Source organism: Topomyia yanbarensis, chromosome 2, assembly GCF_030247195.1.
Source record: "Topomyia yanbarensis strain Yona2022 chromosome 2, ASM3024719v1, whole genome shotgun sequence".
Lineage (NCBI taxonomy): Eukaryota > Metazoa > Arthropoda > Insecta > Diptera > Culicidae > Topomyia > Topomyia yanbarensis.
The window spans coordinates 443,888,662-444,032,840 of NC_080671.1; the positions used below are offsets into that span (position 1 = coordinate 443,888,662).

Consider the following 144,179-nt stretch of genomic DNA (forward strand, 5'->3'; position numbering starts at 1 on the left):
CCTTCCTGCAGTACGACCGCTTCATATTGCTCGACGAATCTGGAAGTAATCACCAAGGTTACAGGTTACTATGCATCGATTATTTCAAGCTTTTGCATCTAACGGATGTAGTTTTTTCGAACAAACCCTGCTGATCATTATTTCTATTTATAACAATTTTAAAATAATCTATAGGAAATAAATGTTTGGCAATGAAATAACCATGCTTCTAACAAAATAAAAGAAAAAGCTGACAGTTTTCGGATCGGTATTCTTGCGAGCCTGATCTTGCTTCTGGTTATCCTCCTTGTCACAACTTTTTTATCATAGTCATCCTGTTTACTATTCCTCTTATTGTTTCGTCACGTAAGACTCAGCTGCAAGGCCAAGGGAGTGGTATCTTGGGGGCGCTTGAGCACAATGTCTTTTATGTTGAAATCCTGTATGTAGCTGACCATCACCAAAGTCGCTAGATTCATCATACTCCTTAAGCAATTTATCAGTTCCTTGCTGAACCTTCCCCAACCCTAGAATGGTAAAGGGTAATGCGCTGGTTTCATATACAGCTCAGCGTATATTCAAGCTCTATCCAAGAAGGATTTTTAGTGACAAGAGGCGTGACACTCCCAATATATTATATCTTAAAAAATTATGTTTTGGTAGAAATATAATTTTATAGACTATTATGATTTCAATAAGTTTCGAAGTTCTATTCGAACTTATCCTAATTAAATAAGAAATCTGGATACCGCAGAAGCTAAACTATTTATGAAACAGTGGGTATGAGTAAATATGTAATTATACTGATCGTCAGACAACTTACTATTTTTCTACTCTTCCAAAAGGTTGAACGAACATCGACGGAATTATACATGGAAGGTGAGCACCACGTTTCGGTCATAAGTCGATAAGTAAATGTTGTTCACGAGGACAAAAATGTAGCTTTGAAGGCATGACACTCGGTTGCGATTCGACAATATTAACAGCTGCAGTACAGGTTAAGCTCAATTCGCGTGAGCATCGAACACACCCTTTGCAGCACTATGGCGTCGAATTTTATGTTCAATCGCAGAAGGGGCGACAAATCTAGAGGTTTCGTAGAAACCGTTTTACCGTGACGGGAACGAACAGATCTTTCCTACTCGTTATATCGCAATCGAGGTCCATTCTTTACAGATGGTACATAGACGAGGGTCAAGTGCAATTCATCTTCATCTGAAAAGAATAGAGACTTTTGCGCATCGTTTGTTTTTATGCGCTCGTAACCACTTCGGTGTGCATGATGAGGTTCTCCAAACTCTTCGTCATCAGAAAAGGTAACAGCTTTGGTGCGAATCTTTTTCACTAGTATTACATTTGGCGTGCTTGCAGTTATTTTTCATTCCAGCATCTAAAAGTATCAAAATTTAACCTAGTTATTGAAACGAACAAATCTTAAAAAATACCAGCATGATCGGTGCATTTTTAAGAATTCCTACAGATCCGGCTAGAATACTCCATTTGCCGGGAAAATATCAAACAAGACGAATCTTCTCCCTCTGATTCCCGGAAATTTTAGATGTAGGCTCGCAGATTTCATCATTTTCATTGTCATTTCTCAGTCCGAACTCTGGCAGACGTTCATCCGCCCATCTAGACTCTGTCAAGATGAGACCCTACAAAGCCTAACTGTTCGCATGTGCTAGTCCGTATAGTACACCAGATTCTTCTACAAGTAGGCGCCGGCTGTTAACTAGTTCCACAAGTTTCAGATACATTACATAGAGGATAATCGGAGGCAAAAAATTATTAGATAGTAGAGAGATTCTGGTTTGCTGAAACGAGACAAGAAAAGCATAACTTTTGTGAGTAGTATCGTAATTATGAGTATAATCAGTAAATAAGGTAATAAATAAATAAACGATTTTTCTTCATTTACCTATTTTCTTGTGCGTAGTTTTCCTTCTTGTTGCTGATGTATTTGGGCTATTGTTTTTTAGTCGTCGCTTCCTGTTGCATCGAGTTGCATATATTGTAACAAAAGAAACAAATAAAAATAACGGGTGTGATCAGGGATACCATTATGCCAGATTTATCTGGCACAGCCAGAGTTTTTGGCAGCTTCCAGACAAAAAGACAAACCTCTTATTCTGCCAGATTTTTAAGTTTTGGAAGCTGCTCACACACACACATTTTGGAAATTTGGGTAATAATGTCCCAAATTTTACAAAAATCCATTGATGCAGGTTCTATGAAACCTAAAACGTATACCAAATTTCGATGATTTTGAGGTCGCTGTCAAATGCCAGATTTTGCCAGACATTTTTAGTTGAACTACCAGATTTTCTTTGAAAAATAGTGGCAACCCTGGGTGTGATTAGTGTTCGTAATTGGATTTATATGTTGATGGATCATAAAAGTGTATGAGGAATGAGGATGAAATGTTTTTATTGCCATTTGTTAGTTTTCAGTTTTGTGACGTCGAACAGCTATTCTAAATAGATTTTCGGGGGTCATAATTTTCTTTTAGTTTTTTCTGCGTTAAACACCAATTTATTGAGTTACCGTTGATAACAGTTCGTTATGAGGTATGGCTCACAATCAGGGATCCCAAGTGTTTTTCCTAGAAGTCTGCAATAATTTTCGATAAAATCTGGAATTGTCTGGATGGCCAAAATTTTGTTTGAATGAGCTTCATTTTACATCTGTGAGCTGTATTTGTTACTAATACTAATTACTATAATACTAATTACTAATGAAATAAATTAATATCTTTGCAATATATCTCGCCTTTCTGAAAATTCAGTAGGGGCCATTCATAAATTACCTAACGCAAAAATTGCCCAAAATTGACTCCTCCCTCCCCCCATGTAACAAATTGTCACAAATTTCTCCACCCCTGCGTGCGTTCTTGGATGATCGCGCGCGGACCGTCAATCTAATACTTAATTTTTGGTATACGGCTTAGATGCTAGAAGAAAGTGAGATCTTCCATATCACCAAATTCCCGATCATGCCGCCATGGAAGGTGTTGTCTAGTGAATATGAGCTTTATTTTTTAATTGGTCCTACTGAATGCATGGACCTGAGTTCCCAGGGTAATGGTTTCCGGACATAACCGATTCATGATCCCGTGAACACGGACGTTTGTAGGTGCGCGTCTGAAACTTCATAAGTGCTAAAATGTTCACCTTATTACCGGGGTGTTATCAGATTTGCGCGATCGCGGGTGTAGGTGTGCATTGTTGATCGCGAAGGGCTTAAGCGTTCATATGTTAACGGGTTTGACACGTGTGGTCGCGTGCATGTGACTTCGCGTGTACAAAACTGGATTTTGTAACCGTGTGGCCATTCATATATTCACGTGCATTCTTGGGTGATCACGCGGACCTTAATTCTTATAATTATTTTTTGGTGCACAATTCACATTCAAACATGGAATGAGTTACCCCATATCCCTAGAGTTCCCGGTTATGTCGCCATGGAACGTATTGTCTAGTGGATATGAAAGCTTTCTTTTTTTAATTGGTCCAATTGAATGCATGGACCTAGTCTGCTGATACCAAGGCGTAAGTATGTGTAGATTATTGCAATTGCATGGTCGCGTTTGTGACCAGGTTTGTGTTAACGCGAACGCCATGAGCGTTTGTACGTTTGTACCTATGTGAGTATAGATAGAGTATAGTAGATATATACTAGTAAATAGAATCAAAACATGCCGAATAAAGAAAAAAGATGCAAAGAGCTTGATTAGAAGTGTAGAAATTGACCGATACTATTTTGATATACATGTAACTAATAGATGTACAAAAGAAACAGACTAATGAAGTAGAATAGAAAAACAAAAGTAACATGCAATCAAACTCGTCTATATGCAGAGAATATTGTATATTTACCATTAACGACAATGCATTCTGTTAGACTTTCATCATGCTATGCTGGCCGGGAATGGATGACTCACGCACGTCAGTAAATTCATTGTACCTTAATTTATCCGATCCGGTCTTCCCGAATGAATAGATCACAAATTGAACACCGGAAGTGTTAGACACTATTCTATCATATACGCCAGTTTTGCATCCATGCCCTGGCCCAACTGTTACAAATACACAGACGAACACATAGGGTAACCAACCAATTTTGGACTCCTAGAGGAAGTGAAATTACGTGAACGTCAAAAAATATTTGCTTGCCTATGTTTTTTATTGGAATACATGCACGAGTCTGCTCTAAAATTACTGTTGTTGAAAGAAAACTGTCAATGGATGTTTTATACATTGACATAAACTCGAAAATGACATTTCTTCACAGCATGAATTTTTCACATTTCGGACCCTTCCACACTAATTTGGACAGTGTTCCAAGCATATTTTGGACACACTGAATATGACTGAATATATTTTGGAAACAGTGAAGTTTTTTCTACTAAACTGACCTACTAACTCGTTCTCTTTGCAGTATATTTAATGCATGAAAGAAGAACATAAGCAAATCAGTGACTGGTACATTAATCTTTATATGGAAGGCTGACTGCATGAAGTATTTTTTTAGTTCTATTATTTTGAGAAATAGAAAAACTTTCGGTACAATTAGGTTACTGCAGACTAAACAAAGCAGTATTAAATGTTATGCAATAGAGTTAACAATAACATATTTCGTGTAACAATTCATCTGTAGCAGTATTATGGAGTAACATCCTCAAGTGTGTGTGTGTTAACCATCCTATCTCCCACTAGCTGGTAGTGATTTACAGAAAAAAGATGTTTGCATATATTTAAACATTCATGCAAATAACTTGGTTCACGGATTTAGGAAGGTGTTAGCTCAATTGACTTTCCGATGACCCATTTCGTGTACAGCGCCAGACATGTTCCGAGGTCATCGTTCCATCAACTAGCCCCGCCTTACTGTAATGTTTGTATCAATTGGATTGTAACATTACAGTAAAAGTTTCGATTCCATTTAAGCAGGAAATCGACGCGTATTTAGTATATTGGTTCAATTTGTATATATAACATAACACATGTGTACTAGAAAACTTACTATTTTTGCAGTTTTCTACCTTCATTCCTATCTCTCATTTATGTCTCCTTTGACTCTCATCCACATTTCTTGAATTCCTGCTTATTTAAGAAAGAAAAGGGGAAATAAAAAAAGAACCGATAGATTCCGGGTTTTCCTCAGCGCGTTCGTTTCTCTTAGTCTGGTGCACTGCCTGTTGGACTTGTGTAAGTTGTTCCATTGGAGATCTTCGAGGGGCTGTAATTGGAGGAAGATCTGACTTCTATCCAGAAGTATCAGTTTTTCACATTAATAGTTTATATATGTGCACTACAAAACAATCCCGTGTATAATGCAACCATTTTTTGAACATTTATATGTTCATATACACACATGTACACATACGCATATATAGATATATAGATACACACATGTATACATAAAAAATATACACATACTTTCATACACACATACATATACAAATACCTACATACATATACGCATTGTAATACATGTATACATATATACACACACTTTTTTTCCTTTTTTATTTCGACTATGTTAGTCACATTTTCTTTTTTACATTTTAACGACATTCAATTAGCTAGAGATTACTGGGTAGGGAAAGTTATGAAAATTAGAGCCATAGTACTCAAGTGAGAGCAAGGATGTGAAGTAGACAGATCGGAAAACTAGAATTGGCAGGGTCATTAGAACAGGCTTAATATCGTACGGGCTTAATCTTTGTCTTCTGTTAATGAGGGTCGAGCTTAGACAGTATAACTACGAATCACCCGAGTTCAATAACATGTGTCCTGGTATAGATGGACGTGTCCATCTTTACCGTGACAACCGACTCACAAGAGATTATTACCACATCACTGGGTGAAAGGGCAGAAGTTAAAGCCTTAAGCCCGTAGACAGTGATTATGTGTAGAGACCAGGATGATATCAGAACTGTGAACGAGCTGAAAGGTGCACTGAAGCTGAATTTTAATCTAAGCGAGTTGCACATGACGATCCGGTTAACTAACAACCTATCCTGACGTAAAGGTGACGCTACGTTGACGTCGATGGAAGCCGATGCATCGCCCGAATCTTGCTTTAGGATGTACGACCCTCAACCACAGCCTCAGCCTCCACTCTGCATAGAGCCACTCGGCTCTCCAACACGGAAGCCCCCGCTCAAACGCTCCTCACGCTCACTCCTGCAACAAGCAACCGAAGATGTCAAAGAATGCAGCAATTAGTCCTGACTAGCACCTCTACATGCAAAGACTCTCAGAGAGGCATTATGGAGTAACATCCTCAAGTGGATGACAAATCAAGGTTCAAAGTTTGTCAGGAATCTTCTTGTACTAAATATTAATTTTTAACTATTTTGTTTGCGAGGTGGTTTCTTGTTATTCTTTCTAAGCTCAGTTTTTCTTTGTTTCTCTTCCTTTACTTTCCTTTTTCTTCAGTTTTCGCCTTGTGGTATTCAACTGTTCGGCGCAATGTTAAAACAACAGGACTACGTCGCTTGAATCGTGATGTTCGTGTGAGTGTTTCAGGCGATTCTATGAATTCAGCAAACACACTCTTATTACCGTTATTTAGCTGTGATATGTCTGTTAGATTTGTCAACATGTAGCTCGTCGAATTCAACAAATTCGAATTACAAATGTTCTTCAACATGGATTTCAGAAGTCTCCTCTTTGGTCATATTATGGTCTTCAATGAAATATTCTTTAATCGTTTGATTTTCGACATTGGTTTGGACATTTTTAAATAATTTGACCAAAAAGAGCAGGCGACCTACCGTTACGAAATTTTTCACTTTTTGATTATTCTAACTCGATAAACAAATACCTGTCAAGAAAGAAAATCGAGGGGTGTTCAAAATAAGTTGATATTAATTTTTTAAGACATATTGTGGACACCATTTATTTTAGATTTTTTAGATAAAACATTACGAAGAAACCTTTTCAAACACGTAACATGAATAATACAAAATCAGACAAACTAATTAAATCGATTATAAAATTTATAATTTTACATTTAAATCCAATTTGAAAATGTATCATTTCCTCCTGTTACTCTTGGCTATCGTTGAAACATGAAACGTTTTCAGTGATATTTTTGGAAACTGTGGATTCTGTTTAATTTTAAACAATTAGAGATGAACTAATGATATTGAAACTTAATAGACAACCCAAGGAATGTAATTGCTGCATCAAACCAAACAAATGCAGAGAAACTTGGCAGTGTAGGAGGCAAATACATTAGCAGGGTCCAAAATATGTAGGGGTCCAAATTAGGTTGGTTACCCTACACAGATAGACATACGACTAGCACAAAATTGTACACTAGTTCGAAAAACTACAATTTTTACCAAACGACAACTAATAGGTTTCTACTTATGTATTTATTAAATTAATTTAGTTAGCCTATGCACGATGACGAAGCCGACCAATAAATGGACACACAATGACTTCCACTATGAGCCCCGTCCACGAATACCGGCATTAAACTGTGGAACAATGTTTGCAAACACGGTACACAGCAAAAGTCAATCCACGTCGACCCGCCAGTCGGCCACGTCACCGCGCACAGACTAGTGGTTGAGTATTAATATGCGCAGGTGCAGAGTATGAAAAAACCTGTTTTAATCCACCTAGCGGTGCAATTGTGCCTTTCTCAATCATGAACACGAGAATGTTTGCGTTGTTCATATTCATTAAAAGCTTTCAAATGCTTATATTACATTTTATTATTATACATCACATGATAACTATATACAGGAAAATAAATCATAATTCGAGTTCTAAAATTTTGAAAAAGTAAAAACAGCGACGGTAATATTGAACTGAAAAAAGGTGCGAAATCGGCAGTCCCAAAAAGTCGATTTTCGTAAAAAAAATTTAAAAAAAAATTGAGTTCCGGCTTATATGGGAATTTCATATGTGACCGGACGAGTTAGTCTATATTTCCGGACCCATACAAGCGATCCGTACGAAATTTTATAGACATCTACGGGGATATTGTAGCTATCATTTGGGACTAAGTTTGTGAAAATCGGCCCAGCCATTTCCGGGAAACTGATGTGAGTTCGTAATTTTTTTATTTTTTTTTTTGCTTTTCCCGGGCACTTCCGGAACCGTCTATGGTGGTCAATGTAGTCAACGAAAGTTTGGTTGGCCGTCGGTGACCTAGAACAGCAAATTTAAGTTGTTTGAGAGACATTTTAGCGAAATTTTTACCTTTTTTGCTTGCATCGGAGTATCGGTTTGAATCACAATTTGCTATGTGATCGCACGCCACAACCTGTAACTCCGGAACCGGAAGTCGGATCGGGATGAAATTAAATAGCCATTTACGGGGACGTAATACCTTTCATTTTAGGCCAAGTTTAGTCGAATCGGTCTAGCCATCTCCGAGAAACCGATGTGACTGTTATTCTGAATTTAGATACTTCCGCCGGGGCTTCCGGAACCGATGATTGTGGCCAAATAGACTTTGAATGGATGTTAGTGACCTAATACTACAAATCGAAGCAGTTGTGGTCATATTTTGGAAAAAATTTCACCTTTATACATTCATTGCAGAATTTATTAAAATCGACATTTTCTGCGTGTTCGTACTCATCACCCTGTAATTCCGGAACCGGAAGTCGGATCCATTAGAAATTCAATAGCAGCCTATGGGAACGTTGCACCTTTCACTTGAGACTAAGTTTGTCGAAGTCGGTTCAGCCATCTCTGAGCAAAATGAGTGACATTTTCGCTCACATACACACACATACGCACATACACACACATACATACATACACACAGACATTTGCCGAACTTGACGAACTGAATCGAATGGTATATGTCACTCGGCCCTCCGGGCCTCCGTTAAAAAGTCGGTTTTCAGAGCAATTGCAATACCTTTCTATTGAGAAAGGCAAAAATATTGCTTAAATGTTGCACTATTGACTGAATAGACTAACACTCTAGTTCTCGCCAATTTTTTTGGGTACGATATTTTTTTCAACAATAATCCTACCCCCTTAAGTAAGAACGGATTTCATCAGTAGGTGTCAACTAACGGGGAAAATTTGACGAAGATCGCCGACCACTCCACCAAATATTCGATTGGTTCTTTTTATGGGTCATCGTGAATTCGTCCTATATAACAGTGTTGCGTTCTGTCAGCATTTTGCTTACACTCGAATTTTGATTGACATTGTAAGTAACGTTTTCCGCAGGCGCAAGATTGAGTGGCTATTTTAGGGCATTTTTTGCAATTTTCAATTTAAATTTCGACAAATTCATGCAATTCATCAGTATTATATTGTTATTCGCGTAATAGATCTCTATCAAATAAATTCTTACATTTCCATTTATGTGCTGGTAAACATACATGCAACAAAATTTTAGATTTTTGAAGTAATTGATAGATATTGCACCAGAAACCCTCCCTCTTCTTCAGATTCCGAAACCAACAATTATGTCCACCTTCTTGGTGGAAGAAATACGTATGCCAAATCATTTATAGTATATACAGCTAAAAAAAGTTCTTCAGTACATCCCCTCTCCCTTTCCTCGGCTTAGGTACTTCTCACCCATCGTGCACAAAAACCACCCCATGACCATCTCCTTAGTGGAAGCTTATGTCAAAATTGAATTGAATTCATCGCTAGTAATCACATTGAATGAATAGAACCCTCTTCCCAACTCTTTCGTGGTCCACTCCCATCAACCATTGGCTCAGTGGGAGAAATACATATATATATATATATATATATATATATATATATATATATATATATATATATATATATATATATATATATATATATATATATATATATATATATATATATATATATATATATATATATATATATATATATATATATATATATATATATATATATATATATATATATATATATATATATATATATATATATATATATATATATATATATAGATTTCTTCAAAAACGTTAGTAAGTTTCAGGACGCGATGGTCATAAACTTTATTGATTGTATTCTAACGTCTGAATTTCACACTTAAGTCAAACCTTTAAGTAGAGTTTTAGTGGGTAACAGTTGGACTACTCAAATAGCAAAAAATTATCCAGATACAGCAAAATAAAAATCAAATTTCTTTACTTGTAAATAAAACAAAAATTTCTTCACATAATTAAACGCATAATTGAAAATATTGCAGATTACTATTCTGACCTTACCTTCTATGTGAATACAACGTGGTTGCTAGAAGTCAGATAAGACTAATAGGTACTCATACAGGGTGTTTGGTTCATGGTTAAGAATCTCTCGGGGGGTGATAGACTGCCATATTTGGAGAAAAAAATTGTTCTACACATACCATCAAATCTCAACCGTTACAGAGTTACTGAACTTTTTGTGTAAAAACTTATTTGTCTTAAAGTACCTCTAACTTTAAAAGTATACTTTGTATTTTAAATATTTTAGTTCCATTCGAAAGGTGAGAAAATTTCGCATTGAGTGATGCCCTTACATGTTTCAGCTAATGAGTTTAAGTAGCCTTTTCAAAGTAATTTATTGAAAATTAAACAATTTTGAACGATTTTTCGTTCATTTCTTGAAAATCCTTATAGTTAACCTTATCATTTTAATAATTCAGATTGTTAGTCTTGATGAGCTGCTTAATTCGTTCTTTGACATGATACACTTATCTTTTCTTATTTTCATGATTTTGGGTTATTCAACTTTGATATTTTTATCTCATTTTCACTAGTACCAGCTCTAATTGAAAAATTATGGCACTTATTGTACTGTTTTTCTTTTTTTTCGAAAGCCAGGAAAATTTTACAGTGAAAAATGTAGTAATACCTTTCAGTTAAGTGAATTTAGTATTCTTTTAAAAGTAAATTAGTTTAAAGTTAGTTCTATTATTAGCATTTTCGTTAATTTTCTTAAAATAGTAAATAATAAACATCACCATTATTATCATGGAAAAAATGCTACTCAGAAAATTCTACAGTTCTTTCTTTGACTCCATTCAATTATCTCTTTTGGTTTCGACGCAAAATCGTTTTTATCACATCGTTTCATATGCAAAAATAACGATTTCGAACCCACTACATTTGTGGCGAGCTCATGCTGTGTTAACTATTAAATAGCAGCAAAATGAAAAGAGATATAGACAAAGTGTCAAATAAAAAGTTATAGAGAATATTAAGGGGCATCAAATGAACAATAGTAACGATAAATTTTGTTGATTAATAATTAGAATAATTAAAAAACTCTCCAAAAAACACAAATTTTGAGTTATTTCGTTAGTAAAAAATCATTTAGTGCACTTAACTAAAAGATATTTGTACATACACTGATAGGACATTTTCTCAGCTTTCCAATGAAATCTTGTAAATAACGATATAAAGCATATTTTTTAGATTAGAGTCTTTTAAGCACTTGCAAGTCGGTTACAGGAAAAGTATAGTAATGAAATTACAAAGAAATGAGAAGAGATAGAAATATGACGTCCAAGAACAAATTATGAATCGTCCTAAAACTCAACTTTTGAATAATGGATATTGCTATAATCATACTTCATTATTTCGAGAAAATTAGCAAAAACCTCCTCAAAAACACTAGCTTTTAAATACTTTACAGCTAAAAGGTAATTAAAACTAATTACTTAAAAGATATGAGAACACCATTCAATAGAAAATTTTCTCACCTTTCGAATGGAACTGAAATATTGAAAATACAAAGTATACTTTTAAAGTTAGAGGTATTTTAAGACAAATAAGTTTTTTACACAAAAAGTTCAATAACTCTGTAACGGTTGAGATTTGATGGTATGTTTAGAACAATTTTTTTCTCCAAATGTGACAATCTATCAACCCCCGAGAGATTCTTAACCATGAACCAAACACCCTGTATAAACATTTTTCTGATCAGCCAAGTGATACGGCAAGACGTACCCTAGCTTCCTCGAGAATTTCAAGGAAAAAACGTGCACCCACGAGTTATATCAGCGTGCCTTCTATTTTTGAACAAAATGGAAGCCAAAACTTCTCCAATCTTCAAGCTGGCCAAGACGTGAAACTGAGATAACGATTATGGAGCCTGAATCAGAAAACTGGATGCAGCGAAAGAAAATTTAATAAGTAAACTTTTTTTATATAACACAGATATGTATTGTATAAGTCCAGATAGATAGTATAAACCCAATTAAAGTCAAGATAGGTAGTTTAAAGCTAAGAACGACAATCAATTTTTTGAATAGAAAAGCTCACATTAGCTAGCTATATATTCAGGGGAATAGTGTTACTAGACGGTTGAACGTCGTGCAACAGAGATTATTCATATAGATAATTCATGTGGGTTAAAGCACATTAGTAACCAGAGGTGTAGGCAAAGGTTTTTGAAAAACCCTTTCTTTTAAGTTAACACTTCCCTTCACAGAACCAGTGTGTCATGATTATACTCCCCAAATAGTGATAAAAGATTAAATATTTATTTCACGCAAATTATCGGTAATAAAAATATATCAAAATAATATGTGAATAATACCTATCAATCCTATAACAATATGAGCCTCGTAAAAACTGTTGTACACAGACGCCTCTGAAATCACCCAGAATCATTCAGGAATGAGTGTGGTATGGCACATGTAACGAAATAAGCGACTTAGCAACGCTGCATGTTCAACATAATCGTTTACTCGTTTTGCAGTGAGGATCCCATCATAAAATTTATCCTGTTTTTCCTGCAAATATAACAATTTATTTGATCCATCCACCACAAGTTGATCCAGTTTTGTCTTTTTGTTCCAGCTCACTTCACGAACCGTGGGGGGATATTTTTTTTTAAATTTTTGCTCAGCTCACAATCCACTCTGTCATTTTACCCGCTTACTTCACGAACCTAGCGGGAAAAAATATTGTTTTTGTTTTTATGCTCCGCCCACTAACCAATAAGTCTCCACCTTGTTGTTTTTTTCCGGCTCACTTCACGAACTCGGCGGGAATTTTTTTATTTTTTTTCAAGCTTTTCATTTTTTTCCTGCGGACTTCACACTTTTTACTTCCAACATTCACATGTAGATGGCGCGGTAGTAGAATATATTTTTTTTCCTGCTCGTTTTTTCCCGCCCGTTTGACCGAAGTGAACTTAAACTCTATATTCGACTTAATTCAAAACACATTAAAATGCGGGTCAATTGCCCGTTCTTGGTGGTGACCTAATTTCGACTGACATCCCGATCATATTTAGGTAGATCGGAAGGTGACGATCGAGAGGCCTAGACTCGGCTGACGGTATGTAAGAGATGATGGGATCTCACTCTCTTATTGTCTGTTACCTTGGTGTTCTCGACGGTGATGTGAGCGATGATTGGGTTTGCTGCTGACCAGGGATGTTGAATGCTGTGTAATTTTTCAGTGAGCAGTTCTATGTTTCATGTTTCTGTGTTTCCAACTTCGCTTCCTATTAAAAAGACCCTTATCCATATTACAGAACATCCATTCAAAAGTAAGCTCAATATGATAGGAAATCTGAGGATTATGATTGATTTCAGAGCTCTGGAATGAGTGTCTATTGGAATGTTTTCAGGCAGGTATTTGATATTTATGTGATTAGACAATTGTTAGATCAAGACCAATAGGTCAGTTACAGGTCAAGATCCATCAATCCAATTATTTTTTTAGGTGGGTGGCAAGGGGTGGGGTTGTATCCCGAAGCCTTCCCTTGGCTATGCCGTTGCTTGGAGTTATTTATATAGCTTCTCATTATCTAAGATATGTTTTAGATCGATCCGATGTTTGTGGTTTAGAAACTTTGCAGTTATCAGATTCGCGCAAATGAAATTTTTTGCATCGATAAGTGATCAAGTTCCATGTAGACAACTTGGAATTGTTCGGCGGTTATTTCTGGCGATTGTAGATAGAAAAAGGACATACGAAATTCGTTTTATCGAAATAATATTTGGTTAGTTTAAATGCTTTACTACTATATTGAACAATAAATAGGCGGCAAAGGGTAATCCACAAATAACAAGCTATAACTTTTAAAGTTTTCAAAATAGATATTTGATATCTTCAGTAAAGTTATTCGCAAAAGTAAGAGCTACAAATTTGCCGAAGACATCATTTCAATACAATCACTTCCAAGAAAATTTATAAAAATATCTCACTCGTAGGTGGATTAATCAGCAAAAAAATAATACCAAATAAAAGGTCACATTACATCCATCAAATTCTCTGAAGATACATAAAATTAGCCGTTTTGGCGTTAAAAATAGATTGCCTGTTTTTGGTCTTATTTGTGGCTATGGGAAATGATAAAAATCTTTCGTCCATATTTAAAGATAGATATCTCTTTTGGTAATAGTCCGATTTCAACAATCTATAGCTTGTTCGAAAGGTATTTCTATAAGCTGCCTAAAAATATATAAAGTGTTAATCTATGTTGTCAATTTCGGCAGATAATTCAAGAAAACTGCAAAAAACGCCATTTTTACACATTCAAACATTCATATCTTGGAAACTAAACATCGGAATCAAAAACAAATTAATAGCGTTCTTACTGTTTGATAGGTCTCTCATTTAAAATTGGTTTGGATAAGATCGGTTCAGCCATTGCTGAGAAACACGAATGAGTTTGTCCGTTACATACACACACAGACACACACAGACATTGTCCCAAATCGTCGAGCTGAGTCAATTGGTATAAAAGACTCGGCCCTCCGGGCCTCGGAAAAAATCTTGAAAGTTTGAGCGAATTCTATACATTTGTTTTATAAGAAATGTAAAACCGAACAATATACTCAAAAAGTATTGCAAATCAGTATTTTATAAGTTTAGAGTAAAAATCATTTCAAATTAAAATGATTCGGTAGACTATTCAGGTTTAATAAGTGATCTACAAAAAAGTTCCGAGTGATCAAAGTCACCCCGGTTTACAGTACGTTAAATGCGCATCTCCGGCGTTTCGGGGTCGTAGAGTGCGGTCTCTGCGCTGGTGATGGCTATCGCAACATTAAACATGTTGTCTGGTCATAGGCCTAGTTTACTGGCGCCAGATCTCCGCTAAACAAATTTCTTCGGCCTCGTTCCAGTCCAGTGACTATCCTCGATCGATCCTATATGTCTCTCATATACATATTGTTAAAGTTATCTCTTCTTTTTGGTTAACATGCTAACGGCTACCTGGAAATATGATCCCAAGACTTTTCTAGTTGATCAAAGAAGGCCAGTCGGCGATCCTGTTCATCATGTCCTGACAGTGATCTTGTATATCTAATCTTTAAAAATATTTCTTACTACATGCTTTAGTCTGAATAAAATTGCATTAATATTTTTTTGTATATCGATCTGAACTACTTGTTGCATTCTCCTTAACATAAATATAAAAAAATAATTGCAAATTTTAAAGCCTAAGAAATTTAAATTGTAAAACGAAAAAACTTGTATCTGAATAAAAAAGTGAAATCGTTGTACATTCAGAATTTCAGACGCATGAAATTCGCGGGCGAGACACATTCGTTATTAATCTCAGGTCTATTCCAAACTTTCGAGTGGGTAGTACTACCCATACTACCCACGTGTCCCGCTGGCCCTGGAAACCATGCTCCACCAGGAATCGCCGAACGGACTACAGCATCTACCCGGTGGCCCCTGGATTAGGTGAGGTCCACCACTTGTGATTAGATCGAGTAGATCAAGATGAAGCGGGGAGCTAAATGGCTCACGAAAAGCGGAGCAAAACGGTTTTGCGATAATTTACCGCAGGAGAAATCCGAGTCGAGCTCGGGGTTAAATGGTTCAAGTACGCAGAGGTTCTAAACGGTGTAATAGATGGAGAGAATGACGAAAATCAAGAGGAAAGTCGGGAGCTAGATAGCTCAAAGTTCGAGTCATTTCATGGATCAAGTGGAGCTCCGCGTTAGCAGAGGAAAACTTGTGAGCAAAAGAAAGAGGTGCAATGATAACACAATCATTCCCAACTTTGATGTAGTTCCGTGGGGAAGAAGGGCAGAAGAAGAGTGAGGAATGTTGTTAGACACGAAAATTGAGCTGAATGTTTTGGTATATGAGACTTGGTCCTCCGGGCCTCAGAAAATGTTTTCAAAATTTGTGCGAATCCTATGTATTTCTTTTATAAGAAATGTAAAAAAATGAAACAATTAATTATCGAGATACTTTTGTTAGGTCACTACCAGGCTTGTTATTTGCTCAGACAATGTGCACAAAGAGCGAAATACACCGATGAAAAATAGAGCAGAACAAAAACTCTGCGATGTGCAATACGACCACACAAAGAGAAACTTGAAACGAAAAAGAGCAAGATCTGTGTACTAAGAGCTGCAAAATTTCACAAAAAGAGCCACCTTGAAGAGCCACTTTTTTGAGCTTCCCCTTACTTGCAAAAGGAAGGCTTAAAAATGTGTTTTGTTGTTTTCTCTGCTTCCGTGCGTGTGGGACCAAGATTCACATTAAAGAGCCTCTTTATTTCAATTCTTTGAGGTGTGTAGCCATGGAGTAGAATGCACACATGGGAGCAACACACATCGGAGTGAAGACGTTTACTGTGCAGAGCGGTGGTTCGAATGCAAAGTGCAAAAAGCGTTTTTATTCTTCTCTTTATTTGTTCTGAGGTGCATTACATCCCTGGTCACAACATTGAGTAACGATCGTTGTAAGGAGGAGATTATGCTTCAAAAATCTCACTGTAGTGAAAAAAATGTCAAAAGATTTTTAAGAGGAATGTGAATATCCAGTCTGTTCTCTAATAGCACCCTTCAGCTTATCCCTAACTTCACTACGTTTTCAAAAGAGGGAGGGTTGATACGAATGCCGATTGAGGATTACGAACTCAAGGGGAGAGTGTTTCCGGGATCCCACTCATAGAATGGCGAAGGATTTAACGATGTACTCACTCGCACGATTTTTACTATCTACAATACGGATCATCATACGTCTACTTCCATTTGATACTAAACTCGACTAATTACGTAGATTTATGGGCTGAGTTAGATGCACCCTTTTTCCCATTTAAATCTTCAACATTGTAGTTGAAGCATTACACAATTTACTATAAATAATAAAGTCCGCCAGTAAATTGAATCGATACCTTCCCGCCACTCATTCCAATTTTATGTATCCTTGGCAAAAGCTCTTAAATAACTTGCACGAAGAGTAGAACAGAACATAAAATCAATTAAAATGAGATCCCGCCCCCCCGAGGCTAAAATGCTTGATTGCATATCGATGGAAAATTTGCATATGAATAAGGAACAAAACAGCGTTAGGGTTTCGCGATTTAAACGCGTGCTGGTATGAAGTCATTTCTTGATTTACAACTGAATAACATAATATATTATTCTGTATCAACTTGAAGGTGCTGTTCGAGCTTGACCTTATCAGCTTGATTACGGATCAAACATGAATAAATCGCTGGTAAGAATAATCGCTGCATTGCACAACCGAATGTAGATTTCCGTTCCATAAATTGTTAAATTGTAGCTCTGATTGTTATCATATTTGTTCTGTGTGGGTGCGCTCTCCGGATATTTGATAATGTTGCTGAGTGGAGGAATTAAAGGAACTAGACATTAGGTGTCAAACATTAACAAAAATCCTAAGGTTCAACGTTTAAATAAAATCGCTAGCTAAGCTCAGATCTAGAAAAACTTCGGATATGTGCACAAAAGATACGAGTGATTTAAAATTAATTCTTTTTTTTCTGTATCGTCTTCACAGCTGTATCAACAGTGAGTAGTTTTACCAAAAATCTGTTTTTTGTTTTTGCTTCAAGAAAGCAGATGCGTGTTTTGTTACTCGACACTAGTAATTTGCTTATTCTTTTTTTTAAAGTTCTGTGCAGCCTATTAGGACCTAAAAAATCTGTCTACCAACCTATGTTGTTCCTCAAATATATTAATTTTTTCCCCGTTTGCTTACTCCTACTCCTACTGTTCTCCTCAATGCTCAGTCCATTTCGAAAGGGTTTTTTTTACAATTGCCACAAGTTTTGAAAAAATTACCTGTTTTGCTTGCTACGTTTTCTTAGGCTAGTAATAAGTTATTAATCAAGTAGCAGTTTGTATCTGTTTTGTTTTAGAGTTGTAATACTTGTCTAACGGCGTGAATGAGTATGCTTCAAATTTTCATAGTTTTTGTGACCTACAAAACTCTTGATTGCAGAAATCTTATAATTTAAGCTTTCTTTGTGTTTGATTAACTCAGCGATTGATTGAACATACATATTAAACTAGGTCAAGCATGCTAAATAATGCATTTTAGCATTGATCATAATTAAAGTAATAGAGAAAAACAATGAAAGTGTAAACAAAAACAATGTTTATTTGTTCTAAACAAATCTCTGCGAATGCATCATAAATATTTGAAATAATTTAATTTCACACGATAAAAATAACTCTAAATGAAGTCCATAATATTTACAATTCACGCTGAGATTAAGTCTAGTAAAAAGAATATTATTATTCCAATATATCCGCCATGGAAGGCGGCGGCACGACGCCGATTAGTCGTAGTATCGCTTCCATTTGCGTCGCTTTCGGCGCTTCTTGACCCACTCTCAAATAATCGGAACCGGAGTGGAATTAGCGATTGTTCTCCGCAGACGAGCCCCTCGTCCGGTCAGCAGATAGCTGATGTCCACGACGGGCAGTGCAGCCGGATTTGTGTTCAGTTTTGTCATCAGGCGGCCCAGGACTTCCTCCAGCCGGTTGCGTTTCTCGGCGAGGGTCTATTGGTGGATGAGGGGGACAAGAAGAAAAACAGTAGTCATTAGTAACGAAGGAATGTGTACCCGGGAAACGGTACATATAGGAGTAGGATTGAAAATATTTGGATTTTCTCAACGGGAGCATTGAATTACCTCGTTTGAAGGTAGTACGAGCGCCCCTGCGGGACTGTTGCTGTCAGTCTTTATGTACACAACAAATACATATAAAAAACAGAAGGAGAAAGAATAAGATGGGAAACACTGTTATCACAAGATCCAAGGGACAGCGCTGGGGGCGCCGGATCAGTAAACTAAGCGGTTTGATATTGCATGTGAAAATGTAGGTTAGAAGCGTTATGAAACCAAAGCTGCTGGAAGCAACAATTTTGAGCGCAAAGTTAAAAATGCGTGGCGATAAAATGTGTGTTGTTTCTAAGCATTACAAACCAGCCGATTCTTGTGAGTAGTGACAGCGTGAGATGAATGCGTGCGTTTCTTTTTTTGTTTTGTTTGAGTGATAAATCGTGCACACATGATCAGTAGGCGGGGCGCTTACCTTCGGTGGAGGAGGCAGTAGTTGCATAACTGGCGTCATTTTCTTCGAACTGACAGTGGACGCTCCCGAGGTTGTAGAATTGACGTCGTCCTTTTTTGTGCCCTTCTTCCGGTCCTTTGCGGCCAGCAGATGCGATAGGGATCCTAAGTCATGGGGCTGAAAATAAGAAATGGAACGTTATTGTTTGCTTCGATTTTGGGTAAGAGAAATAGTAGGCGATCATCTCATCATCACTGTTTTCTGCTGTGCATTTTGATTGAAAACATAGTTTGTTTTCTACTCTCGGTGTCGTTATTTTGCCAGAGAAACTTCAGTGAACCAAAAGAGCAGCGTTCCCAGGAGAGCAATTGTCCACATGGTGCAAACAAGAAACTATTAGTTGCTGTGATTGTTCTGCCAACTTTGGAACTGCTTCTTCGGTGCACCTTTGAAACCCGATTTGAGGTTAATTTAACTTTTATTTTTCTAAAACATATGCATTGTTGCTTCCCGCCTGCACGACGTTGACCCCGCACGTTGACAGTTTTAGTGGATCCCTCACAGAATGGTCAATTGGAGGCCGAGACAGGTTTGACTCTCAAGGCTCCCCCCGACTTTAACGTTACCCAGAACTCTCAATCGGTCTATGTTGTCTTTTTCCGACCGAAAAATTAAGTCGTTGAATCTTTTGCAGATTTCCAATAATCTGGCAACGGCTCTCGGCTGTTACCGAAATATCAAAGGTACGCCCCGGACAAGGTCAGAGTATTGTTAGCGAACTAAATGCAGGCAAACGACATTGCTTGCTGCGAGCAATTTACACGGAACTATAATGTGTACATTGCAACGGTAAGGGTAGAGATTGAAAGTGTCGTCAACGACGAGTTTGACATGCGAAGAACTGCTTCCGTACGGGGTTGGCAGTGTTAGAGACCGCTTACTTCAGTCGGTGAAAATACTTGCTTGTGAGTGTTTGCATTCAGTATTAATCGTTTGGTTTGGTTTGAAAACATACCCACAATCACACACTTATCGGGTGATGCCTGGAACCGATTTACCGAACTGCATCTTCTTGCACGTTGTCGGTACGTTGTCCTGTCCATCAGTTTTTTCCGCGGGTGATAAACTGAATTACCTGCAAACATTTGGGTCATACAGCACCCCATTGTAGCAGTGAGAATCGTAAAGATGATTCTTTCAGTAGGAATCCTGGAATGTGCCCTTACTGTGAGAAGAATCCGCATGATCTTTCGACATGTCCAGCGTACAAACTACACGGGAACAAAGTTAAGCATTCGCACAGGGAACGTTCAAACCAATCTTTTGCACAAATGCTAAAGAAGGCTAGGCCACCATCTCCAACGAACCTCTTTGCTTTCTTGTCTTCCGACGAGGGCGACTTTGATGACCCACTAAAAGGAACATCTACTGGAGTGCCTAGAAGTTATAGGAAGAGAAGAAACAATTCTTCTAAATTTCTTTGCAAAGGCCAGAATGTGTCGAACTAGCATTAAGTCTGTGTTAGTTACTGACGAGGCGATTGCGAAACACTATATAACCATACATTATGTTAGGTCTTGTGTCTTTATGCATATAATTTCTGTGCTAGAATTATTAAATTCTATGACATTGTGGACTAAAATAAAAATAAATAAATATTGTTAATCCTACTAAAAGTCTGTTGTTGCCTGCTATGCCAACAATAAGAATATTTAATATTTATAAAAGCGACTGCTAACAGCCCGCCCTTGCAGCGATCGTATCATCCCTCAATGGCTACTCCATCGAACAATGTCAAGGATTCGATCACTGTTTTATAGTTTAATATTAATCGCCTGGATTGAGGTACGTCATATGGAGGAATGCTTTTGAGGATCTGTGTTATTCCTTCTACATTCCTGCCAATCAGCACCAACAACTTCACGGCATCATACAATACCTGCCCACATCGCAGCTAGTTTTAGGAACGACATGGGGTTATCTTTATGATAATAACTTCCTTAACTCACGATCTTTGCGATAACTTTAATTTGACCCTTGGAATACGGGTGAAATAACACGGATTCCTCCTCCACCAGCGCGTCCAAGCCCAAAGTTTTATCTCTCCACTCGTCCTCACTACAGTTAGATTGTACGAGGGAGTTAATCCCTGGTCCCCATGCTAGGGACCATCTTTCAATCGTAGAGTAGAGTGGGATCAATTAGCTCAGTTTTCTTTGGCGAGCTCGTGCGATGGTATTTTTGCACTGATTTTGACAAACAAGCACTCGTTGGAAAGGTTATACATCTGACAACCTTTCGGCAATAATGGTTTAATCCATGGCCAAATATTTTTCAAGTTAAATCTGATAAGGCAAAGATATTTTCTTAGCTGTTTTTAAAACCTGGGGGTTCGATAGGTTACTATATTCGAGGTTAAATAAAACAATTTACACGCTTAGAAAATCGGCGGTTCAATTTTTTTTGAGGAGTACAAATACTGCACTCTTTAAAAATTAAAAAACCCAAATAATACATGAAATCCATTGACGTCATTCAGAAAAGAAAGTGAAGAAGTGGCAAATGATGTGAAAATATCATGAAACCGCGAAGGAAATGTTGAAAAAACATGCTTTTTCAGCCGCTGCATCTGATTTTGTACATGCGAATTACTTCTTCGGTGTACTCGTCGTCGGCAGAGTGTGGAATTGAAGTTGTGCATTTCGGCTCACCTGGTTGCTTAGCTATGCGACGATCACGTTTGCGCTTCCGAGCATTTTTTTGCTTTCCTTCTCTTTTTCGATCAGGTTTTTTCGACTACCTTAACTCACACGAAATATCTGTCGCGCTGTCATTGATGACGAGCACTTTCCTTTCCGCACGAACATATAATGTTCCGAACGGAGCCTTGAATGGTTAGCAGGCTGATCGAAAACTCGTGCCATCTTGAACAGATGCAATTGCGTTCTTTATGTACTCTTCACTTCGTTTTGGCGTTTTTCGCACGAAATTACGTGCAATTTTCCAGTCAAAATAATTCAAATTTGCATTATAGTAGTGACCTATCGTGTCCTCAAGCGTATGTTTCATGTTGATGTACGTATTTTTTTCAAAAACAAAAATATCGGAAAACCAACACAAAACTCGTGTTCAGTATTAATTTTTACGTAAGAAAAAACTCACTTGACATTGATTAGATGTACTTTACTGCAGATGAAAAACAATGCGTTTTCGCAGAACAACGCGTGAAAACATAAACGACGCCATAAATAATACAGCTGATCCACGGAAACAACCGAAATGACAGTCGTCAACGATGTTCTCAACCGTGTATCTAATTCACGTAACATAAGCGAGAGCGACCTCTGCACTAACATAGCTAAGATAATACACTATACCTATCGTACCCCCATACCTATTTAATACCATACTACTCTATTAACTATTGCTAACCGGTCAGGACAACTGAATACAATAAATATTGATTAGAAGAGCTACGCGTCCTCTATATCGCATTAAATCGAGTCCACACAAGAGCTTCCTCCGGAGAAAGAGTACGTGTTGCTGGCTGACTGGATTCTCCACACCACACCGCGATTCAAACTCAGACTAAACGCATACCAAACTCTCGCGGACGTTCTCCCAACTCATGGTGAGGCAAAGAGTGCTCAGACGTGTACGCGGGAAAGGCCGCTGCGTCAAACTCTTTGACGACGGATTACCCGCAAGCTATCGACAGTAGGCAACGTTGAAGAATACTCGAATGAAAAGTTTTACGAAAGCTACGTAGTTACTGGCACGGGTTCGTTAACGGACTAACGTAAGAAACATAGATGAACATTTTATAGGGCACGGCCCCTACGAACAGAAGCTCAACCGCGCCGAACTCTTATCGTGTAGCAATAAAGCGCCAGAGCCCGGCTGAACTAACTTCCATTTCTGCCAAGGAAAGCCTGTTGAATTTATTTGATAAGAATCTTGAGGATAGCATTTGCTCACATAATTGGAGACAGGTGAGGGTCATCGCCAACCGAAAAACCATGAAAACCAAGCTCCGACCACAACTCGAATCGACCGATTGAAATGCTGTCATGTACCATTACAAAATACATTCGATCATTGGTTCTTTTGGGCTATAAAGCTGGGTATCGAATTCTCCACGGAGAAAACAGCTAGTTGCATTTTCTAGGAAGCGTGAACCAGCACAACTACAGCTTCTATTAATTAATTACTGTGAAGACCTGAGCAATAGTTTGACCCAACTTTCGCTCAGGTCTTCACAGTAATCAATATAGAGTCTGGTTCAACTCGAAAGGTACCTGAGGATACTGGAAAGAACTCAGTATAGTTTGCGTATCGCCCTAGGGTGCATACAGTCGAATTATAGGATGAGTCTCGAAGTGCTGTCGGGCGTTCTCCAACTGGGCTATCTATTTTGAAGACTCTCATGTCGATTGCTCATCCGAAGCGATAACTTGAACCCAGTGGTAATTGAAGATTTCAAGACACGATTCTCGAACCCGTTTTATGCCCATGTACTTTGACAACATGGCGCAGAGTATTAACCCTTCTTCTTACAATCCAAACTGTGATCATTTCATAGATTCTTCCGAATCTACTGTTTTCTTCGACACATCCATGAAAGATGAGATCCGTGGAATATCGAACCACATATGCCCGCAAGTCGATTCTAACATATTTCACAAAAGATTCCGAGAGGACAACTGCTGTAAGATGGTTTATCCTGAAGAATCTAACCTCGAAGCCTTCGGAATTTTCAATCAACAGCTAGCTACTGTTCTGTATACCCTTACGGTCGTAGATACTATGCCCGCAGACTATTACCCTGTCGTTTCAGATAGTCTCAGTTCCATTGAGCCTGTTCGCTCGATGGAACATGGACAAAAATTTCCATATTTTCTGGTGAAATAGGGAGTGCTTTATCTGAAAAACCATTCCAATTACCTTTGTTTGGGTTCCTTGTCATTGCTCTATACCAGGCAATGAGAGGAAGGACTCTAGCTAAGGTGGGTGCTTTTCAAATCAACAATGTGCTTTAACGAATTTTTCAGTATTATTCATCAGAGGACTCTTGAAAGTGGAGAAATTTCTTGGAGCAATGGGGAACTAGGAAGGTTTCATTCTGAACATTTCATTCAAAAGTACCAACTCTCTGCGATGAATATATTTTCATTTATTTAAGTTTTTAATGTTGATGTCGGTGGTGCACCGGCAGTGTTGGAAACTTCTGCATTTGGATTTTACCATAAGTTTTAAAATCGTTATAACTATTTTTTGAAAACTCGTAGCTTGTTACGGTCCTCAATAAAGTTGTTAACCAAGGTTTGAACTATAGTTTTATACTGCTGGTTTTTCATATTCAGTGAAATGGAGATCTTTATTATCGTAAATGGAAAATAATTGATTTCCCATATAAAATCCCATACAAACATTGAACGCAATGTGCAAACCCGGGAAGCAACCAATCGTTACCAAATTTTGCACAGTCATTTGGGACCACAAAAGGAACTCAAAAAGTGCTGTGCCCGCTAGTTTAAATCATTTTGAAGTTTTCCCATACAACCGCGAGCCTCTCTAGTGACTACATTCGATAGTCCCATACCATACGAGCGAACATCGCGTCAAAAGCGACTGACAACACTGACAGCGTTTCGACGAACCCAACTCCACCGACCGCACGGCAATATGCCGTTCAAATGCAGAAATCGGGGTTAACCGCGTTTACGTGGCACGAGGCCCTAACCGCATCATTCCCAAGTAAAAAAAAAGATTACAGTGACTCGACCCCATCACTAGGGAAGGGTCAAATCACTCTCGCAATATAGTGGAACATGAGCTCAGAAGCGATTTGGGGCACCTACAGCTGCTGTTCGCTCAATCACAGCCGATCTGCCTGGCCCTACAAGAAACGCACATACGAAACATCAACCCTAGTCCGTGGTTACGAAACCGCTACTCCTGGGATGCCAAAATTGAGAACAGCATATTTCAGACTATTGGGCACAGCATTCGGATCTGGTCCAACTTGATACGGAACTGATAACCGTCGCGCGAATTGTCTCCTAACCAGTCATGGTTATTTCGATGCACCCTCCAGCCGAAGTAAGAGATGGCGGTACGAAACTAAAAATCATACTCGAACTTCCTTTTCTGGCCATGGGAGATTTTAATGCCTACCATACGTACACGGACTATTTCCTGAACTCGACAAGGCCGGTTACCTATTGCTGCGACACGCTTCATCAGCTGGGAACCGTTTTACTGCAATGTCTGAACCATATCTAGGATGATCAACGTATTCCATCATCTTGGGAAATTCCCTAGATCAGCGGTTCTCAATCTTGTTTGTACCACGGACTCCTTAGAAATCACCCAAGGTTGTTGCGGACCCCCACGGTTAAACATCGATTTTGTATGCTATCAATATATTTCGCCAAGTCTATTTTCTTCGCGGACCCCAGGTTGAGAATCACTGCCCTAGATTATCCGCATTCGCAAGAAAGTGGGAGGATCCCGAACCCGGAACGACTTCCGCCTTGTAAGCCTACTTCCGTGCCCCGTAATGGTTATTGAGCGGATGATCAATAGACGCCTTATGACTTTTTTTTGGAGGAAAACCACCCCCTGGACTAGAGCCAGTCTGCCTTTCGCAAAGGAGCGGACACCCGATTCCATCTCGGTGCATTTGAAGGCATACTTCTCCAGACCTTGGCTGATAACTAACATGCAAACATCAATATTTTAGACATCGTCAAGGCATACAATCAGGCCTTAAAAAGGGAGCTTCATTTGAAATAATGCGCTGATCGGCGAACGTGCGCCAAATCATCATTCGCATCTTGACGAATTCATTCGTTCGTGCTTCAATATACCGTTCGCCATAAAAGAACGATTGCTGCTTTTTCGTGCGAGTGTTCATTTGACCGAAGCTGGCAGTTGGGCAGCTATCACTCCTCGTGTTGCCGACGCGATCACAGTCGTTGTAAACAACCAACAAACTTCATTCATCTTGTGCTACCGTTCGTATTCCCTTGACCACAAAGAGGTGTGATGCATTGCAATAGCATTCGAACGAAAATTTCGTTTGACATTTTGCTGCCATAGGTTTCGACTGTTTCGCCGATTGTGAAAAATAGCCTATACGGCATATTTTGCATTTAAATTCATGTAAATATGAGTGAGATAGTATCAAGGAGTTCAACTTATTTGTGGTGCAATTCCGAATTTATGATTTTAATAACCTTCACAACCAACTTTCATCATACAGTACTACTTCAAGATGAATCTTCTGACATACCATTTTAATAGACATGCTTTATGTTGGTGCAATGCATTAATGCTGCACTATCGAGTAAGGTAGGTACTGTTTCTCGAATATATAAATCCTCTGCATCTTACTGCACGAATGGCAACCTGGTATTAAGACTCTTCTAATCATAGCTTATTGTGGTTGTTCATATATATTCACAGGTTTGAAGGGGGCGAGTGGCCAAGTGTGTAATAAACAAACAAATATAATAATGGAGCGGCAGCGATAATATTATTGAAAATATTAGCTGGGTTACGTATATAATGTAAAAAATCCACCGATAAATATTACATTAATGATGACGTATTTGGTGAAATAAATTCTTCTGCACATGCGGTCTAACCACAAACATTATTAAACTTTTCCTGTAACTGAATATGTGTCTTAAAATGCTTCTAACTCGATCAGTAAAAATTTTATTATCATACCGTTGGTCCAATTAGACACATAAGCTAATTTTAGACTGAATAATGTTTTCCTATCTTACAGCAGAAGGATTCAAGTAAGCATTTAGAACTAAAGTTGTGGAGATGAAGCATACCTAAATATTAAGAGATTATACACAACAAGAACAGTTTAATAAATTACAGTAAAAGTATTGTTTAAATATGGACAGTTACATAATTCCATTAACTGGAAACTACGAGTGGATTATTCAACGGAAAATTTCACACTTTCTAATGTTTCCTGGGATATACTGAGAGTATTTATTTTTGATTTTTAATCGGGTTTTCCCAATTCATTTTTATCACGCGGAAAAAAGTTTTAATTTATCGAAATTGTTTACTAAATATTTTACTTTATGCTAGAATAGGACTCGACAGCTCAGTCCCTGATGTTGAACAAATCTCGAACCAGCTCATAATTGGATAAAATAGACATTGTGCCTCGATAGTACGTACACCTACCATAAAACTTTTTTTTCGTTTGATTTTGTAAACTTCAACAAAATAGGACAAATTTTATGAAACTTCTATGGGTTTCTCCATACTTTAGAGAAGTTGTGTGCTACTTAGAGTAGTTCTGCAAAGTCCAGCAAAGTGTTTTAAAATTTGAGTAAGCCACAACTAAATCGTGGAAATCTAACAAGTATAAAAAATTCTGCAAGCTTTAAGGACGCCCTACAAGTTTCAGGAAAGTCTAAATTTTGGAGGATTGCTAACTTACAAGGAGATCCTTAAAATTTCAGATAATTTGTACGACACTCAGGTTTGTTATAGTTTGTTTTTAACAAACTTCAGAGCATCGCAATGAACTTTAAGGATGATGATGTATGGAATTTGGGAATTTGACTTTAAAGGCTTTCTATACTAATAATTTCTATAGAAAGCAGAATGTTCACGATTTTCACACACATTTTACCAACGTCGGGAAATTCTGCGAACTGAATATTTAGAAATGTTTTTACAGTTTTTCAGTAGATGAACTGAACTTCAAGAAAATCCTACGATATCAAGTAAAATCTTTAGAATTTATAGAATGTTCGCGAAGTTCCAAGAATATTCCAAGGATTTATGGAAAAATTTTAAACATCAGGGGGCATCTGCACATTTTATCGCAAATCAAAAATTCCAAGTGCATTTCATGAAACTCACAATTAACTTCAACGAAGTATTTCGAGAAAAACTAACAAAATTAGAAACGTGACGAATATCAAAAAACCTCTTCAAGGTTTAGGTAACGCGCATATGTCACACAAGGTACTGAAAAGTTTTACTAACTTTAAGGAAATTTGTAAAATTTCGAGATATTTTTCGAATATCAAAGAAGATTTTAGTCGATTATGAAGGTTTATATCTAGAGCGATGATAAAACGGTTTTTGATGAACGACCTTCAAACATTATGTACATAAAATTTGAGTGCTGAGTTCCATACATTCTAGGAGATACAATGTTTGGAATGGAATGGGTGAGATTCGCATGACTAGCGACTTCGATGGAAGCTGGTAGTATTCATAGAGCTGAAAAACGCATCTAAATGAGCATTTTCTCAATACCTCGTTTGGGATCTTGTAAACGGGATTAATAAAATGTATTCACTATGTTGGTGTGGTTTAAGAAATATTTCCTAGCGCAGTAAGACCTATCTTGTATAGTCGAAAACTATGGTTTATATACTCTTTAGCTCATATGCCGGCATAATTTTAATTTGAAGTTATATCGCCTTTGCAAATATATTTAAATCTCCGTTTTCGGGGTTTTTGAAATTCATTAACGACCAAAAAGTGAAACAAATAAAAAACAATCTGAAATCTTGTATGCAACTGAGTAGAATTGTCATCGCAACCACAAACTGGGAACTTTTAACCACAAACTGGTAACTTTTAACCCACCAAATTTTGGGTTGTTCCTATAGTTTTATAAACTGTATTGTTATTATTCAACAAATAAAAAAATACAAAACATTACTTCTGCTTCAGGAAAAACAAAAAATCAAGAAAATCTTCAGGGAATTTCTAGGAATTTCAAGCAAATATTACGAATTTTAGAGATTTAGGATAATTCTAGAACTTTCAAAAAGTCCTACGAAAATCAATGAGACCAAGGAATGGACTCCATTTTCAACCAACCTGGTTGATGGAAACCATAACATTTTAAGATTAAGTACTCGGTGATAGGACAATTTATCACTAATGGGGTGATGAATTTTGTGATAAGAATTATTTTTGTAAAGTTTCATTCAATCTTAAGCATAAAAAGTAATATTTTGAATTTAATTTTCGTAATTCGATAGTACGTATGCTAAACGAAGCGAAGGTGTACATACTTTCAATTTACGACTTGAATTAATGACGACTTCTAAAGGACCATTCATAAACCACGTAGACCCACAATTTGACCTTCAGAATGAAAAAAGATTATCGAAATTATCTTTTTCGATTAAGGGGACAAAGAAATCCAAATCATTATAAAAAGCAATTTTCCTAAGGAAATTAATATTCATAACTCATATCACAGTATTGTTGCAAAGTATCAAAGCTAAACTCCGAATATTTTAGGAGATAAATATATTAGAACCGGTTTGCACGGAGTTGTGCCGGGCCAACACGTAGAATTTAAGGGGCGCTTAAAGATTTTGAAATGAGTGTAAATGATTGCAAAGGTAATTTCAAACTGATAAACTCAAGTGAATATTTCGCTTTACATGTTTAACCACTACTGTTTGGGCCATCGAAATTTAAAAAAAAAAAAAAACAAAAAATAAAAAGAATAAATCCACTTAACGTTCAAAATCGGGCTGTTTAATATATTATGTAAATATATTGGTTTTAATGCTTAATTTTTACAATCTTTGAACATTTATTGGTCCATGCATGTCTGCTAACTAATGATGTCTCAGATGATGATTCAGAACTGCAGGATTTGCACAGTCAAAATCTTCTCCGGAGAGGAATTTCTTGAGATCATCTTGACAACTGTTATTTTGTATTTTTCCTAAAACTTTTTCATGAGAACAAATGAATATCCAACTATACGCAAGAAACAACACTATATTGGTTTTTGTCCAAAAACATTACGTGAGTTCTGGGTTGTGGTTCCGAATAAGTAATTACCTCAACCGCGTACTAGCTTCGTCGTGTCTGCATAAATATATCTAGTTGAATCGACTAGACACTAGAATGTTGAACACAATTCTCTTTAAAACCCCGAGAATAACAAAAATTCAATTTCTCTTCCCTCTCGTAAACAAACGTAGAACTTTGCTAGATCCCCCGTTTCCCACCACAATGAGCCTAAGTGGTTTATAAACGGCTTCTAACGTTATTTTTTAACTTTTATGCTTTTTCATGCGGATCACATGAATCAGGTGACAAGGTATAAGTCACATCAAAAATAATTTCGATTCTTCTATAATGTCTGACCTAATTTTACTGTTCAAGTCAATTTTCATGTAATTTTTAATCTAAATAAGCAAAGTACAGTACAAAACCAATAGATTGCGAACAGTTTATATTGCTTTCAACAGGAATAAACAAAATAAGAATATGGGGGTTATTCCGAACAGTCACTTTAGGTGAGGTGACACTTTTTCTCACTCGCGCGATCACCGAAGTCACCTAAGGTGAGACGAGTCACTCACGTGACTCTCTGTCACGCTATTCTGGTGTGTCACCGCATTCTGTTAGTCGTTTTAGGTGACAACAAAGTGAAGAAAAAAAATGAGAGATGACGACGGTGAAAAAAAACATTAAATCCGTTTATATTATGATTGTCTGGTATTTGTCGTATTTGTTGCTTTTTAAAGCAATTGCATAACATATTACAACTATTTGTAGAATTTTTGTTAATTTAAAAAACTAATACGAAAATGCTCTCTAATAAGTTTGTATTTGTAAAAAGCACTGGTAGCATTATCAAAGAACGGCATGAATCGTTAAAAAGTATAAAGTTAAACAAGCTTATTGTGTATTAAGACGGTTTGATTTTTTGAACGATTGCGGTTCGATTTAATTCGACTCGTGTCGTTATATTGAGAATGCGAATCACATTCGTTCGAAAACTGATCCGTCGTAATGCAGAATAAGTTTAATAATAATGTTATGACTAATCTACTCTACCATGAAGTTCTTTTTCGAATGCCAGGTTTCGTAGTTACTGTTTCATTGGACACAGAAATTCGAAAATAAATTTTTCTGCGTTCTTACGAATATATAAATCTTATTTCATTCGCAGTTCCATGTACACCAGGTTGATATGTAATAACTTCACATTAAAAGGTATCATTCAACACCTAATCAGTACTTTTTTGCTTTGATGTTACTAATGTGGTCGTTAGCCTGACATCCTAATAAACAACGTAAGATTTAAGAACCTAACGACCTGTTCAGGGTATCATCTAAATAATATGTGGAATCGTTGTACTATATGGGTTAAAGTTTGTGTATATTTTTTTTTTATTTGGGCGGTTTTGCTGCTTGAGAAATCTATTGATTGGGGATCTGTTATTTCGTCGGGAAAACACCGTCTGGTCTGTTATGGCGAACGACAAACAGATTCTTTTGGTGAGACCAAAAAAAGTTTATCTAGAACCGTATAATAATGTCCTATTTTCATCAATTGTTAATAAAGAACCACTCTAATATAGTTCGTGATCTATGATTGTGATCGATTGCTAATTTAAAGCAATTGGTTTTGAATTTGATCATACATTTAAATTTAGATCAACATTCTGGGGTCATTATTTTAGCCATTTATTATACGTTGGCGCATCGTTTAACATTTCCCTATTGAAAACAAATTTTAAATTTAGTGGAAACAGCAATGGTTTTTATTATATAAGGTGTTCCTAAATCGTAATTTATGCTGATAATGCTGTGGTACTACTACCTATTGCAGTAAGTCGATCAACCATAATCCTTATAGAATGGACAGTGGTTCAGAACAACAATTTAAGGGGAAAATGCATTTTTCGCAAAAACTTTTCATTCAAATTTCTCATCTTCAGAGGAATTTTTATACACGATTTGAATTTTATTTTATTGTTCCATTCCAGCAAACACCGAAAAGTCTCAATACATTTTGCATGTGTACCTGCAAACTTAAACATTTTTTATTAAATGATGGCTGCTAAGCTGTTTTCGTGGGTAAAAGGAGAAAAGTGAGACTAGTTATGTAAGCTTTGCAAGCCTGGGCTCAATGGAACTATCCAAGTCAGTTTTGAATCACATATGGGTTTTTGATTGATTGACACCGGTGTAGTGGAGTGCGCTGAAACTGCACCGTTTTTGCACTTTCTAGCAGAAGTGCAGAAAACTGGGTATGTTCCATTGACACTTCTGCTAGAAAGTGCAAAACCAGTGTAATCCACTACACCGGTGTCAATGAATCGAAAACCCCAATACATTTGCTTCAAACTGTCCTCAACTTCTATTTTGCAGTTTTCACTTTGTTGTCTGACGTATTCTTGATGGTCACATAATTAGCGTTTCTGCATTAGAATTGGCAGACAGCCTTTGTTGATTATAAGATTAGGGAATGTGGGGAATAAAGTGAAATATAACGTCTTTTTTGCGCCAGCAAAGCTCCTTGAGCGCCTCATATATGAGTTACGAAGGAAATTGAGGTTTCGATGAAATGCCGGAAGAGATGAGGAGCAGTAAGCGAGTTTTACAAGAGGGACTGAGACACTTACTACCACTGAAATGAAATCTGTAAGTAGCACTAATACATATATAATTTCAGGAACTGTACGGGATGGCGCTGGACCTGTGGCGTTCGACTGGCATAGTATATTCTCATTGGTTCGGTAGTCTTCTTGGCTGGTTTTGGTAGATGTGTGCAAGTGAATAGATCAATTCACTTGGGTGGGGGACATGTGGATCCTGCTAGTTGTCGTTGCTAGTCTTTTGACCTTTGGTATGAATCTAAATCAGGAAAGATTATTTAGCTCGACCAAGTACAGCAGCTTCTAAAAATGCTGAGTAGCCTTTTCGGGTCGGTGTCGTTGTGATCTGTTCAAGGCGAACCAGGTGGACATTCGGTTCGAGAAAACTTTATGGGGAATCACGAATAAGTATTACCCAAATTCTTTATGGGCAGGGATCCTTTTTGTGAAACTTTGAAATGTCTTCACCTGTCCAGTTAGTCAGAATAATGTAATGATGAGTATTTTTACCGCATTCATAAACAGTCGATTGATCCGTTTCAAACCAAGGACACAAAACGCGTTTAGAAAATTAGGAAGAGACGTAAGCGGATTTAATGCGCAATTCTCACTATTGTTTGTTTTGTTGTATTGGCTACCCTAATAAACATCTTCTGATCCAAGAGCCTAACGACCTGTTCAGGGTATAATCCAAACAATATGTGGAATCGTTGGATTATATGGGTTAAAGTTCGTGTATAATTCTTTTTATTAGGGTACACCAAAATGTGCTGTTAAGGACATCCTGAACAGAGTCACAAGGTGGCAGCTAAAATGGCTGCCGTCGTTTCTGCTTCTTTTTATTTCATCGTCAAAATCAAAACATTGCATTGGCGTGCAAGACAAAATCGATTGAAACTTGAATGTCTTAGCTCAGATTGCTTAGAGATTGTATCACTGTATGTACGCATGTTAGCATAAGCAGATGAATAGATTCTCTTCACGGAATTTTGATTCGTTTGGGAAATTTGTACCTTTTTGTTTTTCAAAACAAATGAAACACGCGGTAAAAAATCAGCCAGCTGATTACTGAACGATACACTTGTGTGCATTCCATCTCCTACCGATATAGTACGCTCTAGCTGCATACAGATGTTGTAACGTAAGCCGAACATAACCGAACCTTTGTTGTGATTTTGGCATCGCTTCACCTTAAGTAAAATATGCAAAACGAAAAAGTTGTTGCCACTGATATATGTCAACAGAGATATACTTACAGTACACGAATTGCGTTCCCACTAAGCAATTGCATGTACTTTCTATCTCTATGGCAAGCACAGAACACAGCAAGGAACCTAAGTAATTATAAGCATAAGCATTGGGCGGTGATTGAACCATTGCACAATATTGTCTATACGTTTGCACTAATGTTATTGTTATGTATCAGTGTGCAATCGGGCTGTCTCAATAACCTATTTTTGCAACCTATGTGCTTTAAATGTACACCTATCGGCTCACCGTTGCACATGTCAGTGTGTGCAATGCTCTGTGCACATATAACTGTGCACCCGCCTTCCCAAGAGCGTTATGGCGGCTCAGAGTTTGTCCTTTCGTGTTGCTCAGGGATACATTCCTCCTATGCACATCCACACATAAGCACACATGCATATAGAATTTGATCATCCCTGTTCCAGTCAATATTCATATTTGTTACGATCCTCAATTTTTTCTATCATCAATATGCTGAGTAGCCAGACGGGAAAAGTTCCTTTAGGGTTTCACAAAAAGAATCTCTGCCCATAAAGGACATGAGAAATATTTATCCACGATTCCATATAAATATTTCTCGAAACGAATGTCGATCTGGTTCAACTTAAACAGACCGCATCGACCCGAAAGGGTTGCTTACCATTTCTAAGAGCCGTTGTTCTTGGTCGAGCTAAATGATCATAAAAAAGTCCTGAATAATTGACTATTTCTTAGGTACCATTCCTGTACTCCTTGCCCGAACTAACCCGTACCCAAGGTCAAAGTCAATAACCAACAGGATCCACATATCCCTCCATCCAAGGGAAAAGATATATCCATTTGTAAGTAGAAGCACACGTATACCAACCAGCCATGAAGACATTCGAACCAATGAGAATGGACGATACCAGTCGAAGGTCACAGGCCTAGCGCCACCAGGGACTGTACGGCCTGAACTGTTTGAGCTGGAATAATAATGTATGTTAGTGCTACTTACAGATTACATTTCAGGGGTAGTGTCTCACTTCCTCTTTTAAAACTTACATATAGGATTTTCGATTGATGCGCACCGGTGTAGTGGAGTGCACTGGTTTTGCACTTTCTTGCAGAAGTGTCAATGGAACATACCCAGTTTTCTGCACTTCTGCTAGAAAGTGCAAAAATGGTGCAGTTCCAGTCAGCGAATCCGCCATTTTCTTTGGAACTCACGAGGCGTAAATATCAACTATCTGAAGAAAAAATGATATTATATGTCAATTCATACATATTCCCTAATTTTAAAATCAACAAAGGCATGAAACGGTAATGATGTGACCATCAAGAATACGTCAGACAGCCTTAATTGACCCCTTTCGACACAAGTTTAGCCTTACCAAGCCGTAACGTGGGTGGCGGCGTGAAAGCTGCCAAATCGGGGTTGAGAACATCTTGAAGCAACATCTGATGTTGCTCCAAATGTATATGATCCAATACTGACTTGAATAGTTCCATTGAACATAGTTTTCATACCTTACATCATTAGACTCACTGTTCTCCATTCACCCACGATTTTGCACTAATCGGTCCCTTATTGTAGCATTTACAATGCAATGAAGCTCAATCGGGATTACACATTCTTATCACAATATGACAATTTTTTTATAAAGGTATTCTGAAAATGCGTGCATGCGTTGAAAAGTTCTAACGCGGCCACCACGAAATCTCAGAAACCAATTTATCCATAATTCTAAAAATATTCCTGACAGAAAATCCTATTCGCCAAGAAATATAGTGAGTGCATGAAATTGTTTTCAGCAAACTCACGCTAGAGCTCGCTACACCCAATTATGCGAAAAGACATGGTTCTTCTACCAGATTTAACGGGAAACATAATTTCCTCAATTATCGTACCGAGCCACTGTAATTGATCGCAATGGTAGTAAAATGCAATCCCAATGGGTCAGGAGAGCCCACCATATATTTACTAAAAATTAACAACTGTTCAAATCTTTTCAATAGTCCTTCACAAAATCAATATTTAAATTATAAGCGTAAAATATTCAGTCAGTCAATATAGAATGTCTGAAATAAAGTATCTATTTACTTAATCGGTCGTAGATTTTCATAAAAAACACTTTCTCCCAAAGGGTTCGACTAAAATTCCATAGGACCCCCGCAACAATTTATGTTCATGATACTTCTGAAAAATGCGGCAATGACCATATAGAGTAATTACACCAATTATGGATATACTATGTCCGTCATAATAATGTTTTCAATTTGTTAGTAGTTATTATTTTTTCATTATTTTCAATAGGAACACAATTTCCGAAATACATATGGTGGGATATTGAATTTTTGAACTTCTGAATCAATAGTAGACTATGAAAAAAATATTTCATGCATGCTTATGTAACACAATAATTTCATAGACTAGCTAGCATGGACTTAAGTTGCCGGTGAACTATATAAGGAGCAACATAGAAGTTGCCTGGCTCGCCCTAATCAGTCCTAGTTCTGAACCTTGAAAGAGACAACAGGCCGTCGTCGCGGGCTACATAGGCCGTGTGTCGGGCAATCTTAGCTTAACACTCTAAACATAAAAGACAATCGCGCGCCTCGATGGCCCGCCGCAGCAGAAGATGTAACGTCAATCTACTTCTATCACTAGATAACACCTCGTGAAAACAACCACTTATTAACAGAAGTAAGCGGATAAATCCAGATCCCAAAACCTTCTAACAACAAATTACGTGCCCGATACCCGAAGACCAAAAAGAAGCTTTCCATTCCCACCCCAGAACGTCAATACCAAGCGATGGGAATTAAGCAGGTCACTTCCGGAATCGCAACGGGTGATGAGAGCAGCCGCGAACCCACAAACAGTAACACAAATAACCAACATCTTACATGTAACGAATAAGAACTTACATGTAACGATAAGTTTATTTTCCCCTGGAGCTAGATACTCTTAAAAGATGATCTATGCCGTAATGGAACATGCTTTTAGATCCCATCAAAACATCTCTTCAATTGACTTTCAATACCAAGTAGAGGCGCATTCCCAATCATCTATATTGATTGATGGCCTAAATAAAATATATGTTACAAAATGAAAAAGCTTCTATGTTTATGCCAAAATGATATCCAAAAACAAATTTGTCGCACAAGTCGTGTCTAATAAAAATGACTTTTTGTTTGACAATTATTACTTCTAAAAAACCAATAGCTATGTTGTTGTCATCTTCTATTTCATCAGTGCTTTTATGGTCGTTATCGTAGCTCAGAATAATATAACGGAGGAGGATAACTCCAAACCTTTAACACATTCCCTCTGATGCAAATATTAATCAAAAAATCGCTGTGTAGCAGAGTTCCATTAGTCGCTCCAATCTCAAAAATATTTCATATACCAGAGTCACAAACAACTGGTTAAATTAATTCTAATGGTTAATAAAATTATATAGAAACTCATACTTCATTACAAATTTCCAACAGATTTACAGAGTTGCTAAAATGTAAAAAATAAAATCGACAATCAAAATTCAAATTATCAACCGCCTTACATCAGTTGCATCGTTTTTCCTTATTCCAAAAGTCACCCCCATTAGTCACTTTTCATATTCCCTTAGTCACTTAATGTGACAAAATTTGTCACCTTGGTGACATCTCTCACTTTAAGTGAGATGACTTGAAAATTTCCGATCACCTTAGTCACGTGAGATTTGTGTCACCTCACCGAAAGTGACCGTCAGAATAACCCCCATGTTTTTTGCGTAGCAAATGAAGCGGATTCTGTCCTAGACTTCGTCTGTTATTTGACGATTTTTTAAGGAACAATTACAAACTTATTAATTATAACGTAGCGAATAATAATAATAGTAACGCAGAAACTGAGTAGTGAAAATAATCGCATGATTCCTAACTAATGTTGAAACATTATTTGGGACATTGGACAAAGAACAACGCTGTTTTTATTCAGCATTATACTTATTCTATAAGCTGTTCATTTTTTATTGAAATTGAGTATGTGCTAATTCAAAATAAAGTAAGCAAAATAAATACTTATGTTTTCTTATCTTGGATTGGTGCAATAGTATGTATTTATAGCATACATTCAATAATAAAACAGCATTTACATGTTCGCCCGGTTCAAGGGCGTATTCAACATAATCTGAACTGGAAATGGTAAAACCTCAACTTATTTTATTTTGCCAGTAGAATGTCCTAAATAGCTATCTGAACGTTTATGATCTTCGATCTACTGTATCCATTCTATTTGTAGACTCATTGTAATGTGCTTGAAATAACGATCAGAGGCTTTTCAAATTTTAAATATCTTCAAGACATTTATTTATTTCCCTCGTCGCTTAACTCGCTATTGTTGAATAAGGCGAATGATAATACTGTTGTTCGCAATATTTTAAAATACACATCGATATATCATTTGCCGTCCTTATCAAATACGAACAACACGCTCATGTTAATTCCCACATGATTATTAATCTTTTTTGTCAAATAAAAAGCATAAGTTACACTGCTATGTTTAACTTTACCACACTGATATATGTTTCAAAATTCGTAACGTAATATTAATATTCCTTTTAGGAATGTTACTATAAGTAAAAGCATTGTTAGTGTATCCATACCGCCATGCGGACCAAGCCCGAAAAAAGCAATCCAAACAGGCAGTAAAAATATCAAACGAATGCTTTCGCCTGAACTTCAAATCAACGTGTCATGCCACCTTGTATTCATGGGACTACGAACGACCGGTAACGCTGATCGATACATCAACGCAGTTCATGCTATTGTGAGAACGTAATCCAATGATAGCTTTAAACTGCACGGTTAAATAAAACAACCTGCAGAAAAGTTGTTTTAACTTACTTTTGAGTTGTGCGTCGCTTTCGCACTTATTAGTGTTGTCAAAAACAAAAAGAGAGATTCGACTCAGTCGAGGTCTTCCGTGGAGGAAGGTACTTTTGAGTTGTTTGGGTTGAACTCAAAATTAGGTAAATTCAACTTAAATTTGAGTATAAAAGACCTATCAATGAGTTGTAATTTTTGCCGTGGTTAAATGGAAACTACCTTCAACACGGTTTACCTAATTTTAAGTTCCCCCACCATACCACGAGATTGAGTCAAAGGAACTCAATTTTAGGTACTTTTTCGTTTCCGTGTGCAATAGATTTTTTTGTGCCTCGCGAATATGGCGTTCATTCAAATGAACGCACTGCCCCCGTTGGTTCGATCGAATATGTTACGAAGGATTGCGCAAAAAGCAATGTGTAAAATGAAATCAGTCGCCGTTCGTGCGTTCACAAAAACGGTCGACAGTCGAGAGCACTGCATACAATACGTTTATCGAGAGCCTACCAGCTGGGGATGTTCACAGAGAATCCATATTTTTGTCGATGCCATCATTGTCGGACCGGAAGTCCGTTTCCTTCCGATTGCGGGTCACACCGTCGGTCGATGGACGGAAACAGTGAGGCTCAACCTGGCCGCTGACAAGTGCTCCGCCGCTTAATGTTGTAATTCGTACCCCGTTGCCACTAGTCGACCAGTCGAACTAATTGGTACACTAATTTCCTTCCGTCTGGAACCAACGGTCCCGGACATCACACTGGATAGTCGCCTCACCTTCATGCCGCTCTTTTGATTCCCCAAACGAGATTGCGAAAGCTGGAACCGTTTGATCCAGATCATCAACTACCGGCATCCGACTTGGATCAGGATGACCGCACTCAACGCCGGATGAGCTCTTATTCACAGCAAGATCTACTGCGGAATTGAGATCACAAGCCACAACTGGAACGATTTCATGACAATTTTTGCTCGTCTGTATAACAGAACGATTCGTCTGGCTTCCAATCTACTCCCAAGTCCCCCAGCGCAGGCAGTGTCAGGATCTTCACCGAGACGTCCAAGCTAGTTGACCGAGTTGCGACGGGAAACTCTCAACTGGTTCCGTTTTCTCAGCGGAAGACGCAGCAATTTACCTAGCCTAACCACACGTATATACAAGATACCGAAAAACGTCTAGTTTCCCGAGCGCAGATGGCGTCTCCTCAATTTTCGTCAAATAGTGCATCCGCAGACTTCTTAAACCACTTCGGCGAGTTTTCTAGCTATCACTCACTACTGGAGTACTCCCTTCCTGCTGGAAAGCAGTCCACATGTTTCCAGTTCATAAATATCGGAGAGTGCTTTTTAAAAACTATTCGAGCTGGTTAGACCCTATTTTGTTTCACTGCAAACACCACATTGCAGACGACCAACACGGTTTTAAGCCTAAAAGACCGACAGCTACCAACCTGATATCGTTTACAACATATAGAATTACTGACGGGTTTCAAACCAATGCTATTTATATGGATCTCACTGCGGCCTTCACAACTAAATCAACCATCATCGCAACAGCGGAGCTGGACAAGCTCGGTATTCGTGGACTTCTACGTTGGTTTTGCTCATCCCTCGATGGACCAGCATAAGGTATTCTATTTGGACCATTCCTTGCTACATCCGGCATTCCGCACACCATCTCGGCTAGTAATATTCCTCCTCAACTTTAATGACATCAATAGCAAATTACAAGGACGCCGCTTTTCTTTCGCCGACGACATGAACATTTTTCGACGAATACGAGATACAACCGATGCCGAGTTTCTTCCGTGTGAACTGGCCAGCTTTAGTACGTGATCTGATCTAAACAGACTAACATAATTAGTTTTAAACTCGGCTGAAAACTAAAATAGTGTTCAGTTGTTTGAAATTCGTACTACCAGAATATGGTTGACAGAATCAAGACTGCCCAACGCCGGTTCATACGCTTTACACTTCGACATATTCCTTGGTTCCTAGATTTGTTTCCGAGCTACGAAAACCGTTGTGAGTTAATACAGCACGGCACTCTAGGCATCCAGAGGGACTTCTCTCGAGCTCTGGTCGTCTCGGACTTACTGTCTGCCAGGGTTGATTGTTCTGTTGCTTTAAGTGTTCATATCCACTTTAAAGTAGAACTAGAATGATTCTATCTTTCCCCGGAGCGTTATACGGAGCAAAACTTTCAATCGCCCATTTCATCAATTTTGTAGTAGCAATAAAATAAAAATTGTAAATCGTAAATCGATTACCTTGTACGCAGCTCACCTGGGTTTGATTACCATACCGAAAAAGAAGCGAAAGGCTCTACTAGAACTCAGGAGCAGTCTTCGGTGATGGTTCCGTACAGCCTGGAAAGTGTGGGTCAAAAAGACAGTTGAATCTTTGTCAGACGATTCATTAGCAGTTCTAATCGAACTGATATGAATGTATGTCTATTTCAAAAGTAACTTATTTCATTTACTAGCTTCTTTGAGACATTTAAGCAGAAATTCGTAGATTTGGGATGACGATATGTGACGATACCTAGTGAGAAGTTTAAATGATCAAAGACGATGTACTTATGACCAGATAATTGGGTCCGAGCCAGTGTGTCAACTCATGCATAATACCGTCACAGAAGAGAGTTACATCTAACATCTGTTTCCTGTTAGGTCGTGCAAAAGTTAGGTGATTTCCTATGTTTAGTATATTCAACTGCAACGATCAGCGCACTTTCCTTCAACTCAAAAATGAGGACGCTACTTGTGTTACTGACACTTTTATCAGAGGTTCTTAGCCGCTTTCAAGAGTTCTCTATAACTTTATGTTGTGACAAGTAATGTTTCGCTGGGTCTTGATCCATAAGCAAGGTCGTTTGGCTGGCGAAAGAGTTGCAACATTCTATGCTACTGGTCGTCAAACCAGTATCTGTCTACTCTATTAGTCTACTGATGACCTTTCATTCTTAGAACGACGACGACTGGGTGCTATCAACCTTCTGCCGATAGTAGCAGAATGAGAGGGTGCGAATAGATCTAGTCGAGAAAAAACTACGGTAAAAATGGATAGTTGAACGGAAATCAACCCCAATAAGACTTTAAACTGATTAGTATCTATAATCACGAAACAATACGTATTGTAGATTCGCCACGTCTGTTTTTATGAATCTAATTTCAAGTTCCGTTTCTATAATGATAATACGACCCATTACGCAGATAAGATTAGCTTTTCTACGCAATACTCCCACGGTTAGCTGCGTGGAGTTTAAATTGCTTTTGCTTAATAAACATAGGATACTCCCGGTAGCCGGCTACCCAGAGCTTAAAAAGAACAAAATATCGTTTATCCTTCCCAGTGAACGATGAAGATGGGGCGGCCGGCCATGATGGCTATAATGCTGCTGAGATTTTAAAATGGGTCGGATTGGTATGAAACCCTACATACCATGCCCTTAGCAAGTCTTATTAGATAATCAGCAGTCAAACATGATGAAGTTAGTGTGCAATCCGCCAAATTAATCATCACAACGCAACATTCTATGCTACCTATTCGCCAGCTTCTGCGCAATATGTACTAACGCACAGAAGTTTGCTGAAATCTACCGGCGTGCAGTCACAGCGATTGTAGAGCACGATTATCTAGAAGGCTTTGGGACTGTTAAGAAAGCCACCGAGATTTCGTGTCCACTCTATGGGAGGTTCTGAGATTTGCTCTATCTCGGTAGAGCTTCTGCAAGAGTTTGGAGAAAACAGTCTAGTTGAACCTAAGGACTTGATGTTGGATAGAGGTGGTTCATCTGAGTCTATGCCTAGGATGACTCGGCGCCGTGCAGACTATTGTTTTTCGTATTCGTTCAATCTACGAGACGATCTTCATGAACTCCAGGTAGTGATTAGTATTGTCGATCCGCTTGTTTCACACTTCCTCATCCATGAAAAGTTCATCATACAAGCTACATGTACTTCTGGTTGGGATTACAGTATCAATGATAGCTGAATAAATTGAAAATTCCTCGGTACCACTGTCGTAGATGATAGTGACGTGGCTTATCCCTGTGCGGTTTACTTCAAGTACAGTGTTAAATTAGTACTTATAGGCATTATTGCATTGCGATTCGTTCCAACGCTTTTAGAGCCCCACACGCTTACGATATCCAAACGATTTTTCGGAGAGGTTCAACAACGGCATTGGCCTGGATCCTTTCCGTCCAACGGAGGTCCCACAACATCATATCGGTGCGTATTGGAGAAATATTGACTTCAAATGGGGATGGGTACCATTCAAGCATAATATATACGACGATGTATAGAATCAGCCTTATTCTGCATTACAACGGATCGCTTTTTCAAACAAGCGTTTGAGCGTTTTTTCAAAACGTCATATCTGCAATGGGTTACTCTCTTTGTTTACTTTCTCCTTCGATTTTTACGGCGTCACTATAACACTTTTCACTTATTTTACAGTACAGATCGAAAGACGGTGGTTTTAACTAGCATATTATGCAAAGAGTTGAGGGATAAATGTTAAAATGATCGAATTATTAACAGAAGAGAAAGTAAACAAAGAGAGTAACTCATTGCAGATATGACGTTTTGAAAAAACGCTCAAGAAATGTGATTTGCATTCTCAATAACGACAGCAAAATCAAACGGGAGCCCAATTCGAGCGAACCACATTGGAAAGCGGGTACAAATCTGAATACTAACAGTGCATAGCTGAGCGGACCTTAGTTTATAGGGCAGGCAGAAGAGTTAAGCATCACGAGTCATACCCATTGGTGAAACACTCCCGATTCAGGCAATGGACAAGACCACACAGTACAATGGCTTATAGAATCCGTTTCACTGATAATGTCCGTCAAATGAATAATGCGACATTGCGCAGGAGATACGCGGAGTAAATTAGCACGATATGAAGTCTTCTATGGAAAATGGCTCAACGGAGCATTTCCAAAAAGAGAAAACCATACCAATGGGATCCATTGAAGTAAAACATTCAACCGTCCTAAAATCGAGTTGTGGCTACAAGACCTTGTCGTACATGGAAGAGCATAGGATTGTGGGCATGCGGGATCGTTATTATCATTTGTAACTAGATTCCTTGATTTCCTTCCGAAGCAATATCTAGTGACATATCTTATCGTGGATTGGTATGGTGTCGAATTCCGGATAAGGTTGGGACCAAGCGCACGTCCCTTTTCGTATGTCGACTTGGACTATTTTGAACCGGTATATGTCAAAGCTGGAGGCAGTCAAGCAAAGCGAAGGATCGCTCACATAAAGTGCCTCTTGTAATTGCCCCGGAGCACATTAATCGAAAAGCTTAGAAGACATTATTTCCCGTTTTCTTGTCTGCGCGTTTAGTAGTAGTGGTACGTTGAAATAGTTAGTCTTCTTTGACCTCTTAACCTTCTACAGACGCTTTTGTGGCTCAAAACCTATCCCAAAAGTTAATCCCGGGAATCACACAGTCCGGGACGCTGGGAACCAGCAACACAAGAATGATTCCATTTCAATTTTTTTTATATGAACGAGAACCGCGTGAAAAGGGTTATCTTGAGCGGTGTGTCATTAATATCTTAATCTATCCTTCAACTGTGCTTTGTACACCCAATTTCTTAATCAGATCAATGTGCTTTCCTCCAAGCAAAAACCAGTTTGCCTTGCAGTCCAACAATTCTGTAATTTTTTTACCAAAATTACGGTGTCAAATTTTCTTGAATAATTTTTAAAAAAAATGCTTTTTTTACGGCCATCAAGTTTCATTGAATTCCGAGAGCAAATTATATCCAGAGACCAATTGACTAAGATCTCGAACCCCACGTGCAACGTGAGCTATCTAAAACAATAATTCCCCAACAATCAACAGTATCCCATAGTCTACTCACCGCAAAAGTCTTGGAAATTTTCAGCCTCTGCTCAAACTTCTGGAAGGCATAAGTTTTCATGCAGACCGGATGCGCATGCCGTGAGATTTTCGAGAATAACCGAGCACTCTTGTCCACTCGCAGCTCGCAGATGTACACGTGCGGTTCCGAGCTGTCCACCGGTCTGCCCTTGCAGAACGTAGCCGGATCCAGTACCCAGCAGCGGTCCATCACCAGCTCAATAGGAATAACTTCATACAGTGGCACACGCATCACCTCGTTTGGATAGAACCGCCGGGTTGGTTCGTGGTATGTTTCGTGCGGTCTCAGATAGTGATGACCGTAGACAAAACGTCGACCTTCCTTATCCTTCCACAAACTCTCCACCCGAAAGATGTCACATTCAGCGTAATCCACCTGACCGATCGTTTCGTACGTGTGCTTTCTCGGTGGAGCATCCGGATTTTTCGGATCCGGAGACATCGGTATGTCTCGCAGTACGTACACCGTATCGGTCTGACGAATCTGTAGATTTCCTCGCATCAGCGAAATGTAGTACTGATAACCTTCCTCTGTGAAATCGTTTAGGGTGATTTCATAGTCCACAGGCCGAGGCAAACACTTCTCGCAGAGGTAGTTCTCCACCGCCGGATCAGCTTTTGTGCATTCGATGTGCTGCCAAACCAAACACTTGGAACACTGAATCATCAAACCTTCGTCCTTGAACAGTCCACAAATGCATCGAATGATATCCTCCGCTTGTTCCTGTTTGAATTTCCCGCGACCACCCTTCACCGGTACAACCACATCCGGCTCGGTCTTCGGTATGAACCCTCGCAGAAGTTCATTCTGCTCACCCACGTAAGCGATCAGTTTGTCCACCTGACGCTGCTTGCAGGTGAAATAGTGTTCCTTCAACGTTTGCGATGCGATTCCTTCGGGGGAATTGATGCCGTAGTATTTGATTGCATTGCCGAACATGATCAGCAGATCGTCCTCGAAAACTTTCGGTTGCTTGTACGTACCCTGCTCGATGTTGGACTGAATCTGGGCTAGATCGATCGGACGTGGTATTCGTTCGTAATAGAGGGGGACCTTCTTTTTGGACGGGGGTGCCAGTCGGTTCTGATACAGTTGACCTCGTTCGTCTGAAATTTAATGGAAAAGGGTTACTTTAAATTGTTAGTTTTTATCGTAACACATTTACCTTTTAAACTGGCAATTTCGATACAGAGTTCCTTTAGTGCGACGGCTATCCGAGCAATTTTCTCCAGTTCGGGATCGTCTTCGACGAAGGCAAGACCGCGGGTTCGCATATTGCGTGGGCAACGTAAGGCAGATATTTGAGATGCAAGCGAAGGTTTCCCATTAGCCCCGGCTACCTGTCCCGGGGCTGGACTAGCCGATTGTGAAGATGGATGCTCGGGGGAACGGTCTTTCAATTTCCGAATCTTGTTGAGATTTCGCATCAGGAAGCAATGATGTTCCACGATCAGGACCCGTTCTTTCGACGTCGGTGCGACAAAATTCGGCAAAGGTTGACCGTTGAGTTGTGTGAGAGGGGCATTCTTTTTTGCTTGACGTTTTCGCGATCGAGCGGCACTTCGTGGGCTGATTTCGGCGACTGTCGCTGGAGGATTAGCAGGGGCTGCCGATGGGACAGCTTCTGGTTTTTTCACTTCTGAAACAACGGCGGGAAGGGGTTTGACTCGCTGCGATTTACCACCGATAACGCCTCGACACTGTTCCGTTCCGCATTTGCACGGTTGTCCTTCGGAAGGGTTGAACAACGAAAAGTTGTAATCGTACGTAAGCTCTTCGTTGGCTGGGATATCTCGGGAGGCGAACAGAGCCATTCGGAACAGTCCATTGACGGACCATTTTTGCATTTCACAGTTTGGTGCACAGGAGTGATTTACGAAACGACAATCGCTGCCCATTCGGTGACCGTCGATGACTAGACCACCGGTGAGATTTAGACAGTAGTGATGATTGTCCGTTAGATAGATGGTTCGCATTCGTTCCTTGAATTCTTTTTCGGTGACAACCTCTCCGAGGTATTCCATGATGAATGATCCTTTTTTGACGCCTTCTTTTGAGCGAATACCCCAACCTTTTTGTTCGGTCATGAAACGTTCCAAACCGGGAGCATACTCATGTCGTTGAATCTTGGTATTCCGACAGCGATCGCCACAGGGACAGTTCTCCGTCATACACTCTACGTACACCAGCCGGTTAAGGCAATCATCTTGGCAGCCGCTATCCGGCTTACAGTTACACTGCGGATGATCGGTGGACGGATTCGGTTTGACGTCGTAGTACACATTCGTTCGAATCTTACGGTAGTTCCAGCTGGCCACGGTATGCCGAGCAGTAAGCTTCCCGTTGTCGTGTAACCACCACAGATCGTAAGGCAACTGAAAGTCCCGTTGGGTTCTACGAAGAAATCGCTCGCAATAGGCCGGTGGCGGTAGAAGCGTTTCCGGCTGTACCTTTGGATTGTTTCGACCGGACACTTTACCGTCGTCTTTGTAGCAATCGGAGAACAGGCCGGCGGTGATGTATTTTTTGCGGGGAACTTTTTTCGTTTTCGGATCCACCGGGGGTGATGGGGTTTCGTCGCGGAAGTAGTCGGCAGGTCCTTCGTCCGCCGGGAGGGGATCGTGCTCGAGGTCTTCCGTGGAAGAAGCTGGCTGAATTTTCGACAGCTGAGTGATGGATTCTTCTACATCGAATTTGTGGACGTCTACGGGGACCAACGGGACGACCGCTTCCTGCGCTGTTAGCTCCGTCGTAGTCTTTTTTAACTTTTTCGCCGATTTTTCCGGTTCTGGTTTCACATCATCACTTTTTCCTCGTTTTAGCTTGGGTGTCGTCGATGGTGTCGACGGTTCCTCGGGTTTTTTCTGCTCCTTTCTAATTTTATCAACGACGGCATCGATTCGGCTGGATGATCGACTTTTGGAATGATCCTTGCTCACTTCTGCGACGATGGTCGGTGGCGGTTGTGGACTTTTCTCCTTAACCAATTGTTTTTCGCTGGCATCGATTCGGCTGGATGATCGGTTCTTGGAATGATCCTTGCTAATTTCGGCGACGAGTGCCGGCGGCTGCGAATTTTTCTCCTTCTCCAGTTGTTTTTCTACGGAATCAATTCTGCTGGATGATCGATTCTTGGGTTGTTCCTTGCTCATTTCCGCCGGTTGTGGACTTATCTCCTTAACCAATTGTTTATCCACGGCAACGGCAGAAGCCACTGCTTTCTGATCTTTTTTCGAAATGAATATCTTCACCGGCGGAATGTCCAAGTGCTGCTGATCCGGAAGCGAATCTTTCGAAAAAGATTTTCTAGCAGCCGCTGATCGCGTTTCCTTTACGCAAGGCGACGCCGGCGGCTCCGTTTCTTGACGTCTCGTTGTGTCAATGACGCTGAATCGTGAACGGCGCAGCTTGCTTAGTTGTTCGGACAGCGTTGGTGTTACAGGGAGGGGAGGAATTTCGGCTGGTGCAGCTGCTGGAGAAGTAGTTCGTGGTCGTCCTCTTGGTCGAGGTGGCGAAGCTTTGGGGGCGATCGGCGGGGGAATTTCCGGAAGGACTGCCTGTTTCTGTTGTCTTGATATGGAGCGATACTGAAGGCGCTTCAGGAGCGGCATGGAATCTAGCGAATCGGAATCCTCGTTCGATATCAAACAGGGCTGCAATTTGATGATGGCGTTTTTCAGTACGATTTCGTTTTCTTGGCAGGCTTTCCTTTTCGCCGCCAGCTCGGCCGGATCTAGCGCAATGGAAGAGCTGCGTGTTCTACGTAGGGGTGGTAGGGGTACGTTTTCCTCGGTAAGAACCTTGGCCTTCTTGACGGTAGGAGGCAAAAGTTTCTTATTCTCCTTGTCTTTTGATAAATGTTCGTTCAGTTTTGCTACGGCCGCCGGAGGAGGATTTTCCGGTTTCGAAAGGACATCCGGCTTCGGTAGGTTCTCTGGTTTCGGGAGGGGCTCTGGTTTCGAAAATGTTTCCGGTTTCGAAAGACTTTCCGGTTTCGAATGATTCCTTGGTTTCGGTAGGTTTTCCGGCTTTGAAAGGTTTTCCGGTTTCGAAAGGTTTTCTGTTTTCGAAAGATTTTTCGCTTTCGGAAGGCTTTCCGGTTTCGGAGCGGATTCTGATTTCGGAAGATTTCTCGGCTTCGGAAGGCTTTCCGGTTTTGGAAGGCTCTCCTGCTTCGGAAGGCTTTCAACTTTCGAAATGCTTTCCGGTTTCGGAAGGCTCTCCGGTTTCGTAAGATTTTTCGCTTTCGAAAGGCTTTCCGGTGCCGTTTCCGGAGGCTTGTCCTTTGGTCTCAAAACCTTCTTGGGAGGATCTTCCTGTTTCTCCTTTTGTTTCAGCACCCTCTTGGGGGTTTCTTCCTGCTTGTCCTTCTGCTTCGGAACCTTTTCTTGCGCAACCTGAGGTTCCGTGACTACCTCTTTCTTCCGGGCAGGTTTCTCTGAGACTACTGACTCCAACGTCTTGACCCCTTGTTTCGGCACCTTCTCTAAGCGCGTAGCTTCCACTGGCTTCTCCCGAGGCTTAAGAACCTTCTCGGGAACAGCCGGAAGCTTTTCCTTCTGCCTAAGATCCTTTTCGGAAACATCTCTCCTACCAAGCTTTCCAGGTGGATCTACTTCCGAACGTGACCGTCGTTCTTTCGGCTTTGTATCCTTCCTATCCGGTTCAATTTTATCCCGAGACTTTTCCCGGAGTTGTCTTCGTTCTGCAGGTGGTTCAGGTGCCGGTTCTGGTTCTGAAACAGGTGGTGGTGGTGGCGGAGGCGATGGTGGCAGTGGAGGCGCAAAAGTTGATTTTCGTCTTCGTCCAATGCCACCGGATGTTGCAGCCGAACCCGGTTCCCGTCCAGCAGCACTCATCGGAATTTTTCCTTGCAAACGTTCCAGACTGACAACCGACAGCCGAGGCCGCGTGTTCCGTTCAATAAAGGTATCAGTCGGTTCACCCTCCTTAGGCACTCGATCACAATTCTTCGACGGGGCTTCCTTGGGCTTCTCTTTCGCTACCTTCTCCGTTTCAGATGGCACATGTTTCGTTAGATTGGACGAGTCGAACAGTTCAGGACCAACCTCCGGTTTAAGTTCGTCATCCGAGGGATCTTTGTCGGCGAGTTTCCTCTTCTTCTTTTTCACCGTCGGAAACCCGGTTCGGTTGGGCTTCTTACGTTTTTTCTTCAGCAGCAAATGGGCTCCTGTTTTCGTAAGAAGCGATTCGATGACTTTCTCAGAACCTTTTCGCGAGAGATCTTCCCCTTCCAGCTTGGAAATAGTTTCCTTCAGACGAGGACTGTCCAAAAGTTCGACCTTGGCAATCAGAGACGGGATTGAAGTAGGTATCGACAGCTCCAGATCGACCGTTGGCTCGAAAATACCCGGCGGGGGTGCATTTGCCGTCGATGTAGAACCAACATTGGAAGATGACGTATGGATCACAGTAGGCCGAGTGTGAGGCGTTGATCGATGATTCGTGGCGGCAAGAATATTATTATCCGCAAGTATCGCAGTAACCGTAGCCGTTGGTTGTATCTTGGATACTAAACCTTCCAAGCGATTCTTCTTTCTCGACATCGCTTCGCTTTTCTTGCTCAAACCATGACCAGAATCTCCCGTAGAGACCTCCGACGATCTCGTTTCAACCGGCAAAGGAGAATCGCTAGATTTTATTTGAACAATCTCTTCGGTGATCACGGGTTCCGGTGATTTGAGCAAATGTCGTTTCTTCGGCGTCACCGCCTTCGTGAGATCCTTCGAAGACGTTGCCACCGAGGCCGAAGTCGATGAACTGGAAGCAACCGTCATCGTGGACATGCGACCACCTACAGCCGCACTGGCATGAATCACCGAATGACCGCTCTTCGAATCATCTTTCTCTGCCCCGCTTTCGCTCACCTTCGCCGTCTGCTCGCTGAGCAGATAATGCCGCTTCTTCAGTGGCAGCTTGTGATCGTCAGGACTCTGCGTCGGCATGGATTTTTTGTTGCGACGCTTCGTCCCCGTCACCGTCGAAGATGGAGATTCAACATGTTCCGAAGCCTTGCGCTTCTTCGTCGATCGACCCTTTGCCTGATTCTTAGCTGCCGCCGCACCCGCCAACGCAGCTGCTCCAATCCCCAACAATCCATCCTTGGCTTTCCCATCTAAACTGATCCGACACTGACTGCTAAAGGACTCATTCAACCGTTCGATCTCCACCCCAAGTTTAATGTCCGCTGACGATTTCCCCGCCACAGAATTAGACCGCAGTCGCTTCCGTTTCTTCTTCTTCCAGGGGTGTCTCGATCCAGCAGATCTACTACTACACCTACTCATCGTACTTAACCTTCGCTGGCGAATGGTCGTCCCCGTGCTTTTAACGGAAACCGTTTCCACTCGATCACTGTGACAGCTCTTTCGTCGACTTAGCTTCGAACAAACGGATTTGGCCGGTGAAGCCTTCGGAATATCCGCGTTGGTGATTCGACTCAACAAATCTTGGCTGGTACTTCGCTGGAATCGTTTACTGCATTCCTCCGAGTTTCTAATTACATTAGCTTTGGACAGAGTCAGCTTCCTGACGCTGACCTTTCCATTATCTTTGTTGCGATTATTCTTCAGAAAGGCAGCAAACGAATTCTTCGGGCTAATGTTGGAGGAAAATGTGTCTAGGCTACCGAACCGATTCAGAGAAGAAAAGATACCTTTAAAGTTGTTGATTGGAAGCAAATGATTAACACGATTCTTAACCGTAAGTAAACTTGGAATACTACTTTTACTGCTCACTTGATCGTGCGAGATTCTAAGCGCTTTACTGAACGGTGCATCCGCATTGACCGACAACAGCGACTCTTGACTACTACTACTTTCCTCGCTCGTACTTCCCAGCGTCAGCCCCGCCAACTGCAGTATATCCTGCTCGCTAACACTCGAAGATTTCCCACTCTGATTAAAATTTTTATTATTCAAATTATTATTATTCGGAGCCAGCTTCTTTCGTCGTTTCCGACGAACCTGTTTCCGGTGCCGCGTACTACAATCACTCCGATACCCACAACTTTTCGCCTTCACACTGTAATCACTTTTGTAGCCACAACTCCTCCTCGACTTCGTACTACAATCCGATTTGTACCCGGACATGCGACTTTTTCGAACGCTACCACCGTAATCGCTGATGTAACCACTCTGCGAAGCCAACCGTTTACTGCAGCAGATCGTCGAATGACCGCCATCGCTTTTATAACCACTCAGTCGAGGTTCGTGGAATTTTTGGCTGATGTCGATCTTTTTCCACAGCGGATCCAGATTATCCTCGACGGCGGCCGCCGCCGCCACCGGTTTCTCCTTCGGCGGTCTACCGACTTTCTTTTTACCCCTCGGTGGATAGAGAACCCTTTCCGTCGCGTACGTATTTCGATCCAGGCTAGCTATGGTGTATTTGTTGAGCGGTGCAATAATCGGAACATTCTTACTGCTTGTTCCACTGCTGCATGGTTCCACTTCGACACGTCGTTTTTGGTTGCTGACAGCTGCAACCTTCTTATCCGTTTTAGGGGATCCGGTAGAACTATGCGTGGATAGTATTCCCGAGTCCGGAGATTCACTCACCGTTGGAGTAGGTGCTTTAGCAGCCATGATGGCAGCCGGGTTTGCGGCCGATTTAGGCGGGCGTCCCCTTCGTTTGATTGGAACAATTGTCGTCGGTTTAGAAGCTACTCCGTTGACGTTAACGACGTTGTTGCTGATGGCGCTGCTGCTGCTACTAGAGGCCACCGTATTTGTACCACCTCCTTGGTTTGGCACAGGTGATTCAGTCTTGATTTTATGCAGCTCTGTACTTATTGGAGCAGGAACAGTCGGCTCAGATGAACCTCCTCCGCTACCGAGCATACTGGTTTTTGCCACAAAATCTCGTAGTAAGCTAGATGTGTACTGAGGAATTGCCGATGGCGTTCCTCGACAGCTTTCACCATCGGAACCGCTTTCGGCTACTCGCATAATCGCGGCGTTCACCAACGCAGGAAGCTCGTTATCAGAGGAGGAACCAGCATCGGCATCCTGCATCGAGTTCGACGCTGCTTGCGATGATGTAGGATTAGCATCCGTAAGTGGGACCTTCTCCGGAGTAGATGTCGACAGTGGCAACACGCCGGATGTCGAAGGTATTCCACCATTCTTGCTGGAATCTTTAATCTTATCCAGATTCTCGTCACTGCTGGAATCTGAACCGCTGGACTCGTCACTACCGTCACTGCTGCTAGTAGTTGAAACACTGCGATTACTCTGTAAAATAAAACAAAATTGATTAGCTTTCATCCGAACTTATATTAACGTCAAACACCTACCTTCTTCCGCTTGACAAACTTCTGCTTCTTCGGCACAGTCCCAATCGATCCATCCTTCTTGGAACCACCCTCGCCATTATTTTCGCTGCTACTACTGTCGCTGTCGGTATCGGAAAAATTAGAGAAACACGACGAGCTGCCGGAACTGGAATCGCTTTTGCTACTTTTTCTGGTCGATGTTCGACTTTCCGGTTTGGACAGGGAAGAACTCGTTCCCGGACGAATTTTGTCGCTACCCACCGGTGTACTCGCTGCGGGTGGTGCTGGACTAACCGAAGAGGATGCGGCCACCGGTGCTAGAGCTAGCTTCTGTACATCACTTGCCGATGATCCGGGACGATTCGGGGTGTTGATGGCAGTGGCACCGGTTCCAGAGGGCGAAGGCTGTGGTGTTGAGTTCGATTGATTACGGGGGATGGCGATCTTCATCCGGAGACCGGCACTGTCAGAGCTGGAAGAGGGATTGAGGTTAAATTGTATTCTTACTAGGAAAAGGGCGTTTATCTCGGAGAAGTTGTTCCACTCGTCAGTAACAGACACCAACTTGTTGCGAGTTAGACGATGTATCCAAACTAACACCGAATTGGCACCAGTTAGACATTGAATTCAAACAGTTCACACAACATGTATGAATACCTAAAGCAACTGGTCGGTACCAAGTGATGTCTCGGTTAGCGAAGCGTCTAACTGGCAGCAAGTTGGTGTCAGTTACTGATGAGTGAAACAAGAAACATTCAAACCTAACTTCTCTAAGTTAGATATTGTGGCCTTATGCGCGAATTGGATCATCATTTTTTCCTTAGAAAAAAAAAATAATAAAGGTTGCATAAACGTCTTGTTAATGCTAGACACCACGACAAAATCGGGTATTATGGTACTCAATGCCAATCCTAAACATTTCCAAAATTTCAATTACTCTCAACTGATTAGAGGTCATATTTGTATTAGCTTCATTATCGAAGAGTTATTTAATGTATTGTAAAATAACTCTTATTTTAAAAGATAAAATACTTATCTTTATCAAAATTCTCTATTAATTTTTTCCAGTCGCAAAGTAATGTGTCATCACTGACCCAATTTTGCCTGTTTCATGGTGAATTTCAGGTAAATCTTTTTGCTTTTATCCAAACGGATCTGGTAATTAGTTGCTTGACAAACATACGATACTCCGAGTATTCGGTCAGTGAAAGTTGGAATGTAGAAGCAGCGGAGGGACAAACTTAATTCTCAGCTTTCCGGCTGAATGATCTTTAAAAGGAGAGAGTATGCTATGATGGTCAAACTACTCCCAGACACCGAAAACGGGTATGGGGGTGGGTATGAATATTTTTGTGTCTTCAGAATTGTACCAAGCCCTTATGAGCCTGATGCCCTGAACTGAAGGAGGCAGTTCCCATTTTCGCTTTAATATAGCTATCTATTTATCTCTACAAAGAGCCCTTAACTTTCTGAGAGTCCTCAGAGTGAATGATGAATTTAACACACCTCTTTAGAGAAGAACATCCTTGATTATCAACTGGGGAAAATCAGCTAGTTGGCGTTGATATCGCTGTATCGAAGCGCAGGTCATTTGGCATAATGGACTTCAGTAAGACGTACACGTGACATAATTGAGAGGAATGATCATGCTGAAGCTCATATAGCGATAACGGGAATATCATGCTATTGTACATTTTGTAAAATGAGCCCAGATTTAAGCACGCTTCAAATCTATTTCAAAATTTCGTTATGCCATAACGAAATTTTGGAATAATATTGAATCATGCTAAAATCTGGGATTAAATGGGGTCCACTTACAAATGACACTCCCGCCATGATCCCTATCGACCTTTGTCTCCAATTTCTGTCGTAGATCAGCACTCGATACTGAAAATAACTTTTGCCAGTATTGCGCAAGTGCTGGTAGACTCGCATTAACGATGCAGCTACAGCATCCCAGATAGCGTTGTAAAAGGTGTTCTTGATGGCTATCGTTTCCAAGGTTTAGTACCGAGTTCCACCCGCTTATATGTGGACGATTTCTCTGCTCTCTCTCTATGACTCTCCGGATTTCTTCTAGCGTAGATCATCCTTTCCGGATTCTGAAGATGAACTTTTCCAAGACAGGTAAATGAATCTGTATTATTCTGGATTAGCGGTTCTCCTGGTTTGGGCAGCTGCACTAGCTTCTGGATATTCCAACTCTATTGGGAAATAGGCATTTTGTCATCACTTCCTTGAACATGTCCGAGAATGCCAGGATTGCATATTTGAAGACCACGCTGGAGACACCATGCGGACCAGGAGCTTTCTTCACTTTTAAACCCTTTGCCACTGTGAGAAGCTCGACATTGAAGACCGGCATATCTTCAGCGATTATTGTATCACATGCCCTCCGTAACATTTCCTTTAGCTCGTCTGTATCTATGTTCTAAGCAGAGGGGGGTTTCGTTGGACAATACTGTAGAGCATCGCCTGATGGGTGTACTGCTCACTTACCCTCCAGCTTATGTTTCTCATTGGCACCGGACTGTAAAACTTTACCACTTTTACAACCGAGGTTGTCGATGGCCAGCATCATGGCAGGCGAAAATAACTATAAAATAACGAATGAAATATTGTAAAACATTTAGGGTCGATTCGTTGATCCTCGCTCAACTTTTGAACCGGTGCGATTAAACGAACAAATTGCGAAGGATGTTGGTGATGGTGAGAGTAGTACCTGACTTGATTTTGACTATTTTAATCCACTTGGAGTAGGCATCAACGTCCAGTAAAAAATATTCCCCTTCAATCGGCCCAGCATAGTCTATGTGCAAACGCTACTACGTGAGCCACGATGTTTTCATCCAGCGACGACCAGTAAGCACACCTAAGCACTTGAAACTCGCGTACTATATATATTTTATATTTATATTTCCTGATTATACATAATATTAACATGATTTAATCTGTTCCACAATATTCCGCCACGTCACTCGGTCAGTTGCTGCTTGTCTCCAACCTCTCAGGTGCCCGATACTCGCCAGGTTCTGCTCCACTTGGTCCAGCCACCGGGAACGCTGCGCTCCTCTCCGTCTTGTACCTGTCGGGTTGGAGGTGAAAATCAACCTGGTGGGGTTGTTGTCCGGCATCCTCACAACAAGCCCCGCCCACCGTACCCTTCCAGCTTGAGCTACTGTGCGGATACTTGGCTTACCATAGAGTCGCGCAAGTTCGTGGTTAATCCTTCTCCTTCACACGCCATCCTCCTGCACACCACCGAAGATCGTTCTCAGTACCCTTCTTTCGAAGACTTCGAGTGCTTGTATATCCTCCTCGAGCGTTGTCCACGTTTTGTGCCCGTAGAGAACCACCGGTCTAATCAGTGTGTTGTACATGGCGCATTTCGTTTGGTGGTGAAGCTTCCTGGATCTCAAAGTTTTGTGGAGCCCATAGTAAGCACGACTTCCAGAGATAATACGCCTTCTGATCTCCCGGCTGGTGTTATTGTTCGCAGTCACCAATGAGCCTAGATAGATGAACTCATCAACTACCTCGAACTCATCGCGGTCGATCGTAATACTACTGCCCAAGCGTTCCCTATCACGATCGGTTCCGCCAGCCAGCATGTACTTCGTCTTAGACACATTTATCTTCAGTCCTACTCGGGCTGTTTCGCGCTTCAGTGGGGGAATACAGATCTGCTAACGTCTTCTTGTTTCTACCGATTATGTCCACGTCGTCAGCGAAGCACACGAACTGTCCGGACCTCGTGAAAATCGTGCGCCGCATGTTGAACCCCGCTCTTCGCATTACACCTTCCAGCGCTATATTGAACAGCAGGCAGAACAACCCATCGCCTTGTCTTAGTCCCCTGCGTGTTTCAAACGGACCCGAGAGGCCACCCGAAATTTTGACACATCCATCGTAGCCTTAATCAGTCTTGTCAGCTTCCCAGGGAATCCGTTCTCCTCCATCATTTTCCGTAGCTCTACATGGTCCACCGTGTCATATGCGGCTTAAAAGTCGATGAACAGGTGATGTGTCAGGACCTGGTGTTCACGGCATGTTTGGAGGATTTGCCGAATAGTAAAGATTTGGTCGTTTGTTGATCTGCCGTTGATGAAACCGGCCTGATAACTCCTGACAAATTCATTTACCAGCGGTGATAGCCGCCGGAACAGAATCTGGGATAGCACTTTGTAAGCGGCATTTGTAACTGTGATCGCTCTGTAGTTTTCACAGTCCAATTTGTTGCTTTTCTTGTATATCGGGGTGATGAACCCTTCCTTCCACTCCTCCGGTAGCTGTTCTCTGTCCCAGATTCTTTCGATTATTCGGTGCATGCTTTCCTTCAGTTTCTCCGGATCTACCTTGAAGAGTTCCGATCCTAGACCATCCTTACCAGCTGCCTTGTTGTTCGTTAACCTCATTCATAGTGGGCGCCGGTACATCCCCGACACGGTACGGTACGGTGCGACACTGACATAATCGTCCTCCTCGAACGCCCGATTGTCCGCTTGCGCACCATTCAGATGTTCATTGTAGTACTGCCTCCACCTTTCGACCACCTCACGTTCGTCCGTCAAGATGCCACCTTCCTTGTCTCGACACATTCCGGCCCGCGGCACAAAACCGTTGCGAGAGTCATTCAGCTTCTTGAAGAACACCCGCGTTTCTTGAGAGCGATACAGCAGCTCCATCTCCTCTCTCTCTCTCAGACTCTTTCAAGCGGAGCTTTTTGTCCTGAAAAAGACGAGTATGCTGTTTTCGCTTCCGTAGATATGACTCCATGTTCTGACGAGTGGCTTGAAGCAACATTGCTGCATTCTTCTCGTCCAATATCTCTTGGCATTCGCCATCAAACCAATATTTTCATCGACTCCTCTGTACGTATCCCAAGACGCTCTCCGCAGTGCTGCTTATGGCTGCTTTAGTCCTGGTCCAGCAGTCCTCAAGGGGAGCATCGATGAGCTCCTCCTCCAGTGGCAGCTCTGCTTCATGATGTTGCGCGTGCGTTGTCGCGACGTTGGTTCCTCTCAGTCGGTCCAGTTTATACCGCGGCGGGTGCCGGTATCTTACACTGTTCACTACGGATAGTTTTGGACGCAGTTAAACCATCACCAGATAGTGGTCCGAGTCAATGTTAGCGCCCCAATAGGTCCTTACGTCGATAATGTCCGAGAAGTGCGTCTCTGTTTGTTGCGGTGATCTCCAGGTGTATCGGTGCAGGAGGCAGTGCTGGAAGAAGGTGCTCCTTATAGCCATGTTCTTGGAGGTGGCGAAATCGATTAGTCTTAGGCCGTTGTCGTTCGTCTGCTGGTGGGCGCTGAACCTTCCAATTACCGGTCTGTATTCCACCTTCTGGTCAACCTGAGCATTAAGGTCGCCGATGACGATCTTGACATCATGTCTTGGGCAGCGATCGTATTCACGCTCCAGCTGCGCGTAAAATTCGTCCTTGTCGTCATCGCTACTTCCGAGGTGGGGACTATGCACGTTAATTATGCTGATTTTAAAGAACCGGCCCTTGATCCTCAACCTGCACATTCTGTCGCTGACCGGCCACCATCCGATCACACGCTTTTGAATCTCCCCCCTTCCCAGCTCGTGTGTATTGCCGCAGATCTGGTAGATGGTGTGGCTCCCGCGAAAGATCCGCACCGTAGACCCCTTCCAACACACCTCCTGCAGCACCACAATGTCAAATTTGCGGTCTTTCACTATATCGGCAAGTATGCGAGTGCTCCCGATAAAGTTAAGCGACCTACAGTTCCATGTCCCAAGTTTCCAGTCTCTTGTCCGTTTCCGTTGCGTACCTCTGTGCCAATTTTGTCCATCCGAAATTTCCTGTTGAATTTCCTGAGCATGCTGTTTTGGGCGGTTAGCTAGGCCTGCGCCAACCTTGCAGTAACGCTGAAGGATCATGGAAGGAGAGAGATTTGGGCTAAGCGCTTATTTAAAGGCGGCGCTTGCTCACCTTGTCAGGGCTGCTTTAGGGCATGTTGTATTTAGGCCTAGAACGTGTAGCGCCCACTAACTCGTCCTACCACACCCGCAGCCAGCCCCCGCTACTGGTTCGGGTCGCGAATCACAACTAGTTGCTATCGCGACTAAGCATTATTCACCACCTATGACCCGCCCGGTTGCCTGCAGCTCAGCTTCCCACATAGCGTTCCTCTACCACCACTGGGCCAGGAGTACTACTACCCAGCAAATATAAAACTCCCTCTCTCGACATCTGAGGGTCGGCATTCGCTCGGGGCTAATCCCGGTCAAGAAAACACCTAGTTTTTATCCTCTAGCAAACACAACTTTTCTTCCACTTTTTTACTTGCTATCTCCTACGCCAACATTTCTTTATTCATTGGGGCCCCTTCTCCACTCCAATTCGCTGTCACTGCTACTTCACCATCGATTCCACTGCTTTCCTTCATCGATTCTGCGTTTCCCAACTGCTTTCTGTGACTACGGTACGCCACTACAGGGCCTCTACGCGGCCCACGAGTATGATGACGGACTCGAGCTTCGATTCGGATTACGCTGTTAGTATTGGACGGGCGAACATGGTAGGGTTAAGGCACTTTGCGCATTAAAAGCACAAGACCTAATTCAAATTAAGTTTGATTTTTGTGTTTCGAATTCATCTCGTCAAATTGCTTTAGGCGTCCACATGAGTTGTGTGAGGATTTTTTGTCTTACTAGTGCTAATTTGGGTATTATTTTAGATACATCGTCCAACTAGGCACCCAGTTGGTGCTAGTTACTGACGAGATGATTTCGAAACACGAAAATCAAACATAATTTAAATGGTGAGGCTTTCCCGAGCCGAAGAGGTTTTTAAAAGAGACCCACGGTTCTGCGGACACAATGGCGAATGTCAAAATGGCGGATTAGCTTTGGTGATCGGCGGACGCTTCAAATTCGCTAATTTCGGGGACGGTCAGTTACCTGGAAGGCCGGATTTCCGGTAAACCATCCTCTTCCTTAGTTCTGCTTTTCCTTCTGCTTGCACTTCACTTTCTGCTTTTATACACAGCTTCACTTCTCTTTATTTTGACTTAAGTTTTCCTCGCCTGGCTAGCTTTGAAAATTCCAACTATACTCGTGGGTACTCGTCGATATTGGGGCGGTTTGGGCCGTTATTGACCGTATACCTTCAACCGTTGACCATTTGGTTCGCCAATGAATAGCGCCTTAAACCATCTATTATTGCCATCCCTAGGAGCCGCTTGTTTGCTGAATTTGGCCCCTAGTGCTGGATAAGTTGACATAGACACATTTGATAAATGCAAACTAATTGCGTAAATCTTACATCTACAGGTTTAATCAGACTGGTTACTGTTTTGCCTTCTTACGCTGCATTCCTGGAATGCCTCGATGAGGATGATGCAGACAACGCTTCCAAAAAATCGACGGGATCACAAGTTGCTAACTGAACGTGATAATGCATTGTACGGTCGGTCGTAAGGGAATCTCGACGAATGTAGAATCATTTGATTTTCCGGCATGTGATAGTGAATTATTTACCGGGGTTATGTGTTGCCTGTTGTGTTATCTTGAAACTGAGTGGAAATGTATCATTCGAACTTGTTGCTAGATCTGCGACGGCGTTTTCCAACACAATTCTAGCCACCACAATAACCTCATTCGGCTTGATATGGTGCTCAATCAGCCGCGACAGAACATCGGCGTTTCCCGAATTTATCTGTGTTAACGTAGACGATCTTGAAAGCATACATCAACAGCAGTAACGCCCAGTGTTGTAACCGGTTAACTGTTTAGACGGGAATTCGATCCGAAGATCCGAAGTTACGGAGCATGATCCATTTGCAACGAACATTTTTGAATGCCGAATTATAGTACGTTGCGCATCTGCGGTAGGTAGTTGTCCCGACCATCACAGACTATACAGCTTTCCTTTTTTCGTAACGGCAAATGAGCAGTGACTCACTGTTCATGTATTTGTTATAAGAGGCAATTGCAATAATCTCAATTCAAACACGAAGCAGTGAACAGCAGCAGCAATCTTAAGATGAAAAATAAACATCATAACAAAGCAGTTTCAATTTATACGCCAGAAGTCAGTGTTATGGGTTCCAGCATCGCCTCCAGTGGCCATTGCAATTGCTCTCATATGTATCCTACCCATAATTAAGGAAGAAGAAGCCCATTCGAGGTTCGCGAAGAAATTTAGGATTTTTGTCGTAACTCAGCTCTCCACATTCGACTAACGTTCCCCCAGTCGAAATAGTACAAAATCGGACAACAGAATCTTTTTGAAATTAAAGAAGGCTTTTTGACGATCAGACAAGCTTCTTTTCATTTTTCAGCTCGACAAGAGGATAACAAAGGCATGCATGGAACAAACTTTTCATTTTCATTTTGCAGCGTTTGGTGGGGCAATGCGAGCGCAAGTCGGTCCAAGGCCGATGATAGGGGGGGTAATGGCAGAATAGTCTAGGCGGACCACCAAAACGCCATGGGAGAGGAACAGGGTGTGGGTTGGGGTAGGATTAATGGATTGATCTATACTTGACGGATAATTGCGCTGCAGAATGTAATAAAAAGGTGCATTGAACAGTACTACTGTTGGCTGTTCAGAAATAAATACAATATGTTTCTCCATAAGGTTTGATAGCTAATGTAAGTATTTTGTGATTGTGTGATGCCAATTTATAAGTGTTAAAAAGTTCATTTTATCCCGTGGTTTTACCAAGTTTGTGAGACCGCAACCGTAGATGTGCATGGAAGATCGCGAAAAGCTCAAGCGCTTGTATGTTCACGTGTTTGTCGCGTATGCCAGAACGTATGTGATTTCGCGTGAATAAACTCGATGTTGTAACTGTGTGGCCTTATGCATATTCGCATGTGTTCTTGAATGATCGCGCGGAGTTTTTAGTGTACGGTTCAGGTACTAGAAGATAATTCCCCAAAACACTAGAGTTCCCGGTCACGTTTCCATGGAATGTGTTTTCTAATGAATATGAGCCTCATTTTTTATTGATGCAAGTGAAGACATGAATCTAGGCTGTTAAGAACGAGGGCAGGGACATCCTAACGTGACCGACCCATGATCGCGCGAGCGGTGGGTTGCTGGCGAGCTCGTGAGTATGTGTGAATGATTACAATTGCTTGTTCGCGCTTATGACCCGGTTTGTGTTATCGCGAGGGCTAGCGGCGTTTGTACGTTTTGAATGAGATATTATGAGTGTATATGAGAGAATATGCAATTGATTGTGTTAGTGAGTGTTATAATGAATCTAAATTAAGATATAGTGATAAAAGGAACAAGAACACGACGAATTAAAAGAAAAAAATGAAGACATTAGGTAGAAGCAGAATTGAATTTTTTTTTGGTTTACATGAGTAGGGGAAAAGCAAACTAATAGAAATAAAACAAAAACAGACAAATGACGTAGAAGAAAAAAAAGAACGGGAGGGACGTAATCTAAGTTGCTTATATTTGGGAACATAGTCATTTTATTTGACGGTTTGGTTCGCGTGGATGATGGTTCTTCAAAATTACTAGGCACATTTTGAACATATGACTTGATATGATCCCAATACTTTGGATAGTTCACTTAAATTTTAAATTCAATACATTGTGCAATTGAATGATGTTTACTTTAGATTTGGGTTTAAATTGGTATGATCCGAGTACTTTGGCTAATTGCTTAAAGTTTTAATGCATTGTGCAAATTGAATGATATTTAATTTAGATTATATGTAATGAAACATCAACTATAGGATACTGCATCGGTCCGGATCTAGTTGAATAGATAGAAAAAATAATTCAACCTTCCAGTCGTCAGGGTATCCCTTCGCTTCTGTCCACCAACTGAATCACGCACCGTGTTGCTATTAGATTTTAGGGACCAACAGAATCCAAGGTCTCCAAGCTACAAATCCCTAAGCATAAAAATTTGCAGTCTGGAGTCCACCGCCAAGCCCACGGAGTGAAAAGTGATCCCAAGAAGGATTACCCAGTGTTCTATTATATAAGCCAGTTCTGCATCCATTCCCGGACCCATATGTCACAAATACTCAGACGAACACATACACAGATAGACATACGACTAAGACATAACAATTTTACACTAGTAAACTACAATTAGTACAACACAACATAACACAACTAATAGGGTTCAAATGTTATTTTTTTTAATGCGCCTGTGCACGTTGACGAGGTCGACCGATAAATCGACACACAATGACTCCCACTGCGAGCCGTACTCAAAAAGACAGCCGTTAAGCTGTTGAACAATGTCTGCAAACGCAGCCCACAGAAAACGTCAATCTACGGCGACCCGCCAATCGGCCACACCAGCGTGCACAGGCTCTTAGCTGACTGTTAGTTTGGGCTGGTGCGGAGTATGAAATAACAAAAAACATAAAAAAGGCTCATAAGCCCTCTCGGTCTTCTCGATGCACCACTATCGAGACGCTATGCAATAACCTTCTTAAAGCAGTTGTCTGTTCAAATATGCCTGAAGATGTTTGCAGTACCGTCAAACCCGTCAACCTAGGAGAGGGGAAAGGAAAACACTATTTGTGTTTCTGAGCAAAATCCTAGTGTTACGTGATGTCCCGCAAGAAAAAAGTCTGATTGAGCTGATGCGAATTAATAAAGTTTAAAGTTGGTTTGGCTTAGCAAACCAATGAATATGCACTATGCTATATTTCTCCTTAGTGGAGAGAAAATGGATAAAAAACAATTTTTCTCCATCACGGACAATTTTTTTTAAATCTTAAAGTTTAGTTCTACAACTAATTTATAGAAGAGACGAAACGCAAACTCTACAACTAAATTAGTTATAGGTTTTCTACCCTTAGGGGGCCTTCTTCTGGATTCGGTGGAAAATCAAAGTAAAATTTGAGATTTTTTGTGTAAAAATTAAAGACATACGAACTTCTGTTTTTTCGAGAGCTGCCCTACTGAAGCTGTAGAGCTAGGTTCTCGAAAGAGCTCAGATATGTGCTGGCGTGGGGACTTCGCGATCGCGTATATGATCGCGAAGGGCTCGAGCGTTTGCACGTTAACGCGTTCGATCGCATGTGCGTTTGTATGTCGCGTGTGCTAACGTGTATGTAACTTCACGTGTATAAATTCTATTTGTGCCTTTCGCATATTCGCGTATATTCTTGGATGAAGCGGACCGTGAATCTAATACTTAATTTTAGGTGTACGGCTCAGATGCTACAAGAAAGTGAGATATTCCATATCACTAGAGTTCCAGGTCATGTCGCCATGGAAGGTGTTGTCTAGTGGATGTGAGCTTTATTTTTTTTGTTGGTCCAACTGAATGTATGGACCTAAGTTGCTAGGACGGAGGGTGACCGATTAATGATCGCGCAAAATCGGACGTTTGTAGGTTCGCGTTTGAAACTTCGTATGCGCTAAAACGTTCTCCTTATTACCGGGATGTTATCAAGCTTGCGCGATCGCGGGCGTAGGTGTGCGTTGTTGATCGCAAAGGGCTTAAGCGTTCATATGTTAACGTGTTTGTCACGTGTTCTCGCGTGCATGTGACTTCGCGTGTACAAAACTGGATTTTGTAAGCGTGTCGCCATTCATATTTTCGGGTGCGTTCTTGGATGGTCACGCGGACCTTCATTATTATATTTAGTTTGCGAAGAACAATCCTCATTCGGACAGGGAGTGACTTACCCCATATCACTAGAGTTCACGGTCATGTCGCCATGGAACGTGTTGTCCAGTGGATATGAAAGCTTTCTTTTTCAAATTGGTCCAATTGAAGGCATGGACCTAGTCTGCTGATACCAAGCATAGCAACCATAGCAATTTATGATGGTGCGAGCGCGGGAGTTTTTAGGTTCACGCTTAAGACCGCGTTTGAAAATTTATAGGAGCTGAGACATTCACTTTATCACTGAGATGCCGTCATGTTTACTAGATTGCGGATGTAGATGCCAGGGATGATCGCGAAGGGCTCAAGTATTTGCATATTTACGTGTTTGTCACGTGTATGTGACTTCGCGTGTATAACTTCGATTTTATTATGACGTAGTGTGTATTTTTGTTTGGTCGCGCGCGGACCGTGAATATGAAGCTTAATTTTTAGTGCATGGTACAGATGGTAGTCCGTTTCCCCATATCACTTGAGTTCCAGGTCATGTCAGTGGTGGGTTAATGTTTGAGATCGCGTTTGGAAATTTAAAGATGCCACGTTTACTTAACTACCGGGGTGTTTCATGTAGGCGAAATGCGGGCGTATGTGTGGATTATTGCAATTGCATGGTCGCGTTTGTGACCTGGTTTGTGTTATCGTGAAAGCCACGAGCGTTTGTACGTTTGTACCTATATGAGTATAGATAGAGTATAGTAGACATATACTAATAAAAGAAATCATAACATGCCGAATAAAGAAAAAAAGATGCGAAGAGCTTGAGTAGAAGTGTATAAATTTTCCTATGCTATTTTGGTATACATGAGTAATGGAAAAGCAAACTAATAGATGTACAAAGAAACAGACTAATGCAATAGAATAGAAAAACACATGTAACCTGCACTCAGACTACTTTAACCCGTCTAAATGCACCAAATGTTGTTTATTTACCATTAACGACAATTGCATTGTGTTAGACTTTCATCGTGCTATCCTGGCCGGGAATGGATGATTCACGTTCGTCGGTAAATTCATTGTACCTTAATTTATTCAATCCAACCAGAGGCGACGCTCGGTTTCACCGTCAACCTGTTCAATATACCACAAAGGCGTCACAATCATCTCTATCTCGACTACATGGGACTTTTTGCGACCAGCTGAGTATTTCTCGTTTATCTCATCTGACGTTACTCGGGTGGGTTCGACGTCCGACAAAATCGTCGACTCCATCCAACATCTAACGAATAGAGCCAATGAAAGATGTTCGTCGACGGGTTTTACTGTTCGCACCGATGATTTGTCAAACAAGCATCTGGTAGAATGCTTTAAATAGCGAAAAGTACACTGAGAGAATATATTCGTAAATCTGCTACGAATAGGTATCGTACAGAAAACTTTCGTAAAATATACGAATTTTTCGTACAAATGATGAATTATACGTAGTTCTACGGAAACGTTTTTATTTTCATTACGAGTTTTTCGTAAAAACCACGAAACGACTTTCGTACGCTTATTACGAACCTGTTTCATTTAATTTTTGGTAAAATACACGAATGTCTTTATAATATTTACGAGCATCTTTCGTAATATAAACATTTTTTCCGGAAAAATCCCTAACATAAAAATGCACCAAAAATTCACATCGCTGAATGAATTTATTCGTAAATCTACTAAAAATAGATTAGATGCTTTCATTTTGTGAACCAACTGAATACATGGTGACTTGATGAACAAAAATTTTCGTAATTTTAAATATTTATTTACATTGCACGAAATTCATCGTAGACAACGAAACTAAGATGAATTTTGTGGATAGTTATAAATCATGGCGTGATATGAATTCGCTTGAAATGTAAAATCTTATGTTCTACACACAAAGAAATATCGTCCTTCTGTATAAGATTGAAATATTTGTCAACCGGTTTAAAGTCATTCATCAATTCTTTGAAAAGGGATAGAAATTTGAATGTTCCTCGTGTAATTCATTCAATCCAGAAAAAAATATTTTCCTCGGTAAATTTCGTAGGCATGAGATATTTAACATAAACTTGTTCATTATTCCAATAGAACGCGAGATTATTCGAACAACCCCTGGTTTGAATTTATATCCATTTTACACTCTCAGTAGACAAGTTTTCAATAAACAATTTCCTTGAAGCAAAAGTAGACGGTGCATTATTATTGTTGAACCAACGAAACACATACGCGCCTAAAAACGAATACGCCCAAAGTGCAGCAGAATTTGTTTAGGCTACCCAAGAAAACAATCGTTCAACCGACTGTTATGAACGTACGGCGCCACGCGCTCAGAAATAATAAATCGCTCTCTTTTGCACACAACTCTGACGCCCATAAGGACGCTATAGCAATGCACGCTGGTTCAATATTTGACTTGATCCCGGCGCACAAGGAAATAGAAAAAGCTGTCCCTTATGACACACACTGCTGTTCCAGCCGTCGCTCAAGCAGCTGCTCTATCCACAGCATGCGGTGAGAGTCCGAGATGCGTGCATGGCTGAGGTTGAACCAGTCATGGGCAGATAGATTTTTTTTTTGAAAATTACTCGCTCGGTATGCTAGGTTGGTTTATCGTTCGGATCAAATTGTTGAACTTCAAGTTTTGGAGATTATTACCTTCATTTAAATTAATTTGTGTGGTGCTGGTGTTAATTTTAACTCGAAATGGATTTCGGGTCAGTTTTTGCTAACCTGTTCAATGAACAGGTTGAATGTACCGAAGCGTCGCCTCTATCCAACCTTCCCGAATGAATAGAATCGAATGCACAAATTGAATACCGGAAGTATTAACTACTATTCTATCATGTACGCCAGTTCTGCATCCATCCCCTGATCCAACTGTCACAAATACTCAGGCGAACACATACACAGATAGACATACGTGTAGCACAAAACACTAGTACTAAAAACTACAATTATTACAAAACGACAACTAATAGGTTTCTACTTATGCATTTATTTAATTGATTAAATTGTTAAATTATTTTAATTATAAAATTAATTTAATTAGCCTATGCACGACGACAAAGTCGACCGATAAATGGACACACAACTGTGGAACAATATTTGCAAACACAGCAAAAGTCAATGTACGACGACCCGCCAGTCAGCCACATCACCGCGCGCAGACCAGTGGTTGAGCGTTTGTATGCGCAGGTGCAGAGTATGAAGAAACATAGAACATAAAAAAGGCGCATAAGCCCTCCGGGTCTCCTCGATGCACCACATTCGAGGCGTAATGCAATAACTATCTTAAAGCAGTTGTTCTTTAGCGCTGATGCACGCAATATACCTGATGATATTTGCAATACCGTCAAACCCCTCAACATTGGGGAGGGAACACGCTGGTTAGCCAAGTAAATATTATATTTTTGTTTGTTTCAAGTGTGTTAGCGTCGAGATGCATCTTTTCAGGTTCGTGACAGTCGTGCTCTTATATATGCTTACCAAGTATAATAAGAACGTAATAGACATTTCCATAATGTTATATTGTGCGAACCAGCTATTAAATCAAAGTTTAGATAAATGAGAAAGGCACAATTGTACCCCTAGGTGGATTAAAACAGGTTTTTTTGGTCCAGCTGAAAGTATGAGTCTGGGCTACTATGACCGAGTGTAGAGACTTCCGGACGTGACCGATTCATGTTTGCGCGAGCGGTGTGTTGATGCTTGAGACCGCGTGTGTAAATTTATATATGCCAAAACTTTCACCTAATTACCGGAGTGTTTGACCAGGTTTGTGTTATCGCGAAGGCCACGTTTGTACGTTTGGAATGAGAGAGATTGTGAATGTATATGAGAGATTTATTATTTATAAGCCAGTTCTGCATCCATTCCCTGACCCATTTGTCACATATACTCAGAGGAACACATACACAGATAGACATACGACTAGCAAATAACAATTGTATACTAATACTAGCAAGTACAATTATTACAACACAACTATTAGGGTTCAACTGTTATATTTTTTTAATGTGCTGTAGAACAAAAATTGGCTGAACCTAAATCTATTATATTATCACCCTAAAAATGTATGGTTTCTTAAAAGGGAATATGAATGAGTGCACTCACTTTTAAGTCATCGCAGTCTTTGTCGTCATTTGACCACGAGGATGTGTCGCATGCCACTTCCGTCGAGTGCCGTCCTTACAGCACCGCCTAATCTTCACTTTGCCCGCTCTACGGACAATCGCACGGTGACTCAGACCGTCATAGAATGAATAGAAAAATGCTGATTGCACCCTGTTCCGGAGTGGCGGAGTGAAAAATCAACAGGTGTGCACTGGGACTTCTTCCGGCGGAATCACAGCAATATCGTTTCTGTCCCTTTGTCCTGTTCCGGGGTACTTCGCCTGCTTACTTAATAACCGCCCATCACAATGTTGGCTCCTATTTTCTCCCGGTGGCTGCCAGCTTTTTCCACACGATGAGCACATTTTGCACCTCCGGCTTCTTTTTTCATCTCAACACCAATGACGCTCTACTTTTCTCTTTGACGTCCGGTCTTTTTCTCCAGTATATTTATTGGTTTTCAAGCGAGCGTGTTGAGGCAAACCTTCTTGTGTAGGGTGTGCCGTGCACGTTCAAATCATTTACCCCAAGAACCATCACTTATAATTTTTTATGCCGCAACTCATTGCCGTAATGATTTTAATTTTAATAATAACTTAAACGTTACAGCGCCTGTGCACGTTGACGATAAATCGACACACAATGACTCCTACTGCGTGTCGTGCTCACAAACACTATCATTAAGCTGTTGAACAATGTCGGCAAACACAGCCCACAGAAAGTCAATCCACGGTGTCACGCCAATCGGCCACGCAAGTGCACATTGGCTCTTGGCTGGTGCAGAGTTTGAAAAAACACAAAACATAAAAAAGGCCCATAAACCCTCTCGGTCTCCTTGATGCACCACTATCGAGGCGTAATGCAATAACAATCTTAAAGCAGTTGTCTGTCACAGGTTCTTTAAAACTGATGCACAAATCTTGAGCGTTTTTTCAAAAAGACATCTGCAATGGGTTACTCTCATTGTTTACTTTCTCTATCGATTTTTACGGCGCCACTATAACACTTTTCACTTATTTTACAGTACAGATCAAAATACTAGCATATTATGCAAAAAGTTGAGGGATAAATGTTAAAGTGACCGAATTATTAACAGAAGAGAAAGTAAACAAAGAGAGTTACTCATTGCTGATATGTCTTTTTGAAAAAACGCTCTAGAAATATGCTTGGTGATGTTTGCAATACCGTCAAACCCGTCAACCTAGGGGAGGGGATACGATATTTACCTCTTGTTGAGGCTTTATATCACAGAATTCGGTATGGTGCCAAATGGCAACAGTGCCAAATGGCAGGTACTTTTTGAGGTTTCAATTGATGAAATTCCAATGTTTTATCCGCAAGCTGGAAATTGAAACTTTGTGACATCTTAGAACTTCACTAAGGTAAGCTTTTGGGTTAATAATATTGTAGATATAGTAAGGGTGGGAGTGAGGATGCCCATCCAGATTTTTTTTACTAAATAACAGGCCGATGAGGGTGCCAGGGTACCACAAATTTATTCTTTTCTAGTTTCCCTGCTTGTATACGGACTAATCGCGACCGTCGACGACGTGAGCCAATCCAAAATATCGAAAACACTGAGTCGCGTCCATTCACAGCTTCCTACTCATCCATCCCGATTAGTTGGTGTTGCTAACTCGCTGCTAGTTTCTCTCTCGCTTTTCTCTCTTTCTCTCTTACTTTCTCTCTCTTTCTCTCTCATAATTTCTCTCTCTCTGACTTTCTCTCTCACTTTCTCTTTTTCTCACTTTCTCTCACTTTCTCTTTCTCTCACTTTCTCTCTCACTTTCTCTTTCTCTCACTTTCTCTTTCTCTCTCTTTCTCTCAGTTTCTTTCTCTCAGTTTCTTTCTCTCACTTTTTCTCTCTTTCTTTCTTTCGCTTTCTCTCACTTTCTCTTTCTCACACTTTCTTCACTTTTTATCCCTCTCTCACACACTTTCTCTCTCACCTTCTCTCACTTTCTATCTCTCCCTCTCGAGCTCAGACAGAATTAGTGCGATTTCTCTGCTGACGGCATTTCAAGTGTCCTCATCTCGACACATCTCAGCATCGTTACTCTCCAAGCAAAGAGAATGCATCTCCCTTCACGCTTCCGCGAATCCTTGTATTTTCACGACATTTACACACTCCGGACAGAAGTGACGCGTATATTCCCAGTTGTGTTATTGCGTCTCCATCCCCACTCCAATGCCCACGCATTGGAATCTCCTCCGCTGACTACCTGTCGAAATCCGACAAGCTCTCTGGTAAACTCATTCAACATCCGATGAAACTGGTCTATCGTTCATCTAGGATGGTGCGTAACAACTACACATAAAGGAATCAGAATAAATTGTTTCGATTAGCTTGTTCCCCTGTTATTAGAAGATCAAGATACTCAACGTGACAATTGAGCTTGCAAAGTCCAATCAGTGACCTGACTAGAATTCTGCATTATGCTTGAAAAAATTCAACAAATTGTTTGACATTTTCGAAATCACATCCGACAGAAATGTTTTTGTTTGCGTGCAAGTTTACAAGCTACGCCAATGATTGGCAAGTTCGGGTACAGCCCTTGAGCGAATCTTGGGTTTTTTTTTCATATTTTCCGAAGACTTCACAACTTCCATGTGCCCACTTGATTGACTTGGTATCATAAGTCTACGAGCAAATGCATAAGATTCCTAACTACCTGTAAAGAACTCAGGGCCACCTGTCGATGCAGCCTGGAAAGTGTGTGCCAAAAAGACAATTGATTACTTAATCTTTTTGAGTCTAGCAGTTTCGACATTCCAACAAGGGATTTCTCTAGATTTTTTATCCTAAATCACTTGGAGATTCAATTGTTGGAAATATCTGCAAAACCTAGTCGCCAAGCATTCTTCGTCGAGATTCTAGTTCGTAGATTTGGGATTACGTTCTGCAGCGATATTTAGAGACCTTCAAATAATCTAAGATAACGTGTTTATAATCAGATAGCGACGGTTCAAAACTATTCGGTACGAGCCAGTTTTTCAACTCACGCATAATACTGTCAGAACAGAGAGGTATATTTAATACCTCTTCACTACAAGATCGCGCAAATGTTGGCCGATTGCCTTTATTGAGTCTATGCAGATTTGTGCTAAAATATTCCATAATTCAGGGCCTCTCAAATTGATATCTGAGCTGCCCCAAATTATATGACAGGCATTTGCCGCAGCGAATCTTAGTTTACAATTTCTGCCACATTATGATACAACCCTTTTGAAATCATCAACAGGCAATTTCCTGAATTTGTTATCAACAAACATATTAGGGGCGATAGCACAAATATCGTAAGTTGTGAGTTGAAAATCACAAAGACTAGGTTAAGTAACGTTCCAACATTGATGATTCAGTTATTAATATACGGTTCTTGGGTCCATGCTGTTGAGGCTTTTTTCTGCCCAAGGCCAGATAGAATCGTAGTTCCTGTACTTTTCCGCTGAAGATTAATTTGTGCTACACATTTAATCAGCAGCACTTATTGTATAGCAACTAGCAGATATCAAACGCGTCAGCTTCTAATCACTTAAAATGAACCCTAAAATGGATATTTGAGACATGAGTATCATTTGTGTACCACGATTGACGAAGAAACTAATTTAATTGTATCAGAGCTTCGCTTGAAACAGCAAGAGTGAGGCCAATGGGACTCCGAGGCGCGACTGGCATATTTTAGTCCCGTCAGCCATTCGGCTCGGAGATACATCTTGACATACCGTACTCCTGTCAACAATCGCTTTTTACGACATGGGATCAGGAACCTAGTGAAGCAGTGGCTGAGATATTTCAATCAGCCGGATGATGCGCGATCTCTACGTTGGTTTTAAACGGAGAAAGATAGCAGACTGTTACTAACCTCCTAGTGAGCCCCACCCAATATAACCTTGGTTGAGGCCGAAAATTCTACGGTACATGTTTTGATGACCATATTCGTTTCCACCCTTTCTTTCAGCTGCTATCGCAGAATGGTGTAGCACCCAATCAACGCTGGTCCAAGGAACAAATGCTATCAATGTACTTTTTTTTTATATCTTTATGGGCAGCTAGGGCCGAGGGTGGTGGCTAGCGGGTTTCATACATCCTTGATCTGACGGACAAAGCTATGGTGCCTTGAACACAGGCAACGCAGATTCAAGGCCATCATTGAAATGATAAGTTCTGCGTTTGAAATGTACTTCCCCAGGTTGCCAGACGAATACCTGCAATTATTACTTGTTGCTTTGTGTGTATGAATCTAATGTTCAGTCCTGGGTGGTGTATGCGTGGAAGGTGTGGTTTTTAGCGTTCGAGTTCAGGAGTGCATATCTGTCTGGGTTAGCGTGGGCGTTTACTAATTGTGTAATAGTGTGATCGCCAAAGGCTCGAGCATTTGAATGCTAGCGTGTCTTTAACTTTGCGTGCATAAATTCGATTTTAGATTCGTGTGGCCATTCGCATATTCACGTGTATTCTTGAACGATCGCGCGCGGACCGTGAATATGATAATTAATTTTTGGTGTATGGTAGAGGAACGTGTTGTTTGGTGAATATGCATCATTCATTGCATCATTCTTGATTGGTCCAACTGAAGGCATGAGTCGAGAGTAGAGAATTCCGAACGTAGCTGGTCTATGATCGCGCGAGTGGTGGGTTAATGCTTGAGACCGCGGTTGTAAAGTTATAGGTGCTGAAAAGTTCACTTAAGTAAGGGGTGTTTTAATGTTGGCGAAATTGCGAGCGTAGGTGAGTGTGGATGATTGAAATTGTAATGTAAATTCGCGTTTTTGACCAGGTTTGTGTTATCGCGAAAGTTAGGGGCGTTTGTGCGCTTTGGATGTGAGTGTATATGGGAGAATATGCTATTGATTGTGTTAGTGAGTATGAGTATGAACCTAACTTAAGATATAGTAATAAAAGGAAAAATAACATGCCGAATGTTTCTTTTTTTAGGTCACTAACCGTGCATTGCAGAATGCCCGAAAACTCTGAACTAGGCCTCGTCGAGTCCAGTCTGTCAGTCTCGTCCTGTCGTGTCTGGGGTTTCCAGGTTACATGCATTCACCAGATGAGACTAGCTTATGTCAGCTTACTTGTGCACTGGTTTCGTAGAATCGAGGCTATCATCGAAATGATAGATCCTACGAGTGAATGCATTTGGCCTAGTCACCTGTCAAGTATTTGTATATGTTGAGATATGTGTGGAGCCTGTAAATAATATTCTAATACGAATAATAATTTATACGTTAAAATAAGAAATTTGTTATATACTACTTGCAGTTTGTTGATCGTTCCTACTTATCTGATTCCATCAAGTATTATTCTCATACTCATCTCCATTGTTCTAAAACCTGGCGACGTCTGATGGCAGAGAAGAATCATTGTTGGCAGCAATGTTGCTCTTCTTGGATGTATGAGCTCGAAAAGGTCATCACAAGAATAAAACGCATGAGACCGAAAATAAATAAAAATAAAATAAAGGGAAGAGTTAGTATTGTTATTGAGTATTAATAATATTCCGATTTTTTTTCGAGAGTTGTCCTACTGGAGCTGTGGAGTTATTTGATTCAATTAAGGCGTGGACCTAGACTTCTGGGATGGAGGATAGAGACGTGAACGATACATGAATGCGCGAGTGCGGGGGACTGTAGGTTCACGCTTGAGACTGCGTTTGAGTGATTACAAGTGCTGAGACGTTCATATTATCACCGGGATGTTATAATGTCTGGAAGAGTGCGAGTATAGGTTGCGTGGATGGTCGCGAAGGGCTCAAGCATTTTTATATTTGTTTGTCGCGTGAATGTGACTTTGTGTGTATACATTCGATTTTATGTAGTTTAGTGGATATGAGCATTATATTTTTGATTGGTCCACCTGAAAGCATTGGACTTATGCTACTAGGGCCAAGAATAGGGGATTCCAGACGAAACCGATTCATGATCGCGTGAACACGGGCATTTGGAGGTTCACTCTCGAGACCGGGATTGTTAATTTATAAGTGCTAAACCATTCACTTAGTCACCGGGGTGTTATACTTTTTATGAGATCGTGGGTGTGGTCGTGCGTGGATGATCGCGAAGGACTCGAGCGTTTGTATGTGGACGTTTTTGTCGCGTGTGCTAGTATGTATGTAACTTCACGTGGACACATTATTTTTATAAGCGAGTGGCCATTCGCATGTTCGCGTATTCTTCAATGATCGCGCGTGGACGTCTTGTCTAGTTTTATTTCTATCCAACTAAAGGCATGAATTTGGGCTGCTAGGATCAAGGGCGGAGACTTCCGGAGGTGACCGATTCATGATTGCGTGAGCTTAGGTTCTTAGGTTCCAACGTTCACCTAATCAATCGGGGTGTTTGAATATTAGCGAGATCGCGGGCGTTCGTATTTGTGACCAGGTTTGTGTTATCGCGTAGGCCACGTTTGTACGTTTGGCATGAGAGATTGTTAGTGTATATGAGAGAATTTGTGTTAGTGAGTGTTAGCATGGATCTAATTGAAAATATAGCAACAAAAGAAGGGTGCCTGCAGAGAGAATTGGGCCCTAAACCCACATTGTATATTATTTGACCATGGCAGTGGATAATAAAGGTCGCCAAGTTAAGTACTAAAATTGATCACAATGTAGCTTAACTAAAAAGAAATTAATCGTATCCCAAGTTTCTGTGATATAATCACTGTAATACTGCTGTGGTGGAAAAGCTCCCGGACCACATCAAGGTACAGTATCATGCCGAGGGAACAAATGCTATCAATGTACTTAGATTCAAATCGATGCATAAAGTAGTAAACTTGGTAGTATTATGTTATCTCACTATCTGACGATCTTGGGTCACGGGCAGACTAAATTGGGTCTTACGAAGCATGGTCAGTCATTCAGTCTTTTATTTTCGGTTGCTCAAATCAATAGTTCGTCTAGCGTAGTAAGATTTAAAAAAAACCAAACATAATTGAAATGAATTTATTCTTATCAGTAAACATAAGATAAAAGTATGATTCTCTATTAACAAGTAGGGTAGATAGACGGTTCGATTAGAAATCCAGATAAACTTTATCAAAAATATTTTTCAATCCATAATTCGATTCAGGTATGATTACTTACCTCATCACACTAAACTGCTGCTGCAGCTGTTGTTGTTGTTGCTGCTGCTGCTGTTGCTGTTGTTGCTGCTTATCGGTACTAAGTTTGCTACTCGTCTTACTGGTGGATGCCACCGACGAGGTATCGGAATCGGACGACGAATCCGATCCATCGTCTGAGTCCGACGAGGACGATGATGATGACGAAGACGACAGAGGCGATTTGCCAGGTGGCTGCGATTCAACCGGTGGCGTTTTTATTGTCGTCATTATTTAGCAGGGCCTGCTGCTATTGGGTCAATGTTTTATTTGCTCCTTCGTTCTCTATTCCAAATACAAACACACTAACTAATTTCTTCCTTTGACTACCCAACCAACTGTCCAATTGGATTACAACGCGTGAATGGTCCTGTGAAGAAAATAAGGAAACGAAAAACAAGTTTATTACTTCAGTTTCAGCTGGAGGAAGAAAGCGAATAAAACATGTAGGAAAAAAAGCAATTGGCGGGAAATTTGAAACAGATGAAGCACAACTAAAACAAAGCCAATTCATCGCACACACAAACACACTTGTAAGAAACGCAACGCAAAGCCAATCAGACTTAATTTATTATTCGAATGCGCCGCCTCGCCATAACTTCTGCCTAGTTAGGTACACTTTTATATCGTTCGGCACAAGCAGCTGAATTTCCCGTTCGGCTACGTGTGAAGTTGGGACCGCCTGCCACGTGCCATGACGGCATAAAGTCTATCAGCTTAATATGAGTGTTCTCACAAATTTTAAGCAAATTGACATATTCGTTCCAGTCATTTCAGCTGTCGACAGTCCATTTCGCATTGAATAGAAGCAAATGCTGGAGTCGTGGCGGGACTTGTTATCTAGTAGACTTCAAGCGGAATGCAATTTGCGTTTATATAGATTAAAGTGGTGAGAACAATTAGCACTTACAAAAAAAGAAACAAAATACAATCATTTAAAAATTTTATGGCCTCTTAATGTACTTGTTACGTCTCCTATACGTAGTCCATCTAATGTGAAAAGTCCCTTAAATATAAACAACACAATTCTGCTGCTGGTTATCGCCCCTTTACAAGAACCTTTTTTTATTAATGACCGGTTGTATATCTTGTTATATGCCAGCATTTTACGTAGCAAAAAATCCTACTAGTAGCAAGTTGTGATAAAAAGGAAGCATCATAAAGAAAAATTGCAGGGCATGAACAGAACAAGAGTCAAACGCACACCGATTCAGCCACAAGAAGAATGAAGTTATTGCCTTTTTCCTTGCCGTTCGTCAAGGAATAAAAGGGGATAAAATACGGTCATAAATCACTATGCTTTGTTGAGACGTGTGCTGCAACATAATTCGCAAGGTCGTCGAAAAGAAAAATGGGCCAGCCGGTATCATCTGTTGCACCCGGGAGGCCACAACATCAGCAGCATCACTGACTGATGTTCCTGGACTAGTTCAAAGTTAGGAAGGAAGAATGATGAAGGTACATTTGTCAAAGGCAACACAGTAAAACGGATATTTGTGTTTCATATTTATTTTTCATTTGTCTCCGTCCTCACTGACTTCACCATCTGAACCTTAGATAGCGACCCAATACATGAACCGGGGGCCATCAGCTTCACTTTTCTTTGCAGATTTTTAGATATTTTTAAGAAATATTTTAGTTTTAGATAATCCGTGTAAATATGATAATTTTGAAAGTAACTCTCATTGCGATTTTATTACCTTCCACCTAATATGACACATTTTCATTGAATATAATATTATCGATGACACAATCTTGCAAAACCGCAGCATCAATACACAGATGGGTTGTTTAGAAGAAAAAAATTTCTTCCCTAATATTTTTTTTAAATCCTTACTTCCTTTTCGAGTTTCACGTACAGGCAGTATTTTTGTTTCCTTCATAGGCTATCCTGCTTTACGTGCCATAAAGGCGGCCTAAATTGTTCAGTTCGTAATACGTTTAATGGCCCTTTTTTGACAATTATCGTTTACGCCAGCTTGACAGCAACGCCCAGTTGAATAAACATCCAACGCGTTGGACTAATGTAGGATGATTTAATCTCACTGGGCGGTTGACGTAAACGATTATTGTCAAAAAAGGGCCATTAAACGTATTACGAACTGAACAATTTGGAACGCCATTATGGCACATAAAAAGCTGGATAGGTGTCTTGTGTGAGCAATGGTAACGCTGAACCAAGGCGATCATCGAAATGATAAGTACATTGGGTCGCGAGTTCAGTATATTTGCGTTTGTGCATCTTTGTATGAGGTTTCATTTGATTGCACTTTGGTATGATTGCATCATTCCGTTCCGAATGGTGCATGGATGTTTGTGATTGCAAAGATCTGCTTTTGGTATTTGTGAGTGCGATTGTAATTCTTTATCGTAAAAGCCTCCAGCGTTTGTATGTTAACGTGCTTGAACGCGTGCAATTTGTTTCTCGCGTGTGTTACCGCGTATGTAACTTTGAGTGTATACATTCGATTTGATCGGTTATCCTCGAACGGAAAGAAAAAATAAACAATACCTTTTTTACGCAGGCTGGAACAATATATATCAACCTAAATTTTCATCTTTCACATATTATTTTATCACTTATTTTAAAATTTTCCTCCAACGCTAATCAATATTCGATCAGTTTTTTCAACTAAATACTCTCTTCGTCCTTCCTTCTACTGTTTTTCCTAGGCTTAATTTAAAGTATTTTTCGAAATACAGCTTTTAAGCTCACTATAAGTATCCAGCTACACCAAATAATGCAACCTGATGCAATCACACGTACCCTCTCTCTCTCCCGCATGATGGCATGGTCATTGCTGAGACGGATTAGAAGCTCTGGCTGGTCTTCGTAAGATACACTCGGCAGATTACTCGTGTATTGATACAGGGCTGAAAGTTCAATAGCATCCGATTTCTGATGTGGCAGCATTAATTTGTCCACAGTGCGTACTGCAAACCCTTACATTCATTTTCGGAGCTTCTCGAAAACTTCGGATGAAGTAGTTGCACACGTCAAAAACTCGAGAGCATCGCCCTTGCAGCATAAATTGTCGATATCACTAAATTCGCAACCCTTTGTAGACGAATTATACAACTACTCCTCTGCACCGTTGGAGGGCATTGCGTTGTATTTTGATCCCCAATGGGAACAGGAGTAAAATGTTTCCTTTGCGTCGAACTTTTTCCAGCTACTGGGTTTGTTTCAGGTGCTCCTATTTTACCTGCAACTGCAGCTGGTTTCCGCACTCTACTTTTGCTAACTTTAACAATACCACTCTTCCTCTAATTTCATTTTCGTTCGGCGCTGTACCTGTTCCTGCTGATACTTCTTTCTCATAGCGACCTTAAGGTTCAACTGAGAACGCCTCAATAAGCCATCTTGGAAAACGAAAAAAGCAGTTTTCTCACACCTTTGGGAAAATCATAAAAATGAATCAATCCCCGAATCCGGCTTTGGTAGAGTAGGGGAGACCGGGGCTAGTTGGCGGTGTTTTCAGTTTTTACCGCTTTGATTTTGGTAGATTTTGCAAAATAGAACAAGTTGCATTAAAGGGTAGACTGTTGGCAACACCTCTGAATTTTATTAAAATGTTTGATATGTTGGCTTCATTTTTAGAGACAAAAATATGTGTCGCGGAAAAGCCGTCAACTTACCCCAGCCTCGGGGTAAGTTGGTGGTATGTATGGGGTAAGTTGGCGCACTATCAGAAACTAAGTAATCTAGTGGAAATACAATTACATGAGTGGTCCATATGAAATGTGCCGATTGTCTTTTCAATAAAACTGTAAAGTATTTCACACTTTTCATTATACATATTTCAGTCTCAATACCTCGTCATTTTGACTTCGACGCGTACTCCATATTCAAAATCAAATTTTCGATATTCTTCAGGCGATTGGCTGAAATAATTGTCCCCTGCATTGACGAGAGACACAAGAAAAAGTTTCTCTTACTTTGGAGTGAATTTCAGAAAATATATGACTATTTTTGCACTATAAATAGTACCGCCAACTTGCCCCGTGTTCGTCACCGCCAACTTACCCCAACGGCATATTTTATAAAAAAAAGGATTTAAAAAATTACTTTTGGTTATGAATAAGTAAAATATCTATACGGATGCTGAAAGCTCTTTTTACGCACTATCAAAAAATATAATCATTCGGGGAATAGATTGAAAACCACCTTAAATAACACAAAATGTTTAAAATTAAGAAAATTTACAAAGTATGCTCAAAAACACAATATCGCCCACAGTTTCTACAAAACATAATGTTTCGCAACAAAAACACATTGAATAGTGCGTGTCACATTACTTGAGGTACACAACGAGAGACAGCGCTTTATGTCTAATAGAAACGGAGAAAATGGGGTTCCGCTAACTTACCCCAACCGCCAACTAGCCCCCGGGCTCCCCTATTACTGATTGATTTTTATAATGATTTTTCCAACAGTGTGAAAGAACTGCTTTTTTCGTTTTCCAAGATGGCTTATTGAGGCGTTCTCAGTTGTACCTTAAGCTCAAGTTAGTTCTCCTTAACCAACCTCTGTTAGACACAGTCCGCCTCGAACCGGCGATGTTCTCCTCCATGGCTTTTGTTTGCTCATCTGCGGATAGCACTGTGGACGCCTTGACACTTCTGGAATCCTATTCATCTATCGTCGACAGAGGGCTTACGCAGTTCTTCGTTCACCTTTCGGTTGCTCCTGCACAAACAATATTGTCTTAACCATTTATTTTTACATCAGCGCAGGCATGAATAGTCGAACTATTTGTTACAGGTCCACCTGATTCCTTTGGGAGATTTTTTATAATTTTCTTAAGTATATTTTTGGTGTGAAACGGATCTGACCAGCATTTCTGCCCTACCCAAAAATCTGTGCCCCTTCAACCCAAGTTTAAACTAGGACGTGCTAGCGCATGGGCGCCATATAAACACCTTTTTCAATGTGAATAAATTCATTATATCATTGTTATTATTATTGGTTGTTGTGCATTCTTACCTTTCCATTTCTATAATTTACCTTGATGCTGGAATTGATCAGTATTTGTACATTTTTTCTTCCTTGATCATAAGTTTTTAGATATCTAGTTTCACTTCTGTTTTCCATGAATTCTGCTATTGTGAGTCGTACAGGTTCCATATTTCGATTTCACTTTCTGCTTTACTTTTGGTTATATATTCCTTTAACTTAACTCAATGCTTCCGCTTTTTCAAGGATAAAAAGATACTGAAATGATATAGAGAAAGATATATGAGTGAAGTGAGTTTATAGCTAGATATATAGTGGCCACTCAGTATGGTTCAACGGATAAGCAATGGGAACATGGTTAGATAGCTTTTGTGATATGTTCACGAAGTTGGACATTATTTTAAGATTTTAACTGTTATATTAAGCAACAGTTGTCGAGTAGACCAGTAATCATTTTTATATCGTGCATGTTGCCATTTCATAATCTTCGGTTGATCATTGCCAGTGATTCACTGGCTCACAATCGAAATGCGCCTCGTTCAATCTGGCACCACACGTTAATTCCCCTTACTGAGCCAACGGGCAAGGAGTTTCGAGCGAACGTAGAGCGACTCTGATCTAAAAACGCATAAGGGTTAGTGTTGTTGTTTTTGTTTTGTCATAGTAACGCAATCGTCGGGAGTCCACACTTTTCAATTTAGAATTTCTTCACCCATCTGGCTAACAGATATCACCGGGCTTTCCAAGGCTTCAATGAATGATTGTCGCTCGCCGCACATGCGACTGGAAGCTTCTGAGTGCACAATGCACAACCTACATTCCGCTTGCGCTGCAGCCATTAGAGCGAGTGTTACATACATCTCCTTACTGCGAGCAACGTTTACTTTCGTTGATCGACCTTTTTCCATTTCCATGCTGCAGACGTACAATCTGAATTCCTTCTGCTTGTACTCACTTTTCTTGCAATAATGGCACACTAGTCTTATTTTTCTTCCCAAAGATTGCGTTCATCGCTGAATCCAATGATACACTTTCCCGTTTCGCGACTTCCTCTCCATTCATTAAATCCAGTTTCAACTTGTTTTTTTTGTAAGGCAAACGTTTATGTGATGGTCTCTCACCACACACACAAGCACTAGACTTGATCAAGTACTACACTCATGGTATCTACCACCTTTTTGACATCCATTCTCAAATCTTGACATCATCCTCAGCGTGTATAAACCTTACACCCTACACGAGCTTTAATTCGTCACCTTCTAATTCTATGCTCCGTAGTACTGCGTCAACGTACGTGCCGTTACTGATCGACACAATAGAAGTATCGACTCAGTAGAAGACGACTTCGCAGGATTTCAAGAATCGCTCGATGATAAAGAGGATGCTCCGATAAAGAAGTGTCTGCTAAGGCGTAGTCCAATTCTAACGAGATCCAAGACTGTTGCGACCAAAGATGCTGCTAAATGAAAATTAGCTGTTGAACAAAAGTCGTTAATTAAAAAAAGAAGTCGAAGATAAGAATTAATTAAAATTGCAAGTGTTCGATCTTGTGTTCAAAAATTTGTTGAACTAAAATAATTCACTTTGAATTTTCCAAAAAGGTAAGAATTGTAATATTTGTGTAACGTCTATTTTAGAGTGTATTCGGTAAAATGTTATAAGATTCTTAGAGAAGAGATGGTAAGAACAAAGCATTCATTCGAACTTGAGCCGTGATCAAGAAAGTTCTTTTACTTTTATATACTTCACATCAGATTCAAACAATATTCTATTAGGACGTTAAAATTATATGATGTCAATTTATAGGTTCTGAAAGGTTCACTTTACCACGGTGGTACTATCACGTTTTCGAGATCGTAGGCGTAGTCATGCGTGGATAATCGCAAAGGGCTCAAGCGTTTATATGTTCACATGTTTGTAGTGTGTTCCAGCACTGCCGGCACTCGCATAACAGTCCCATATGTTTCTTCATGTGCATAAACTTAGCACTACCACTTTCGAAAAAGTAATTGTAATTGTAATTTATTAATTATACGAGGGCCTGTTAGTTACACTTTACATCAGGTCAAGGAAGATAGACTTAGTTAGAATACAGAGGAAAGTGAAGTATGAGACATGGATTAATTGTCGCTTAATTGTCGTAAATTAGTTGTGAAATCCAAAAATTTGTCGCATTTGTTCTTTTAACAATTTGGTATAGTAGTGCTAACTTTACAGTAAAGTTAGCACTACCACCCTAGAAAACTGCATTTTTCCAAGGTTCAAACACTTCAATCACACGTAAACATTTTTTTTTATTCAATTCGTTTATTTGGTAAGGCACGTTTGCGTTAGCTTAAAGGTGCCATTTTTTTGTTTTACATTTTGAATTTCTTAGAACACATTTCAATATTATTTTGTTTTTATATAATGAAACCAAAAAAAAATTACAGCTTACTTATACGTAAACAAGGGGAGAGGTAATATAATATTCGTAAAATTAGGGGGACGGGTCAATTTGTGTGTTCTTTGTATAGTAATGCACTTTGATTTTTAGAAGGGAGATTGTTGGGGCAATTAATTATTAACTAAGTTGAACATTTTACAAGCTTATTAACTAGGGGGAGTGGTTCAATTTTATTAAGATTAGGGGAGATTAGTCAGGGCTATTTTCAGGTAGTGGTACTGGTGGGAATTTCTTAACGAGATTAAATAGTTATCAACTAAAACTAGAAGATAGGGGGCACTTAAGTTTTGGGAAGATATTCAAGTGGAAGAAGGGGGGTCAAGTCCGACATCTGTGTATCAGAGACATGGGAGAGAGGGTGGACAAAGCTGACAGGGCAAGGGAGGAAGATATAAACTTTCAGTTTCCGGCATCGGGAATCAACAGCAAGGATTACAGATTTGGACGCATGCATCATGTATTGGGACGCCGGGCGGTCTGCCTTGAGCCGGCAGGGGGTTTTCCGGAGGATTTCGTAGTACGGCTCAGATGCGGATCGGCAACACATCGCGTTGCGTTAACTGTAGGTCTCGTGTTTGTTGGGTCATTCGACAGAGATGTTTTATGTCGTATTGGAGTCGCATCAGACCATCGTTAGGATACGGTAGGCGGAAGAGGGCACTTCTGGGAATAATAAGATAAATGATAGGGGTAGTTTTTAAAAACGTATATGCTGCCGCTAGAAGCATAATTGTCCCATGTGTATAGGGATTCCCATAGCACATGGGACAATTATGCTTCCAGCGGCAGTATATGAGGGACATGTAGAGGAGATTGTGGCTTGCCAGTACATCTCTAACCGGGACATTGGGTGATCTTCCTCGAACCCGAAGGGAATCGAATAGTTGAGATCTGGCAGAACGGTACTCGTCGCATGCTCAGACAATATGTTCAATATCGTGATAACCATTGCTACAGGCGCAGATAGCGCTATCCGCGAGCCCAATACGTCGAAGATGAGCGTCTAGCATGCAGTGATTGGACATGAGCCTAGATATCAAGCGAATTAAATCCCGACCCACATCCATTCCTCTGAACCAAGGTTTCGTTGATACCTTCGTGATGATAAAACGTAGACACCGTCCTAACTCTTCATTGCTCCAAGACGTCTGCCAACTTTCTAGCGTCCTCTGACGAGAGATATTGAAAAAATCATTAGATCACCCATTGATAGACGCAATAAAATATTATTGCAAGAAATCCGTGACCAAACGCCATCTCCCATTACTGAAAACAAAGTGGTCGTTCATCTTTCTATCGGATTATTGGTACATGATAAGAGAGCAAGTGAGAATTCCACCATCGAAAGCTGCCGTTCGCGTTCGCGTGACGAGCAGCGGCGCGGTAGATCTTCTGTGCCGGCGCGAAATCCGGACAAACCTTCTTGGCAAAATCGAATATCCAACGGTTTGAATATTCCACGCTCTCGTTAGTACTGTTTCGGTTTCGTAAGCGCCGGGCCGTGCCCCAAAGAGTGCTCATTGATGTTTCTCTCGTTAGCCCGCCGACGAACCGGCGCCTGTAGCTACGTTTTTTGGCTTTCATCAAACTCTTCATGCGCGTTTCTGCCATTGCGTACAGTCGGTAACTGGCTGGCAGCCCGTCGTCTCTGAAGGTCTTATACGCGGCGGCCTCCTCCGCGTACACGTACGAGCACTCTTTGTCCCACCATGGGTTGGGAGGACGCCCGCGAGAGTTCGAGTCTGGTACGCGTTCAGCCTGAGCTTGAATCGCGGTATCGAGAATCAAGCCAGCAGGAACCCGTACTCTTCCTCCGGAGGAAGCTCTTGAGTGGACTGTCGGATATCGCGGACGCGTAGCTCTTCTAATCAATATTTCGTGTGAGGTCTTTGATTGTATTCGGTGGCGCTGAACCGTTAGCAATATTAATTACGATTGGCAGATGGTCGCTGCCGTGGGGATCAGAGACCTTCTTCCACATGCAATCTAACCGCAGCGATGTCCAGCAGAGGGACAGGTCTAAGGCGCTCGGACGGGCTGGAGGGGCAGGAATCTGTGTCATTTCACCCGTATTCAAAATGGTCATATTAAAGTTGTCGCAAAGCTCATGGAGTAGGGTAGATCAATTATCGTCATGAAGGCAATTCCATGCCGTACCGTGGGAGTTAAAGTCACCTAAAACTAGCCTCGGTGCGGGGAGGAGTTCCGCAACATCGCAAAACCGTCGGTGGCTGACTGAGGCTCTAGGGGGAATGTAGGTGGAAGCAATGCAATGGTCTTTGACTTTAATTCTGGTTTGGCAAGCGACTACTTCAATACCTGATGTCAAGGGGAGGTCGATTCGGTTGAAAGAATAGCACTTTTTGATCCCCAAAAGTACTCCTCCGTAAGAGTCTTCTCGATCCAAGCGAATAATATTAAAATCGTCGAAGTGTAGGGTTATTTCTGAAGTGAGCCATGTCTCGCATAGGGCAAATGCATCGCATTTCAAATTATTTAGTAAGATTTTAAACGAATCGATTTTCGGGATAATGCTTCTGCAATTCCACTGTAGAACAGTGATTAAATCCTTGACCTCGTTCGATGAATTAGCCATCGAAGGATACAATCGCTGAAAGGAGGGGCCATTTCGCAGTGAACTGCATCAAGAATGTTTTTACTGCGGGGAGAAAGCTTATCAAGATGCTTTCAAGGGGGTCTGAAATATTTAAAGCTGTAAGAATACGGTCCACAATGTCAGAGAAATTTATTAAGCCAGCGCTGGTTTCTTTCTCTGGCGGAAATATGGGAACACTTGAAGTTTTTGATGTTCCTGGAAGTGTTGGGAACTCCTTTTCTGAGCTCAGATTTTTGAGGCCGGGAGCGACTTGCTTCGGTTTTGCTCCAGTACTTCCTCAAGAAGTTATTTTTGGGGTACCTTGAGGAGAAACCTTCTGGCCTTTACAACGAAGTTTGGGAGAGGAAATGTTCCTCCTTTTTCTATTGCTTCTAGGCACAGCAGAAGATGTTCCCTCCTGGGGTTCATCACAGTAGTCTTCACCAGTAGACAAGTTGGTATAGATGTTCGTAGAGGCCGGTGGCATAGCTATCTTTAGCATTTCTGCAAAAGATCGCTTGGAACGACCCTTAAGATTCTCCTCACGTTGTTTGTACGCAGGGAGCGTCGGGAATTCATGCGGGTTTCCCACACAGAAGTGACACTTCGATATCCCGCCCACAGGAATCATCCACATGATTCCCGCTGCATTTCCCGTAACCAGCCTTATTACTACAATGGGAGGCTGTGTGCCCCAATTGTTTGCAATTAGTTCAGTTCATGACCCGCGGCACAAGCAGGCGAACAGGCAGACGAACCTTGTCAAAGAGGAGGTAGTTGGGTAGAGCAGAGCCGGGGAAGGTCACCCGATAAGAGTCTGAGTTGACGTATGTTTTTTCCCGTCAGTTGCGACTGATGCTGAGTACTGCAGTTTTCACTCCAGTATCTTCACTGGCTAAAGCACGAAGTCTTTGAAGGAGACAGTCCCATATTTCAGCAGGTCCTCGCAACTTAGACTCGAATCGGAGACTACCCCGCAAACTTCAACCCTGTTAGATGGAATATACACTCTGTACTCCTCCGTAAAGGGTCCGTAGCCAGCAATATACCGATCCGTCAGAACGCAAGAAATCTGCAACAGATTCAAACACTTTTTGTCCTTGGTCCGGAAGATCACGAAGGGCCCGGTGGCCGAGCTAGGATATACTTTGAGCCGGAGAGCCGATTTTGTTTCGATGTCCATCTTACCTTGAGATGAACCGCCGTCAGGGGAAGTCATTTTTGCACGGGCCTATTGCCCAGTGCACGGTAGCAAGACAACCAAGAAGGGGAAACGTAAACTAATACTTAACTTGTGTAGGTAACGGTACCCGGACGGCTTATTAGAACACTGCTTCACTGGTCACTGACCGGCTAACGGTACTCGGAAACAGAAACACAAAAGAAGGGAAAAATACTGAAACCTCGACGAGGCGGAGAGTGAGCAAGATAACCTTGAACGCGGATTAGCACTATTCTTCGTCGCTATAGACTGCACGGCAATAAAACACTTCTGTCTCGACTGAGCGCTCGGCTACGAGTTACGGTTTGTCCGGAATTTTCACTCAAAGTGAATTTTGACAGCATGCTTATTGGCCCTTCTCAAAAAACGCGCGAGAGATTATAACTATTAGAGGTCGCATGCCGCTGTTAACACTGATGGTTTATTATCTCGCTCTTACATATGCTACGCCCATTAGTTTGACACATACGGGTACACACATGTCAAAGTAATGGGATACAATATGCTAGAGTGAAACCCAATGTTTCAGTCCGTGAATATATGGAGACGGTAGACGCTTTGCTTCCTCTAGTAGTTATGATCTCTTTTGTAAAACTAGACTCTCTCTCTCCCTCGTTTTTCGTTGGAGTAAGAAGGATGCCCAGATTTCAGATTACCTACTGCTATATAATGCAAGTTCTCCGAATATAAGAGTGAAATACGATTCACACGATACGTCAGGCTTCCGTCACCGGTAAAGAACGTCAAGAGAACGTCAAAGTTAGTTACATGCAGTCACACACAACATCAACGACACGGAACGTTTTGACGCACGAAATATGTGAACGAGCACACGAGAAACACATTTAACTTATCTTAACGGAACGATAACGTGACGTTGGCGTTTTTCTCCATTGACGTTCGTCTCCGTTGATGGGAGCTGATGTATCATCTGAATCGGGCTTAAGCTAGACCTCAGACGGAATTCAAGAGCAATGTGGTATATACAGGTGGGGCTAAGATGGTACTTTGGTATTCGTAAGATGAATCTTACATGAGTGGTATGAGTGATATCAGAAAAAATCGACTTGCTTACGTCATACCGTTCGTTAAGTTTCCATTAACTTATTTGACGTCTAGAACAACACAGTTGCAATGTACATGGACACATACGTATACGAAATAAATCAGGTAAACAGGATTTTATACCTGATTTAACCTCATTTGTCAATAATTTCATCCAATTAAAGGCTCAAGTTACTTTCTTTGAGCATGTGTAAAAATTGAACGCTTGGTAGTATGTATACGTAGCAAATATCGTGTACAGCTTTGCCGCTGGATTATCCATATAAAGCATTTATTAAACTATAAGAAGAAAATCAGTCGACTCACTATATTATCACGATTCAAATTATGCAAAATAGTCGATTATTGACCGGGCAGAATTATGCTTTTGAAAAAGTTACTTTACAGTAAAGTTAACATTATACCAAATTTAAAAAAAATATGTGCGACATTTTTTTACGCCATAACTAATTTACGACAAATGTTTACGTGTGATTAAAGTACTTGAACTTTAGAAAAATGCAGTTTTCTGTGGGTTTGTTTTTTGGCTATTGGGACTTGAACCGTTGAAATCCATCCACTAGGAACCACATTAGATCGGAATACCTGTCGTAACAAGGCCACTAACTCATCCATCAAGGCGTCTGACCCGTACTTTGGAAGTTCTATAGCTATATCATCTAGACCCGGAGCAGTGTTGTTTTTCATTTTCCTTACAATGTATTCAATCTTCTCTCTTGTTGGATCCGATCCGCTCTCATCTGGGGATTCTTCGAGTAACTGAACGATTTCCAAATTTCCTTCCATTTTTGCCATTTTTGAATTCCACTGCTGAATGTTTAAGAACTTTCTCCTCCTGTGACTTTTGATAAAACGGAATGTCATTGTCATTCGATCCAGAGAGTTATAATTTTCAGTCAGTTTTAAGAATTTTTAGACATTCTCCTGAAAATGTTGATTTCCGCCTCTTCTTTAGCTTTCCATGCCAGTTTTCGTTCTTTCTTCCTTTCTCCATCACTCCTGTTTGCCAATAACCGTTGTCTTGCCAAAAAGTAACGCTTAGAGGCTGCGGCTCTCCTTGGCGTTTGGGGCGAATCAGCCTTTCTAATGGTAACCTTCGCTGCCGTTTTTGTGGCATTATCCATTCCGCACCATTTTGCGTCTAACGTCTGTGCCCCAGCTTGAATATCCGTTAATTGTTTATCTAGTTCGTTTTGATATTTTTGCGGCTTTCCTCATCAACCCTTAACGAACCAATTTCCAATCGCACTCTTTTATTCGTTCTGTTTTCTTGTGATGTTTTTCGTTGTAAAGTCGGTAGTTTGTTTTTTGCTCTTTTTAAATAACATACTACCACTTTATGAGCGCTCTGAATCTGTGGATGGAAGAAGCATTTCACTTCAGGGAAGCTGAAATCGTCCATTTTGTGCATCAAGATATGATCGATTTGCGAACGGGATCTTCTATTCGACCAGGTGAAGTTAGCTGAACGTGAGTTGCTCAAAGTGACATAATCTTTTAGTTTTAGCCCGTGGAGCAGATTCTTCAGCTTAATGCCATTGTCATTGGACATATCGTGGTATAAGTTTTTACCGATCCACTGCCGATCATCCTCCACTAGATCAAAGTCGCCCAAAATCATTACTCTCTCCCTTATGTTGTCTGGTAACTTGATTATGAAGTGGTCCAGCGCGTCGAATTCTCCGTTCGTTCCTACTTCTGTGCTACGGATATACGCCGATATGATCAAAAATGGTTTTAAGAAGACATCGCATTTGTATGCGCAGCCATTGGCACTTATCCTCTTGAAGCAATCCCCCTTGAATACGGCCTTGTGAATCAATATCGCTGTTCCTCCGCCCATACGATACCGTTCTTCAAATTCGTTTACATTGAACCAATGATAGTTTGCCGTGTCCACCGTGCAGTTTGCTAGCCTCGTCTCCTGCAACGCCACAATCGTGTATTCCGCTTTCGCAAAGAAATCATCTAGCGTTTCTTGTTTTTCTCGATCGGAACATCCTCTAGCATTCCAGCTCGCTAGTATAAAAGCGATCCCACTCTTTGGTACTGCCTGTGACTTCCAATGATGGAAAGATTGATCGTGTGCTTATTTGAGATGCATTGATCGTATTACGGTTCCGCCATTCCGCCATCATAGGTATAGGGGGTACCTATTCTTCCGTTTCGTTCAAGTTATTCTGTGTTCTGAAATTCGGACGCTGCACCACTGAGTCATAATGATTTCTCTCAGTGTGTCTTGATCCTCTTCCACCTACGCGGTACGCTATTCTTACCGTTCTGTCCGTTACTCCTCTCTCGTTAAATTTTATTATCGTGCCATTTTCGTTATACACGTCCACTCTACAGTTGTAAATCGCTTCTACTGCCGCTATGGTTTCCTCACCGCCCCATTCTCTGAGATGTGTTAAACATCGCAAAAAATCTTCAATTTTCTCGGTTATGTTGATGCCTGCATAAACTCCTACATCGGAGACTCTCTCCATCAGACATGGAAGGAAATTTTCTCGGTTGGCTTTAATATGTTCCACTACCAATGCTCTCAGCCGGACTATTGCTGCCGCGTGCTCTTCACTTCCGATATCGATATGGAACAACTGGTTTGCCAGCGCCGCAAATAAACAATTTCCATCGCCTGGCATAATAAGCACCAGCACCACACCTCCATCGTACATCATTTGCTCCATTTTATTTCAGTTTCTATTTCCGTTTGTCTTTTTCACCAAACTATGTTTACCACCAATCACTAAAGACCTGTGAAAAAGTAAGTGACCCACTACTTATATATCGCTGGAAGAAAAATTTCTTATTAGCGGAGGACCTTCCAAATAGACGCCTGTGCACACTCTCTTCAGATTCTTATTGCTGTATTATAGCCTATCCAATAATATTATAGTGTGTATTGAATTATGATAATGTTAACTAATACCAAACTCCTAAATTTATGGGAGCAACGTGAACATGACTAAATTATTCACAGAAGAGAAATCAATCATCCGCACACACATCCTGCTGAAAAAGTGGTTTGTCTTTGCTTATATTGGGAAATTAACCACATTAATTGTCGGTTTGGTCCACGTCGGTGAAGGTTCTTCAAAACAACTAGGAACGTTAAAATATTGATATATTCCTGATCACGTGAAACTAAGGCAAAGTACCGAGTGACTTCCAACTAGCCTAATTTTAATGTAAATACCTTCACCCATAGGATACTGCATCATTCTGGCACTATTTGAATATGTAAATGAGAATTCAGATCAGACTATCAGAAAGCGGGGTCCTTAATCCTTAATCTACCAATTCCTAAGCATAAAAATTTGTATATTAAGCTCATCGACAAGCCCACGAAAGTATGTGCATATTTGTACTACTTAAGTATTCCATAGATTCGGTGTCTCTCAAGTTGATATCTGAGTTGTCCCCCCCATCTTATGTAATGGACATTTGCATCACTGTCGATTATGAAAGGAAACCCATTTCTTTCTTGTTTATGTTATTAAATCATATTGACCGTGACAACACAAATATCGCAAGTTGTGAGGTTGTAAAGTTGGAGTAAAGCCATGTCAAGTGATCCTCGAATTTTTCGCAAAATCACCGATCTTCATGAGGTATATTTTATTGTATAGGGATTATGGTGATTAGCTTTTGGTATAAATATTTCGTTACAATTCCTTTTTTTCTTTAAGATAATAACCCTTAAACTTTACTGCAAGATAAAATTGAAAATTTTATATCTCAAAAACTACTGAAGATAATTCAATGAATTTTTGCACACTTATGGAATGATATTTGCACTATCTCATAAAAATGTTTTTACTTTATAATTGTGTGAATAACGGTACTTTGCATCTTTTTAAAATTTTCAATTGTATTTTTTCTTGTGTTCTTCACGCTAAAAATTTTCAAAACGTATGTCAAATTATGCGGCAATCTTTCACCTTTAATAATCTGTATTGATAATTTTTCATTTTTGTTCCTATCGAGAGTTATAGAGGATTTGGCAACAGTGCGCTCTATCAACGCACGGCCCACTTTGATGCAACCCGCGAGAACGTACATATTGGCAACGCCGCACGTCGCAACGTCCTAATGCGCATCGCTTTGAAGGAGTGTATCTCATGTTCAAAATTGGCATATCTGAGATTAAAGCAAAAAGACAAACTTTTCTTTATGGATAATTGAAAGTGATGTTTTCTGAATAATTTGCATGCTCTTTAGCGTTATTATATTGTTCAGGAGTTATTTAATTTTCTGTCACTCAATACCTAGGACAAGCGCGCTCGGATGTTGCGAGCCGATGAGCAAAGTTGAGCAGTCGGCATGTTTTAACCTGCGTTGACATATTTTTCGCAGATTGACATACTTCACCACACTGAGCGAAATCGCTACATTCATATTATATGATATTCATATAATTCAGCGCTATTGGAATTTCCAATGATTGCGACATTAGACTCTTAGTGGAATATCAAACTTATATGGTTATCATGTTGAAAGTTGCATTCCTCTCAAATTCAATTCTATCAGATTTCCATATAACATTTAAATTCCAGTGTCAGACCCAAATCTATCAGCGCACTATATAATAACTATCTGATAACTATCATATTAAAACATTAGGTGGTCCAATGAAATATATGTGACACTATGTTAAATGTATATGAAATGTTTAACGTGTTAAAGCATATGATGGTTTATTAAATTTATTAGAAATATTACTTATTTGGATAGAAAGCTTTTTCCGCGTAATAATTATATGAATCTCCAATGATTGTGTTCGGATGTGCTCCAAAATTATGGTGTTCATAGTATTCCGATGAGACGATTATTTTTCGTAATGAAAATAATACAGCCATTATTTGCCTTGTAATGAAAGAACTATAATCTAAATAAAATAAAACGATAAAACATTTAATCACAGAGAACAGACATCCATGATCGAACAAAAATATTTAAAAAACGTGTCTAAACATTTGAATTAATATACGATAAATACTAGCGCCGCCACACCAACCTATCCCAACTATCCGCCAAAACCATTCAGGAACCGGTTCGAAATCCTGAATGGATTCAGTATGGAATCTTGCTCAAAGAAAACAACCGATTCCGACTCTATCGATTGATGCATTTGAGCTAGAATTCATGCTGGAAACCCGAACCGGTTACGGACTAGTTTGACTGGGTAGAGGAATAACCGCTGTCAATTCTGTCGTACTCAGCCACAAAAAACATAATGACAGTAGCGCACCTGGTTTGGATATCCCAACTACCTTCGAAACCGTTAGAAATTTTACACAAGTTGAATGCTGTAGATGGACATCTGTTCTCTGTGATTTAAGGTTGCACAGAGAAAGCGCAAAATTCGCAAACGAAAAAAGCAGTTTTTTTCCACACCGTATGTCAGATCTTCAAAAAAATCAATCAGCGTATGTAGAATGTTGTTACAGTACTGCTGATTGATTTTTATGATGATCTGACATACGGTGTGGAAAAAAACTGCTTTTTTCGTTTGCGAATTTTGCGCTTTCTCTGTGCAACCTTAATGTTTGATAATTCAGAACATATTTGTATATTATTATTAAGGTGCCAATGACGAGGTAAAACTTTTGATTGAAGGATTTTGATTTTGCAATTTTTTGAGGCTCTAAAGCTTTTGTGGATTACTCGTGTTGAAAATTCAACAATTAGGTACAGAACACTAGATTACGATTGTCGCTTGTAATGCCGTTTGTCTATCTCTTTCATTCTTGCAGAGCGCTCATTAGTTTGACAGTTATATACCATGGTATATAACCGTCAACGTAATGGACGCGCTACAAGAGTGTGAGTGAAAATGGTACTACAAGCGACAATTCTAATCTATAGTGTTCTGTTTCTACTATTCAAAGTGATAATTTTTTGGCATCCTAATATCTGAACGGAAATATTTTTGTCTTTTCTGAACTCTGCTAAATCAAATGGTAGTTGGCTCCACATATCATATGAGAAATATAAGCCGACACCTCTAGTTCATTCACAAGAGTTTTCCAGTTTCCATAGTATGAAAAATCAGTTCTATAATTGAACACAGAAAATTTTAAAACTAAAATTAACTCTCCCCAGCAGCAGTTTTAGAGGGTGTTCTTTATAGTATGTATCTGTGCTGCTCTATTTATTTAAAATACTAAACGTGTTTAGCATTAGGTAGCAAATATAACAGCGGTGTACTTCAATTGAAATGAAGACGGGCATAGCGAAGTTGGAAAATGCCTTGTACGCAGCTCTCCTGGGTTCGATTCCCAACCCCGCACGTAGGGTTAGAGATTTTTCCAAAAAGAAATTTCTCCAGCTCGAAAAGAGGCGATTTACCCTAAGGTTAAAACCCTTATTAGTGATGTCTGATTTTTGCAAATAACCGATTATCCATTAATCGAGTAATTTTTGAGAGCTTGATTAATGCATTCGATTAATCGACCAAGATAATCGATTAAAATCAATAATCGATTACTTAGTAAATCTTAGTTTGGCGACCAAAAAAAAGGTCACTGGACACGTTTTGAAAAATTTGGAGAAGCCTTGTCATATTTCTTGTTCTGTGACTTTCATTTTCAACGCACACCCTTCATAAATTATGCTCTCGATTAATTTATAGCAGCTACTCGATTTGCTCGATTATACCGAAAGCTTGTAATCGATTATTGATTTTTCTATTATTTTAGAAATTAATCGATTATTTGCGTCAATCGAGTAAAAAAAGACATCAGTAGCGTCTGGCTCAAATGACACGTTTAACGTTGAAAAAATCGATTAGTTCAAAAGTATAGCACAGAAAATGGTATTGTACTTGACGGCGCCGATGATTGAATGGTAAGTGGGACCGCCGTCTCACCTCAGTTGGTCTGGGCACAGAGAACAGACGTCCATCTTCAGCATTCAACTTGTGTAAAAATCTCTAACAGTTTCGAAGGTAGTTGGGATATCCAAACCAGGTGCGCTACTGTCGTCATGTTTTTTTTTGGCTGAGTTCGACTGAATTGACAGCGGTTATTCCTCTACCCAGTCAAACTAGTCCGGAACCGGTTCGGTCTTCCAGTATGAATTCCAGCTGAAATGCATGAACCGATAGAGTCGGAATCGGTTGTTTTCTTTGAGCAAGATTCCATACTGAATCCATTCAGGAACTGGTTCCGGAATGGATTTGGGACAGGTTGGTTTGGCGGCGCTAGTGTTTATCGTATATTAATTCAAATGTTTACACATGTTTTTTAAATATTTTTGTGCGATCATGGATGTCTGTTCTCTGCGATCTGGGTTCAATTTCAGCCGAGGGTGAGCTTTTTCTGAGAAGGAAAAAATCTGATGGGTACGATATCTAGTCCAGATAGTGGAGTCACCACCTAGTACCGGAAATAGATCGAAGGAAAATAACTAGAATATGAAGAATGGTATTGTACTTCATTTTAGGATTTTGTTACTGTTAAAGGACCATCAATAAATTATGTTTTAAGAGGGAGGGCTTAAATAAGCAAATATTATAAAATAACAGTATAGTCCATCTCTGCATTTCTCATTCTTTTTAACGCCAATATGGCACAAAAAGTTACTAGTACACTGTGAATTTCGTCGTACGTAATGGCAGTTCTCATTGCACTACAATAATTTTTTAATTCATTATCTTTCCAGTATGGGAATACTACATGACATCGTTCTAATGATTGTGTTATAATACCGACATGAGACATCGAGAATTGTGTAGTCTGACCAGTTCATTAACAGACACAGTTTACAGGAAACAAAGAAAAAAACGAAAAAAAATCGCTTTCCAAAATGCTGTAAATCTCTTTTGCCTACGTGTATTTGGAATAATTTCACTAACACAACTGGGGAAGATTGTGCTAGTTTAAAGCAGTAATACTAAAATGCAGATGATGCAAAAACAAATTACACAGTTAAACTCCCGAAATAATATGCATGGTAAACACTGAGTTTCAACTATTATTTTGTCCATCCATTGATTCTTACGTTCCATGGGTCCGGCAGCATACTTAATGTTTCAGACTAAATGCCAACCCATTAGGAGATGATAATTTTACCCACTTTTCTCTTCCCCAGTAAAGTTCAGTCGGAAATGAGCTGGAATACTGACTGGTTCTTGTCTTGATACATATAAGGAGAGTGGCGACAACTCTTAAAAATGGAACAATGACTATTTGTCAGTGTCATTCCAAACTGGTCAAATCCATGTATTTTGAGAAGTCGTTTGTTTGTCTGGATTATCACTCACAGATAATCATGACTGTTGTATTCATTCTTCTTACACACACTCTGCTTCTAGTTATATCCAGCCAGCATTCCGGTTCGTTTTCCGGCTGAACTTAAGTGGGTCTACTTCGTGAACGTGTTTGACATTTCATACTACGGCGCACGCTAATCGTAGCATAATTGTTTATTGAGATTTAAAACCTTTTTCATCTACAAATGGCGTTTCATTTATGTCCTTTATGATTCGTATGGGATTTACTGGAGCAGACTATATTGCGATGAATAATATTTGGTTATAGCAAATTGAAACATATGAGAACAGGATAGAAAGCTAGAACGGGAGGTAGCATATTTTTACTGAAGACTATATAGTCTCCCATCATGAGATTAGTCGATAGTGAATTTTGATAGATTAAAATTCATTCATGAATTATATCACACGCTCTTGAAAAAAAAACTATATTTTTCATGTCACCCTGGTCGTGCCCTGTCCACAACTCTTCCTTTTTTCCGATTGCCATTTTGGCGAACAAATTATAGGTTATCTGGAATTATCACTTGCCCACGATATCCCAGAAGCTTCCATTCGGGTCATTGAGCCATATGCCGTTTTTGATTTTTTCCGGTCTAGCTGACGATAAAGTTAGGTAATCGACCTTTTCAACCTTTTTCAACGCAAATAGACGAATAAAAATAGTTTTATTAAATTGAATTATCACGACCACACCTTCCATTAATCTACCTTGATCCCTATTCTTTTGCAGGGATAACTGTCAAAAATGCTAACCCATATGGCTAAATTCACTGTCATGTAGGACGGATAGTGTCAAACGAAGACGTGTTTACATATTTTTAGTAAATCAATTAAAACCATTCTGAGGTGTTAAAGGTTGAACTTATATATTGTTATATTAAGGAAAATGAGCTCTATCGGTTTATGAAATAAAAGGAATTTTATTCTTCATTTAATGGCTCAAATGACAGGATATCAACGATAATATTTATCGTTCTATGTTCGAACAATCAACTTTATAATGCATGTGTAAACATTTGATCGAATATACATCAAAACCAGGGATGTAATGCACCTCAGAGCAAACAAAGAGAAAAATAAAAACCTGTTTTAATCCACCTAGCGGTGCAATTGTGCCTTTCTCATTTCTCTAAACTATGGCACGGAGGCTTTTTATGTTCAACATAATTGTGGAAATGTCCATTACATTCTTAGTACACTTTGCACTTATACACAATGGCATGCCAGCCACGAACTTGAGTTGACGGTGAAACACTTGAAATAAAAAAATATAATACTCCATTAGCCTAATCAACATTAGATCAATGTTATCTGCTTGCTAACTCATTTTGTCATGCGGGGGTGGGTATGTGAGGAGGGCGAAAGTCCCATGAACGAACGACTCCCGAGCTTAAATTGGTATGCTTTGTGATATAGTGGTGGTTTAAAGATGATGGGGTTGAAAGGGAGGGGTATGAGGGCTGGATGGGGTGGTGGTCTGAGGGGTGATTTAAGGAGATTTTTAAAGGAGGGAAGTGAACAGTAGAGGGGGGGGGGGGTGTAACCCCTCTCCGTAAACAATCAACTACGCCCCTGTTAAAATCCAGAAACCTTATGAGAGTCGAAAAAAAATTTTGGATTGGGTTGACGTTTTTCAGAGTGATTGCATAACCTTTCTATATGAGAAAGGCAAAAATGTGCCAAAATCCAAAAAAGTGAATCGTAGTCAAATTTTTTTTTCGATTTTGCATCAAATCTCGACGTTTCATGCACCTTGAACACATTTAGCATCAAAAATAAAAATTCTATTTTTAATTTTTCCTATAGTTTATATGAGAAATTTCTGTGTGACCGCACCCTGAAACCCGTAATTCCGGAACCAGAATTCCGATCGATCCAAAATTCAATAGCAGCCGATGGGAAGGTTGTACCTTTCATTTGAGACTAAGTTTGGGCAAATCGGTCCAGCCATCTCTGAGAAAAATGAGTGACATTATTTGACACATACGCACATACATACACACACACATACACACACACATACACACATACACACACACATACAGACTTTTTCCGATCTCGACGAACTGAGTCGAATGGGATATGACACTCGGCCCTCCGGGCCGGGATTAGGTTCACGTTTTTCAGAGTGATTGCATAACCTTTCTATATGAGAAAGGCAAAAACATTTTAAAAACGATCTTCCGATCAAACTTTATCTGAATTGTAGTTTGATTCGCCTTCCTACCTGTTTGCCAGTGAGGGGACTATTTGAACGAAATTGTGCAGCTCTTGGTGCACAGATCTTTATCTTTTTCTCGTTTTCAGATCTCTCTTTGTGCGATTGCTCTGCACATCGCAGTGTTTTTGAACTGCTCTATTTTTCATCGGTGTATTTCGCTCTTTGTGGCACATTGTGTGAGCAAATAACAAGCCTGGTCAAAATATTTGCGCCGCCATACCAGCCTTTCCCTAGGACCGTTTGCCGGCCGTTTTGAAATTTCTATACGATCAGCTATAAATTCAGTCACACTCACCTACTAATCGACATAGCATCAGTTGCGCACTAGGTGGTGATACCTTTGAATAGGCCTTTATTTTTAAACAAGTTAAATGCTCTTTGTTGGCTGGTAAGAATAGAACACGAACTCGTGTTATTCGACACCATTATCTGATGGTATGAAATCAGAAGAAGGAAAACTTTAATATGTTATTCTAATCATATTCATATTGGCGGCGCAGAACTCAAACTTATTGGATATCACTGACGTTTAACATGAACTTTGAGTAACATTTATATGTGTTCATATAAATTCTACACATCAAATTGATGTACGATTCATATGACAAATCATATGAGTATAAAAGATATTTTCATTTCAGTTAAGATGAAGTTCAAATGAATTTCAAAACACCCAACGAAAGGGGTTCAAACGGGTCTGCAGTTTAGATCATTTTGTCCTCTCTATACCGAACATTTTACTCACTACCCCAACAACAATCCCTACTACAAAACACATAGCAACATCCGTTTCAGACTCAAAACTGGTTAGCCAGCGCTCACCAACCCATGATTTTTTGTCAAACCACGTAATCATTGTACGTACTTGTATTTACCCGTGATTTTTCTTTTTGCATCAGCCAGAGAACCGCTCCCACAACGGAGAAAAAAGTTTTTAAAAAGCAACAAATCTTCAAAATTTCTCCAAAACTCGTCGACTTTACGTCTAAGTTCAAGTTATGAACTACTCAAACTTAAGAGTTGCTCTCGGTCGGCCATTTCTTTTTTTTTTGTCAGATTTCATTCCCCAACCCAGTAGACATTTGAGATAACTGAGATCATTAGCTATTCATATAACTTGAATATGCTATTCTAATCTTATTCAAATAAACCGCGCAAGATTCAAACCTATTGGATATCACTGAGATTTAACATGAACTTTTAGTAACATTCATATGGTTTCATATAAATTTTACACAACTAAGCGAAGTGCGATCCATATGAGAAATCTAATGAATACAAAAGACATTTTCATTTCAGTGCACGTTTTATTTTCAGTTTGTTCTGTCTGAGAGGTAGCACTGTGTATTGCGAATCTTTTCTTAATTCCACATAGCGACTTCTCAGCCATGCGCCATCGGGTCGTGCGTTAAATTACGCGCTCATTTAATTTGCATCAGTTCTAGTGAGGAAACTTGTTGACGTTTGTTTTTGTTTCGATCGCACTTGGGTGTTTTTTCTATACAGAGACAACTCGACGAAATGCTTTTTTTTTTTTTTTATTTTAATTATAGAGGTTTTAACCTTAAGGTCATTCGCCTCTTCGGGTTAGAAAAATCTCTTAGGAAAAATTTCTAACCCTATGTGCGGGGTCGGGACCCGAACCCAGGTGCGCTGCGTACAAGGCAATCGATTTACCAATACGCTACGCCCACTCCCGACGAAATGCTATATTATCTCAAGATAGACAATATTTGCTCAAAAAAAAAATCGATTGTTTTATGTTATAAATATGGGTCGATCACACGAATGATGCATTCCGTTAAAAAAATTCTTAAATATGTTCGTCGTATCTTGTTTTTGTGGCATCCATGTGGAGTGATAAATTTAAAAATTATATTGGTCAACACATGTGTAGCATATGTCGTAATGGGCGTAAAAAATACAACGAAAATAAATATGGACATGAACAAAACACAATTTTCGTTAAATTTTTAATTTTACATCCCATGTTTATAGTAATGGGTTCCTCTATAACATGTTTAAAATATAGGAAAATTTACACGTTTAATTTTTCTTCTTATAGTGTTTGCCAAAGTAATGGAACTGGAATATTCGATGACTCAACAGGTACATGCGGAAAACTGTAACGATGATGTTGAAATAAAGATCGTTGATTATTAATTGAAATTCGACAAAAATAAATAATATCATACCAGAACTTGGAGAACCACCAATTAACAGAATTAACAGAAGCAACAGTGATGAAAAACCCCTAACATCGATGCGATTGAACAACAGATTTTATGTAAACTTTTTTTAAAAGACACATCGTTGTTTAAAGGTGAAAATAAAAACGTGAAACAAAATGCTCTTGGAATAAGATTTTCCATTTTCATATATTAATGTTGTAGACTAAAAAGAATTTGGATATAACGTAGATGTATTTTGACTAACAAAAGTGTATTTAAAGATGTTAATTGTTAGTAACGTTAAATTATAATAATAAAAAAAATATATTAAACAACTATAATTTTTGTTGCGCACTTCGGTCAAAAAAATTTAACGCATCTCGAAATATCCGGAAAAAAATCACCTTCGATAATCCGTAATGAAAAGTATGCCCTTTTGCGCTAATCGAGAGATGTGTTTTCTTTTAGTCATGCGATGCGCACTTCCCACGCGAAGCGCATTCTGACGTAATGACGTGCGACGTTGCCAATATGAACGTTCTCGCGGGCTGCATCAAACTGGGCCGTGCGTTGAAAGAGCGCACTGTTACAAAATCCTCTATAACTCTCGATAGGAACAAAAATGAAAAATTATCAATACAGATTATTAAAGGTGAAAGATTGCCGCATAATTTGACATACGTTTTGAAAATTTTTAGCGTGAAGAACACAAGAAAAAATACAATTGAAAATTTTAAAAAGATGCAAAGTACCGTTATTCACACAATTATAAAGTAAAAACATTTTTATGAGATAGTTCAAATATCATTCCATAAGTGTGCAAAAATTCATTGAATTATCTTCAGTAGTTTTTGAGATATAAAATTTTCAATTTTATCTTGCAGTAAAGTTTAAGGGTTATTATCTTAAAGAAAAAAAGGAATTGTAACGAAATATTTATACCAAAAGCTAATCACCATAATCCCTATACAATAAAATATACCTCATGAAGATCGGTGATTTTGCGAAAAATTCGAGGATCACTTGACATGGCTTTACTCTATGACATTCGTCAGTTCTACAATCTATTCGCAAGTATACAATCACGAGGCATTTCACATGGATTTGTCATGTCATTTTTGTTCAAAGCTACCAAAAAGGGGTTTAGTAGCTTTCCAACACAGTTTCCTTTATGGGAATACAGAAATACCAAAACTATGGAAGCCATACTTGATCATTTCATCATCAGCACTTGTACTTATTGTACAGCATCTAGCAGATATCAAACATGTTGATTTATAATCGCCTATACTGCCGTTCTACGCCCAATTGTCCCATGTTGCAAAACTGGCAACTGAGAAAAACGCGATTGAAGATGAAAATTGTATTAGCCATCTGGAGGGATACGGTGTAACAAATAAAGCTTTATTGTCAAAAATTACGTTCATGGCAATCGTTTTCATTATAATCAGTCCAGTTTTTTATTATAGAGATTCAATTAACGTTAGTTTTTAAGAAAAATGTTAAGTGGGACTGTTATGCCGAGAAATCGAGCGGAAACCGGAAAGTTCTACGCATATCAGTCCCATAACGATCTATGTAAATGATGCTCATAACTCATTTTTTTACAAAAGTGTATGTCGTGAGTTTTTCTGTTACTCGGGAGATTTGTTGCTTTATCAAAATTGGACATAGGGTAAAGTACCTATTTTTACACTATTTAGAAGGGTACCTCACAAGATCATTAATTACTCTGCCTACACTCGATGGAGTGCATTAATTTGGCATTCACAACCTAGTGTTTGATCGCAACTAAAGTTCCAATCGAGTGCTCCAATTGTCGCCCTACCATTTGATCCAGTTTGTTGAACAAAGATAGCAAACGCTGCACTAACCAATGGCTTCAAATGGGTAGCGTGATAATAGAAACATTGCGAAAATAGGCTCATTATCCTAGATGCGTTCGCCATGTTATGCAAGCGACGATAGTAATGAAGAGCTTTACAGGATTGTTCTCACTGCTGTGATTAATATTGCCACTGCCATTTTTAATGATCCTATATTTTTCCATCAATTTTTTCAGTGCCCGACATCTAGCGTAATGTACTTCTTAACTAAACGCTACGTAATTATTTTTTTATTGCGCACTTTTTTGGGATTTTTGTTAGTGGGACAATTATGCGTAGAATATCAACAATGGGACAAACAGACTTGGTATTTTTTCACGAAGTCTTCGAACAAACTTTATGATTTGGATGTGTTTTCTGAAAATATACATCAAAAAGGACTGTTTGGTTAAAAAAAGTGAAAATGACCAAAAAGCAACATGGGACAATTATGCGTAGAACGGCAGTGTAGTCCTAATACAAATCAAGATCTAATGCGAAATATTACCATCGATCGTGTAGCTGTTCCAAAAACAAACCCGGTGTGTAAGGTTGGACCAGGCATTGAGCTTTAAGGTGCATTGCAAGATGGTGAAGAAATCCTTAAAATACAGACGATTTTTAAAAATGATAGGTGCCAAACTATCGCATTATAAACATACGGCAATACTTCATGTTTGATCAACCATGATCACTTTAAATTTAACATATGGCATTCACAGACATATCAACTATGTATGTGAGAAGACTGCGAAGATAACTAACATATTGGTAAGGATCATGCCGAATTTCAGAGAAGTAAGAAGCAGCACGAAATGTCTCCTGGCGGGTGCTCCAGCGTCAAGACTGAGGTATGACGTACCGACTTGGGCGTGTCGCGAGCGCGTACAGAACGATATGATCGGAGGCGGTATGCGTCATTGGAATGATTCCCATCTGCATCACTCTGGCTGAGGCTGCTCTCAGCGGAGCAATCCACGAAATGCAAGGAGACTGCCCAGAGCGGACTCGTTGGCTAAGTGGCAGCAAGAGTGGGACAATGCGGAGAAAGAAAGGCGGGCCCTCATCCCAAATGTGTCGGCGTGACAGTCAACAATATCGTCGAAAAGATGTGCCACGTTGAGCATATCTGGGATACGGTCAACAGAGTAATGACAAGTATACTCTCCGAGCTGCAGTGTAAGTGGCGAAGACACCAACGAAGCAACGCCGCCGTGAAAGAACAGATTGGATTTGGAAAAATTCCGTCGCAGGGGAACCCTCCGCTGTGGAAGACTAGACAGGGTGTCGACTCATTTCTGAAAATGAAATTCCCTGATTTTCCAGGTTTTTTCCAGACCTTTTTATAAATTATCCAGAGTGCTCAAACAAATCAAATTAAATTAACATTTTTCAATGTCTATCGTTTGAGCTTACACAATTTTTTCATTTTCAGTTAGTTTTAAACTTTTTGTATCTTCTATTTCAATTAAACCACTTTTGGTCTTTTAACTGCCATGTAATTTAAATATTTCCAAATATGAAAAAATGTTACCAGGCCCGAAGGATGACCGACAAGCAAATGAGTGTATGGGACCATGTATAAACGGAGGAGCTAGTGTTCTGGAAAAATAAGCGGATTGACATTTTGGGGATGAATTTCCTCATAGTGTTATGTATTTTAGTTTGTGTGGAAATGGTGATGAGTCTGGGATCTTCCGTTAAACTTCCGGCAATCGCGCTGGTGCACTGAGTGCATGCTGCTCTGAAAAGCTAGCGAATTCTTTGGGCAACTTCGGCTGCTCATTCAGTGTCATGCGCGAATTCCGGAGGATTCGATAGTGAGACAAACATTCTGTTCGTAAACTAATAAAATAATAATAAAATAAAAACGTCAAATGTGTTTGAGTATAATTCGAAGCATCATTAAGGAACGAAGTCATTGAAGGTATTGATTATTCCGAATTATAGTGATAAGCAGAATATGAGGGCTAAACACTTCTTCGAAAATTGTAACGTGGATATTCTACCAATTTTTCCTGTGTGGCAATAGATTACAAAACTTGAACGTAGAAGACTTCAACCATGCTTCATGGTATGTAACGAAATAAAGTATTAAAGTAATTCTGAACGATAGAGAAGTCTAAGTTTCTCAAGAAATATTTGGTTAAGCAGGTAATCTGCAACAGAGGGTGAACCAGTAAAAACTTCATACCAACAGGAAGGTATCCCAGAATATGTACTAAGAAGATTGTTTACAGAAACGGTTTTAACCACTTCTGTGCAGTAATAATCCGCTTTTTATGTTCTGGTTCTTTTTAACCTTCCGGATGTCACGCTAGTGCACTGAGTGCACGCTGATCTGAAAATCTAGCGAAATCGTCTGAGCGCACCAGCAGTTGCTCGTTCAGTGGGCCATTTGCGCGACTTCCGGAGGGATAATAATGATTGTGTTGTTGATAAAAAAAATCCAGCACTTTTTCACAACTTTAAAATAGGGACATAATTCAAGAAAATGTCGAATAATCACAAGAAAAAACAGACAGGTCTGCGAACAAATTATAGAAACCGGTTTTTGGTAAGTTTACTTGTGATTTGAGACAAACAGTTTTTTAGTCTCTCATTTGCCTGCTTATGATTTTTCCCACCAATTCATCATTTCAGAAATTAAGTACCCTCTAAACTGCCGTTAAGATCATATTCGTCCCATGTTCTATGAGGTTTCCTCTATACATAAGACAATTATGTGTTGAACGGCAGTGAAAAGGTCAGATGGAAATTCCATCTTGGAATATAATAAATACAAACAAATAAATAAATAAAGCGATTTTTAATGCAATCTGGCAATAGCAGCACACAAAAAAGGACACTAGTGTATATTCTATCTCTACTCAAGCTAGTGCTATAAGTTAAGCAATCGTAACAGTCGCCACGATCTATGGTTAATGATAATACACTGCCGATTTTATTTTTGCGATGATCGTTTGTCTGTTTGTTGTGAGATGAGTGAAGCTTCGCAGCAAAAGAGAAGCAACTTCGGTTAGATACACTATGTGTTGATTTTAAATATTGTCGTATCCGCCCGTCTGTTAGCGGAAGATGATATTGAAACTGAAGCTTGCGAAATTCATCTTCATACAGTTCTATTATACACGGAAACCCATATTGAAAACGTTGAATTGTTAAGCGGAGTTGAGTGTTTAACCGTTAGGTAACGACATAGTACGCGAGTACCTTTCCAGATTTCAATTAAAATTACAATGTGCTTTCCATAACTAGAACCTGAAACTTGGTGACATCATAGTACATCACTAGGCTTTAGTGAGATAAAATTGAAAATGTAGACCTGAGCGAACGTTTTGGTCGTTTCTACCGCATAGCAGACTGACAGGGTAATGGTCATTACTATTATAATTTTAAACTTATTCAAATATTTGTAGGTGTTTTGGAATCAGGAAGTCATCTATTTTTTTAATCCTGCTATAAGGAATCGTATGAGATCTTGTTTCCGGACACCCGGTCCTGGAGGTGTGTCCCAGCTTTGAAATACTATTTGTAAATTTCAAAGAATTCTAGCAATATGGATGTCAAAATTCTTGGGTTTGCCACAGAGATTGTTAACAATCGTCATGGGACTATCTGATAATTTGACCCCGGAGCGGTCGTCACAACTTTATTTAGTTTCTTAATAATTCTGTCCGTCATTGAGCGGTGCAGACAAATGACTTCAGCTGCAGACAAAAAATAGGGGCAGCGAACGTGCGCGAATAAGAAGTATGAAAGCTGTGCGTTACCTAATGCTGCTGTGGACTAGCACTGAACACGAGTGAAATTGAGTTGCGCTTAGAATTAACTCGATGGCTAGTACATGAAAGAACTTGAATAAAACAAGTTTACGCCGTTGAGAGTTAGTTGATTACAAACCCCAAAATTGGTCATATAAGCAAAAAATAAGCTGCCGCAAAACAAGAGATCAGCTACAATGCCATATACTGTTATACGGTCATGAAGATTTATTTCAAGAATCGGCAATTTTTTGACGTAGGACTACGTCTTTGTTTTCGATATGGGGGTGCACTTTGCAAATTTTACAAAAATGGTATGTAACGAAAAGTGGTCCAATTTTGAACGCAAATAATTCAGCCATCTCACGATAAATTTTCAATTTTTTGCACGAATCGCCCTGAAATACTTTTAAGAATAAATTCCAATAGATAAACCCAATGATTTTTGATATCATGGCATTAAAAATTTAAATAATATACAACCTTGTCAAAATATCGCGCAATTACACACAGAAGATAGCGCTTCCCAAGCCCGGTACGACAGATTTGTGTACCTAGCGCTCTACGTTTCTATGAATGACGTCATTATCGACTATTTAAAGAACGGATTTGGCCGGACAAGCTCAGTTGCCTGTTGAACGGCAGGCGGAGCAGATCACTGCGCTGTGTGTTTTCACAGCCAGTGTAGCTGAGTGAGAAGTCCGTTACACTGCTTGTGGAGGTACGCTATCCAGTGCTATGCTTTCTTTTGTGTTGTGCTCGTTTCCAGCACACTTTTATGTACAATCTCGAACACAGTTATTCCTACACAAAATCGCTTGTACATTCGAGCTCTATTTGCAAACACGGTTATCATAGTGTCGTGATACTAGTTGTCTCTTTCGCTCTACCCATCATCATCAGCGTTGACTCATTTTGCTTTGTTCGCTTAGGTTTGAGGCGAATGTAGGTATATCTAATTTGTTGGCAGGGTTACTATATTTACAGATTTTTCTATAATGTCAGATTTTTTTTGCGATCTTTAGCTGAAAATTGTTCACACTAAGTTTTGATTTTGTTGAATATGATTATTTTTTTCAATTTATGAGTTTGTAAAATTTTGAATTTTATTGAATTGACCATTTTTCAATCACTGATAACTCAGAAACTTTGTATGTATGTATGTTGGTAGCCACCATCCTAGCTCGAGTCTTGCTCTGCATGCGGCTCCACTTAACAGTACGCTCAAATTTCGTTACAATTTTGCATTCAGCATACCACTGTATGAAAGACCAAAAGGGGGTAGCGGACACGTAGGCAATTACACCTACTCAGTATCCGCTGGAATCAATGAATCTTCTACTCAGAAACTATTCAATTTGTAGAAAAAATATTAAATAATAGAAGTTTCCTTTTCGCATGAGCTCACCGAAATTGTTTTAGCAATGCATATTTGTTTTTGCTATGTAACTTATGTATTCTGCAAATACCAGAAGCAATTTTTTTTTAAGTTGAGCTAAAAACATTTTATTATTTTTTGAAATCATTTATAATTCTATTGCGTAGATTAGGTAAAAATTTCGGAATGGGTCTCCAGTACTTAACGAAATAATACAATTATAACAGGTCTGTCACTGGTCGTTTAGTGTAAAATTGGCTTGTTTTCAGTTTAAAACTGTAATATCTCGCATAGTATTTTGATATCCACTCCATATTTTTTCACAAAAAAAGATTAAACATGATTCTAAATATTTAAAATTGGCCCAACTTTAAAAAAATCAATTTGTTTATAATAATTGCAAATTTCATAAGTTATATAACAAAAAATATTTTTTATGTTTTTTCGGTAAGCTCGTGCAAAAATTCCTTTTTGTAAAAAATATTCTTTCCATGCAGTTATCAGTGATTGAAAAATGTTCGATTTTATAAACTTCAAAAGTTACAAATCTAATAACTTGAAAAAAGTATCATATTCAGCCAAAACAAAAAATGCGTGTCAATTATTTTTAGCTAAAGAATGCAAGAAAATAAATTGGAAGGAATTCAAATTTTGGTTGTAAATCTGGCGGGGGATGACCCATAAAACCATTGTTGTGAGAAGTTCTAATTATGAGATGGATCGAATATTGTTATTCTCCCTAGTATAAAATGTGTTGAGGAGTGCGTTCAACCGAATATTTGAGGCAATATTTTCCAGTTGCATTTATAAAAAAATATATGAACACAATTTCTCCCTGATTTGAATACGAATTCCCTGAAAATTCCAGGATTTTCCAGGTCAAATAGAATTCCCTAAAATTCCCTGATTTTCCAGGTTTTTTTTCAGGAATCGCCACCGTGCTAGATCCACCGCCGGGGACGTAATACGCGACGCAGTACCGAGTTTGGACCATCGAGACGCCAGCGAACCGGATGCCAGACTACACCGGAATTGCCGTGACTAGTTTGAGTGGATCGTGTCGAACGGCCAGCAACGAGTTGTTGAGGCGTCAGTGAGCCGGAAGCTGCTTTGCTAGCTCGTTGAGTAGGCTAGGTCCACCGCCGGTGTCGGAAAAAATTCCTCCGTTGTGGAACTCTCAGCTGGAGAAGGATTAGTTCACCGCCGGAGACGATCCGAATAGATAGTATTGAAGCTGGGAGTTGATTGACTTACGGAAATAGTAGCTCAATGGCTCAAGAAATCAGCTTGGTTAGGTACGAAAGAGAGTCGTAAGTCCCACACAGTGACAATACACTACAAGATCGGCTTTTAAAGCTTTTTGAACCTTACTATAAAAAAACGACAGGAAGGAGGAAGACACTCGCATCTGCTTACAACAAAATGGTTCGCTTCGCCTCTAGCGCCTTCGGTTCCAGTCCAATTCAATCGATCATGGCTGAAGAGAGTACTCTTCCCTTCGACCTATTAGTAGCACATTCTATCGCATGAGTTGCCTTACATTTACTAGAAAAAGACCATTGCAACAGTGACCTCTTATTAATTTGACAAGCGTCGAAGCGTACGCAGGAACGCTGGCCATAATAGATACACTTACCAACTAGCCTAAGGAAGAGATAAACTGAGCAAAGTTATCTCTCTCACTGACCGTTTTAAAAAGCAAGAGAAAACCACTATTGCAATTCATTTGAAAGATTTATATATTAGAAGAAAGGTTTAATAAAGCGTTTGCAAACATGTGTAATTCGTAGCAGTCGGTACAAGTGAGGCGAAGATATAGCGGATTAAAGAAATGTATGAATCTGTAAATCTACATTTTCTCATTTAGGACTGGTGGTATCCAACGGCGAAAACCGATCGGAAATGATGAGTGAAGCTAAGCAATCATGTGAAAAAATTCCCCCCAGAGGCGAGATTCGAACTCGCAACCTTTGAGACTCCAACCCAATGCACTAACCCTTATGCTATCCCTGGGTTGTGTCAAATGTGTTGAGGTGATCAGCTGCCGTTGTGTGTTGATTCTCGCTTTGCAGGCAGGGTACGATCACCGTCACCAGCGGGATAACCATATGTTCTTTCTGGGATGTCACCATACCCAGGAATAGCATAAGGGTTAGTGCATTGGGCCGCAGTCTCAAAGGTTGCGAGTTCGAATCTCGCCTCTGGGTGGAATTTTTTCACATGATTTCTTAGCTTCACTCACCATTTCCGATCGGTTTACCCCGTTGGATACCACAAGTCCTAAATAAGGTATTGGCACTTAAGTCAAAAGACCAAAAATTGAATTAGTTAATACTTTAGAAAAGATTTGATAGTATTGAAGGGTTAAAGTCTGTTGCGGATGACGTTGCTCATGACAATTGATACAATTCTAATATCATCATGGTCAATTCGATCGTGAACCGACAAATGGGCCTATATAACAAATATACACAAACGGAGATATGAGTAATATCTTAAAGAGGAGTAAAAATACTTCATAATAAATATAAAAACTCATTTTTAAATGTTTCACACTTCATGAAAATCAATAAAAAACAAAACGGCGTATCCGACTTTCAACTGTAAACAAGCCGCCAGGCGGATTACGCCTCTGCATTTCTAAGGTAGTGTGTACGGGCGAAATTGACAGCATCATTGTTTACAAGGTCCGTAAACAGAGTCGCCCTAAACAAAAACCAACTGCTTGATACGCCCGGGGAGAATAACAAATTTTCCCCTCCGGCGAGCACGGCGAAACCCACATTTGGTTTTTGTTTTCTGGCGACACTGCAGGGCGAAATTGTGAGTGGTCAAAATAAGAGGGCGACTCAAAAATGGCCTAATCAACATTTCATAACAACACTGGGCGAAATATATTTTTTTCAATTTTATCAACGAAAACGTTATTATATAAAATATATTAGTAATGCTTCCGAAAACTAGTATTGTTTTAAAGTGTTTCAATACATTTGAAAAAGCAGTGTGCAAACACTGTTAAAATACTATTTAATTTTCTGAAGCGAATTTTCAAAGCTATTTTTCTCGATTCGATATCATTGCGTCTTCGGCCCTTTGGTCGGTTCATGATCGAATTGTCAAAATTCCTTGAGGATTCCAGGTTTTTTTTCTGGTAAAATTTAATTCCCTGAGAATTCCTGGGTTTTTTCATGCTTTTCTAGGTTTTTCCGGAAAGTACCCCATGCAAAGGTTATATTTATTCTATGTGTTGTTTGCTGACATTGGTAGTAACCCACCACAAACTTGATGCGGGGGTGGGGGGGGGGGGGGTGGATAAGATACTGGGTGGTTGAACCATGATGTATCATATGAGAGGTGGTCATTGTTCCATACAAGAATACATTTGTGCAGAGGCTTTCCAACCACTTCACTCAGAGGATCGAAGGGCACTTTTGTATGCTTTGCGAGTCAACTTAACTACCTCTGACCCGTCTCTGCGTCTGCGATTCCAGGCTCTTCTGAATAACTTTTTGAACTCTAGAAGCACGCGTAACTTGAAACGGACAAGCCTCTTGGAATGCTGCTACTATGGGTGAGTTTGTTTTATCAACGACCTCATACAAGTCACTTGAAAATTCAATCGTCGGAAGATACCCATGAAACGCAGTCGCCAAGCCCTCTTCGTAGAGATCCCAATTCGTGGATTTTAGATTGCGATATCTGACGAAATCTAGTAAAATGTTTAAAATATCAAAGACGATGTACTTATGATCAGATAACGATTCGAGCTCGTTTGGTACGAAGCAGTTTGCCAACTCATGCGCAATACCGTCAGAGCAGAGAGTTACATCTAACACCTCTTCTCTGCCAGCTCGTGCAAATGTTGGGCGATTTCCTACATTAAGAGTGTGCAGATTTGTAATACTTAAACATTCCATCAACTCGGTGCCTTTCAAATTGATATCTGCGCTGCCTCAAATTATGTGGTAGGCATTTTCATCACTGCTGATTGTGAAGGGAAACTCATTTCTGCCGCAGTATGATACTACCTTTTTGAAATCAACAGAAGATGATGGTTCATGCGGCAAATATGCCGAACAATAGACGTATTTCTTGTTTATGTTACTTGTCAGTCTTATTGACGGTGACAGCACAAATATCTCTTGACGGATATGACATGCGTCAAATGCACTATTCGCAAGTATACATGCACGAGGCACTTCACGTAGATTTGTCATGCTATTTTTGTAGAATGCTACGAAGATACCTTGACTTGTATCCTGTTTTCAGTCGCCTTTTACGACATGGGAGCAGGAACCCAGCACATCAATTCTTTCTTGAGATACTTGGACTCGCCGGATACGACACAACCTCTAGGCTGGTTTTGTCCGGAGAAAGATAATAGACTAACCCATTAAATGCATATTGTTGCCATTTGGCAACATACCGAATTTTGTGACATGAAGCCCCAACGAGAGGTATATATCGTATCCAAGTCAAAAAACGAGTACCAAGGAAAAATGTAATTCATGCATTTAAGAACTAAGATAAGCTAAATTTACACCTATCCGATCCGATTTAGTGACGGTTCAATACCTCACTCGGGCACCGATACTCTTCCATACGAATACAATGCGAGAAATGTGAATGCTCGTGTTTAAATGTGTAAAAGAATATTATTGCCCGAGCACGGTACTGAACCGTCCCTGAATCGGATCGGATGGGTGTAAATAGTGCTTAGAACATTTTTAAAAATGCGCAAGGTTTGAAATGAACTTTACAGATATGTGCTGTCAAACTTTCTCTGCCAGATATAATAAAGTAATATCAATTTTTAATATGTATTAATTTATAATAAATGAGATAACTAGTCAACTTGATTAGGGTTTCTAATTATCGGGTACTAACGCTACAAACAGATGCAATCCCAACACGACAGGTGCCCCATGTAAGGTTTCCAACAATACTTTCGTGTCTATAAATATGCCTTGAAAGATCAATCCGGAAAAGGTCATCGAACCAACCGTCCTCAGCATATCGCGGGCACTGCAAGGCGAGATCTATTTCACCATACAAGTAGCAAAACACCGAGAAAGCGATCAGCGAAAAACTATACCAACCAACTAATGTATACTGCGTGTTCCGCCCGTACGGTCTCAAAATAAACGCGCGCGCTCTAAAGCATTTTTCCCCGCTTGCTTGTCTACCCACCCGTCTACCGGTCGCGATCTGGTCCATCTGTCAGACATACTTGCATATCAACCGAAAAAATGCTCCGATCGTAGTATGGTAGCTTTACCCCCCTTTCGCGCGGGTTTGGAATATTTTGCGTTGCGTTGGATAAAGATTGCGCTGCTCGCAAAGACCATGAACGAAAGCCCGTTATGGGGGGATATAGGGACGGAGAGAGTGCAGGACTTGGTGCAGGAGGTAAATACGGAACGAACGAACCAACGACCACAATTGATGACGTAGACGGTTTATCGTGATGTACCATGAAAAAGTACACACAAACACCGTTGCAGGTGTTGCGCTGCGAGCTCTTGGAACCAACACCAGCGAAAGGGTTTGGGAATGCAGAAATTTATTGGAAAAGTAGGTAACAGAATATGGCATTGGAAAAATGAATTGAAGTTGAAAGTTAATTTGTGTGATGATGGCAAATGCCTTCAGCGTTGGCATACCTTGAACTTTCAAATCAATTTTATACTGCGTTTAACACTTATTCTACATTACTACCAATTTTCTGATCGAGTATGATTCGCTCGAATGCAAATTCCTGTTTTTCCTGTCGTTATTGAGATTGCAAATCTGATTTGCTCAAAAAAGTAATCCGCCCTAATGCTGGTGCTGATAGCAACTCCAACTCCACATAACTGTTGTTACAAGACAGCTTAATTTTGTACTCATTGCGAAACATTAACAAATTCAAAACTAGAAGTAACGCAAAAAGTATAATTAACAAGCCGCCGAATAATTAATAAATTACAATAACAATTACGACATTGAACTGATATAGGCCATCACCTCAACCTTATGAGCTACATATGCCACTTCACTGGTTTCACTTTTGTGCAATTCCTACTTGTACGTTTGAGTTAACTGTGGAACGCTGAAATGGATATCGGGTTATGTATAACTTGGTACTTGTTCCTCTGATACGCGATCCACTTTCGTCCAACTTTACCCGGGGTCCATCTGAACGGGTTATGTACCTATGCACCAACAATCACGCTAATAAAACCTCCATTTAGAAAAGCAAAAAAATCCAGGTCACATACGATTCTTACCTAAGTTAATATTTCACCTTGTCCACTAGCTGTCTCTACCACCGCTTCCACTCCGGGGTATCAGCCACCAGACAAACTGCATTTTGATTCTTCTTCACAAACCCCATCCCGTGCACTTTTATTTTGCTGCAGCCCAGCGATTATTCAAACGAAACACTTCTCCAAAAACACTGCATCCATTGAAGGTAGAACCAAATTTTCACTGCACAGCAAAACGAAAAACCTTCATCCAAGGTAGCCTGGCAAAATAAAAAATTCTAAAATGGCGTCTCGCGTTACTAGACTGCCTGGTTGAACACTTCTGGTCCAGGTCAGCCGTGCAATGGGGAGTCGGACACGAAAAATCACTTTTTTTCGCCTTGATCGCCGACTGGTGGGACGAAATTCACTCACTTCCGACGCGGCACAACTTCCGGGCCATTTTGTACCGCACTTTGGCCACTTTCGAGCGCGACGAAACGGTGTAAATATTTACGAAATAATCCGCTATCGCTGTCGTAATCGGTTTTGCCGAATCGCGGAGGGAAAAAGTTCATACAGTACTTTTTCCTCCGCATATAAAACTGATGATTATAACAGGGGATGGCACCAATACCTATTCAGTCTGTTTTGACACGAATCCAACATTGCGATTTAGTGTGCGTGTGCATCGGGTATGGATTATGGCAACTGTACAGGATTCCACTATCCTTAAACCGCTACATTCGATTGCATCTAGACTCCGGTCAACCAAATTGTTAGATATAATTTTTCAACACTTGAATCATCCCATCTTACTGTTAATTAAATTAATACTTTCGACAATGAATGAAATATAATGAAATAAACCGAATCTTGCTCCAGTCGAGTATAAAACTGTACTGACAATATTCACCACATATCAACTTACTTTCTCTTTTGATCATTCGTTTTGACAGTTAGTTTTGGGAATGTGTTTGTGCATTTTCTTTTAGCTTCGTCCATCCGTATAACAGAATCAACGGGTGGCACTATGACAGTTCATCGGCTGAATAATGGGGAGGCACTTTAAAAAGGTATAACAGTTTATTCTTAACGGAGACACTCAAAACCGGAACGAATCAGCAGAAAATAAATTTATTGACAAACCCTAATGTGGTTTTTGTTTGAAGCGAAACTGAGTCAGTTTCTAACCCCAACTGCTGTCAAAATGTATGAACTGACAGCGGTTGGGGTTAGAACCTAACTCAGGTTCGGGTTCAAGCGAAATCGCCAAAATAAACATCGTATGATACACGCAGCGAAATTTCAAACACTTAAACTAACAAAATACAGTTTTGATTTAAATCGTCACTCTATTTTTGATTCAGAACTCATTGATTGTTAAGTATACATTGCTTTATTGTTGAACTAACAATATTATTTTTACTCCAACCCAAGTTTATTTCATGTTGGTCTTGCATAGTAGCAATTCAGCGTGTATTGTGTATTTTTTGTGTGTATTCCTACCAAATGTAAAGTACCGACGCAAATTATACTCTGAGTAAGTGCCAATATTTAAAAAAAATTAAATATATTGAAAGTAACATTATCTTTCTAACTTCCAGAGCAACCTGGATATGACGAAAATTGTCTGGCAAACACTGAAAAAAATCCAAACGTTAATTCTATTTGTTTCATACCTTCTATGTGTCAATTGTATAAACTATATATGCACACACATAAGTTATATGTGCATATTGGTATAGAATTGGGTTTTATGTGGCTAATAGTTATAAAATGTGAATGTAAGATTAATATTTCTTGTAAATACACACATTAGGTTTATGTGCCAGCAAATAGTGTCTATATGCCTCCGTTAATTACAAAAATCTATGTGTAAAATCAATAGGCACAACGTTTACTTTTTTTGAGTGAGGGAACCTGTAAGATTTTGGAGCTTGTTATTATAAATAAAAATTAAACCATTTTTTTATGTTTTTATTTAAAAGAAACAAAACATTTCAATAGTTACTGTTTACTATATTATCTGTTACTTCAACAACAGAATATTGTTGAACTAATCGTGTTCTCATCATTCGATCAATAAAACAGTGTCAATCATTTCAACAATTTTATTGTTGATTCAACCGATTATGTGATTTAAATCTAGAAACGTCAAAATCAAAATTTATTATAGAAATAACAATATTGTGGATTATTATTGAATATTATTAGCCCTGAGACAATAATAATTATTATTGAGTTTGAACCAGAATATTGTTATATCTACAATTCATTTTTCTGCGTGTAATATATAAGAGCTTAACGACCTGGGGTGGCATTGCGCATCTCGAAACGAAAGGTTTATTGTATGCAAGCTTGTATGAAAAAGTCGATTCGAAATGGTTGCATAATGTCGGCCCTGTTCAGGGTGTCATCGAAACAATATGTGGAATCGTTGCACTATATGGGTTAAAGTTCCTGTACAACATTTTTTTTATTAGGGAAGTTACAAACAATATAGAAAAAACCGCAATTTGCACACAAATTCAAAACCTACACGCAGAATTTTATTTATGCATCGATAGCATACTTTTCTATCTGCCTCTCGTTTCCTCTGCTGTAAATTTTATACTCCATAATGTAGGGTGACCATACGTCCTGGTTTCCCAGGACATGTCCTAGTTTTTCACTGACTATCCTGGTGTCCTGGGTAGTTGAGGCAAAAGCTGATTTGTCCTGGTTTTTCTCCTGTAAGCCTAATAACAGGTATTCAATAAAAATGAAAGTTTTTTCAGTCATGTAGTTGAAAAACAAAACAAAAATTCTTCAACGGATTCAGAATTTTTTATTAAAAACATAATGTTTATTCTTCAGAAAAAAGCGTCAATGAATATCGGAGAAAGGGCCCTGGTCAGCCGTATGACGCAACTTAGTCACGATGCTCTCACAAGAGCACTGGACGGCACTGAAGTCCTTCTTCCGGATCCTGGTGGTAAACTGCTTCGTATCCTTGACTCGTCAATTATTTTTATACACTAAAGCACTGAGGGAGCCGAAAAAAAACCCCAATGGGACGGCACTGGGGCAAGTTAGTCGGGTTTCTTTCTTTCGGCACGTACGGTATCTTTTTCTGCTCAGCGTCTTCTTGGCGTAATGGGAAGACGTCCTGTCCGGCCAGAAGACGTACTTCCCAACCGTACGATGCTCTTTTAAGAACGGCAGAAAAAATTTCTCAAGACACTCCTCCTAGTACACTTGTTGATTGATGGCCAGACCGCTCGGCTTGAACCACGGTTTTGAAATCCCTCGGTTCGATATGGCGATGCACAGCATAACATTTCTTTTAAATTTATGCTTAAACTTATGTTTTACTTAGGTGTGTGGCCGACTTGTCGCTGGAATAGTAGCTGTCATTTCCTGGAATGTGGGTGTTCGGGAGCAGTACGAACTCGTTTTGTCCTTGTTGTCGAACAGCTTTTTCAACCCTTCCTTCTTCTTCTTCGTCATTATCTTTGCCGGCGGCCGCTACCGGCCTTCCGCTCCACGTTCAGGGATGCCAGGATCTGGTACTCACTGTACTCACGGGCACGTTTTCGTCTCGAAAGTGGTCTACCGTAAACTTTTTTCCACGATGGCCAAGTGTTTCGTAAAACCACACAACACGGCAGTTACAAAGATCTTGGGTCGGGCAGGCAGAGATTCGACAGTAAAAAAGTTATATGGGACTGGGAGGAAGAGCTCTACCAGAAATTTTTTTCGTGGGAATTCGATTGCTGTTTCGACGCCATCTTCGATTGAACTAACAGCACCCGAGCGAAAAGAAACATGTCTCCCATTTATAGGGAGTCCAGAGAGCAATTCTCTTAGAGAGAAAAGCATTTACGCTCTTTTCATTAATTACAGAAAGGTATTGAAATCATTCTCATTTTTTATTGAACACCCGTTATATTTCTAATTATTGAGTTTTCGCTTTATTCACTCTGCTCCAGAGCACGACAAACAAAACTTAATACACTCGAACCTCTCAATTGTGCCATCCGATGCCTTTTTTAATCTCTCAATAGTACCTCGTTATTTCTTTTTCCAACTTACTTTTTTACATGGAAATTGAAAAGGGAAAGAGGCGTTCGTATGTACGTACCATATGAATGAGCTGTAGTCTGTTTGCAACAACTGCACTGGGGCAAGTTAGTGATTTCGGGATCCGAAAAATTTCCTTTAGTACCTACCTCTAAGAAGACACATCGAAGTTTTGGCGATTCTGCTTCTAGAGTTCTCTTGCATGTGGCAGTTTTTCGTTTTACTGGAATTTCATAAAAAGGAAAATGGCCAAACAAAAATAACTGTCGTGGAATAACCTTATTGAGCGCTCTCTCGAGCTGGTAATTATGGGACCCCTTTAGGATCAATACCAGTTCCTAATCAGTCTACGTTTCCATCTCAATCGGATCGGAAGCTATAATCGCGCTGCTTGTTAAGAGTGTAGTGAATTAAATGAACGTTTCTACATACAGTCTGCTGTCTATATGTACCGCGCCAGCAAAGCAATCGAAAATAAAAATTTGGCCCAAGCCAGTGTGGAAAATATTGCATCGTTACTTTCATTGATGCGGTATAGATCGTTTATTTAAGAATGATTGAAACTCAGAAGCACAATTTGAACAATCTTCGATACAATACAGTGGTCGTTTGTCCAATCCGCCCTTGTGTTCGCGAAGTGGAACAATTTATAAAGGCGCATACTCGTATTTAATGCGGTACTGATAGCATTTAAAACCTTGGCCGTGGCGAAAAGTTTGGCTATGGGAAACAACATGCAAAACGTTGTTGCACATGACAATGTTAGAATCAAGATACCCGTTTGATTGACGATGATAAGACTGGTGTGCGTCTGCACGATCTATCCCCGCGTACAACCAAAAAACTCACTATTGATGTCGAAGTGCATAACGGTGAAAGTTTGAAACCTGGAAAAACTTTTTTCCAGGTATATCCAATGGTGTTCGTATCGTGCGATTTACGTAACCTATTCCTTCATATCTGAACATTCAACACGAAATAGAAGGTGTAAGCAAATCTCAAATCACGCTGTGCACATATGAAGGACAGATCCCTACGTGCCAAGCCATGTGCGAAAGCCTCTAATGAAACAACATCAAATCTCTGTTTGCCTGTTTATAATTTGTGGAATAGTAGATTTACCTTAGTTTACCATGTTGAATCTTAATTTTCTAGCATCGAGGCTATTCTATGTCAGTGGTAACAGCATTTCGTTAACAGATTGACAAAAATTACTATTTTAAGAGACTCACTAAAATACCATATTTTTCAATCATTTTTTAGAAAAAATCTTTAAAATACGTCAAAATTCCCTTTTCCTTAATATTGCTATACTCCGGCAGTTTTTAACGGATTTTGACCATCTATACGGTCTTATAAAGATTATTACATTGTCTTTTGCACAAGCTATGAATTATTCTAAAATCCGTCGAAAATGGAAGTTTAAAAATCAAATTGAATTATGATAAAGATTGATTGTACTTAAAATAAACCGTAACCACAGATAACAGACGTTTAGGCTGCGTTTACGTAGCGATGTGAATGCATACATTTGAGATGCATGCATGTAAGGGTGCGTTTACGTAAACCATGCATAAAATGTACGCATTGAGTTTTCATGGAAAATGACTGTTTTTAAATCGGGATTTCAATGAAATATTTAGTAAAACGTATTTAAATAGGATTGACATAAAAATATTAGCATATTATAGGGAAAAGTAATGAAAAAATCAATTTTTAATTTTCATCAATGTTTGCATGCATCTGCCTCAAATGCAAGCATGTAACGCATAACGGTACGAGAAATTTACTCAGCCCTGTTTCACAAGGGTTGGTTGTAATTGAAGTTTCGTGCAGTTTATGTCAAGTTGACGGATGATGGTGGCTGTTTATGTTTTGGTCGATTGACGTTCAAGATAATTTTATGTAGATAGATGATTCGTAGTTTCGGTAGTTTCATCAGTAATTTTCGGAATAGTTCGATTGCATAGCGTTTTTTATCTTACTTGGTAGAGTTTTAACACGCCTTTGCCGATGCAATGGACAACTAAAATTGGATGATACCAGATACCTGGTCTCCTTACGCTTGCGAGTATACGACGATCTGTGTTCTCCGGTGCCCTAGTGTTAAATAGGTTTGTTCCAGTACTCCGGAGCAAAGAGAAATATTTTTTTGCTCCGGAGCTACAGAAAGTAACTTCCCATGTACTGGAACAAACCTAATGTATCTCGTAAGCAGAGAATTCGAAGCTGTCTAAAATTGCTCGCAATATTTATGGAATTGTGTTCACCATTGTGATGCAGTTAAAGGGAAGCATATTCCGGCATTCCGTGCTATTTTCTGCTATTGTAAAACTAATTTATTTTGACAACCAGAGCTAAAAAGTGTTCTAGACCAAAACAAAACGCTCGATGCGAAAATTGTATGTATTTTTCATAGGATCACACCAAAGGGTACATAGCACCAGATTTAAATCTATTATAACCATTTCATCTTCTATCATCGACTATCCAAGTAATCTATGTGAAACTCGTAGGACTCATCGGGCACCCGCTTGTGAATGAACCCGTCTAGAACATAGCGGCAGGCCCTCATCTGTAAAGGTCTAGATGCGCAACAGAGTATCTGTCAGGGTGAGGGTAGATGGAAGCTTTTCATTGTCATTTTTAATTTGGTGCAACGAGAAGTTTGGCTTGCTATTGCAACAGGAGTAAAACTAAAATAATCTTTCAGAAGTGTTCAGGAGCTGAATCGATGAGTCGAAAACCACGATAGCCAGAAATTTGTACTCTCACCGAATGAAGTATGTATTCAATTTGTTCCGATAACGCAGAACTCTAAATCGATGCTTCGTGTAATGTTATAAGAGACATTATTTGTTCCCCATGATCCAGAATTGAGATCTCGATCATTTGGTGGTAGCATTGTGATTTGTGATCACGGATAATTTTTTGTGCGCTTGTTGGTGGTGTAGGAATCTGCCATTGCACACGTTTTCAACATAATAATATTGACCATTGCACTATTGAAAGTGTATATGAACGTTTTTGACTTAATACGTAGCAACCTATCTGATATGGAGGGGAAGTTTATTTGAAAGAAAGAATAGCTGTATAATCACCAAAATTCGTTCTTTTTGTATTTTAATTTAGGCATTTAACAAAATCATGGAGAAAGGACTATCCATTCTACCGGACCATCACATCAAATCAAATAATAACAGATATAAGAATAGGATTATAATCATGAATGCGATGACACCTGGTCCTGAAAGCGTGCAAATCCTCTTTTTCGTGGGATTGTCTGCTCTATAGATGTCACCAGACAATATTCCGAATAATACATCACATCGATGATATTAATCCAAGTTTCCCCTGGTGGTGATGGACTGATGAGCAATTGAATACACCTTATTAAATCTTTGCTCAGAGTTGATATGATGAGGTCTGATAAGTTATGAAACACGCATTATTTTATTGAGTAGGATAATGTCTCATGTATCCTGTTTTGAGTCAATGGTAGGAACAGGAACATGTAGGGGAGACTGAGGAGACTTGATCCCCTTTTTATTTTTCAATCCTGCTCCGTGGAATGATAAAAAAAACCATGTATTTTTTGTAGTTTTATATTGTTTCTAGGGTTGACTGTAATCATAAAAAAATTACATGGAAATATTATACTGGACATGAGCTATGAGCATTTTTGGAAAACAACAAAAAAATGGAAAAAAAATTGATTAGTGGAGACTCGATCCCTAATTTGGGGACACTTGATTATTTTTTGAGAATGTGTTTAAAAGAGCATGTAGGGTAATAAGCCTTTTTTTACCCTGCTTCTATTATCATCCTACCCAATCAATTTCATTCTACCCTTTGGTTAGAGCAGCGTCTGCCATCTTTGCTCAACACATTGGCTCAAATGTTGTTGCGATAATTGGGTTACTCGATTAGAGTTTTTGCTGCACTCAAACAGAAGATTTTCACCATTCTCAAGACAATTTTATTATATTGGCTTTTAATAAGAGTCGAATGACCTTAAGGCTAAAACCTATATAATCGAAATAAAAAATGGCTCCTCATAACAAAGCAAAGAAGCTGAAATAATAAAATTAATAATGAAATAATGTGGTACCTTCCCTAATAGGGCAAAAATAGGTACCTAACCCCATTCAATATGTATTGTGGTATTGATTAAATTGTTGTGATTAGATATTACTATTTTTGTTGCTACATATTACGCATCTCTCGCCTGATTTTTTTACGAATTCCCCAATTCTCTGTGCAATTATTTGAAAGCTGTCGTTATTATGGTTGAGGAACGTCAAATGTGGGATGCATGGTTGCTACGTATACTGTAGTAAACAGTTACAGTTAAGTTTTTGTACGATGAAGCGTTCATTTTTGACAGTTTTTTTGTTATTTTATGGCAACAATGACTTCAATTGTTCTGGTGTGAATTTGGTTATTTTCAGTGGTGTGTATGAAACAATGCAAAGGGGATCAAATCTCTACGAATTTGAAGGGATCAAGTGAACCCATAGCATCTATTTCAGCAAACTTTAGTACAAATATAGTTGAACAAAAAAATCAGCTCAATAATAACGTATTCATATAATTGACATTCTCCTGTAATTCTGTATGCAAAAGTATAGTATGTAGTGGGTGACTATCAATTGTATAAAATTTTGAAAATTTAGAAAATAAATCTTCTTCAGTTCTTCTGAGATTTTTTTCTTTAAATCGGTAACACATGTCCAATTTATTTTTTTGTGTTAAAGAAACTTATGTTTAGATAAAACTACGCAACTTTCTAGTATATTCGATTAATGTATTCTGATCCGCCTTTGAGTTACAATGATGGGATCAAATCTCCCCGGGGATCGAGTGTCCTCAGTCTCCCCTACACTGAAGTCTTCTATTAATACGTGAATACTATTCATGTTGTTTTTTGCTAAGAACGAAAAACTTATTTTTACCAATATTTTTTTCTGTGTGTACAATTGCAGACGATACGAGAAATATCCACCAACTGCTGCCAATTGTAGCGGGCTGTGATTCTGATTGTGAAAGTGAGTTTACAGTTCATAAGTAGGGATGTGGAAATTTCATGATTGTGCAAGAACGCGCGTTTATATATTGTTGCAGGAGACCGCGTTTATAAATATATCTCCTAAAACGTTCACTTAATCACCGGGGCGGTTTCATATTTGCGTGGGCGTAGGCGTGCGTGGATGTTCGTGAAGTGTTCGAGCATTTGTATGTTAACGTGTTTGATTACGTGAGTGTTTATATGTCGCGTGTGCTAGCGTGTATGTAGCTTCACGTGTATACATTCGAATGTACAACCGTGTGGTCATTTGTATATTCTCGTGGGTTCTTGAATATTTGCGTAGACCGCGTGCCGGATGTTTAATTTTAAGTGCTCGATTCATTTTTTTGGGAATGGTTCAACCAAAGGCTAGGCTGCTACGGCCAAGGGTAGGGATTTCTTAACGTGACCAAATCATCATCGCGTGGGAACGGGGCTTGTAAAATCACACTTGAGACAGCGGTGGTAACCGAGTTTGTATTGTCGCGAGAAATTCGAGTGTTTGTATGTTATTGTGCTCGTTCTTTTTATCGCGTGGGCGCTTTCATGTCGTGTATGCTAGAACGTTTGTAATTTTGCATATGTTAAAACGAGTGGTCGCTGGATACCAAGGCGGGGAAATTAAACTAGATCAAATGTGTAAGGTGGCGGCGGCGGTTGTGTGATCTTACTTTAGATGTTGTGGTACGATCACTGTCGCCAATGCGAAAATCATGTGTTATTTCTGGGACGTCACCATAGTCCACGGGTAGCATAAGGATTAGTGCACTGGGCCGGATACCAAAAGGTTGCAAGTTCGAATCCTGCGTCTAGGAGTGATTTTTTTACCTTATCTAAAGAAAGTATGCAATCATTTCAAAAATCGATTTTCAACCGAGGCCCGAGGGCCAACCCGCATAGATGGTTCCGAAGATTTCTGGAATGGTATTTATTTATACGGGAAGTGTCATATCATTCGATTTAGTTCGTCGAGATCGCAAAATGTCTGTTTTTGCTTTTCTCATATAGAAAGGTTATGCAATCACTCTAAAAATCGTTAACCTAATCCCGGCCCGGAGGGCTGGGAGTCATATACCATTCGATTCAGTTCGTCGAGATCGGAAAATGTCTGTGTGTGTATGTGTCACCTCTCTTTCTCAGAGATGCCTGGACCGATTTGCACAAACTTAGTCTCAAATGAAACGTACAACCTTCCCATCGGCTGCTATTGAATTTTTTATTGATTGGACTTCTGGTTCTGAAGCAATGGGTTGCCGCTGCCGCTGGTTTCAAGCGATGTTTCAGCGTCGACACATAGCATCTCAAGATTATGGCTGTCGATCCATTGTATGTATGTGCAAATTGCACTGAATATGTAATATACATTTCCACCATTATATTGAACATAACCAGCCATGGAATCATAGTTTAGACATGAAAAAGGCACAATTGAACTACAAGGTGCATTAAAACAGGTTTTTATTTTATTTTTTATTTTTTACGGTTTTCACAAACATTTAATTTGTCAATGATAACATATTCGTACAAACACCCTCCCCTAGCTTGATGGGTTTGACGGAATTGCATATTTCTTGGTTCAGTTTAAAGAATCTGACAGCCAATTTCTTTAAGATAGTTATTGCATTACGCCTTGATAGTGATGCAGCAGAGGAGACCGAGAGGGATTATTGTAGAGATGGGCCATTCGTTCGCGAACGGTTCAAATGAACTGGTTCTTCGAAGAGAATGAGCGAACGGAAGAACTTTTTAAAAGAACGGTAGTTCACAATTCCCTTTAAAGCGAATGAACTGAACATCACCAAAAGCCGTTTGTAAAATTCATCAGGCCGATTTTTAGGTGCACGAATGAAAATGAACTGGCTTGCCGTTCCACAAACCGCTTTCGGTGCTCTCCCACTATGGAACCGGACGAAGAACGACGCACAAACAAAATTAAAATATTCTGTATTTCTGTTATTATACTTCATAAAGAACTCGCCACCCTTGGTGAACCCGTTCAGTATACAGAAATATAACAGTTTAAGCGGCAAACGTTCTGTGAGAGCTTTCGCTCAGAAATTGAATTGACTGTTTGGTGCGTTTGTGCCGGCCAAACGGTCGTTTAGTCGAATACCGTTTCGACGAATGTCATTTGGCTGAAAGCCATTTTGCCGAATATCATTTGGTCGAAAATAATATTTACAAAAATCTCCTATTCTTTTGACTTTTTTCCGCGGTTATTCGAAAATCCGCGTAAAAAACTCAGCAAAAGACTTAGAATATTTTTGGAAGTTTTTTTGAGCGGATTTCGCAATTAATGCGGTTTTTGCAAAAATATTCTAAGTCCTTTTAAATGCAAAAGACTTAGAAGATTTTCGGAAGATGGAAAAGATGGGTATGCAAGACTCCTTATGGCCCACACCCCAACAATATGGGTATTTTCGGAATGGACTTGAAGAGTAGCCGACAAAAATTGATTTTGACGCTATTTTGAAATCCAAAATGGCGACTTTCGGTTTAGTGAAATCGATAATACCCAATCAATATGGGTATTTTCGGAATGGTCTTGAATAATAGGTGCCAGAAATTGATTGATGGCGACTTCCGGTTAAGCGAAATTCGCTATAACTCAATCAATATGGATATTTTCGGAATGATTAAGATCATTCCAAAAATACTGTATTTTAGCGTGATATATTTGAAGCGTGATATATTTAAAACAAAACAAAAAAATACATTTAAGCATTAACCCATGTATTTCTATGAACAAAAAGTAATAAAAAGTTAGTTAGTCAAAAAGAATAAATCATAATGGGTAATGAGCCTATTTTTTCCATGTTTCTATTATCACACTACCCATTTGAAGCCGTTGGTTAGAGCAGCGTCTGCCATCTTTGTTCAATGCGTTGGGTCAAACGATATGGCATAAGCGGATAATTTTTCCCCATACAGCTTCACTTTACCGTTTCTTAAGAATCTATACTTTAAGATAAAAAAAAAGCTCGACTTTTTGACCGACCTCATCATATATAAACCCTTAACGAAATAGTCCGAAACCCAATAATAGGCTACATGTAAATAAGCAACTCAATTGTAAAAAAATCCTAAAAGTACCAGGACACAACATGTGGCTTAATTGGATCAAAACGTAGTGCGCCTTGTCTGTTTTTCAAAAAGCGTGATATAATCGAGACAAAACCGTGATATAATCGAGGATGATATAAACGAGTATTGATATAAACGCATAGTGATATAATCGAAACATTACTGTATAGCGAATTTTGCTAAACCGGAAGGCGCCAGTTTTGATTTCAAAATGGCGTCAAAAATCAATTTCTGATATCTACTCGTCAAGACCGTTTCGAAAATACACATATTGATTGAGTTATATCGATTTCACTAAACCGGAAGTCGCCATCTTTGATTTCAAAATGGTGTCAAAAATCAATTTCTGGCACCTACTCGTCAAGACCATTCCGAAAATACCCATATTGATTGAGTTATAGCGAATTTCGCTAAACCGGAAGTCGCCATCTTTGATTTCAAAATGGCGTCAATATCAATTTCTGGCACATACTCTTCAAGACCATTCCGAAAATACCCGTATTGATTGAGTTATAGCGAATTTCGTTAAACCGAAAAACGCCATCTTTGATTTCAAAATGGCGTCAAATCCTGGGTGTACTCTATCCCATATTATTTAAAAAAATCAAGTCATACAAACATTTAGCGTATCTAATGTCACCCATCTCAAAAATACCTCAATTGACACAGATTATTTGTTCCGAAGACATAAAAGCTCTAGAACCAATAGTTTAGACACAAATAAATTCTGTATTCGGATCACTGTGCGCTAGTTCAAGACCATCGAAACCAATCAATGATTCGTATGACCTCACACGAAACATTGCTTGGGAGAGCAATAGTGCCATAATATCCAAAATTATTTAAAACAGGTGCTTCCTCCGGAGGAAATGTACAAGTTTTCTCCCTACTTGTTTCTCGATACCACTATTCAAGATCAGACGAAACGAGTATCTGGCGAGAACACTTAAAAATATTTTCCCAATCCGTTAACGAGAAAAACATCGATGAACAATCTTTGGGGCACGACCAGACGTATACGAAACCGAAACAGTAGGTATTAACGAGAACGTGGAATATTCAAACCGTTTGATATTCGATTTCGCCAAGGTTTGTCCTAATTACAACCGGCACTTAAGACCTACCGCGCTGCCTTGCCTCACGGTACCGCGAACAAAACACCGTTTTTTATGATAGAGTTCTCACTTACTCTCTTATCATGAAACAATAAAGCCCCAAGGGCAGACAGAATCAAATTCAACTTGTAGAAGAATCTCTGTCTCTGCAAAAACACATTTGTTGAATTTCTTTAAGAAATTTCTAGGGGGTAAACATTGTCCCACACGATAAAATACAAGTGAGTGTCGTCACCATCCAAAAATCAGCCTCCAATCACAAATCGTATCGGCCGATTGCAATGCTCTCATGTATCCGGAAGTTGATCGAGAAAATGATCCTGTTCCGTCTCGACAATTGGGTCGAAGTAAATGGCTTACTGTCAGATTTTGGCTTTCACAAAGGCAAAGGGACGAACGATTGCCTTGCGTTGTTATCAACAGACATTTAAATGGCCTATGCTCGTTAAGAGCACATGGCATACGTTCTATTGGACATAAAGAAGGTTTTTGATTCAGTTTTTACAACATTCTTTACGAAAAGCTGCACCAGCATGATCTTTCAATAACTTGGAACAATTTTTTTGCCTTGGAATTTGTTTGCAAAGCATGCAGTGCAGAGATGTCAGATTTGCAGACAAGTTTGCAAATTCGCAGACTTTTAATTTAAGCTGCAGATTTTTTCGATGACGCAGATATTTGCAGATTTTTTAGTTTGGTTGCAGATATTTGCAGATTTTTTAGTTTGGTTGCAGATATTTGCAGATTTTTGAATATTAAGACTTTTAGTTACACTAGCTTTCCTGACAATTTTTGTTCTTCCCAGGCTTTTAAAATTATTATTGCAGACATTTGAAAAAAGTACCTGGCATCTCTGATACAGTGACACAATCTCATATTCGTACACCTCTAGTGTATATGTTTAATATTGTTTCATGAATGTTTACGCTATTTAATATAGGTATTGTTTTGTTAATGTGGTAGTAGAATCACTATCTGTCATTTTCTTATCATTTGTAATCTAAAGTGTGCAAGTTTCCGTACATTACACATAAAAAATCATTACTTGGTGTGAAAATGGCACAATTTCACATTCGTACACTTTTGAAAAGTCAATTAATTTGTCCATTTTAAGGCCTGCTATTTCTTTATTTTTTGTTTTACTTAGAAAAATAGATTTTATGACTACAGAAAAGTGTTCATTGGCACAGTTTTCTCTACACTAGTTTAAGAAATTCCCTAAAACTAACGTAATGGTTAAAAAAAAGTAAACTAGCTGCCATTATGGGACGAAAATTAATTATTACTCACCAAAATGAAGGTAAATTACTTCAAGAAATCTTTGAAATTGTTCAAAGGTTGCGTCCAACTATTTAAAATGTCGTTAAAAGCTTTGATGTGGCGGAACGTAGAGCAGATATTGCGAAAAACTTGAACTGTAAACAATTTACGATGAGGGATAAACGATTTTTAATTAGAAAAAAATTGGGAAAATTGAGTAATTAATGTTATATACATGGTAAATAAATCGAATCATAGCATTAAAGTATAAGTCCGCTCTGGTACGGCTTGTAATGTATGGAGAACGGCCAATTACAATACCTGTGTTCTGAGCAAGAAGCTGTTCATCAATGAGAAGAACAAAGAATTGATTTTTCATTTACTAAACAACATTGAAACATTTTATCGGAATGTTGGAAAGATTTTAAACTTTGTCTACGAGTCCAAATTCAACATCTTTGACTCAAAGGGAGCACGTCGTTTGGCATAAGTTCGTTTGGCATAAGTTCATTTGGCATAACAGTAGGTGACACATACGTTCGTTTGGCATAATGTTCATTTGGCATAATGGTCATTTGGCATAATGGTCGTTTGGCATAATGGTCGTTTGGCATAATGGTCGTTTGGCATAATTTAAAAAATACGTTGAATTTTCTGTTACTAGTCGTTGACGCCTAATGTGGCTACGCCACATCGCTTTAAACCCGGTGCTGTCCGACATCGCTCCGCTCCGTCGGACTTGAACTAGTTGATAGCCCCTATGTTTGAGTAATCCGGGCAAACGAGTGGATCACAGGTTTGCTCGCGAGGGGCCGCCGCCGCACCATCGAAACCCGGCGGATCTCGCTTCGGATCCTTGGTCTCAGTTATGCGACATTGCCATGGGTTAATTGGTATATAGGTTCTAATAACTGCTCATATTAGAAAGAAGAATCAACCCTTATGTTTAAGTAATCCGGGCAAACGAGTAAATCAACACTTTGCTAGCGAACTTATTAAACATGCAGATTAAAAGAGCTGCTCATTTTTGAAAGAAGGAGTCAACTCATAATTTTGGGTAAAACGGGCAAACGAGTATATCACCAGTTTGCTTGCGAGGGCCATTTGGTATGCAAATTTAAAGAACAGCTCATGACTGAAAGAAGGAATCAACCTTCTGGCAAACATACACGTATATATTTACCAGAAACAAGGATTGATTCCTTCTTTAAGACATGAGCAGTTCTTTGAATTTGTATGCCAAATAGCGCTCGCAAGTAAACTGGTGATCCACTCGTTTGCTCAAACTTAGGGGTTGATTCCTTCTTTCAAACATGAGCAGTTCTTTGAATCAATATACCAAATAGCCCTTGGAAATATCGCATAACCGAGACCAAGGGGCCGAGGTGGTCATCGACCCGCCATCAGAAGTGGCTACCTCTCACTAGCAACTCACTCGTTTGCTCGAGTTACTCAAACATAGGGGCTATCAAATAGTTTAACTACCATACTTAAAGCGATGTGGCGTAGCCACATTAGGCGTCAACATTAAATATAAGAGATTTCAATGGATATTTCAAATTATGCCAAACGACCATTATGCCAACCCAAGTAGCACGCTTTGTTACTGTATAGTATTTGTAACTCTCTTGGTAACAACTATGTTATGGAAAAAGCGCACTTTGTTTGTATGTTGTGCAACATGTTCCTAATTGCAGCAAAATTATGAAAACAATAGCTGTGCCATTTGTCGAGCACTGGGTAGTTGGACAGTTCTGTTTTAGGGTGGAATGACAAACAAAGAGGCATTTGCAACTTGTTAGACTGTTTGTGCAAGTTAGCAAAGTTTCTGATTAGTTTCAAAACTGTTATTGATGTTTGCATACTTAACACTATTGGCCAGCTCTATAGTTACATAGTTGCACAATCAGTTTAAATTCCCGTGTAAATTCTTTTCAAATATATCCAACAATAAAAAAAATGTGTAGCCGTTGTGCAACATTTAAAACTTTCAACAAGTTGCAATTGCTACTTGGGAAACGACCATTATGCCAAATGAACATTATGCCAAACGAAAGCATGTGTCACCTGCTGTTATGCCAAATGAACATTATGCCAAATGAACTTATGCCAAACGTACTTATGCCAAACGACGTGCTCCCGACTCAAATGACTGTTGTTTCAAGCAGAGAAAATCGAACTCAGACCTGGACGTTAAAGGCTTATAACAGCAACCAAGCGCAGAGACAGTGGACTTTTTGTATGAGGTATTATAAGTCCACTAGAAATATGGTCTTCATTGATGGAATGATGGATCAGAATGTGTATTTTATTATGAAGATCTTAAAATAAATTTTAAAGCAAGGCTTCCATTAAATGGTACTTTTACCACAGACTAACAGACATAACACTCAAAAACAAAGCTTCGCCCGCTGTAACGCTCATTTTAAATATATTTGTAGTTGGGACTGTGGCCACATTTGAAATTATGGCGCCACTGACATATGAACAAGCATATGGGGGATAGACCACTAGTGAAAAATTGTTCTCAAACCTGAGGGGTAACCAACCAGTAAATGAGTGATTGGGACTGTGAATAAAAGGTGGAGCTAGTGTTCTGGGAAAATTGTCGGATCGATGTTTTTGAGGGAATTCCCTCATAGTGTTATGTATGTTAGTCTGTGCTTTTACTAAGAAATGGTGGATATTGGAAATTCGATCAGGAAAAGAACCTAAAGCATAAGGCGTGCAAAAAACGTTTAGAGTAAATTTATAATTGTTTGAATGTTATGGATTCTCCACTGCGGACCCCGTTTATTAACTGATTCGAAAAATAAATGGGAGTATTTTTTTAACGGGCTGATAGGACTGCAGCTTATAGCTTGAGGGATCTCGGTCCGTCCCGCGAGACAAAATTTGCAAAATCGGAAGGATTAGCGACTGTCCGCCAAATAAACACCGGTCCTCGGGAGGAGGACTAAATTTTGCGCCTGTTTGTCTCGAAGTGTGTAACGTCAAGTTCTCTATTTTGTCTGGTCCAATGTATCCTGCTCCTAACAACGCGTGCTAAATCGTCAGTGATGCAATTAAAACTTCGCATTGATTCCGCCTCTATTTTCTTCCTGATCTACTCATGGGTCCCCTAGGTCAGAAGCGGATCAATCACTATTTGGCGCAAGTTCAGAGCGTGTAACGTCGTGTCATCTAGTCTGTCATCCTATGGAAAATCATCCTACCATCGCCTTGGGGTCAACGTCATATTGGCAAATTTCGCATTGAATCCGCTTCTGTCTCATCCTAATCTCCTTTTTGTCTCCTAGGTCCGAAGCAGATCAATCGACTATTAATTGAAACGGTAAACATACTAGCAGTATTAGTCCTTACTCGCGAATACTTTTCCTTCAACTGTGCTGTTTCTTCTCTATCTTACAACTGTGCTGTTTCTTCTCTATCTTATAACATAACTCGATTATCCCTGTTCTAGTCAATATACATATTCATTACATTATGGACCAGACAAACCCTTAATTTTTCTATTATTATTATCCTGAGTAGCTATACCAGTGAAGGTATTTTAGGATTTCGTTAAAAAGAATCTCTGCCAATAAAGGCGTAAGCAATATTTATCCACATAAAGTTTGCTCGAAACGAATGTCCGCCTGGTTCGACTCGAACAGACCACACCGACCCGAAAGGGTTGCTTATCATTTCTGAGAGCCGGTGTGCTTGATCGAGTTTAATAATCATAAGAACAAATCCTGAATAATTAACTATCTCTTAGGTGCCAGTCCTGCACTCCTTTCCTGAACTAGCCTCATACTCACGATCAAAAGAGTCGACAACTAGTAGGATCTACATGTCCCCCACCCAAGCGAATTTTTTTTTTTTCCATACGTTTATTTGACACGGCATTTGCAAAAGCTTTTTACGCCAGTTTCTTTTTTTACATAGCACGTTACAAAAATCCTTAAGACTAATTTTAACTATACTAGTATTTTGTCTAAAACTAACACTGAAATCACTTTATTGTTTGCTTTTTTCCTTACATTGTTGTATTTCATAATGATCTAGTATTTTCGGGTGTATTTATTTACTTTTTTTCTGTTATTGTCTAAGTTTAAAAACTAAATATTCTAGGACACTTTAATTGGTGAATGATTAGCCTTGGATGAGAGTATGAGGAGATGAATTTAATTAAATTTTGACAGACGCTGTTTTTAGAAAATGATAGATAAGTTCCATGTATAGAGGATCGCGATACGCCAGGATGTCTCTAACAGGAACATGGATTGGTCTTCCTCGGACTTGTAAAGAATCTACTAATTGTGATCTGGCTTCACGATATTCAGTGCAGGACCAAACAACATGCTCAATGTCATGGTAACCTTCTCCACAAGCACAATGATTACCCTCAGCGAGCCCAATACGACGGAGATGCGCATCTAAAGTATAATGATTGGACATGAGCCTAGACATCACACGGATGAAGTCCCGACTTACATCCAATCCTTTGAACCATGCCTTCGTTGATACTTTAGGGATAATTGAGTGTAGCCATCGTCCCATATCTCCATTGTCCCAAGATGTTTGCCAACTAGCAAGTGTCCTCTGTCGAGAAGCGCTATAAAATTCATTGTAAGCGATGGGTCTTTCATATATTTCACCATCTAGTGCACCAATCTTGGCTAAATTATCAGCTTTCTCATTGCCCGCAATAGAGCAATGGGCGGGGAGCCACACTAGGGTAAATTTATAACATTTTCTTGTCAGGTTACTCAGAGATTCTCGTATCTTCCCCAAAAAGAATGAATCGTGATTATCAATCCTCTTTGAGCGTAGAGCTGCAATTGTGCTGAGACTATCAGTGAGGATAAAGTAATGGTTCGGGGGTAAAGTATTAATTATTTGCAAACTATAATGAACTGCTGCTAGTTCCGCTATATAAACAGAGGCGGGTTCTGCAAGTTTGAGTGAAATTGAAAAATTATTGTTGAAAATACCGAAACCAGTGGCCTCACTGATTCGTGACCCATCAGTGTAAAACATTTTAAGGCAGTCTATGTGTTGATATTTACTTGTGAATATTTTAGGGATCTCCCGCGAGCGTAGATGATCCGGAATTCCACGAATCTCTGCTTGCATGGACGTGTCGAAGAATAAAGTGGATTCAGGAATATCTAGTATATTGACGTATGTGGGAACATACCTAGCAGGCGTTATTTCTTGTGACATGTGATTGAAATACACTGTCATGAATCTGGTTTGGGGTTGAAGCTCGACAAGTCTTTCAAAATTTTCAATTACCAGTGGGTTCATAACCTCACATCGAATAAGTAAACGAGAAGAGAGATCCCAGAATCGGTCTTTTAAAGGAAGAACTCCCGTTAGTACTTCAAGACTCATCGTATGGGTCGACTGCATGCAACCTAAGGCAATTCGTAAACAACGATACTGTATCCGTTCCAGTTTAATAATGTGAGTGTTCGCAGCTGAACGGAAACAGATGCACCCATATTCCATTACTGAAAGTATTGTTGTTTGATACAATCTTATCATGTCACTTGGATGAGAACCCCACCATGATCCAGTTATTGTTCGCAGAAAATTTATCCTTTGTTGGCATTTCGTTATTAGATACCTAATGTGGCCTCCCCATGTGCCTTTAGAATCGAACCAAATTCCAAGGTATTTAAAAGTCAGGACTTGGGCTATCGTTCTACCAACCAACTGAAGCTGAAGCTGAGCTGGATCACGCTTCCTTGAGAAAACGACCAACTCTGTTTTCTCCGTAGAGAAATCGATGCCCAGCTTTAAAGCCCAAATTGATAAATTATCCAAGCTATCTTGCAATGGTTGTTGTAAATTTATAGCTTTTGGTCCTGTGGCAGAAACCACCCCATCATCTGCAAGTTGTCTTAAAGTGCATGGGCTGACAATACAATTATCAATGTCATTCACGTAAAAATTATAGAGAAGGGGGCTTAGACAAGAGCCTTGTGGGAGGCCCATGTAACTTATTCTGAGTGTCGCCAAATCGCCATATGAAAAATGCATGTGCTTTTCTGACAATAAATTGTATAAATAATTATTTAATATCGGTGAAAGACCACATTGATGTAGCTTCTCCGAGAGAACATCGATGGAGACTGAGTCGAATGCTCCTTTTATGTCTAAGAACACAGACGCCATTTGTTCTTTTTTTGCGTAAGCGAGTTGGATTTCTGACGAAAGTAGCGCCAGACAATCATTCGTTCCCTTTCCCCTCCGAAAACCAAACTGGGTATCTGATAGCAAGCCGTTCGCCTCAACCCAATTGTCGAGACGTCGTAGGATAATTTTTTCCAACAATTTCCTGATGCAGGATAGCATTGCAATCGGTCGATACGAGTTATGATCGGAGGCTGGTTTTCCCGGTTTTGGAATAGCGATAACTCTCACTTGTCTCCAGTCGTGCGGGACAATGTTCTGCTCAAGAAGCTTATTGAATAAATTCAACAAGCGTCTTTTTGCTAGGTCAGGCAGATTCTTCACCAAGTTGAATTTAATTCTGTCTAGTCCCGGAGCATTATTGTTGCATGAGAGGAGTGCAATTGAGAATTCCATCATTGTCAAAGGCGAATCTATGAAATCGTTACTTGTGGGAGTATCGCGAGTGATTTTCTGCGTAGGAGCAGAATCGGGACAAATTTTCTTGGCAAAATTAAATATCCAACGATTCGAAAAATCTTCGCTTTCATTAGTCACGTTACGATTCCTCATTCTTCTGGCTGTGTTCCAAAGAGTACTCATTGATGTTTCTCTTGACAAGCCATTAACGAAGTGTCTCCAATAACTAGACTTTTTGGCACGACGTATACTGTCAAATTTGTTTTGCAAAATGAAATAATTTTCAAAGTTCTCACGTATACCCCCTTTCTGTTTCATAATTTCTTTGTAGGCAACTTGTTTAGCTTCATATGCATCAGAGCACTCTTTGTCCCACCAAGGATTAGGGGGCCGTCTATTTATTGTCATTCCAGGATTGCATTTCGTTTGGGCTTGTTCTGCTGCTTCAATAATTAAACCCGCTAAGAATTCATATTCTTCGGTAGGGGGTAGCTCTTCTGTCGAAGCAAGAGAAGTGGAAATTAATGTTTGGTATGTTTTCCAATCAATATTTCGTGTTAAGTCATAAGGAACATTGATTGAATTCGTAAGGCCTAATTCACTGTTAATTGAAACAACGATTGGCAAATGATCGCTACCGTGAGGATCAGGAACAACCTTCCACGTGCAATCTAACCGAAGTGATGTCGAGCACAGAGATAGATCTAATGCACTTGGACGTGCAGGAGGTCTGGGGATGCGTGTTGTTTCGCCAGAATTTAAAACTGTCATATTAAATTCGTCACAAACATTGTATATCAAAGAGGATCGATTATCATTGTAGAGGGAACCCCACAATACTCCGTGCGAGTTGAAGTCTCCCAGTATCAGACGCGGAGCAGCCATGGATTCCACTACCTCAAAAATTTGACGTTGTCCAATTTGAACTTTGGGAGGTATATATATAGAAGCGATAGACATGTCTTTGCCTTTAATGTTCGTTTGGACAGCTACAGCCTCAATGCCCGCAAACAAGGGGATGTTCATTCTATAGAAAGAATAGCACTTTTTAATTCCTAGAAGCACTCCTCCATACGGGGTGTCTCGGTCTAGGCGAATAATGTTGAAATCATTTAAGTTGAAATTAATGTTTGAGGTAAGCCATGTTTCACATAGAGCAAAAGCATCGCATTTTAAATTATGCAGTAAAATTTTTAAGGAATCAATTTTAGGTATGATACTTCTGCAATTCCACTGTAAAACAGTGATGGAATCTTTCATTGGAGGAGGTGAATTACCCATTGAAAGATACAATCGCTGCAAGGATGGGCCATTGAGCAATCAGCTGCTCTAAAAATGTTCTAATTGTTGGGAGGAAAGCTGAAAGTATACTCTTTAGTGGTTCAGAAATATTGAATGCTTTAAAAATCCAATCAACAATTTCAGAAAATTTCAATAATCCTACCCCCGGCTGAGGCTCAGAGGAAGTCGAAATTTTATTATTTCCAGTAATGGTGTTCTGTTTGGATTGTACGTTCCCAAAACCGGGCGGAATTGATTTCGGTTTTGAATCGGAATTTTTCGGTTTTGGGCGCAGTTTATCTATTGGTGCAGAAATTTTAAGGCCCTTTCTTGGCAGCTTGGGAAAAGAAGACTGTTTTCTTTTTCTGGAATTTCCGGGTAAAACAAATGATGTACCTTCGCACGCTCCGTCAGAGTCAGACTGTTCCGAAAATAGAGATGTGTAAGTGTTTTCTAAGAAGATGGGTTTAGGGGTAGCATTTTTCAACATTTCTGCATAGGAGCGCTTAGACCTCTCCTTCAAGGATCGTTTAATTTTATCCTCACGCAATTTATAAATGGGGCATGCAGGGAGCTCATGTGAGTTTTCTCCGCACATTAAACATTTTTCTGAATTTTCATTGCATGTATCCTCTTGATGAGAACCCCCACATTTGCCACACCGTGCCTTATTGGAACAGTAAGTGGCTGTGTGGCCAAGCTGTTTGCAATTAAGGCAATTCATTACACGAGGGATAAAAAGGCGAACAGGGAGACGAATCTTATCGATAATGACATAGTTGGGCAGCGCAGACCCAGCGAAAGTCACTCGAAATGAGTCAGACAGTCGATAAACTTTTTTATCTCCTTCGTGTGATACTGAATGCAATTGCTTGCATTCAAGTATTTTTACGTCTTTAAGTATGGTGTCTTTGAAACGACCAACCCCATGCTTAACTAAGTCATCAACAGTCAAACTCGATTCTGTGATGACCCCATCAATTTCAATTTCCTTTGAAGGAATATACGCTCTATATTCACGCGTAAAAAGCTCGCAAGAAGCAATTGCATTGGCTTGTTTGAGACTACCAACGACAATGCGTATTTTATCTTTATTAACTTTGACGATCTCTTTTACATCCGAGAATCGCGAAGTCAAATCTTTAGAAATTTGAATGATATTTAGCGCCTTTGCTTTACGCCTAATAAATACAATCCATGGTCCCGTTGACGACTCTGGGTAAATTTTAATTCTAGTCGGATTTACATTTTCAGCATAAGGCTTAGGGGGAGGGTCTGTTACTCGTTCTCCCATCTCTTCATCCATTTTACCTAGTAAGAAAAACTATCACAAAAAGGAATGAAAAATATACCTGTTATCTGCTATCTATTAGGTGACGAAGACACCGGTAGAACACACCTCATGTGTTACGTTGTAAACTCGGTGCCCGTTGTTTGACAATGTGACACTTGCTGTCCTTCTTCGTCGCGTTGCTTCTTCAGTAGAGAAATAGTCCTACCTGCAACACTTCAAAACTCTCTCCGATTGAGCTGCTCGTCGGTATCACCACCACAAGCGCGCTCTCTCCGTTTCCACCACCTCGGTAGACAAATGTGACTACCTGTGACTTGCTGCGAAAATCCCACTGTCGATGCGGCACTTTTCGGTGCCACTTGTTTTCCTTATTCGTCGTACCACTTCTGCGGTAGACAAATAGAGCAAATGGGTCTACCTGTGACGCTTCCCTCTCGTCGATTAGAATTGCCCGACGACACCAATACACTATATTTTTTCTGTATGTACAGGCACGATCACTGTCGATTTCTGCCACCGCGGTAGGCAAATTCGTCTACCCGCGGTTTGCTGTCAAAACACCACTTGTCGAGGATGCCGTTGACCACGCCTCCGACGTATCAACTGTCGACTCACACTTAACAAACTCGTCTCTCTCTCTCTCCCACAATAACGCATACAGCGTCTCGCACTCCGTCACTCTCTCGAGAACAAAACCTTCCACCTGGAGGCACAACCGTCTCGGTCGGTTGCAAAAACTGTTATGACCCAAGCGAATTGATCAACTTGCAAGTAGGAGCACATATCTACCAACCAGCCAAGAAGACTTCCGAATCAATGAGAATGGACCATGCCAATCGAAGGCCACAGGCCCAGCGCCATCTCGTACAGTGTCATTGTCATTTCTCAGCCCACCCTCTGGCAGACGTTCATCCGCCCATCTAGACTCTGTCAAGATGAGAACCTACAAAGCCTAACTGTTCGTATGTCCTAGTCCGTTTAGATTTTGGTTTGCTGAAACGAAACAAGAAAAGCAAAATAATTGTGATTAGTGTCGTAGTTATAATAAATAAGTAAACGATTTCTCCTCTGTTGTCCGTTCCCTTGTTCGTAGTCCTCCCTCCTGTTCCTGATCTGTTTGGGCCACTGGCTTTCCGTTTCCTTGGCCGTCACGTTCGAACCGCACCAATCCGTTCATATCATGGCAGGAGAAACAAATGAAAAGACAAAACAAAACAAAATGAAAATAAATGGACATCTGCTATCTGTGCCTACATTGATGTTGCTTCTCAGTTTTGCACGACCCAGGGGGGACTTGGCCTTGATCCCAATGCTCTGTCACCGATGTTACGTGATATTCGTTATGGAATATTCTTTGTTTGGGGGCTATTCATAAACAATGTTGTACTTTTTTATCCCTGATCCGCTGATACGTCTAAAATTCATTTTTAGTTTTTATCTCGTTACGTGACGCTCTTCCCCTATTGTCAATATCCAACATCATTTATGAATGGTCCCCTGGTGATATATTTAGAGCAGACAATCCAATGCAAAATAGGATTTTAGTGCGCTCTTGGCGCCTTGTGTCACATCTTCATGTTTGTTATACATATTAAGAATACCAAAGCATGCGATGTGATGACCGGAAGATTAGAGACGCAACTCCTCCCCTTCCCCCAGAAAAATAAATAAGAGTATTTAGATAAAAAGTGTAAAACTATCCGGATTATAATGAGAATGATCTTAGAAACTACTATTTAGAAGAATGGGATAAAATTTAAGTTGAATACACACAAAAACTAGTGGTTAGCATTCCAATACGATTGAAAACTGTAACTACAAACAAAAGCTAGCACATTGAATATTTATTATAGAAATTTCAATAGATTTTTGAAAAAATATGTGTACTGTAGGAATATGAGATTGCGTATATATTTGACTATCTTTAGAATTATGATTATTTTTGAAAAAATGAGCACTTGTAGTACAAAGGTAATTATTGTATCTTCCCTATGCTGCCTAGTAAACTATTTCTACATATATAAAATATCTCGTAAACTTAATTTTTACTTGTAAAATACATATAAGTATTCCGCATAGCGGTGTACGAAAATGAGATTGTGTCACTGTATGTACTTCTAGCCTGACGATTCGTCGACGTTGAGATTCAGCTACATAGGTCTTCCCCAGGGCTCATGTGTAAGTCCCCTTCTATACAATGTTTACATCAATGACATCGATGAATGTGTTGACACTTCCTGCACGATAATGCAACTTGTAGACGACGGTGTGATTTCATTAATGTCCAACCATTACACGCAGGATGCACATCTCCGACGTATGGGGCTCGTGGATGATGGTGTCTTCGTTTTTGGCGATGGCCATGACCATATCGAACATATTGTCTGGGCGGTTCCGAGTATTTTCCGCCATGTCTAGGCTAATGGATTCCCTTCGTGCCCAAGGAAGATCACCCAACGTTCCGGTCCAAGATGTAATAGCAAGTCGCAATCGTCTCTATATGCCCCTTATCAATCAATTCCTAAAAAAATCTATATCGAAATTTAGCCCCTCTCAGATTTTTTTTATTGCCTTTGTGCTGCCGATTCGCACCAGAACGGTAATACGTAATCGTCTTCATTTTCACTACTACATCATCTGAAATTGGAGCAGAACAGAATCCAAGGATTGATGCATTTTGAAGGATTCCTTACGGGTCCAAAAAGGACAATCTTACGTCCTGCTACAATTACGTTTTGGCAGTCTAAGGCTGCCAGAAACCTTCAAACTCCAACGGTAACGTGCCTTATCAAATAAACAGACTGAATAAAAAAAATGTTTTACTGTGTTCACCTGTTAGTCTATGATAAAGCTGACACATCAGCATACTTCTTATTCCTGTCATCGTTTTCCAACCTCTCTCCCAAGACGTAATTGGAGCTACTTCTATGTTGAAATTAATCATCCTTGTAAATGTCTTTCCCAATCAATTCGTCTCACATACAAAAGCAGTTTCCAAACTATTACTAGTCTTCAAAATAACACTAGTTTGAAATTTCCCCCCAAACTTTTCATAAAATTCAATTGTTCCCTCTCGTATACTGAGCTGAATTCTTAGTTTTAGGATAGCTATTAAAATGCTCCTCTTAGTATTAATATAAAAAATCAAATTGTAATATCCTAGTTCCGAGAAATTTATAAATCTCTGAAAAATTTAAAATAAAGAAATTGGCACCGTCAAGCAAACGCAAGCATACCGAGTTAACTAAACAGAAGAAATGCAAAATAGGAGTTGAGGCAACAGGCAGTCATCTGTAGCTCTAATGATTCGACTGCGCTCTTAGCCACGGAGTGTGAAACGCGGACAATTCCGAATGTATGTCAGATTTTCAGATTCAGCAAACCTGATTCGTACAGGATCCGTTTAACAGTTATTTTATTTAAAAAAGTTGTTGGAACAAACGATGATTACCATGTAGTTCGTGTGAATTTTACACATTGCGCCAAGAAAGTATTGTAGGGTGTATGTATCAACCTATCGCAGAAATAGGAAAATGATCAGCCAATCTTTTTTTCTTACTTAGGCTAATAAGAAAGACGATATCATCTGAAAATAACATTCTTTAATTGATTCATCACGTTCAGGATGACCGATCTAATTCGCCAGGTGTTACCTCAAATTTCTGTTTCTCCAGTAAACTAGGGGCAAAAAGTTACTGTTTCATTATATGGGCCACTTTCGGTAGCGGCTGATTGTAGAAGTATGGACAGTTGATGATGATGATGATGATATATTACTGCCACCTATTGCAGCAGGAGCACCCTCCATAGCACTGGGTAGTCCTTACACTTCAACTTGATCAAGTATTACCCACTTATTATAATCAGCATGTCATTGTACGAAGGGCCAAAAAGGAGTTGGGCGACCGGTAAGCAAATTTCGCTTGCACGTATCATGGGGATGTATTGTAGAAGTATGGACAGTTAAGCAAAATTTACAACATTCCGATTAGTCTAATTTATTATATATGAGAGAATGCTGGTTTCCGTGTATGCTACTAATCCGGATCGGAACAATGCAAATAGTATTTTATATGCGGATGTTATTAAATATTTAGTGCTTGTACCGGACAAGTGTAAATGCGCGCATATAGTATATGAAAGAATATTGTTGTCCTTGCACGGCAGTGAAACGTTACTAAAACAGATCGGAAAGATGTGAATAGTGCCCTAGTCAAAATTTACACCTTTTTCATCCGGTCAGTACCGGCTCCGTCACGTGCGCGAACACCAATATTCACACAGGCACTGTATCGGACAAGTGTAAATGCGCGCAAATGAAGTATGGGGGCGAATATACTATAAACAGTACTCCTATAAGAAAACGAGGTTTAAATTTTGATTTAAGCACTATTTCCACCTTTCCGATCTGGTTCAGTACGTGTACGGACAATATTATTTCATATATGTACTTTATTTGCGCGCCGGCAGCTGCTACAGTTCATAAACAGGTACGACTTGTTCTCTTACGGGGAGGACTGGTTGTGGGCATTTGTCTTCGTATCCGATATACCAATGCGTCACCTTTTTGAAGTGTCACCTGCTGACCATCAGCCTCTAAAGGCGCAGTTACCAGTCCCTGGGTTTGTGCACGGAATCAAACCAACCATTAATTTCTCCCGGACATTTTTTCATGACCGCTTAACAATTCCATATTAAATTTGCAAAAGGGCGAATAAGATTTGTAAACAAACTTTTATTTTGATGATTTCTCTTAATTTACTATAATTTCAAAGCAGAAAACAACTGAAATTACTTCTACGAAGGGTAAAAATTTACATTAACGCATATTTTTCATGAAATTCCACTCTGCAGCAGACTAATGAGCGAAACAAGTTTGTTTACAAAAAACAGTTTCGCCCTTTTGACGAATTAATATTGAATTCACTTTGTCGATAAGGTCCTATCGGACATGACCGTTCATTATTTTCAGTTTTACAAAAATAGCGGGCGAACGTCCGAATGCAATGCAACTTGTGGTGCTCTAGTTCCGCATACGCTTAGACAACTCCTTTATTTAGTTGACTTTGTTCGCCTTGCAAATCGGATTGTAGCCGATGGGGGTTCAGGAAGCGACTCTTTTCGATATTCCAGGGAGCTGATGACAAAAAGATTAAGTAATAATCTCTGTTTAGGGATGTAAAAAGCCACTTACCCTCTAGAATGCAGCTTTGTTTCAGGAAAATTATTTAAATTGAACATTTTTTATTTTACAGGCAGATAACAGCAGTCAACAAATAAAACACATCACATAACAAAAAAAAACTTGCGAGCGATTGACACAGCAAAAGAAAAAAAAACAAAAAAAACTGCACGAAAGCATTTGTCAACAAAGCTATACACTGCGGAAAATTCTGTTTTTGTTTTTGGATGTGCGTTACATGCTTGCATCGCAAAATGCATGCATGCACATCGCTACGTAAACGCACCCTTAGGCTAGAACAAAATTTCTTCAAAAACCTGTGTAAACTTTCAAATTGATAAACGTTGGAAATTTGTGTTTCACTATTGCCATCTGCGCAACTGTTTGCTACACGTGTTTGACAGCTGCATTCTAACTGCGATGTATCGATCACTGCGCCATCTACAAACGTTTGCCAAACGTGTAACAGATGTCTGATTTATTTGGAATTTCAGTAGCGGGTATTGACACACGATTCAAATCGAGCCTAAACGTCTGTTATCTGTGCCGTAACCGTAGCGGGTCGAAAATAATTACAACGATCTTGTTTTAAATTGCAAAATCTTTACAACGAATGGGAAATATGATTTTTTAAGAATGTTGCAGAAGCGAAGTTCTGATTAGTTTCCATTATTCGCTATGTGCCGAAATAATTAGTTTGTGGCGTCACGTCTGGTTTTGATTTGCTAACATTTTACTACAAAAAATGAACACCGATTTAGTACATATTTTTACGCACGATCCGCGCGAATTGCTTCAAATGGTGAGAATTGTGATTTCCTGGCGAATGTGAAAAGAAGACGTCCTGAGAGGAAGAAGCCTTGAAGTTCAAAGGAGAAGATGAGGAAACCATACATTAGCATAAGGCTAATGTACACAGGGGGAATACTTTGTTGATGTTGTTTCTAGTATCTACCAGCTTCAAGGTCGAAGAAAGTAGCGCCACTAAAAAGTAATTGTATCTAAAAGCGCACCAAACCGCGGATTCAAATAAGGTGAATGGACAATAGCATCAAAAAAGCATTTTAATGGCTGTTCAGTAATTCAGCCGAATATTTTGCCAAGAGTGTCTTTTAAATAGCAACTCCGTCGATTTTTACTTGGTGGATGGATGTAGACACGATAATTTTTCATAAAATACTTGACAAATGCAATAATAGCAGCAGCAGCAGTACATGCGGTGCGGTATTGCATCATCGTCAGCGAGCGTGAGTGAACTAACAATACAATCGAATGACGTGGGAAGTAGATGACAGGTAATCGATGTGTGACATGGCATCGCGGATGATCCACGAGTTCCTAGAATG

At 39.7% G+C, this 144,179-nt stretch overlaps 1 protein-coding gene and 1 long non-coding RNA gene across 5 annotated transcripts in view; both read right to left on the reverse strand.

Annotated features, from left to right (window-relative positions):
* The window catches only part of LOC131682100 (uncharacterized), a 2,455-nt gene extending 822 nt beyond the window's left edge, over positions 1–1,633 (reverse strand). For both annotated transcript variants that reach the window (XR_009304026.1, XR_009304025.1), the window contains exons 1-3: positions 1,425–1,633; positions 803–1,369; positions 1–39 (exon numbers count right to left, since the gene is read on the reverse strand). The exon at positions 1–39 is cut by the window's left edge. This is a non-coding gene — a long non-coding RNA (uncharacterized LOC131682100). The remainder of the gene's footprint in view (positions 40–802; positions 1,370–1,424) is intronic.
* A 16,014-nt stretch (positions 1,634–17,647) lies between these two features.
* On the reverse strand, positions 17,648–114,510 carry LOC131685679 (histone-lysine N-methyltransferase ash1). Of its 3 annotated transcripts, XM_058969560.1 has the most exons (9): positions 114,335–114,510; positions 113,942–114,180; positions 75,693–76,079; positions 52,925–53,375; positions 45,773–52,862; positions 44,587–45,713; positions 19,231–19,386; positions 18,828–18,875; positions 17,648–18,695 (listed from the first exon to the last, which is right to left on the reverse strand). In XM_058969560.1, exons 3-9 carry the CDS (start codon positions 75,938–75,940, stop codon positions 18,525–18,527), a joined length of 9,291 nt encoding a protein of 3,096 aa, XP_058825543.1. In that variant the 5' UTR covers positions 75,941–76,079; positions 113,942–114,180; positions 114,335–114,510; the 3' UTR covers positions 17,648–18,524. The 3 variants fall into 3 exon arrangements, with proteins under 3 accessions (XP_058825543.1, XP_058825542.1, XP_058825544.1); XM_058969559.1 differs by having other exon boundaries at positions 113,959–114,510; XM_058969561.1 differs by lacking the exon at positions 18,828–18,875 and having other exon boundaries at positions 113,942–114,510.
* Positions 114,511–144,179: the final 29,669 nt, after the last annotated feature.

What these genes read in the sequence shown, in the direction of transcription:
- LOC131685679 (XM_058969560.1), bottom strand. Translation starts at nt 75,940, where the DNA reads ATGACGACAATAAAAACGCCACCGGTTGAATCGCAGCCACCTGGCAAA. An exon ending in AGTTTGTCAAGCGGAAGAAG is followed by an intron (nt 52,863 to 52,924) that starts GTAGGTGTTTGA and finishes TTTATTTTACAG; the next exon opens with AGTAATCGCAGTGTTTCAAC. An exon ending in AAATTTCCAAGACTTTTGCG is followed by an intron (nt 19,387 to 44,586) that starts GTGAGTAGACTA and finishes TCTTATTTTCAG; the next exon opens with CCCCATGACTTAGGATCCCT.